Source organism: Taudactylus pleione, unplaced genomic scaffold (genome assembly GCF_031769625.1).
Source record: "Taudactylus pleione unplaced genomic scaffold, aTauple2 ptg000399l, whole genome shotgun sequence".
Classification (NCBI taxonomy): Eukaryota; Metazoa; Chordata; class Amphibia; order Anura; family Myobatrachidae; genus Taudactylus; species Taudactylus pleione.
This window is the reverse complement of record NW_028284801.1, coordinates 1,045,876-1,190,054: the sequence shown is the minus strand read 5'-3', so window position 1 is coordinate 1,190,054 and position 144,179 is coordinate 1,045,876.

Below are 144,179 nucleotides of genomic sequence, written 5' to 3'. Positions count from 1 at the left end.
AAGGTAATAGGAGTGCTGTGTGACTTGGTAGTATTGTGCATATTTTAAAGCATCTTTTGACCCTAAAATGCATCTTATTAGAACAATCTGCTTCTGCAGATTAAAATGATATGCAGCATGCCTATGTTCTGTGATCCAGTACAGGTGTATTTTCAAGAAAATCACTACGTTAAAGTGTTATAGTCGCTATTAGTGTTACGTAACATAAAACATGCTGAAACACTTGAACTGGCTCACAGATTATAGGCATGCTGCATATTGTTTTCATCAGCAAAAGCTGCTTGTACTATCAAATTGATTTGCTGTATGATTCAGATGCATTTGAAGGTAAAAAGATGCATAAAAATGCTCGCGCTACCGAGTCACACCATGCCTTAACTAAATTGACACACACCACCAAGTGATTTATTTTTAATCTAATAATAAAGATTAAAAAGAAAAGGGAAAAAAACTCCCCTTCCATGATTCGAACCCCAACCCTCAAGGTACAAAGCACAGACCATACCCATTAGCCTACACTGTATGCTCGTGTGGAGAACTTCACCTGTTGTGTATGTGATGTGAAGTATGCAATTAAAGCAGACAATGTGTACAGTGTCAATAGCAGGCTCAGCATGTGGCAGCATTGAATATAAGCAAAAGATGGTGGGGTGTTGGTGAGCCATATAATGAGCTCAATGCAGATGAATAGTAATTGTGTGATGGTGGGGGGAGGTGGTTTAGGAACTTGGGTGGCCATACAAAGAGAGGAATGGAGAAGGGAAGAACAAAGTAGTGTATTTTAAAAGTATTGAACCTAACATGATCTCTCATTATGTGAAATTTGCCCCTGTTATGTGTACAATACAATGTCTACTGTATAGCAGAAATGTTAAGTGATAGGATGTTGAGAGAAATGTTTTGAGTCTAAGGTAATAGGAGTGCTGTGTGACTTGGTAGTATTGTGCATATTTTAATGCATCTTTTTACCCTAAAATGCATCTTATTAGAACAATCTGCTTCTGCAGATTAAAATGATATGCAGCATGCCTATGTTCTGTGATCCAGTACAGGTGTATTTTCAAGAAAATCACTATGTTAAAGTGTTATAGTCGCTATTAGTGTTACTTAACATAAAACATGCTGAAACACTTGAACTGGCTCACAGATTATAGGCATGCTGCATATTGTTTTCATCAGCAAAAGCTGCTTGTGCTATCAAATTGATTTGCTGTATGATTCAGATGCATTTGAAGGTAAAAAGATGCATAAAAATGCTCGCGCTACCGAGTCACACCATGCCAAAACAGAATTGACACACACCACCAAGTGATTTATTTGTAATCTAATAATAAAGATTAAAAAGAAAAGGAAAAAAACCTCCCCTTTCATGATTCGAACCCCAACCCTCAAGGTACAAAGTACAGACCATACCCACTAGCCTACACAGTCTGTCCGTGTGGAGAGCTTCACCTGTTGTGCATGTGATGTGAAGTATGTAATTCAAGCAGACAATGTGTACAGTGTCAATAGCAGGCTCAGCATGCGGCAGCATTGAATAGAAGCAAAAGAAGGTGGGGTTTTGGTGAGCCATATAATGAGCTCAATGCAGATGAATAGTAATTGTGTGATGGTGGGGGGAGGTGGTTTATGCACTTGGGTGGCCATACAAAGAGAGGAATGGAGAAGGGAAGTTCATAGTAGTGTATTTTAAAAGTATTGAACCTAACATGATAACTCATTTTGAGAAACTTGCCCCCTGTTATGTGTACAATACAATGTCTACTGTATAGCAGAAATGTCAAGTGATAGGATGTTGAGAGAAATGTTTTGAGTCTAAGGTCATAGGAGTGCTGTGTGACTTGGTAGCATTGTGCATATTTTAATGCATCTTTTTACCCTAAAATGCTTCTGCAGATTAAAATGATATGCAGCATGCCTATGTTCTGTGATCCAGTACAGGTGTATTTTCAAGAAAATCACTACGTTAAAGTGTTATAGTCGCTATTAGTGTTACGTAACATAAAACATGCAGAAACACTTGAACTGGCTCACAGATTATAGGCATGCTGCATATTGTTTTCATCAGCAAAAGCTGCTTGTGCTATCAAATTGATTTGCTGTATGATTCAGATGCAATTGAAGGTAAAAATATGCATTAAAATGCTCGCGCTACCGAGTCACACCATGCCTTCACAGAATTGACACACACCACCAAGTGATTTATTTTTAATCTAATAATAAAGATTAAATAGAAAAGGAAAAAAAACTCCACTTCAATGATTCGAACCCCAACCCTCAAGGTACAAAGTACAGACCATACCCACTAGCCTACACAGTCTGTCCATGTGGAGAGCTTCACCTGTTGTGTATGTGATGTGAAGTATGCAATTAAAGCAGACAATGTGTACAGTGTCAATAGCAGGCTCAGCATGCGGCAGCATTGAATAGAAGCAAAAGAAGGTGGAGTGTTGGTGAGCCAAATAATGAGCTCAATGCAGATGAATAGTAATTGTGTGATGGTGGGGGGAGGTGGTTTAGGAACTTGGGTGGCCATACAAAGAGAGGAATGGAGAAGGTAAGTACAAAGTAGTGTATTTTAAAAGTATTGAACCTAAAATGATCTCTCATTATGTGAAACTTGCCCCCTGTTATGTGTACAATACAATGTCTACTGTATAGCAGAAATGTCAAGTGATAGGATGTTGAGAGAAATGTTTTGAGTCTAAGGTCATAGGAGTGCTGTGTGACTTTGTAGCATCGTGCATATTTTAATGCATCTTTTGACCCTAATATGCATCATATTAGAACAATCTGCTTCTGCAGATTAAAATGATATGCAGGATGCCTATGTTCTGTGATCCAGTACAGGTGTATTTTCAAGAAAATCACTATGTTAAAGTGTTATAGTCGCTATTAGTGTTATGAAGCATAAAACATGCAGAAACACCTGAACTGGCTCACAGATTATAGGCATGCTGCATATTGTTTTCATCAGCAAAAACTGCTTGTGCTATCAAATTGATTTGCTGTATGATTCAGATGCATTTGAAGGTAAAAAAATGCATAAAAATGCTCGCACTACTGAGTCACACCATGCCATAACAGAATTGACACACATCACCAAGTGATTTATTTTGAATCTAATAATAAAGATTAAAAAGAAAAGGGAAAAAAACTCCCCTTCCATGATTCGAACCCCAACCCTCAAGGTACAAAGCACAGACCATACCCATTACCCTACACTGTATGTTCGTGTGGAGAGCTTCACCTGTTGTGTATGTGATGTGAAGTATGCAATTAAAGCAGACAATGTGTACAGTGTCAATAGCAGGCTCAGCATGCGGCAGCATTGAATATAAGCAAAAGATGGTGGGGTGTTGGTGAGCCATATAATGAGCTCAATGCAGATGAATAGTAATTGTGTGATGGTGGGGGGAGGTGGTTTAGGAACTTGGGTGGCCATACAAAGAGAGGAATGGAGAAGGGAAGAACAAAGTAGTGTATTTTAAAAGTATTGAACCTAACATGATCTCTCATTATGTGAAATTTTCCCCTGTTATGTGTACAATACAATGTCTACTGCATAGCATAAATGTCAAGTGATAGGATGTTGAGAGAAATGTTTTGAGTCTAAGGTAATAGGAGTGCTGTGTGACTTGGTAATATTGTGCATATTTTAATGCATCTTTTTACCCTAAAATGCATCTTATTAGAACAATCTGCTTCTGCAGATTAAAATGATATGCAGCATGCCTATGTTCTGTGATCCAGTACAGGTGTATTTTCAAGAAAATCACTACGTTAAAGTGTTATAGTCGCTATTAGTGTTACTTAACATAAAACATGCTGAAACACTTGAACTGGCTCACAGATTATAGGCATGCTGCATATTGTTTTCATCAGCAAAAGCTGCTTGTGCTATCAAATTGATTTGCTGTATGATTCAGATGCATTTGAAGGTAAAAAGATGCATAAAAATGCTCGCGCTACCGAGTCACACCATGCCAAAACAGAATTGACACACACCACCAAGTGATTTATTTTTAATCTAATAATAAAGATTAAAAAGAAAAGGAAAAAAAACTCCCCTTTCATGATTCGAACCCCAACCCTCAAGGTACAAAGTACAGACCATACCCACTAGCCTACACAGTCTGTCCGTGTGGACAGCTTCACCTGTTGTGCATGTGATGTGAAGTAAGTAATTCAAGCAGACAATGTGTACAGTGTCAATAGCAGGCTCAGCATGCGGCAGCATTGAATAGAAGCAAAAGAAGGTGGGGTGTTGGTGAGCCATATAATGAGCTCAATGCAGATGAATAGTAATTGTGTGATGGTGGGGGGAGGTGGTTTATGCACTTGGGTGGCCATACAAAGAGAGGAATGGAGAAGGGAAGTACAAAGTAGTGTATTTTAAAAGTATTGAACCTAACATGATCTCTCATTATGAGAAACTTGCCCCCTGTTATGTGTACAAAACAATGTCTACTGTATAGCAGAAATGTCAAGTGATAGGATGTTGAGAGAAATGTTTTGTGTCTAAGGTCATAGGAGTGCTGTGTGACTTGGTAGCATTGTGCATATTTTAATGCATCTTTTTACCCTAAAATGCATCTTATTAGAACAATCTGCTTCTGCAGATTAAAATGATATGCAGCATGCCTATGTTCTGTGATCCAGTTCAGGTGTATTTTCAAGAAAATCACTACTTTAAAGTGTTATAGTCGCTATTAGTGTTACATAACATAAAACATGCTGAAACACTTGAACTGGCTCACAGATTATAGGCATGCTGCATATTGTTTTCATCAGCAAAAGCTGCTTGTACTATCAAATTGATTTGCTGTATGATTCAGATGCATTTGAAGGTAAAAAGGTGCATAAAAATGCTCGCGCTACCGAGTCACACCATGCCTTAACAGAATTGACACACACCACCAAGTGATTTATTTTTAATCTAATAATAAAGATTAAAAAGAAAAGGAAAAAAAACTCCCCTTCCATGATTCGAACCCCAACCCTCAAGGTACAAAGTACAGACCATACCCACTAGCCTACACAGTCTGTCCGTGTGGAGAGCTTCACCTGTTGTGTATGTGATGTGAAGTATGCAATTAAAGCAGACAATGTGTACAGTGTCAATAGCAGGCTCAGCATGCGGCAGCATTGAATGGAAGCAAAAGAAGGTGGGGTGTTGGTGAGCCATATAATGAGCTCAATGCAGGTGAATAGTAATTGTGTGATGGTGGGGGGAGGTTGTTTAGGAACTTGGGTGGCAATACAAAGAGAGGAATGGAGAAGGGAAGAACAAAGTAGTGTATTTTAAAAGTATTGAACCTAACATGATCTCTCATTATGTGAAACTTGCCCCCTGTTATGTGTACAATACAATGTCTACTGTATAGCAGAAATGTCAAGTGATAGGATGTTGAGAGAAATGCTTTGAGTCTAAGGTCATAGGAGTGCTGTGTGACTTGGTAGCATTGTGCATATTTTAATGCATCTTTTGACCCTAAAATGCATCTTATTAGAACAATCTGCTTCTGCAGATTAAAATGATATGCAGCATGCCTATGTTCTGTGATCCAGTACAGGTGTATTTTCAAGAAAATCACTACGTTAAAGTGTTATAGTCGCTATTAGTGTTACGTAACATAAAACATGCAGAAACACTTGAACTGGCTCACAGATTATAGGCATGCTGCATATTGTTTTCATCAGCAAAAGCTGCTTGTGCTATCAAATTGATTTGCTATATGATTCAGATGCAATTGAAGGTAAAAATATGCATTAAAATGCTCGCGCTACCGAGTCACACCATGCCTTCACAGAATTGACACACACCACCAAGTGATTTATTTTTAATCTAATAATAAAGATTAAATAGAAAAGGAAAAAAAAACTCCCCTTCAATGATTCGAACCCCAAGCCTCAAGGTACAAAGTACAGACCATACCCACTAGCCTACACAGTCTGTCAGTGTGGAGAGCTTCACCTGTTGTGTATGTGATGTGAATTATGCAATTAAAGCAGACAAGTTGTACAGTATCAATAGCAGGCTCAGCATGCAGCAGCATTGAATAGAAGCAAAAGAAGGTGGAGTGTTGGTGAGCCAAATAATGAGCTCAATACAGATGAATAGTAATTGTGTGATGGTGGGGGGAGGTGGTTTAGGAACTTGGGTGGCCATACAAAGAGAGGAATGGAGAAGGTAAGTACAAAGTAGTGTATTTTAAAAGTTTTGAACCTAAAATGATCTCTCATTATGTGAAACTTGCCCCCTGTTATGTGTACAATACAATGTCTACTGTATAGCAAAAATGTCAAGTGATAGGATGTTGAGAGAAATGTTTTGAGTCTAAGGTCATAGGAGTGCTGTGTGACTTTGTAGCATCGTGCATATTTTAATGCATCTTTTGACCCTAATATGCATCATAATAGAACAAACTGCTTCTGCAGATTAAAATGATATGCAGGATGCCTATGTTCTGTGATCCAGTACAGGTGTATTTTCAAGAAAATCACTATGTTAAAGTGTTATAGTCGCTATTAGTGTTATGAAGCATAAAACATGCAGAAACACCTGAACTGGCTCACAGATTATAGGCATGCTGCATATTGTTTTCATCAGCAAAAGCTGCTTGTGCTATCAAATTGATTTGCTGTATGATTCAGATGCATTTGAAGGTAAAAAAATGCATAAAAATGCTCGCACTACTGAGTCACACCATGCCATAACAGAATTGACACACATCACCAAGTGATTTATTTTGAATCTAATAATAAAGATTAAAAAGAAAAGGGAAAAAAACTCCCCTTCCATGATTCGAACCCCAACCATCAATGTACAAAGCACAGACCATACCCATTAGCCTACACTGTATGTTTGTGTGGAGAGCTTCACCTGTTGTGTATGTGATGTGAAGTATGCAATTAAAGCAGACAATGTGTACAGTGTCAATAGCAGGCTCAGCATGCGGCAGCATTGAATATAAGCAAAAGATGGTGGGGTGTTGGTGAGCCATATAATGAGCTCAATGTAGATGAATAGTAATTGTGTGATGGTGGGGGGAGGTGGTTTAGGAACTTGGGTGGCCATACAAAGAGAGGAATGGAGAAGGGAAGAACAAAGTAGTGTATTTTAAAAGTATTGAACCTAACATGATCTCTCATTATGTGAAATTTGCCCCTGTTATGTGTACAATACAATGTCTACTGTATAGCAGAAATGTCAAGTGATAGGATGTTGAGAGAAATGTTTTGAGTCTAAGGTATTAGGACTGCTGTGTGACTTGGTAGTATTGTGCATATTTTAATGCATCTTTTTACCCTAAAATGCATCTTATTAGAACAATCTGCTTCTGCAGATTAAAATGATATGCAGGATGCCTATGTTCTGTGATCCAGTACAGGTGTATTTTCAAGAAAATCACTATGTTAAAGTGTTATAGTCGCTATTAGTGTTATGAAGCATAAAACATGCAGAAACACCTGAACTGGCTCACAGATTATAGGCATGCTGCATATTGTTTTCATCAGCAAAAGCTGCTTGTGCTATCAAATTGATTTGCTGTATGATTCAGATGCAATTGAAGGTAAAAATATGCATTAAAATGCTCGCGCTACCGAGTCACACCATGCCTTCACAGAATTGACGCACACCACCAAGTGATTTATTTTTAATCTAATAATAAAGATTAAATAGAAAAGGAAAAAAAACTCCCCTTCAATGATTCGAACCCCAAGCCTCAAGGTACAAAGTACAGACCATACCCACTAGCCTACACAGTCTGTCAGTGTGGAGAGCTTCACCTGCTGTGTATGTGATGTGAAGTATGCAATTAAAGCAGACAAGGTGTACAGTGTCAATAGCAGGCTCAGCATGCGGCAGCATTGAATAGAAGCAAAAGAAGGTGGAGTGTTGGTGAGCCAAATAATGAGCTCAATGCAGATGAATATTAATTGTGTGATGGTGGGGGGAGGTGGTTTAGGAACTTGGGTGGCCATACAAAGAGAGGAATGGAGAAGGTCAGTACAAAGTAGTGTATTTTAAAAGTATTGAACCTAAAATGATCTCTCATTATGTGAAACTTGCCCCCTGTTATGTGTACAATACAATGTCTACTGTATAGCAAAAATGTCAAGTGATAGGATGTTGAGAGAAATGTTTTGAGTCTAAGGTCATAGGAGTGCTGTGTGACTTTGTAGCATCGTGCATATTTTAATGCATCTTTTGACCCTAATATGCATCAATTTAGAACAATCTGCTTCTGCAGATTAAAATGATATGCAGGATGCCTATGTTCTGTGATCCAGTACAGGTGTATTTTCAAGAAAATCACTATGTTAAAGTGTTATAGTCGCTAATAGTGTTATGAAGCATAAAACATGCAGAAACACCTGAACTGGCTCACAGATTATAGGCATGCTGCATATTGTTTTCATCAGCAAAAGCTGCTTGTGCTATCAAATTGATTTGCTGTATGATTCAGATGCATTTGAAGGTAAAAAAATGCATAAAAATGCTCGCACTACTGAGTCACACCATGCCATAACAGAATTGACACACATCACCAAGTGATTTATTTTGAATCTAATAATAAAGATTAAAAAGAAAAGGGAAAAAAACTCCCCTTCCATGATTCGAACCCCAACCCTCAAGGTACAAAGTACAGACCATACCCACTAGCCTACACAGTCTGTCCATATGGAGAGCTTCACCTGTTGTGTATGTGATGTGAAGTATGCAATTAAAGCAGACAATGTGTACAGTGTCAATAGCAGGCTCAGCATGCGGCAGCATTGAATAGAAGCAAAAGAAGGTGGAGTGTTGGTGAGCCAAATAATGAGCTCAATGCAGATGAATAGTAATTGTGTGATGGTGGGGCGAGGTGGTTTAGGAACTTGGGTGGCCATACAAAGAGAGGAATGGAGAAGGTAAGTACAAAGTAGTGTATTTTAAAAGTATTGAACCTAAAATGATCTCTCATTATGTGAAACTTGCCCCCTGTTATGTGTACAATACAATGTCTACTGTATAGCAGAAATGTCAAGTGATAGGATGTTGAGAGAAATGTTTTGAGTCTAAGGTCATAGGAGTGCTGTGTGACTTTGTAGCATCGTGCATATTTTAATGCATCTTTTGACCCTAATATGCATCAATTTAGAACAATCTGCTTCTGCAGATTAAAATGATATGCAGGATGCCTATGTTCTGTGATCCAGTACAGGTGTATTTTCAAGAAAATCACTATGTTAAAGTGTTATAGTCGCTAATAGTGTTATGAAGCATAAAACATGCAGAAACACCTGAACTGGCTCACAGATTATAGGCATGCTGCATATTGTTTTCATCAGCAAAAGCTGCTTGTGCTATCAAATTGATTTGCTGTATGATTCAGATGCATTTGAAGGTAAAAAGATGCATAAAAATGCTCGCGATACCGAGTCACACCATGCCAAAACAGAATTGACACACACCACCAAGTGATTTATTTTTAATCTAATAATAAAGATTAAAAAGAAAAGGAAAAAAAACTCCCCTTTCATGATTCGAACCCCAACCCTCAAGGTACAAAGTACAGACCATACCCACTAGCCTACACAGTCTGTCCGTGTGGACAGCTTCACCTGTTGTGCATGTGATGTGAAGTAAGTAATTCAAGCAGACAATGTGTACAGTGTCAATAGCAGGCTCAGCATGCGGCAGCATTGAATAGAAGCAAAAGAAGGTGGGGTGTTGGTGAGCCATATAATGAGCTCAATGCAGATGAATAGTAATTGTGTGATGGTGGGGGGAGGTGGTTTATGCACTTGGGTGGCCATACAAAGAGAGGAATGGAGAAGGGAAGTACAAAGTAGTGTATTTTAAAAGTATTGAACCTAACATGATCTCTCATTATGAGAAACTTGCCCCCTGTTATGTGTACAAAACAATGTCTACTGTATAGCAGAAATGTCAAGTGATAGGATGTTGAGAGAAATGTTTTGAGTCTAAGGTCATAGGAGTGCTGTGTGACTTGGTAGCATTGTGCATATTTTAATGCATCTTTTTACCCTAAAATGCATCTTATTAGAACAATCTGCTTCTGCAGATTAAAATGATATGCAGCATGCCTATGTTCTGTGATCCAGTTCAGGTGTATTTTCAAGAAAATCACTACTTTAAAGTGTTATAGTCGCTATTAGTGTTACATAACATAAAACATGCTGAAACACTTGAACTGGCTCACAGATTATAGGCATGCTGCATATTGTTTTCATCAGCAAAAGCTGCTTGTACTATCAAATTGATTTGCTGTATGATTCAGATGCATTTGAAGGTAAAAAGGTGCATAAAAATGCTCGCGCTACCGAGTCACACCATGCCTTAACAGAATTGACACACACCACCAAGTGATTTATTTTTAATCTAATAATAAAGATTAAAAAGAAAAGGAAAAAAAACTCCCCTTCCATGATTCGAACCCCAACCCTCAAGGTACAAAGTACAGACCATACCCACTAGCCTACACAGTCTGTCCGTGTGGAGAGCTTCACCTGTTGTGTATGTGATGTGAAGTATGCAATTAAAGCAGACAATGTGTACAGTATCAATAGCAGGCTCAGCATGCAGCAGCATTGAATAGAAGCAAAAGAAGGTGGAGTGTTGGTGAGCCAAATAATGAGCTCAATACAGATGAATAGTAATTGTGTGATGGTGGGGGGAGGTGGTTTAGGAACTTGGGTGGCCATACAAAGAGAGGAATGGAGAAGGTAAGTACAAAGTAGTGTATTTTAAAAGTTTTGAACCTAAAATGATCTCTCATTATGTGAAACTTGCCCCCTGTTATGTGTACAATACAATGTCTACTGTATAGCAAAAATGTCAAGTGATAGGATGTTGAGAGAAATGTTTTGAGTCTAAGGTCATAGGAGTGCTGTGTGACTTTGTAGCATCGTGCATATTTTAATGCATCTTTTGACCCTAATATGCATCATAATAGAACAAACTGCTTCTGCAGATTAAAATGATATGCAGGATGCCTATGTTCTGTGATCCAGTACAGGTGTATTTTCAAGAAAATCACTATGTTAAAGTGTTATAGTCGCTATTAGTGTTATGAAGCATAAAACATGCAGAAACACCTGAACTGGCTCACAGATTATAGGCATGCTGCATATTGTTTTCATCAGCAAAAGCTGCTTGTGCTATCAAATTGATTTGCTGTATGATTCAGATGCATTTGAAGGTAAAAAAATGCATAAAAATGCTCGCACTACTGAGTCACACCATGCCATAACAGAATTGACACACATCACCAAGTGATTTATTTTGAATCTAATAATAAAGATTAAAAAGAAAAGGGAAAAAAACTCCCCTTCCATGATTCGAACCCCAACCATCAATGTACAAAGCACAGACCATACCCATTAGCCTACACTGTATGTTTGTGTGGAGAGCTTCACCTGTTGTGTATGTGATGTGAAGTATGCAATTAAAGCAGACAATGTGTACAGTGTCAATAGCAGGCTCAGCATGCGGCAGCATTGAATATAAGCAAAAGATGGTGGGGTGTTGGTGAGCCATATAATGAGCTCAATGTAGATGAATAGTAATTGTGTGATGGTGGGGGGAGGTGGTTTAGGAACTTGGGTGGCCATACAAAGAGAGGAATGGAGAAGGGAAGAACAAAGTAGTGTATTTTAAAAGTATTGAACCTAACATGATCTCTCATTATGTGAAATTTGCCCCTGTTATGTGTACAATACAATGTCTACTGTATAGCAGAAATGTCAAGTGATAGGATGTTGAGAGAAATGTTTTGAGTCTAAGGTATTAGGACTGCTGTGTGACTTGGTAGTATTGTGCATATTTTAATGCATCTTTTTACCCTAAAATGCATCTTATTAGAACAATCTGCTTCTGCAGATTAAAATGATATGCAGGATGCCTATGTTCTGTGATCCAGTACAGGTGTATTTTCAAGAAAATCACTATGTTAAAGTGTTATAGTCGCTATTAGTGTTATGAAGCATAAAACATGCAGAAACACCTGAACTGGCTCACAGATTATAGGCATGCTGCATATTGTTTTCATCAGCAAAAGCTGCTTGTGCTATCAAATTGATTTGCTGTATGATTCAGATGCAATTGAAGGTAAAAATATGCATTAAAATGCTCGCGCTACCGAGTCACACCATGCCTTCACAGAATTGACGCACACCACCAAGTGATTTATTTTTAATCTAATAATAAAGATTAAATAGAAAAGGAAAAAAAACTCCCCTTCAATGATTCGAACCCCAAGCCTCAAGGTACAAAGTACAGACCATACCCACTAGCCTACACAGTCTGTCAGTGTGGAGAGCTTCACCTGCTGTGTATGTGATGTGAAGTATGCAATTAAAGCAGACAAGGTGTACAGTGTCAATAGCAGGCTCAGCATGCGGCAGCATTGAATAGAAGCAAAAGAAGGTGGAGTGTTGGTGAGCCAAATAATGAGCTCAATGCAGATGAATATTAATTGTGTGATGGTGGGGGGAGGTGGTTTAGGAACTTGGGTGGCCATACAAAGAGAGGAATGGAGAAGGTAAGTACAAAGTAGTGTATTTTAAAAGTATTGAACCTAAAATGATCTCTCATTATGTGAAACTTGCCCCCTGTTATGTGTACAATACAATGTCTACTGTATAGCAAAAATGTCAAGTGATAGGATGTTGAGAGAAATGTTTTGAGTCTAAGGTCATAGGAGTGCTGTGTGACTTTGTAGCATCGTGCATATTTTAATGCATCTTTTGACCCTAATATGCATCAATTTAGAACAATCTGCTTCTGCAGATTAAAATGATATGCAGGATGCCTATGTTCTGTGATCCAGTACAGGTGTATTTTCAAGAAAATCACTATGTTAAAGTGTTATAGTCGCTAATAGTGTTATGAAGCATAAAACATGCAGAAACACCTGAACTGGCTCACAGATTATAGGCATGCTGCATATTGTTTTCATCAGCAAAAGCTGCTTGTGCTATCAAATTGATTTGCTGTATGATTCAGATGCATTTGAAGGTAAAAAAATGCATAAAAATGCTCGCACTACTGAGTCACACCATGCCATAACAGAATTGACACACATCACCAAGTGATTTATTTTGAATCTAATAATAAAGATTAAAAAGAAAAGGGAAAAAAACTCCCCTTCCATGATTCGAACCCCAACCCTCAAGGTACAAAGTACAGACCATACCCACTAGCCTACACAGTCTGTCCATATGGAGAGCTTCACCTGTTGTGTATGTGATGTGAAGTATGCAATTAAAGCAGACAATGTGTACAGTGTCAATAGCAGGCTCAGCATGCGGCAGCATTGAATAGAAGCAAAAGAAGGTGGAGTGTTGGTGAGCCAAATAATGAGCTCAATGCAGATGAATAGTAATTGTGTGATGGTGGGGCGAGGTGGTTTAGGAACTTGGGTGGCCATACAAAGAGAGGAATGGAGAAGGTAAGTACAAAGTAGTGTATTTTAAAAGTATTGAACCTAAAATGATCTCTCATTATGTGAAACTTGCCCCCTGTTATGTGTACAATACAATGTCTACTGTATAGCAGAAATGTCAAGTGATAGGATGTTGAGAGAAATGTTTTGAGTCTAAGGTCATAGGAGTGCTGTGTGACTTTGTAGCATCGTGCATATTTTAATGCATCTTTTGACCCTAATATGCATCAATTTAGAACAATCTGCTTCTGCAGATTAAAATGATATGCAGGATGCCTATGTTCTGTGATCCAGTACAGGTGTATTTTCAAGAAAATCACTATGTTAAAGTGTTATAGTCGCTAATAGTGTTATGAAGCATAAAACATGCAGAAACACCTGAACTGGCTCACAGATTATAGGCATGCTGCATATTGTTTTCATCAGCAAAAGCTGCTTGTGCTATCAAATTGATTTGCTGTATGATTCAGATGCATTTGAAGGTAAAAAGATGCATAAAAATGCTCGCGATACCGAGTCACACCATGCCAAAACAGAATTGACACACACCACCAAGTGATTTATTTTTAATCTAATAATAAAGATTAAAAAGAAAAGGAAAAAAAACTCCCCTTTCATGATTCGAACCCCAACCCTCAAGGTACAAAGTACAGACCATACCCACTAGCCTACACAGTCTGTCCGTGTGGACAGCTTCACCTGTTGTGCATGTGATGTGAAGTAAGTAATTCAAGCAGACAATGTGTACAGTGTCAATAGCAGGCTCAGCATGCGGCAGCATTGAATAGAAGCAAAAGAAGGTGGGGTGTTGGTGAGCCATATAATGAGCTCAATGCAGATGAATAGTAATTGTGTGATGGTGGGGGGAGGTGGTTTATGCACTTGGGTGGCCATACAAAGAGAGGAATGGAGAAGGGAAGTACAAAGTAGTGTATTTTAAAAGTATTGAACCTAACATGATCTCTCATTATGAGAAACTTGCCCCCTGTTATGTGTACAAAACAATGTCTACTGTATAGCAGAAATGTCAAGTGATAGGATGTTGAGAGAAATGTTTTGAGTCTAAGGTCATAGGAGTGCTGTGTGACTTGGTAGCATTGTGCATATTTTAATGCATCTTTTTACCCTAAAATGCATCTTATTAGAACAATCTGCTTCTGCAGATTAAAATGATATGCAGCATGCCTATGTTCTGTGATCCAGTTCAGGTGTATTTTCAAGAAAATCACTACTTTAAAGTGTTATAGTCGCTATTAGTGTTACATAACATAAAACATGCTGAAACACTTGAACTGGCTCACAGATTATAGGCATGCTGCATATTGTTTTCATCAGCAAAAGCTGCTTGTACTATCAAATTGATTTGCTGTATGATTCAGATGCATTTGAAGGTAAAAAGGTGCATAAAAATGCTCGCGCTACCGAGTCACACCATGCCTTAACAGAATTGACACACACCACCAAGTGATTTATTTTTAATCTAATAATAAAGATTAAAAAGAAAAGGAAAAAAAACTCCCCTTCCATGATTCGAACCCCAACCCTCAAGGTACAAAGTACAGACCATACCCACTAGCCTACACAGTCTGTCCGTGTGGAGAGCTTCACCTGTTGTGTATGTGATGTGAAGTATGCAATTAAAGCAGACAATGTGTACAGTGTCAATAGCAGGCTCAGCATGCGGCAGCATTGAATGGAAGCAAAAGAAGGTGGGGTGTTGGTGAGCCATATAATGAGCTCAATGCAGGTGAATAGTAATTGTGTGATGGTGGGGGGAGGTTGTTTAGGAACTTGGGTGGCAATACAAAGAGAGGAATGGAGAAGGGAAGAACAAAGTAGTGTATTTTAAAAGTATTGAACCTAACATGATCTCTCATTATGTGAAACTTGCCCCCTGTTATGTGTACAATACAATGTCTACTGTATAGCAGAAATGTCAAGTGATAGGATGTTGAGAGAAATGCTTTGAGTCTAAGGTCATAGGAGTGCTGTGTGACTTGGTAGCATTGTGCATATTTTAATGCATCTTTTGACCCTAAAATGCATCTTATTAGAACAATCTGCTTCTGCAGATTAAAATGATATGCAGCATGCCTATGTTCTGTGATCCAGTACAGGTGTATTTTCAAGAAAATCACTACGTTAAAGTGTTATAGTCGCTATTAGTGTTACGTAACATAAAACATGCAGAAACACTTGAACTGGCTCACAGATTATAGGCATGCTGCATATTGTTTTCATCAGCAAAAGCTGCTTGTGCTATCAAATTGATTTGCTATATGATTCAGATGCAATTGAAGGTAAAAATATGCATTAAAATGCTCGCGCTACCGAGTCACACCATGCCTTCACAGAATTGACACACACCACCAAGTGATTTATTTTTAATCTAATAATAAAGATTAAATAGAAAAGGAAAAAAAAACTCCCCTTCAATGATTCGAACCCCAAGCCTCAAGGTACAAAGTACAGACCATACCCACTAGCCTACACAGTCTGTCAGTGTGGAGAGCTTCACCTGTTGTGTATGTGATGTGAATTATGCAATTAAAGCAGACAAGTTGTACAGTATCAATAGCAGGCTCAGCATGCAGCAGCATTGAATAGAAGCAAAAGAAGGTGGAGTGTTGGTGAGCCAAATAATGAGCTCAATACAGATGAATAGTAATTGTGTGATGGTGGGGGGAGGTGGTTTAGGAACTTGGGTGGCCATACAAAGAGAGGAATGGAGAAGGTAAGTACAAAGTAGTGTATTTTAAAAGTTTTGAACCTAAAATGATCTCTCATTATGTGAAACTTGCCCCCTGTTATGTGTACAATACAATGTCTACTGTATAGCAAAAATGTCAAGTGATAGGATGTTGAGAGAAATGTTTTGAGTCTAAGGTCATAGGAGTGCTGTGTGACTTTGTAGCATCGTGCATATTTTAATGCATCTTTTGACCCTAATATGCATCATAATAGAACAAACTGCTTCTACAGATTAAAATGATATGCAGGATGCCTATGTTCTGTGATCCAGTACAGGTGTATTTTCAAGAAAATCACTATGTTAAAGTGTTATAGTCGCTATTAGTGTTATGAAGCATAAAACATGCAGAAACACCTGAACTGGCTCACAGATTATAGGCATGCTGCATATTGTTTTCATCAGCAAAAGCTGCTTGTGCTATCAAATTGATTTGCTGTATGATTCAGATGCATTTGAAGGTAAAAAAATGCATAAAAATGCTCGCACTACTGAGTCACACCATGCCATAACAGAATTGACACACATCACCAAGTGATTTATTTTGAATCTAATAATAAAGATTAAAAAGAAAAGGGAAAAAAACTCCCCTTCCATGATTCGAACCCCAACCATCAATGTACAAAGCACAGACCATACCCATTAGCCTACACTGTATGTTTGTGTGGAGAGCTTCACCTGTTGTGTATGTGATGTGAAGTATGCAATTAAAGCAGACAATGTGTACAGTGTCAATAGCAGGCTCAGCATGCGGCAGCATTGAATATAAGCAAAAGATGGTGGGGTGTTGGTGAGCCATATAATGAGCTCAATGTAGATGAATAGTAATTGTGTGATGGTGGGGGGAGGTGGTTTAGGAACTTGGGTGGCCATACAAAGAGAGGAATGGAGAAGGGAAGAACAAAGTAGTGTATTTTAAAAGTATTGAACCTAACATGATCTCTCATTATGTGAAATTTGCCCCTGTTATGTGTACAATACAATGTCTACTGTATAGCAGAAATGTCAAGTGATAGGATGTTGAGAGAAATGTTTTGAGTCTAAGGTATTAGGACTGCTGTGTGACTTGGTAGTATTGTGCATATTTTAATGCATCTTTTTACCCTAAAATGCATCTTATTAGAACAATCTGCTTCTGCAGATTAAAATGATATGCAGGATGCCTATGTTCTGTGATCCAGTACAGGTGTATTTTCAAGAAAATCACTATGTTAAAGTGTTATAGTCGCTATTAGTGTTATGAAGCATAAAACATGCAGAAACACCTGAACTGGCTCACAGATTATAGGCATGCTGCATATTGTTTTCATCAGCAAAAGCTGCTTGTGCTATCAAATTGATTTGCTGTATGATTCAGATGCAATTGAAGGTAAAAATATGCATTAAAATGCTCGCGCTACCGAGTCACACCATGCCTTCACAGAATTGACGCACACCACCAAGTGATTTATTTTTAATCTAATAATAAAGATTAAATAGAAAAGGAAAAAAAACTCCCCTTCAATGATTCGAACCCCAAGCCTCAAGGTACAAAGTACAGACCATACCCACTAGCCTACACAGTCTGTCAGTGTGGAGAGCTTCACCTGCTGTGTATGTGATGTGAAGTATGCAATTAAAGCAGACAAGGTGTACAGTGTCAATAGCAGGCTCAGCATGCGGCAGCATTGAATAGAAGCAAAAGAAGGTGGAGTGTTGGTGAGCCAAATAATGAGCTCAATGCAGATGAATATTAATTGTGTGATGGTGGGGGGAGGTGGTTTAGTAACTTGGGTGGCCATACAAAGAGAGGAATGGAGAAGGTAAGTACAAAGTAGTGTATTTTAAAAGTATTGAACCTAAAATGATCTCTCATTATGTGAAACTTGCCCCCTGTTATGTGTACAATACAATGTCTACTGTATAGCAAAAATGTCAAGTGATAGGATGTTGAGAGAAATGTTTTGAGTCTAAGGTCATAGGAGTGCTGTGTGACTTTGTAGCATCGTGCATATTTTAATGCATCTTTTGACCCTAATATGCATCAATTTAGAACAATCTGCTTCTGCAGATTAAAATGATATGCAGGATGCCTATGTTCTGTGATCCAGTACAGGTGTATTTTCAAGAAAATCACTATGTTAAAGTGTTATAGTCGCTAATAGTGTTATGAAGCATAAAACATGCAGAAACACCTGAACTGGCTCACAGATTATAGGCATGCTGCATATTGTTTTCATCAGCAAAAGCTGCTTGTGCTATCAAATTGATTTGCTGTATGATTCAGATGCATTTGAAGGTAAAAAGATGCATAAAAATGCTCGCGATACCGAGTCACACCATGCCAAAACAGAATTGACACACACCACCAAGTGATTTATTTTTAATCTAATAATAAAGATTAAAAAGAAAAGGAAAAAAAACTCCCCTTTCATGATTCGAACCCCAACCCTCAAGGTACAAAGTACAGACCATACCCACTAGCCTACACAGTCTGTCCGTGTGGACAGCTTCACCTGTTGTGCATGTGATGTGAAGTAAGTAATTCAAGCAGACAATGTGTACAGTGTCAATAGCAGGCTCAGCATGCGGCAGCATTGAATAGAAGCAAAAGAAGGTGGGGTGTTGGTGAGCCATATAATGAGCTCAATGCAGATGAATAGTAATTGTGTGATGGTGGGGGGAGGTGGTTTATGCACTTGGGTGGCCATACAAAGAGAGGAATGGAGAAGGGAAGTACAAAGTAGTGTATTTTAAAAGTATTGAACCTAACATGATCTCTCATTATGAGAAACTTGCCCCCTGTTATGTGTACAAAACAATGTCTACTGTATAGCAGAAATGTCAAGTGATAGGATGTTGAGAGAAATGTTTTGAGTCTAAGGTCATAGGAGTGCTGTGTGACTTGGTAGCATTGTGCATATTTTAATGCATCTTTTTACCCTAAAATGCATCTTATTAGAACAATCTGCTTCTGCAGATTAAAATGATATGCAGCATGCCTATGTTCTGTGATCCAGTTCAGGTGTATTTTCAAGAAAATCACTACTTTAAAGTGTTATAGTCGCTATTAGTGTTACATAACATAAAACATGCTGAAACACTTGAACTGGCTCACAGATTATAGGCATGCTGCATATTGTTTTCATCAGCAAAAGCTGCTTGTACTATCAAATTGATTTGCTGTATGATTCAGATGCATTTGAAGGTAAAAAGGTGCATAAAAATGCTCGCGCTACCGAGTCACACCATGCCTTAACAGAATTGACACACACCACCAAGTGATTTATTTTTAATCTAATAATAAAGATTAAAAAGAAAAGGGAAAAAAACTCCCCTTCCATGATTCGAACCCCAACCCTCAAGGTACAAAGTACAGACCATACCCACTAGCCTACACAGTCTGTCCGTGTGGAGAGCTTCACCTGTTGTGTATGTGATGTGAAGTATGCAATTAAAGCAGACAATGTGTACAGTGTCAATAGCAGGCTCAGCATGCGGCAGCATTGAATGGAAGCAAAAGAAGGTGGGGTGTTGGTGAGCCATATAATGAGCTCAATGCAGGTGAATAGTAATTGTGTGATGGTGGGGGGAGGTTGTTTAGGAACTTGGGTGGCAATACAAAGAGAGGAATGGAGAAGGGAAGAACAAAGTAGTGTATTTTAAAAGTATTGAACCTAACATGATCTCTCATTATGTGAAACTTGCCCCCTGTTATGTGTACAATACAATGTCTACTGTATAGCAGAAATGTCAAGTGATAGGATGTTGAGAGAAATGCTTTGAGTCTAAGGTCATAGGAGTGCTGTGTGACTTGGTAGCATTGTGCATATTTTAATGCATCTTTTGACCCTAAAATGCATCTTATTAGAACAATCTGCTTCTGCAGATTAAAATGATATGCAGCATGCCTATGTTCTGTGATCCAGTACAGGTGTATTTTCAAGAAAATCACTACGTTAAAGTGTTATAGTCGCTATTAGTGTTACGTAACATAAAACATGCAGAAACACTTGAACTGGCTCACAGATTATAGGCATGCTGCATATTGTTTTCATCAGCAAAAGCTGCTTGTGCTATCAAATTGATTTGCTATATGATTCAGATGCAATTGAAGGTAAAAATATGCATTAAAATGCTCGCGCTACCGAGTCACACCATGCCTTCACAGAATTGACACACACCACCAAGTGATTTATTTTTAATCTAATAATAAAGATTAAATAGAAAAGGAAAAAAAAACTCCCCTTCAATGATTCGAACCCCAAGCCTCAAGGTACAAAGTACAGACCATACCCACTAGCCTACACAGTCTGTCAGTGTGGAGAGCTTCACCTGTTGTGTATGTGATGTGAATTATGCAATTAAAGCAGACAAGTTGTACAGTATCAATAGCAGGCTCAGCATGCAGCAGCATTGAATAGAAGCAAAAGAAGGTGGAGTGTTGGTGAGCCAAATAATGAGCTCAATACAGATGAATAGTAATTGTGTGATGGTGGGGGGAGGTGGTTTAGGAACTTGGGTGGCCATACAAAGAGAGGAATGGAGAAGGTAAGTACAAAGTAGTGTATTTTAAAAGTTTTGAACCTAAAATGATCTCTCATTATGTGAAACTTGCCCCCTGTTATGTGTACAATACAATGTCTACTGTATAGCAAAAATGTCAAGTGATAGGATGTTGAGAGAAATGTTTTGAGTCTAAGGTCATAGGAGTGCTGTGTGACTTTGTAGCATCGTGCATATTTTAATGCATCTTTTGACCCTAATATGCATCATAATAGAACAAACTGCTTCTGCAGATTAAAATGATATGCAGGATGCCTATGTTCTGTGATCCAGTACAGGTGTATTTTCAAGAAAATCACTATGTTAAAGTGTTATAGTCGCTATTAGTGTTATGAAGCATAAAACATGCAGAAACACCTGAACTGGCTCACAGATTATAGGCATGCTGCATATTGTTTTCATCAGCAAAAGCTGCTTGTGCTATCAAATTGATTTGCTGTATGATTCAGATGCATTTGAAGGTAAAAAAATGCATAAAAATGCTCGCACTACTGAGTCACACCATGCCATAACAGAATTGACACACATCACCAAGTGATTTATTTTGAATCTAATAATAAAGATTAAAAAGAAAAGGGAAAAAAACTCCCCTTCCATGATTCGAACCCCAACCATCAATGTACAAAGCACAGACCATACCCATTAGCCTACACTGTATGTTTGTGTGGAGAGCTTCACCTGTTGTGTATGTGATGTGAAGTATGCAATTAAAGCAGACAATGTGTACAGTGTCAATAGCAGGCTCAGCATGCGGCAGCATTGAATATAAGCAAAAGATGGTGGGGTGTTGGTGAGCCATATAATGAGCTCAATGTAGATGAATAGTAATTGTGTGATGGTGGGGGGAGGTGGTTTAGGAACTTGGGTGGCCATACAAAGAGAGGAATGGAGAAGGGAAGAACAAAGTAGTGTATTTTAAAAGTATTGAACCTAACATGATCTCTCATTATGTGAAATTTGCCCCTGTTATGTGTACAATACAATGTCTACTGTATAGCAGAAATGTCAAGTGATAGGATGTTGAGAGAAATGTTTTGAGTCTAAGGTATTAGGACTGCTGTGTGACTTGGTAGTATTGTGCATATTTTAATGCATCTTTTTACCCTAAAATGCATCTTATTAGAACAATCTGCTTCTGCAGATTAAAATGATATGCAGGATGCCTATGTTCTGTGATCCAGTACAGGTGTATTTTCAAGAAAATCACTATGTTAAAGTGTTATAGTCGCTATTAGTGTTATGAAGCATAAAACATGCAGAAACACCTGAACTGGCTCACAGATTATAGGCATGCTGCATATTGTTTTCATCAGCAAAAGCTGCTTGTGCTATCAAATTGATTTGCTGTATGATTCAGATGCAATTGAAGGTAAAAATATGCATTAAAATGCTCGCGCTACCGAGTCACACCATGCCTTCACAGAATTGACGCACACCACCAAGTGATTTATTTTTAATCTAATAATAAAGATTAAATAGAAAAGGAAAAAAAACTCCCCTTCAATGATTCGAACCCCAAGCCTCAAGGTACAAAGTACAGACCATACCCACTAGCCTACACAGTCTGTCAGTGTGGAGAGCTTCACCTGCTGTGTATGTGATGTGAAGTATGCAATTAAAGCAGACAAGGTGTACAGTGTCAATAGCAGGCTCAGCATGCGGCAGCATTGAATAGAAGCAAAAGAAGGTGGAGTGTTGGTGAGCCAAATAATGAGCTCAATGCAGATGAATATTAATTGTGTGATGGTGGGGGGAGGTGGTTTAGGAACTTGGGTGGCCATACAAAGAGAGGAATGGAGAAGGTAAGTACAAAGTAGTGTATTTTAAAAGTATTGAACCTAAAATGATCTCTCATTATGTGAAACTTGCCCCCTGTTATGTGTACAATACAATGTCTACTGTATAGCAAAAATGTCAAGTGATAGGATGTTGAGAGAAATGTTTTGAGTCTAAGGTCATAGGAGTGCTGTGTGACTTTGTAGCATCGTGCATATTTTAATGCATCTTTTGACCCTAATATGCATCAATTTAGAACAATCTGCTTCTGCAGATTAAAATGATATGCAGGATGCCTATGTTCTGTGATCCAGTACAGGTGTATTTTCAAGAAAATCACTATGTTAAAGTGTTATAGTCGCTAATAGTGTTATGAAGCATAAAACATGCAGAAACACCTGAACTGGCTCACAGATTATAGGCATGCTGCATATTGTTTTCATCAGCAAAAGCTGCTTGTGCTATCAAATTGATTTGCTGTATGATTCAGATGCATTTGAAGGTAAAAAAATGCATAAAAATGCTCGCACTACTGAGTCACACCATGCCATAACAGAATTGACACACATCACCAAGTGATTTATTTTGAATCTAATAATAAAGATTAAAAAGAAAAGGGAAAAAAACTCCCCTTCCATGATTCGAACCCCAACCCTCAAGGTACAAAGTACAGACCATACCCACTAGCCTACACAGTCTGTCCATGTGGAGAGCTTCACCTGTTGTGTATGTGATGTGAAGTATGCAATTAAAGCAGACAATGTGTACAGTGTCAATAGCAGGCTCAGCATGCGGCAGCATTGAATAGAAGCAAAAGAAGGTGGAGTGTTGGTGAGCCAAATAATGAGCTCAATGCAGATGAATAGTAATTGTGTGATGGTGGGGCGAGGTGGTTTAGGAACTTGGGTGGCCATACAAAGAGAGGAATGGAGAAGGTAAGTACAAAGTAGTGTATTTTAAAAGTATTGAACCTAAAATGATCTCTCATTATGTGAAACTTGCCCCCTGTTATGTGTACAATACAATGTCTACTGTATAGCAGAAATGTCAAGTGATAGGATGTTGAGAGAAATGTTTTGAGTCTAAGGTCATAGGAGTGCTGTGTGACTTTGTAGCATCGTGCATATTTTAATGCATCTTTTGACCCTAATATGCATCAATTTAGAACAATCTGCTTCTGCAGATTAAAATGATATGCAGGATGCCTATGTTCTGTGATCCAGTACAGGTGTATTTTCAAGAAAATCACTATGTTAAAGTGTTATAGTCGCTAATAGTGTTATGAAGCATAAAACATGCAGAAACACCTGAACTGGCTCACAGATTATAGGCATGCTGCATATTGTTTTCATCAGCAAAAGCTGCTTGTGCTATCAAATTGATTTGCTGTATGATTCAGATGCATTTGAAGGTAAAAAGATGCATAAAAATGCTCGCGATACCGAGTCACACCATGCCAAAACAGAATTGACACACACCACCAAGTGATTTATTTTTAATCTAATAATAAAGATTAAAAAGAAAAGGAAAAAAAACTCCCCTTTCATGATTCGAACCCCAACCCTCAAGGTACAAAGTACAGACCATACCCACTAGCCTACACAGTCTGTCCGTGTGGACAGCTTCACCTGTTGTGCATGTGATGTGAAGTAAGTAATTCAAGCAGACAATGTGTACAGTGTCAATAGCAGGCTCAGCATGCGGCAGCATTGAATAGAAGCAAAAGAAGGTGGGGTGTTGGTGAGCCATATAATGAGCTCAATGCAGATGAATAGTAATTGTGTGATGGTGGGGGGAGGTGGTTTATGCACTTGGGTGGCCATACAAAGAGAGGAATGGAGAAGGGAAGTACAAAGTAGTGTATTTTAAAAGTATTGAACCTAACATGATCTCTCATTATGAGAAACTTGCCCCCTGTTATGTGTACAAAACAATGTCTACTGTATAGCAGAAATGTCAAGTGATAGGATGTTGAGAGAAATGTTTTGAGTCTAAGGTCATAGGAGTGCTGTGTGACTTGGTAGCATTGTGCATATTTTAATGCATCTTTTTACCCTAAAATGCATCTTATTAGAACAATCTGCTTCTGCAGATTAAAATGATATGCAGCATGCCTATGTTCTGTGATCCAGTTCAGGTGTATTTTCAAGAAAATCACTACTTTAAAGTGTTATAGTCGCTATTAGTGTTACGTAACATAAAACATGCTGAAACACTTGAACTGGCTCACAGATTATAGGCATGCTGCATATTGTTTTCATCAGCAAAAGCTGCTTGTACTATCAAATTGATTTGCTGTATGATTCAGATGCATTTGAAGGTAAAAAGGTGCATAAAAATGCTCGCGCTACCGAGTCACACCATGCCTTAACAGAATTGACACACACCACCAAGTGATTTATTTTTAATCTAATAATATAGATTAAAAATAAAAGGAAAAAAAACTCCCCTTCCATGATTCGAACCCCAACCCTCAAGGTACAAAGTACAGACCATACCCACTACCCTACACAGTCTGTCCGTGTGGAGAGCTTCACCTGTTGTGTATGTGATGTGAAGTATGCAATTAAAGCAGACAATGTGTACAGTGTCAATAGCGGGCTCAGCATGTGGCAGCATTGAATGGAAGCAAAAGAAGGTGGGGTGTTGGTGAGCCATATAATGAGCTCAATGCAGGTGAATAGTAATTGTGTGATGGTGGGGGGAGGTTGTTTAGGAACTTGGGTGGCAATACAAAGAGAGGAATGGAGAAGGGAAGAACAAAGTAGTGTATTTTAAAAGTATTGAACCTAACATGATCTCTCATTATGTGAAACTTGCCCCCTGTTATGTGTACAACACAATGTCTACTGTATAGCAGAAATGTCAAGTGATAGGATGTTGAGAGAAATGCTTTGAGTCTAAGGTCATAGGAGTGCTGTGTGACTTGGTAGCATTGTGCATATTTTAATGCATCTTTTTACCCTAAAATGCATCTTATTAGAACAATCTGCTTCTGCAGATTAAAATGATATGCAGCATGCCTATGTTCTGTGATCCAGTACAGGTGTATTTTCAAGAAAATCACTACGTTAAAGTGTTATAGTCGCTATTAGTGTTATGTAACATAAAACATGCAGAAACACTTGAACTGGCTCACAGATTATAGGCATGCTGCATATTGTTTTCATCAGCAAAAGCTGCTTGTGCTATCAAATTGATTTGCTGTATGATTCAGATGCATTTGAAGGTAAAAAGATGCATAAAAATGCTCGCGCTACCGAGTCACACCATGCCATAACAGAATTGACACACACCACCAAGTGATTTATTTTTAATCTAATAATAAAGATTAAAAAGAAAAGGGAAAAAAACTCCACTTCCATGATTCGAACCCCAACCATCAAGATACAAAGCACAGACCATACCCATTAGCCTACACTGTATGTCAGTGTGGAGAGCTTCACCTATTGTGTATGTGATGTGAAGTATGCAATTAAAGCAGACAATGTGTACAGTGTCAATAGCAGGCTCAGCATGCGGCAGCATTGAATAGAAGCAAAAGAAGGTGGGGTGTTGGTGAGCCATATAATGAGCTCAAAGCAGATGAATAGTAATTGTGTGATGGTGGGGGGAGGTGGTTTAGGCACTTGGGTGGCCATACAAAGAGAGGAATGGAGAAGGGAAGAACAAAGTAGTGTATTTTAAAAGTATTGAACCTAAAATGATCTCTCATTATGTGAAACTTGCCCCCTGTTATGTGTACAATACAATGTCTACTGTATAGCAGAAATGTCAAGTGATAGGATGTTGAGAGAAATGTTTTGAGTCTAAGGTCATAGGAGTGCTGTGTGACTTTGTAGCATCGTGCATATTTTAATGCATCTTTTGACCCTAATATGCATCATATTAGAACAATCTGCTTCTGAAGATTAAAATGATATGCAGGATGCCTATGTTCTGTGATCCAGTACAGGTGTATTTTCAAGAAAATCACTATGTTAAAGTGTTATAGTCGCTATTAGTGGTATGAAGCATAAAACATGCAGAAACACCTGAACTGGCTCACAGATTATAGGCATGCTGCATATTGTTTTCATCAGCAAAAGCTGCTTGTGCTATCAAATTGATTTGCTGTATGATTCAGATGCATTTGAAGGTAAAAAAATGCATAAAAATGCTCGCACTACTGAGTCACACCATGCCATAACAGAATTGACACACATCACCAAGTGATTTATTTTGAATCTAATAATAAAGATTAAAAAGAAAAGGGAAAAAAACTCCCCTTCCATGATTCGAAACCCAACCCTCAAGGTACAAAGCACAGACCATACCCATTAGCCTACACTGTATGTTCGTGTGGAGAGCTTCACCTGTTGTGTGTGTGATGTGAAGTATGTAATTAAAGCAGACAATGTGTACAGTGTCAATAGCAGGCTCAGCATGCGGCAGCATTGAATAGAAGCAAAAGAAGGTGGGGTGTTGGTGAGCCATATAATGAGCTCAATGCAGATGAATAGTAATTGTGTGATGGTGGGGGGAGGTGGTTTAGGCACTTGGGTGGCCATACAAAGAGAGGAATGGAGAAGGGAAGTACAAAGTAGTGTATTTTAAAAGTATTGAACCTAACATGATCTCTCATTATGTGAAACTTGCCCCCTGTTATGTGTACAATACAATGTCTACTGTATAGCAGAAATGTCAAGTGATAGGATGTTGAGAGAAATGTTTTGAGTCTAAGGTCATAGGAGTGCTGTGTGACTTGGTATCATTGTGCATATTTTAATGCAACTTTTTACCCTAAAATGCATCTTATTAGAACAATCTGCTTCTGCAGATTAAAATGATATGCAGCATGCCTATGTTCTGTGATCCAGTACAGGTGTATTTTCAAGAAAATCAGTACTTTAAAGTGTTATAGTCGCTATTAGTGTTACGTAACATAAAACATGCTGAAACACTTGAACTGGCTCACAGATTATAGGCATGCTGCATATTGTTTTCATCAGCAAAAGCTGCTTGTGCTATCAAATTGATTTGCTGTATGATTCAGATGCATTTGAAGGTAAAAAGGTGCATAAAAATGCTCGCGCTACCGAGTCACACCATGCCTTAACAGAATTGACACACACCACCAAGTGATTTATTTTTAATCTAATAATAAAGATTAAAAAGAAAAGGAAAAAAAACTCCCCTTCCATGATTCGAACCCCAAACCTCAAGGTACAAAGTACAGACCATACCCACTAGCCTACACAGTCTGTGTGGGTGGAGAGCTTCACCTGTTGTGTATGTGATGTGAAGTATGCAATTAAAGCAGACAATGTGTACAGTGTCAATAGCAGGCTCAGCATGCGGCAGCATTGAATAGAAGCAAAAGAAGGTGGGGTGTTGGTGAGCCATATAATGAGCTCAATGCAGGTGAATAGTAATTGTGTGATGGTGGGGGGAGGTTGTTTAGGAACTTGGGTGGCCATACAAAGAGAGGAAAGGAGAAGGGAAGAACAAAGTAGTGTATTTTAAAAGTATTGAACCTAACATGATCTCTCATTATGTGAAACTTGCCCCCTGTTATGTGTACAATACAATGTCTACTGTATAGCAGAAATGTCAAGTGATAGGATGTTGAGAGAAATGTTTTGAGTCTAAGGTCATAGGAGTGCTGAGTGACTTGGTAGCATTGTGCATATTTTAATGTATCTTTTTACCCTAAAATGCATCTTATTAGAACAATCTGCTTCTGCAGATTAAAATGATATGCAGCATGCCTATGTTCTGTGATCCAGTACAGGTGTATTTTCAAGAAAATCACTACGTTAAAGTGTTATAGACGCTATTAGTGTTACGTAACATAAAACATGCAGAAACACTTGAACTGGCTCACAGATTATAGGCATGCTGCATATTGTTTTCATCAGCAAAAGCTGCTTGTGCTATCAAATTGATTTGCTGTATGATTCAGATGCAATTGAAGGTAAAAATATGCATTAAAATGCTCGCGCTACCGAGTCACACCATGCCTTAACAGAATTGACACACACCACCAAGTGATTTATTTTTAATCTAATAATAAAGATTAAATAGAAAAGGAAAAAAAACTCCCCTTCAATGATTCGAACCCCAACCCTCAAGGTACAAAGTACAGACCATACCCACTAGCCTACACAGTCTGTCTGTGTGGAGAGCTTCACCTGTTGTGTATGTGATGTGAAGTATGCAATTAAAGCAGACAATGTGTACAGTGTCAATAGCAGGCTCAGCATGCGGCAGCATTGAATAGAAGCAAAAGAAGGTGGAGTGTTGGTGAGCCAAATAATGAGCTCAATGCAGATGAATAGTAATTGTGTGATGGTGGGGGGAGGTGGTTTAGGAACTTGGGTGGCCATACAAAGAGAGGAATGGAGAAGGTAAGTACAAAGTAGTGTATTTTAAAAGTATTGAACCTAAAATGATCTCTCATTATGTGAAACTTGCCCCCTGTTATGTGTACAATACAATGTCTACTGTATAGCAGAAATGTCAAGTGATAGGATGTTGAGAGAAATGTTTTGAGTCTAAGGTCATAGGAGTGCTGTGTGACTTTGTAGCATCGTGCATATTTTAATGCATCTTTTGACCCTAATATGCATCATATTAGAACAATCTGCTTCTGCAGATTAAAATGATATGCAGGATGCCTATGTTCTGTGATCCAGTACAGGTGTATTTTCAAGAAAATCACTATGTTAAAGTGTTATAGTCGCTATTAGTGTTATGAAGCATAAAACATGCAGAAACACCTGAACTGGCTCACAGATTATAGGCATGCTGCATATTGTTTTCATCAGCAAAAGCTGCTTGTGCTATCAAATTGATTTGCTGTATGATTCAGATGCATTTGAAGGTAAAAAAATGCATAAAAATGCTCGCACTACTGAGTCACACCATGCCATAACAGAATTGACACACATCACCAAGTGATTTATTTTGAATCTAATAATAAAGATTAAAAAGAAAAGGGAAAAAAACTCCCCTTCCATGATTCAAACCCCAACCCTCAAGGTACAAAGCACAGACCTTACCCATTAGCCTACACTGTATGTTCGTGTGGAGAGCTTCACCTGTTGTGTATGTGATGTGAAGTATGCAATTAAAGCAGACAATGTGTACAGTGTCAATAGCAGGCTCAGCATGCGGCAGCATTGAATATAAGCAAAAGATGGTGGGGTGTTGGTGAGCCATATAATGAGCTCAATGCAGATGAATAGTAATTGTGTGATGGTGGGGGGAGGTGGTTTAGGAACTTGGGTGGCCATACAAAGAGAGGAATGGAGAAGGGAAGAACAAAGTAGTGTATTTTAAAAGTATTGAACCTAACATGATCTCTCATTATGTGAAATTTGCCCCTGTTATGTGTACAATACAATGTCTACTGTATAGCAGAAATGTCAAGTGATAGGATGTTGAGAGAAATGTTTTGAGTCTAAGGTAATAGGAGTGCTGTGTGACTTGGTAGTATTGTGCATATTTTAATGCATCTTTTTACCCTAAAATGCATCTTATTAGAACAATCTGCTTCTGCAGATTAAAATGATATGCAGCATGCCTATGTTCTGTGATCCAGTACAGGTGTATTTTCAAGAAAATCACTACGTTAAAGTGTTATAGTCGCTATTAGTGTTACGTAACATAAAACATGCTGAAACACTTGAACTGGCTCACAGATTATAGGCATGCTGCATATTGTTTTCATCAGCAAAAGCTGCTTGTGCTATCAAATTGATTTGCTGTATGATTCAGATGCATTTGAAGGTAAAAAGATGCATAAAAATGCTCGTGCTACCGTGTCACACCATGCCATAACAGAATTGACACACACCACCAAGTGATTTATTTTTAATCTAATAATAAACATTAAAAAGAAAAGGAAAAAAAACTCCCCTTTCATGATTTGAACCCCAACCCTCAAGGTACAAAGTACAGACCATACCCACTAGCCTACACAGTCTGTCCGTGTGGACAGCTTCACCTGTTGTGCATCTGATGTGAAGTAAGTAATTCAAGCAGACAATGTGTACAGTGTCAATAGCAGGCTCAGCATGCGGCAGCATTGAATAGAAGCAAAAGAAGGTGGGGTGTTGGTGAGCCATATAATGAGCTCAATGCAGGTGAATAGTAATTGTGTGATGGTGGGGGGAGGTTGTTTAGGAACTTGGGTGGCCATACAAAGAGAGGAATGGAGAAGGGAAGAACAAAGTAGTGTATTTTAAAAGTATTGAACCTAACATGATCTCTCATTATGTGAAACTTGCCCCCTGTTATGTGTACAATACAATGTCTACTGTATAGCAGAAATGTCAAGTGATAGGATGTTGAGAGAAATGTTTGAGTCTAAGGTCATAGGAGTGCTGTGTGACTTGGTAGCATTGTGCATATTTTAATGCATCTTTTTACCCTAAAATGCATCTTATTAGAACAATCTGCTTCTGCAGATTAAAATGATATGCAGCATGCCTATGTTCTGTGATCCAGTACAGGTGTATTTTCAAGAAAATCACTACGTTAAAGTGTTATAGTCGCTTTTAGTGTTACGTAACATAAAACATGCTGAAACACTTGAACTGGCTCACAGATTATAGGCATGCTGCATATTGTTTTCATCACCAAAAGCTGCTTGTGCTATCAAATTGATTTGCTGTATGATTCAGATGCATTTGAAGGTAAAAAGATGCATAAAAATGCTCGCGCTACCGAGTCACACCATGCCAAAACAGAATTGACACACACCACCAAGTGATTTATTTTTAATCTAATAATAAAGATTAAAAAGAAAAGGAAAAAAAACTCCCCTTTCATGATTCGAACCCCAACCCTCAAGGTACAAAGTACAGACCATACCCACTAGCCTACACAGTCTGTCCGTGTGGACAGCTTCACCTGTTGTGCTTGTGATGTGAAGTAAGTAATTCAAGCAGACAATGTGTACAGTGTCAATAGCAGGCTCAGCATGCGGCAGCATTGAATAGAAGCAAAAGAAGGTGGGGTGTTGGTGAGCCATATAATGAGCTCAATGCAGATGAATAGTAATTGTGTAATGGTGGGGGGAGGTGGTTTATGCACTTGGGTGGCCATACAAAGAGAGGAATGGAGAAGGGAAGTACAAAGTAGTGTATTTTAAAAGTATTGAACCTAACATGATCTCTCATTATGAGAAACTTGCCCCCTGTTATGTGTACAAAACAATGTCTACTGTATAGCAGAAATGTCAAGTGATAGGATGTTGAGAGAAATGTTTTGAGTCTAAGGTCATAGGAGTGCTGTGTGACTTGGTAGCATTGTGCATATTTTAATGCATCTTTTTACCTTAAAATGCATCTTATTAGAACAATCTGCTTCTGCAGATTAAAATGATATGCAGCATGCCTATGTTCTGTGATCCAGTACAGGTGTATTTTCAAGAAAATCACTACGTTAAAGTGTTATAGTCGCTATTAGTGTTACATAACATAAAACATGCAGAATCACTTGAACTGGCTCACAGATTATAGGCATGCTGCATATTGTTTTCATCAGCAAAATATGCTTGTGCTATCAAATTGATTTGCTGTATGATTCAGATGCGTTTGAAGGTAAAAATATGCATTAAAATGCTCGCGCTACCGAGTCACACCATGCCATAACAGAATTGACACACACCACCAAGTGATTTATTTTTAATCTAATAATAAAGATTAAAAAGAAAAGGGAAAAAAACTCCCCTACCATGATTCGAACCCCAACCCTCAAGATACAAAGCACAGACCATACCCGTTAGCCTACACAGTATGTCCGTGTGGAGAGCTTCACCTGTTGTGTATGTGATGTGAAGTATGCAATTAAAGCAGACAATGTGTACAGTGTCAATAGCAGGCTCAGCATGCGGCAGCATTGAATAGAAGCAAAAGAAGGTGGGGTGTTGGTGAGCCATATAATGAGCTCAATGCAGGTGAATAGTAATTGTGTGATGGTGGGGGGAGGTTGTTTAGGAACTTGGGTGGCCATACAAAGAGAGGAATGGAGAAGGGAAGAACAAAGTAGTGTATTTTAAAAGTATTGAACCTAACATGATCTCTCATTATGTGAAACTTGCCCCCTGTTATGTGTACAATACAATGTCTACTGTATAGCAGAAATGTCAAGTGATAGGATGTTGAGAGAAATGTTTGAGTCTAAGGTCATAGGAGTGCTGTGTGACTTGGTAGCATTGTGCATATTTTAATGCATCTTTTTACCCTAAAATGCATCTTATTAGAACAATCTGCTTCTGCAGATTAAAATGATATGCAGCATGCCTATGTTCTGTGATCCAGTACAGGTGTATTTTCAAGAAAATCACTACGTTAAAGTGTTATAGTCGCTTTTAGTGTTACGTAACATAAAACATGCTGAAACACTTCAACTGGCTCACAGATTATAGGCATGCTGCATATTGTTTTCATCACCAAAAGCTGCTTGTGCTATCAAATTGATTTGCTGTATGATTCAGATGCATTTGAAGGTAAAAAGATGCATAAAAATGCTCGCGCTACCGAGTCACACCATGCCAAAACAGAATTGACACACACCACCAAGTGATTTATTTTTAATCTAATAATAAAGATTAAAAAGAAAAGGAAAAAAAACTCCCCTTTCATGATTCGAACCCCAACCCTCAAGGTACAAAGTACAGACCATACCCACTAGCCTACACAGTCTGTCCGTGTGGACAGCTTCACCTGTTGTGCATGTGATGTGAAGTAAGTAATTCAAGCAGACAATGTGTACAGTGTCAATAGCAGGCTCAGCATGCGGCAGCATTGAATAGAAGCAAAAGAAGGTGGGGTGTTGGTGAGCCATATAATGAGCTCAATGCAGATGAATAGTAATTGTGTAATGGTGGGGGGAGGTGGTTTATGCACTTGGGTGGCCATACAAAGAGAGGAATGGAGAAGGGAAGTACAAAGTAGTGTATTTTAAAAGTATTGAACCTAACATGATCTCTCATTATGAGAAACTTGCCCCCTGTTATGTGTACAAAACAATGTCTACTGTATAGCAGAAATGTCAAGTGATAGGATGTTGAGAGAAATGTTTTGAGTCTAAGGTCATAGGAGTGCTGTGTGACTTGGTAGCATTGTGCATATTTTAATGCATCTTTTTACCTTAAAATGCATCTTATTAGAACAATCTGCTTCTGCAGATTAAAATGATATGCAGCATGCCTATGTTCTGTGATCCAGTACAGGTGTATTTTCAAGAAAATCACTACGTTAAAGTGTTTTAGTCGCTATTAGTGTTACATAACATAAAACATGCAGAATCACTTGAACTGGCTCACAGATTATAGGCATGCTGCATATTGTTTTCATCAGCAAAATATGCTTGTGCTATCAAATTGATTTGCTGTATGATTCAGATGCGTTTGAAGGTAAAAATATGCATTAAAATGCTCGCGCTACCGAGTCACACCATGCCATAACAGAATTGACACACACCACCAAGTGATTTATTTTTAATCTAATAATAAAGATTAAAAAGAAAAGGGAAAAAAACTCCCCTACCATGATTCGAACCCCAACCCTCAAGATACAAAGCACAGACCATACCCGTTAGCCTACACAGTATGTCCGTGTGGAGAGCTTCACCTGTTGTGTATGTGATGTGAAGTATGCAATTAAAGCAGACAATGTGTACAGTGTCAATAGCAGGCTCAGCATGCGGCAGCATTGAATAGAAGCAAAAGAAGGTGGGGTGTTGGTGAGCCATATAATGAGCTCAATGCAGATGAATAGTAATTGTGTGATGGTGGGGGGAGGTGGTTTAGGAACTTGGGTGGCCATACAAAGAGAGGAATGGAGAAGGGAAGAACAAAGTAGTGTATTTTAAAAGTATTGAACTTAACATGATCTCTCATTATGTGAAACTTGCCCCCTCTTATGTGTACAATACAATGTCTACTTTATAGCAGAAATGTCAAGTGATAGGATGTTGAGAGAAATGTTTTGAGTCTAAGGTCATAGGAGTGCTGTGTGACTTGGTAGCATTGTGCATATTTTAATGCATCTTTTTACCCTAAAATGCATCTTATTAGAACAATCTGCTTCTGCAGATTAAAATGATATGCAGCATGCCTTTGTTCTGTGATCCAGTACAGGTGTTTTTTCAAGAAAATCACTACTTTAAAGTGTTATAGTCGCTATTAGTGTTACGTAACATAAAACATGCTGAAACACTTGAACTGGCTCACAGATTATAGGCATGCTGCATATTGTTTTCATCAGCAAAAGCTGCTTGTGCTATCAAATTGGTTTGATGTATGATTCAGATGCATTTGAAGGTAAAAAGATGCATAAAAATGCTCGCGCTACCGAGTCACACCATGCCATAACAGAATTGACACACACCACCAAGTGATTTATTTTTAATCTAATAATAAAGATTAAAAAGAAAAGGGAAAAAAACTCCACTTCCATGATTCGAACCCCAACCATCAAGATACAAAGCACAGACCATACCCATTAGCCTACACAGTATGTCAGTGTGGAGAGCTTCACCTGTTGTGTATGTGATGTGAAGTATGCAATTAAAGCAGACAATGTGTACAGTGTCAATAGCAGGCTCAGCATGCGGCAGCATTGAATAGAAGCAAAAGAAGGTGGGGTGTTGGTGAGCCATATAATGAGCTCAAAGCAGATGAATAGTAATTGTGTGATGGTGGGGGGAGGTGGTTTAGGCACTTGGGTGGCCATACAAAGAGAGGAATGGAGAAGGGAAGAACAAAGTAGTGTATTTTAAAAGTATTGAACCTAAAATGATCTCTCATTATGTGAAACTTGCCCCCTGTTATGTGTACAATACAATGTCTACTGTATAGCAGAAATGTCAAGTGATAGGATGTTGAGAGAAATGTTTTGAGTCTAAGGTCATAGGAGTGCTGTGTGACTTTGTAGCATCGTGCATATTTTAATGCATCTTTTGACCCTAATATGCATCATATTAGAACAATCTGCTTCTGCAGATTAAAATGATATGCAGGATGCCTATGTTCTGTGATCCAGTACAGGTGTATTTTCAAGAAAATCACTATGTTAAAGTGTTATAGTCGCTATTAGTGGTATGAAGCATAAAACATGCAGAAACACCTGAACTGGCTCACAGATTATAGGCATGCTGCATATTTTTTTCATCAGCAAAAGCTGCTTGTGCTATCAAATTGATTTGCTGTATGATTCAGATGCATTTGAAGGTAAAAAAATGCATAAAAATGCTCGCACTACTGAGTCACACCATGCCATAACAGAATTGACACACATCACCAAGTGATTTATTTTGAATCTAATAATAAAGATTAAAAAGAAAAGGGAAAAAAACTCCCCTTCCATGATTCGAAACCCAACCCTCAAGGTACAAAGCACAGACCATACCCATTAGCCTACACTGTATGTTCGTGTGGAGAGCTTCACCTGTTGTGTGTTTGATGTGAAGTATGTAATTAAAGCAGACAATGTGTACAGTGTCAATAGCAGGCTCAGCATGCGGCAGCATTGAATAGAAGCAAAAGAAGGTGGGGTGTTGGTGAGCCATATAATGAGCTCAATGCAGATGAATAGTAATTGTGTGATGGTGGGGGGAGGTGGTTTAGGCACTTGGGTGGCCATACAAAGAGAGGAATGGAGAAGGGAAGTACAAAGTAGTGTATTTTAAAAGTATTGAACCTAACATGATCTCTCATTATGTGAAACTTGCCCCCTGTTATGTGTACAATACAATGTCTACTGTATAGCAGAAATGTCAAGTGATAGGATGTTGAGAGAAATGTTTTGAGTCTAAGGTAATAGGAGTGCTGTGTGACTTGGTAGTATTGTGCATATTTTAATGCATCTTTTTACCCTAAAATGCATCTTATTAGAACAATCTGCTTCTGCAGATTAAAATGATATGCAGCATGCCTATGTTCTGTGATCCAGTACAGGTGTATTTTCAAGAAAATCAGTACTTTAAAGTGTTATAGTCGCTATTAGTGTTACGTAACATAAAACATGCTGAAACACTTGAACTGGCTCACAGATTATAGGCATGCTGCATATTGTTTTCATCAGCAATAGCTGCTTGTGCTATCAAATTGATTTGCTGTATGATTCAGATGCATTTGAAGGTAAAAAGGTGCATAAAAATGCTCGCGCTACCGAGTCACACCATGCCTTAACAGAATTGACACACACCACCAAGTGATTTATTTTTAATCTAATAATAAAGATTAAATAGAAAAGGAAAAAAAACTCCCCTTTAATGATTCGAACCCCAACCCTCAAGGTACAAAGTACAGACCATACCCACTAGCCTACACAGTCTGTCCGTGTGGAGAGTTTCACCTGTTGTGTATGTGATGTGAAGTATGCAATTAAAGCAGACAATGTGTACAGTGTCAATAGCAGGCTCAGCATGCGGCAGCATTGAATAGAAGCAAAAGAAGGTGGGGTGTTGGTGAGCCATATAATGAGCTCAATGCAGGTGAATAGTAATTGTGTGATGGTGTGGGGAGGTTGTTTAGGAACTTGGGTGGCCATACAAAGAGAGGAAAGGAGAAGGGAAGAACAAAGTAGTGTATTTTAAAAGTATTGAACCTAACATGATCTCTCATTATGTGAAACTTGCCCCCTGTTATGTGTACAATACAATGTCTACTGTATAGCAGAAATGTCAAGTGATAGGATGTTGAGAGAAATGTTTTGAGTCTAAGGTCATAGGAGTGCTGTGTGACTTGGTAGCATTGTGCATATTTTAATGTATCTTTTTACCCTAAAATGCATCTTATTAGAACAATCTGCTTCTGCAGATTAAAATGATATGCAGCATGCCTATGTTCTGTGATCCAGTACAGGTGTATTTTCAAGAAAATCACTACGTTAAAGTGTTATAGACGCTATTAGTGTTACGTAACATAAAACATGCAGAAACACTTGAACTGGCTCACAGATTATAGGCATGCTGCATATTGTTTTCTTCAGCAAAAGCTGCTTGTGCTATCAAATTGATTTGCTGTATGATTCAGATGCAATTGAAGGTAAAAATATGCATTAAAATGCTCGCGCTACCGAGTCACACCATGCCTTAACAGAATTGACACACACCACCAAGTGATTTATTTTTAATCTAATAATAAAGATTAAATAGAAAAGGAAAAAAAACTCCCCTTTAATGATTCGAACCCCAACCCTCAAGGTACAAAGTACAGACCATACCCACTAGCCTACACAGTCTGTCCGTGTGGAGAGCTTCACCTGTTGTGTATGTGATGTGAAGTATGCAATTAAAGCAGACAATGTGTACAGTGTCAATAGCAGGCTCAGCATGCGGCAGCATTGAATAGAAGCAAAAGAAGGTGGAGTGTTGGTGAGCCAAATAATGAGCTCAATGCAGATGAATAGTAATTGTGTGATGGTGGGGGGAGGTGGTTTAGGAACTTGGGTGGCCATACAAAGAGAGGAATGGAGAAGGTAAGTACAAAGTAGTGTATTTTAAAAGTATTGAACCTAAAATGATCTCTCATTATGTGAAACTTGCCCCCTGTTATGTGTACAATACAATGTCTACTGTATAGCAGAAATGTCAAGTGATAGGATGTTGAGAGAAATGTTTTGAGTCTAAGGTCATAGGAGTGCTGTGTGACTTTGTAGCATCGTGCATATTTTAATGCATCTTTTGACCCTAATATGCATCATATTAGAACAATCTGCTTCTGCAGATTAAAATGATATGCAGGATGCCTATGTTCTGTGATCCAGTACAGGTGTATTTTCAAGAAAATCACTATGTTAAAGTGTTATAGTCGCTATTAGTGTTATGAAGCATAAAACATGCAGAAACACCTGAACTGGCTCACAGATTATAGGCATGCTGCATATTGTTTTCATCAGCAAAAGCTGCTTGTGCTATCAAATTGATTTGCTGTATGATTCAGATGCATTTGAAGGTAAAAAAATGCATAAAAATGCTCGCACTACTGAGTCACACCATGCCATAACAGAATTGACACACATCACCAAGTGATTTATTTTGAATCTAATAATAAAGATTAAAAAGAAAAGGGAAAAAAACTCCCCTTCCATGATTCAAACCCCAACCCTCAAGGTACAAAGCACAGACCTTACCCATTAGCCTACACTGTATGTTCGTGTGGAGAGCTTCACCTGTTGTGTATGTGATGTGAAGTATGCAATTAAAGCAGACAATGTGTACAGTGTCAGTAGCAGGCTCAGCATGCGGCAGCATTGAATATAAGCAAAAGATGGTGGGGTGTTGGTGAGCCATATAATGAGCTCAATGCAGATGAATAGTAATTGTGTGATGGTGGGGGGAGGTGGTTTAGGAACTTGGGTGGCCATACAAAGAGAGGAATGGAGAAGGGAAGAAAAAAGTAGTGTATTTTAAAAGTATTGAACCTAACATGATCTCTCATTATGTGAAATTTGCCCCTGTTATGTGTACAATACAATGTCTACTGTATAGCAGAAATGTCAAGTGATAGGATGTTGAGAGAAATGTTTTGAGTCTAAGGTAATAGGAGTGCTGTGTGACTTGGTAGTATTGTGCATATTTTAATGCATCTTTTTACCCTAAAATGCATCTTATTAGAACAATCTGCTTCTGCAGATTAAAATGATATGCAGCATGCCTATGTTCTGTGATCCAGTACAGGTGTATTTTCAAGAAAATCACTACGTTAAAGTGTTATAGTCGCTATTAGTGTTACGTAACATAAAACATGCTGAAACACTTGAACTGGCTCACAGATTATAGGCATGCTGCATATTGTTTTCATCAGCAAAAGCTGCTTGTGCTATCAAATTGATTTGCTGTATGATTCAGATGCATTTGAAGGTAAAAAGATGCATAAAAATGCTCGTGCTACCGTGTCACACCATGCCATAACAGAATTGACACACACCACCAAGGGATTTATTTTTAATCTAATAATAAACATTAAAAAGAAAAGGAAAAAAAACTCCCCTTTCATGATTTGAACCCCAACCCTCAAGGTACAAAGTACAGACCATACCCACTAGCCTACACAGTCTGTCCGTGTGGACAGCTTCACCTGTTGTGCATCTGATGTGAAGTAAGTAATTCAAGCAGACAATATGTACAGTGTCAATAGCAGGCTCAGCATGCGGTAGCATTGAATAGAAGCAAACGAAGGTGGGGTGTTGGTGAGCCATATAATGAGCTCAATGCAGGTGAATAGTAATTGTGTGATGGTGGGGGGAGGTTGTTTAGGAACTTGGGTGGCCATACAAAGAGAGGAATGGAGAAGGGAAGAACAAAGTAGTGTATTTTAAAAGTATTGAACCTAACATGATCTCTCATTATGTGAAACTTGCCCCCTGTTATGTGTACAATACAATGTCTACTGTATAGCAGAAATGTCAAGTGATAGGATGTTGAGAGAAATGTTTTGAGTCTAAGGTCATAGGAGTGCTGTGTGACTTGGTAGCATTGTGCATATTTTAATGCATCTTTTTACCCTAAAATGCATCTTATTAGAACAATCTGCTTCTGCAGATTAAAATGATATGCAGCATGCCTATGTTCTGTGATCCAGTACAGGTGTATTTTCAAGAAAATCACTACGTTAAAGTGTTATAGTCGCTTTTAGTGTTACGTAACATAAAACATGCTGAAACACTTGAACTGGCTCACAGATTATAGGCATGCTGCATATTGTTTTCATCAGAAAAAGCTGCTTGTACTATCAAATTGATTTGCTGTATGATTCAGATGCATTTGAAGGTAAAAAGGTGCATAAAAATGCTCGCGCTACCGAGTCACACCATGCCTTAACAGAATTGACACACACCACCAAGTGATTTATTTTTAATCTAATAATAAAGATTAAAAAGAAAAGGAAAAAAAACTCCCCTTCCATGATTCGAACCCCAACCCTCAAGGTACAAAGTACAGACCATACCCACTAGCCTACACAGTCTGTCCGTGTGGAGAGCTTCACCTGTTGTGTATGTGATGTGAAGTATGCAATTAAAGCAGACAATGTGTACAGTGTCAATAGCAGGCTCAGCATGCGGCAGCATTGAATGGAAGCAAAAGAAGGTGGGGTGCTGGTGAGCCATATAATGAGCTCAATGCAGGTGAATAGTAATTGTGTGATGGTGGGGGGAGGTTGTTTAGGAACTTGGGTGGCCATACAAAGAGAGGAATGGAGAAGGGAAGAACAAAGTAGTGTATTTTAAAAGTATTGAACCTAACATGATCTCTCATTATGTGAAACTTGCCCCCTGTTATGTGTACAATACAATGTCTACTGTATAGCAGAAATGTCAAGTGATAGGATGTTGAGAGAAATGTTTTGAGTCTAAGGTCATAGGAGTGCTGTGTGACTTGGTAGCATTGTGCATATTTTAATGCATCTTTTTACCCTAAAATGCATCTTATTAGAACAATCTGCTTCTGCAGATTAAAATGATATGCAGCATGCCTATGTTCTGTGATCCAGTACAGGTGTATTTTCAAGAAAATCACTACGTTAAAGTGTTATAGTCGCTTTTAGTGTTACGTAACATAAAACATGCTGAAACACTTGAACTGGCTCACAGATTATAGGCATGCTGCATATTGTTTTCATCAGAAAAAGCTGCTTGTACTATCAAATTGATTTGCTGTATGATTCAGATGCACTTGAAGGTAAAAAGGTGCATAAAAATGCTCGCGCTACCGAGTCACACCATGCCTTAACAGAATTGACACACACCACCAAGTGATTTATTTTTAATCTAATAATAAAGATTAAAAAGAAAAGGAAAAAAAACTCCCCTTCCATGATTCGAACCCCAACCCTCAAGGTACAAAGTACAGACCATACCCACTAGCCTTCACAGTCTGTCCGTGTGGAGAGCTTCACCTGTTGTGTATGTGATGTGAAGTATGCAATTAAAGCAGACAATGTGTACAGTGTCAATAGCAGGCTCAGCATGCGGCAGCATTGAATATAAGCAAAAGAAGGTGGGTTGTTGATGAGCCATATAATGAGCTCAATGCAGATGAATAGTAATTGTGTGAAGGTGGGGGGAGGTGGTTGAGGAACTTGGGTGGCCATACAAAGAGAGGAATGGAGAAGGGAAGAACAAAGTAGTGTATTTTAAAAGTATTGAACCTAACATGATCTCTCATTATGTGAAAATTGCCCCCTGTTATGTGTACAATACAATGTCTACTGTATAGCAGAAATGTCAAGTGATAGGATGTTGAGATAAATGTTTTGAGTCTAAGGTCATAGGAGTGCTGTGTGACTTGGTAGCATTGTGCATATTTTAATGCATCTTTTTACCCTAAAATGCATCTTATTCGAACAATCTGCTTCTGCAGATTAAAATGATATGCAGCATGCCTATGTTCTGTGATCCAGTACTGGTGTATTTTCAAGAAAATCACTACGTTAAAGTGTTATAGTCGCTATTAGTGTTATGTAACATAAAACATGCTGAAACACTTGAACTGGCTCACAGATTATAGGCATGCTGCATATTGTTTTCATCAGCAAAAGCTGCTTGTGCTATCAAATTTATTTGCTGTATGATTCAGATGCATTTGAAGGTAAAAAGATGCATAAAAATGCTCACTCTACCGAGTCACACCATGCCATAACAGAATTGAAACACACCACCAAGTGATTTATTTTTAATCTAATAATAAAGAGTAAATAGAAAAGGAAAAAAAACTCCCCTTCAATGATTCGAACCCCAACCCTCAAGGTACAAAGTACAGACCATACCCACTAGCCTACACAGTCTGTCCGTGTGGAGAGCTTCACCTGTTGTGTATGTGATGTGAAGTATGCAATTAAAGCAGACAATGTGTACAGCGTCAATAGCAGGCTCAGCATGCGGCAGCATTGAATAGAAGCAAAAGAAGGTGGAGTGTTGGTGAGCCAAATAATGAGCTCAATGCAGATGAATAGAAATTGTGTGATGGTGGGGGGAGGTGGTTTAGGAACTTGGGTGGCCATACAAAGAGAGGAATGGAGAAGGTAAGTACAAAGTAGTGTATTTTAAAAGTATTGAACCTAAAATGATCTCTCATTATGTGAAACTTGCCCCCTGTTATGTGTACAATACAATGTCTACTGTATAGCAGAAATGTCAAGTGATAGGATGTTGAGAGAAATGTTTTGAGTCTAAGGTCATAGGAGTGCTGTGTGACTTTGTAGCATCGTGCATATTTTAATGCATCTTTTGACCCTAATATGCATCATATTAGAACAATCTGCTTCTGCAGATTAAAATGATATGCAGGATGCCTATGTTCTGTGATCCAGTACAGGTGTATTTTCAAGAAAATCACTATGTTAAAGTGTTATAGTCGCTATTAGTGTTATGAAGCATAAAACATGCAGAAACACCTGAACTGGCTCACAGATTATAGGCATGCTGCATATTGTTTTCATCAGCAAAAGCTGCTTGTGCTATCAAATTGATTTGCTGTATGATTCAGATGCATTTGAAGGTAAAAAAATGCATAAAAATGCTCGCACTACTGAGTCACACCATGCCATAACAGAATTGACACACATCACCAAGTGATTTATTTTGAATCTAATAATAAAGATTAAAAAGAAAAGGGAAAAAAACTCCCCTTCCATGATTCAAACCCCAACCCTCAAGGTACAAAGCACAGACCTTACCCATTAGCCTACACTGTATGTTCGCGTGGAGAGCTTCACCTGTTGTGTATGTGATGTGAAGTATGCAATTAAAGCAGACAATGTGTACAGTGTCAATCGCAGGCTCAGCATGCGGCAGCATTGAATATAAGCAAAAGATGGTGGGGTGTTGGTGAGCCATATAATGAGCTCAATGCAGATGAATAGTAATTGTGTGATGGTGGGGGGAGGTGGTTTAGGCACTTGGGTGGCCATACAAAGAGAGGAATGGAGAAGGGAAGTACAAAGTAGTGTATTTTAAAAGTATTGAACCTAACATGATCTCTCATTATGTGAAACTTGCCCCCTGTTATGTGTACAATACAATGTCTACTGTATAGCAGAAATGTCAAGTGATAGGATGTTGAGAGAAATGTTTTGAGTCTAAGGTAATAGGAGTGCTGTGTGACTTGGTAGTATTGTGCATATTTTAATGCATCTTTTTACCCTAAAATGCATCTTATTAGAACAATCTGCTTCTGCAGATTAAAATGATATGCAGCATGCCTATGTTCTGTGATCCAGTACAGGTGTATTTTCAAGAAAATCAGTACTTTAAAGTGTTATAGTCGCTATTAGTGTTACGTAACATAAAACATGCTGAAACACTTGAACTGGCTCACAGATTATAGGCATGCTGCATATTGTTTTCATCAGCAATAGCTGCTTGTGCTATCAAATTGATTTGCTGTATGATTCAGATGCATTTGAAGGTAAAAAGGTGCATAAAAATGCTCGCGCTACCGAGTCACACCATGCCTTAACAGAATTGACACACACCACCAAGTGATTTATTTTTAATCTAATAATAAAGATTAAATAGAAAAGGAAAAAAAACTCCCCTTTAATGATTCGAACCCCAACCCTCAAGGTACAAAGTACAGACCATACCCACTAGCCTACACAGTCTGTCCGTGTGGAGAGTTTCACCTGTTGTGTATGTGATGTGAAGTATGCAATTAAAGCAGACAATGTGTACAGTGTCAATAGCAGGCTCAGCATGCGGCAGCATTGAATAGAAGCAAAAGAAGGTGGGGTGTTGGTGAGCCATATAATGAGCTCAATGCAGGTGAATAGTAATTGTGTGATGGTGTGGGGAGGTTGTTTAGGAACTTGGGTGGCCATACAAAGAGAGGAAAGGAGAAGGGAAGAACAAAGTAGTGTATTTTAAAAGTATTGAACCTAACATGATCTCTCATTATGTGAAACTTGCCCCCTGTTATGTGTACAATACAATGTCTACTGTATAGCAGAAATGTCAAGTGATAGGATGTTGAGAGAAATGTTTTGAGTCTAAGGTCATAGGAGTGCTGTGTGACTTGGTAGCATTGTGCATATTTTAATGTATCTTTTTACCCTAAAATGCATCTTATTAGAACAATCTGCTTCTGCAGATTAAAATGATATGCAGCATGCCTATGTTCTGTGATCCAGTACAGGTGTATTTTCAAGAAAATCACTACGTTAAAGTGTTATAGACGCTATTAGTGTTACGTAACATAAAACATGCAGAAACACTTGAACTGGCTCACAGATTATAGGCATGCTGCATATTGTTTTCTTCAGCAAAAGCTGCTTGTGCTATCAAATTGATTTGCTGTATGATTCAGATGCAATTGAAGGTAAAAATATGCATTAAAATGCTCGCGCTACCGAGTCACACCATGCCTTAACAGAATTGACACACACCACCAAGTGATTTATTTTTAATCTAATAATAAAGATTAAATAGAAAAGGAAAAAAAACTCCCCTTTAATGATTCGAACCCCAACCCTCAAGGTACAAAGTACAGACCATACCCACTAGCCTACACAGTCTGTCCGTGTGGAGAGCTTCACCTGTTGTGTATGTGATGTGAAGTATGCAATTAAAGCAGACAATGTGTACAGTGTCAATAGCAGGCTCAGCATGCGGCAGCATTGAATAGAAGCAAAAGAAGGTGGAGTGTTGGTGAGCCAAATAATGAGCTCAATGCAGATGAATAGTAATTGTGTGATGGTGGGGGGAGGTGGTTTAGGAACTTGGGTGGCCATACAAAGAGAGGAATGGAGAAGGTAAGTACAAAGTAGTGTATTTTAAAAGTATTGAACCTAAAATGATCTCTCATTATGTGAAACTTGCCCCCTGTTATGTGTACAATACAATGTCTACTGTATAGCAGAAATGTCAAGTGATAGGATGTTGAGAGAAATGTTTTGAGTCTAAGGTCATAGGAGTGCTGTGTGACTTTGTAGCATCGTGCATATTTTAATGCATCTTTTGACCCTAATATGCATCATATTAGAACAATCTGCTTCTGCAGATTAAAATGATATGCAGGATGCCTATGTTCTGTGATCCAGTACAGGTGTATTTTCAAGAAAATCACTATGTTAAAGTGTTATAGTCGCTATTAGTGTTATGAAGCATAAAACATGCAGAAACACCTGAACTGGCTCACAGATTATAGGCATGCTGCATATTGTTTTCATCAGCAAAAGCTGCTTGTGCTATCAAATTGATTTGCTGTATGATTCAGATGCATTTGAAGGTAAAAAAATGCATAAAAATGCTCGCACTACTGAGTCACACCATGCCATAACAGAATTGACACACATCACCAAGTGATTTATTTTGAATCTAATAATAAAGATTAAAAAGAAAAGGGAAAAAAACTCCCCTTCCATGATTCAAACCCCAACCCTCAAGGTACAAAGCACAGACCTTACCCATTAGCCTACACTGTATGTTCGTGTGGAGAGCTTCACCTGTTGTGTATGTGATGTGAAGTATGCAATTAAAGCAGACAATGTGTACAGTGTCAGTAGCAGGCTCAGCATGCGGCAGCATTGAATATAAGCAAAAGATGGTGGGGTGTTGGTGAGCCATATAATGAGCTCAATGCAGATGAATAGTAATTGTGTGATGGTGGGGGGAGGTGGTTTAGGAACTTGGGTGGCCATACAAAGAGAGGAATGGAGAAGGGAAGAAAAAAGTAGTGTATTTTAAAAGTATTGAACCTAACATGATCTCTCATTATGTGAAATTTGCCCCTGTTATGTGTACAATACAATGTCTACTGTATAGCAGAAATGTCAAGTGATAGGATGTTGAGAGAAATGTTTTGAGTCTAAGGTAATAGGAGTGCTGTGTGACTTGGTAGTATTGTGCATATTTTAATGCATCTTTTTACCCTAAAATGCATCTTATTAGAACAATCTGCTTCTGCAGATTAAAATGATATGCAGCATGCCTATGTTCTGTGATCCAGTACAGGTGTATTTTCAAGAAAATCACTACGTTAAAGTGTTATAGTCGCTATTAGTGTTACGTAACATAAAACATGCTGAAACACTTGAACTGGCTCACAGATTATAGGCATGCTGCATATTGTTTTCATCAGCAAAAGCTGCTTGTGCTATCAAATTGATTTGCTGTATGATTCAGATGCATTTGAAGGTAAAAAGATGCATAAAAATGCTCGTGCTACCGTGTCACACCATGCCATAACAGAATTGACACACACCACCAAGGGATTTATTTTTAATCTAATAATAAACATTAAAAAGAAAAGGAAAAAAAACTCCCCTTTCATGATTTGAACCCCAACCCTCAAGGTACAAAGTACAGACCATACCCACTAGCCTACACAGTCTGTCCGTGTGGACAGCTTCACCTGTTGTGCATCTGATGTGAAGTAAGTAATTCAAGCAGACAATATGTACAGTGTCAATAGCAGGCTCAGCATGCGGTAGCATTGAATAGAAGCAAACGAAGGTGGGGTGTTGGTGAGCCATATAATGAGCTCAATGCAGGTGAATAGTAATTGTGTGATGGTGGGGGGAGGTTGTTTAGGAACTTGGGTGGCCATACAAAGAGAGGAATGGAGAAGGGAAGAACAAAGTAGTGTATTTTAAAAGTATTGAACCTAACATGATCTCTCATTATGTGAAACTTGCCCCCTGTTATGTGTACAATACAATGTCTACTGTATAGCAGAAATGTCAAGTGATAGGATGTTGAGAGAAATGTTTTGAGTCTAAGGTCATAGGAGTGCTGTGTGACTTGGTAGCATTGTGCATATTTTAATGCATCTTTTTACCCTAAAATGCATCTTATTAGAACAATCTGCTTCTGCAGATTAAAATGATATGCAGCATGCCTATGTTCTGTGATCCAGTACAGGTGTATTTTCAAGAAAATCACTACGTTAAAGTGTTATAGTCGCTTTTAGTGTTACGTAACATAAAACATGCTGAAACACTTGAACTGGCTCACAGATTATAGGCATGCTGCATATTGTTTTCATCAGAAAAAGCTGCTTGTACTATCAAATTGATTTGCTGTATGATTCAGATGCATTTGAAGGTAAAAAGGTGCATAAAAATGCTCGCGCTACCGAGTCACACCATGCCTTAACAGAATTGACACACACCACCAAGTGATTTATTTTTAATCTAATAATAAAGATTAAAAAGAAAAGGAAAAAAAACTCCCCTTCCATGATTCGAACCCCAACCCTCAAGGTACAAAGTACAGACCATACCCACTAGCCTACACAGTCTGTCCGTGTGGAGAGCTTCACCTGTTGTGTATGTGATGTGAAGTATGCAATTAAAGCAGACAATGTGTACAGTGTCAATAGCAGGCTCAGCATGCGGCAGCATTGAATGGAAGCAAAAGAAGGTGGGGTGCTGGTGAGCCATATAATGAGCTCAATGCAGGTGAATAGTAATTGTGTGATGGTGGGGGGAGGTTGTTTAGGAACTTGGGTGGCCATACAAAGAGAGGAATGGAGAAGGGAAGAACAAAGTAGTGTATTTTAAAAGTATTGAACCTAACATGATCTCTCATTATGTGAAACTTGCCCCCTGTTATGTGTACAATACAATGTCTACTGTATAGCAGAAATGTCAAGTGATAGGATGTTGAGAGAAATGTTTTGAGTCTAAGGTCATAGGAGTGCTGTGTGACTTGGTAGCATTGTGCATATTTTAATGCATCTTTTTACCCTAAAATGCATCTTATTAGAACAATCTGCTTCTGCAGATTAAAATGATATGCAGCATGCCTATGTTCTGTGATCCAGTACAGGTGTATTTTCAAGAAAATCACTACGTTAAAGTGTTATAGTCGCTTTTAGTGTTACGTAACATAAAACATGCTGAAACACTTGAACTGGCTCACAGATTATAGGCATGCTGCATATTGTTTTCATCAGAAAAAGCTGCTTGTACTATCAAATTGATTTGCTGTATGATTCAGATGCACTTGAAGGTAAAAAGGTGCATAAAAATGCTCGCGCTACCGAGTCACACCATGCCTTAACAGAATTGACACACACCACCAAGTGATTTATTTTTAATCTAATAATAAAGATTAAAAAGAAAAGGAAAAAAAACTCCCCTTCCATGATTCGAACCCCAACCCTCAAGGTACAAAGTACAGACCATACCCACTAGCCTTCACAGTCTGTCCGTGTGGAGAGCTTCACCTGTTGTGTATGTGATGTGAAGTATGCAATTAAAGCAGACAATGTGTACAGTGTCAATAGCAGGCTCAGCATGCGGCAGCATTGAATATAAGCAAAAGAAGGTGGGTTGTTGATGAGCCATATAATGAGCTCAATGCAGATGAATAGTAATTGTGTGAAGGTGGGGGGAGGTGGTTGAGGAACTTGGGTGGCCATACAAAGAGAGGAATGGAGAAGGGAAGAACAAAGTAGTGTATTTTAAAAGTATTGAACCTAACATGATCTCTCATTATGTGAAAATTGCCCCCTGTTATGTGTACAATACAATGTCTACTGTATAGCAGAAATGTCAAGTGATAGGATGTTGAGATAAATGTTTTGAGTCTAAGGTCATAGGAGTGCTGTGTGACTTGGTAGCATTGTGCATATTTTAATGCATCTTTTTACCCTAAAATGCATCTTATTCGAACAATCTGCTTCTGCAGATTAAAATGATATGCAGCATGCCTATGTTCTGTGATCCAGTACTGGTGTATTTTCAAGAAAATCACTACGTTAAAGTGTTATAGTCGCTATTAGTGTTATGTAACATAAAACATGCTGAAACACTTGAACTGGCTCACAGATTATAGGCATGCTGCATATTGTTTTCATCAGCAAAAGCTGCTTGTGCTATCAAATTTATTTGCTGTATGATTCAGATGCATTTGAAGGTAAAAAGATGCATAAAAATGCTCACTCTACCGAGTCACACCATGCCATAACAGAATTGAAACACACCACCAAGTGATTTATTTTTAATCTAATAATAAAGAGTAAATAGAAAAGGAAAAAAAACTCCCCTTCAATGATTCGAACCCCAACCCTCAAGGTACAAAGTACAGACCATACCCACTAGCCTACACAGTCTGTCCGTGTGGAGAGCTTCACCTGTTGTGTATGTGATGTGAAGTATGCAATTAAAGCAGACAATGTGTACAGCGTCAATAGCAGGCTCAGCATGCGGCAGCATTGAATAGAAGCAAAAGAAGGTGGAGTGTTGGTGAGCCAAATAATGAGCTCAATGCAGATGAATAGAAATTGTGTGATGGTGGGGGGAGGTGGTTTAGGAACTTGGGTGGCCATACAAAGAGAGGAATGGAGAAGGTAAGTACAAAGTAGTGTATTTTAAAAGTATTGAACCTAAAATGATCTCTCATTATGTGAAACTTGCCCCCTGTTATGTGTACAATACAATGTCTACTGTATAGCAGAAATGTCAAGTGATAGGATGTTGAGAGAAATGTTTTGAGTCTAAGGTCATAGGAGTGCTGTGTGACTTTGTAGCATCGTGCATATTTTAATGCATCTTTTGACCCTAATATGCATCATATTAGAACAATCTGCTTCTGCAGATTAAAATGATATGCAGGATGCCTATGTTCTGTGATCCAGTACAGGTGTATTTTCAAGAAAATCACTATGTTAAAGTGTTATAGTCGCTATTAGTGTTATGAAGCATAAAACATGCAGAAACACCTGAACTGGCTCACAGATTATAGGCATGCTGCATATTGTTTTCATCAGCAAAAGCTGCTTGTGCTATCAAATTGATTTGCTGTATGATTCAGATGCATTTGAAGGTAAAAAAATGCATAAAAATGCTCGCACTACTGAGTCACACCATGCCATAACAGAATTGACACACATCACCAAGTGATTTATTTTGAATCTAATAATAAAGATTAAAAAGAAAAGGGAAAAAAACTCCCCTTCCATGATTCAAACCCCAACCCTCAAGGTACAAAGCACAGACCTTACCCATTAGCCTACACTGTATGTTCGCGTGGAGAGCTTCACCTGTTGTGTATGTGATGTGAAGTATGCAATTAAAGCAGACAATGTGTACAGTGTCAATCGCAGGCTCAGCATGCGGCAGCATTGAATATAAGCAAAAGATGGTGGGGTGTTGGTGAGCCATATAATGAGCTCAATGCAGATGAATAGTAATTGTGTGATGGTGGGGGGAGGTGGTTTAGGAACTTGGGTGGCCATACAAAGAGAGGAATGGAGAAGGGAAGAACAAAGTAGTGTATTTTAAAAGTATTGAACCTAACATGATCTCTCATTATGTGAAATTTGCCCCTGTTATGTGTACAATACAATGTCTACTGTATAGCAGAAATGTCAAGTGATAGGATGTTGAGAGAAATGTTTTGAGTCTAAGGTAATAGGAGTGCTGTGTGACTTGGTAGTATTGTGCATATTTTAATGCATCTTTTTACCCTAAAATGCATCTTATTAGAACAATCTGCTTCTGCAGATTAAAATGATATGCAGCATGCCTATGTTCTGTGATCCAGTACAGGTGTATTTTCAAGAAAATCACTACATTAAAGTGTTATAGTCGCTATTAGTGTTACGTAACATAAAACATGCTGAAACACTTGAACTGGCTCACAGATTATAGGCATGCTGCATATTGTTTTCATCAGCAAAAGCTGCTTGTGCTATCAAATTGATTTGCTGTATGATTCAGATGCATTTGAAGGTAAAAAGATGCATAAAAATGCTTGTGCTACCGTGTCACACCATGCCATAACAGAATTGACACACACCACCAAGTGATTTATTTTTAATCTAATAATAAACATTAAAAAGAAAAGGAAAAAAAACTCCCCTTTCATGATTTGAACCCCAACCCTCAAGGTACAAAGTACAGACCATACCCACTAGCCTACACAGTCTGTCCATGTGGACAGCTTCACCTGTTGTGCATCTGATGTGAAGTAAGTAATTCAAGCAGACAATGTGTACAGTGTCAATAGCAGGCTCAGCATGCGGCAGCATTGAATAGAAGCAAAAGAAGGTGGGGTGTTGGTGAGCCATATAATGAGCTCAATGCAGGTGAATAGTAATTGTGTGATGGTTGGGGGAGGTTGTTTAGGAACTTGGGTGGCCATACAAAGAGAGGAATGGAGAAGGGAAGAACAAAGTAGTGTATTTTAAAAGTATTGAACCTAACATGATCTCTCATTATGTGAAACTTGCCCCCTGTTATGTGTACAATACAATGTCTACTGTATAGCAGAAATGTCAAGTGATAGGATGTTGAGAGAAATGTTTTGAGTCTAAGGTCATAGGAGTGCTGTGTGACTTGGTAGCATTCTGCATATTTTAATGCATCTTTTTACCCTAAAATGCATCTTATTAGAACAATCTGCTTCTGCAGATTAAAATGATATGCAGCATGCCTATGTTCTGTGATCCAGTACAGGTGTATTTTCAAGAAAATCACTACGTTAAAGTGTTATAGTCGCTTTTAGTGTTACGTAACATAAAACATGCTGAAACACTTGAACTGGCTCACAGATTATAGGCATGCTGCATATTGTTTTCATCAGAAAAAGCTGCTTGTACTATCAAATTGATTTGCTGTATGATTCAGAAGCATTTGAAGGTAAAAAGGTGCATAAAAATGCTCGCGCTACCGAGTCACACCATGCCTTAACAGAATTGACACACACCACCAAGTGATTTATTTTTAATCTAATAATAAAGATTAAAAAGAAAAGGAAAAAAAACTCCCCTTCCATGATTCGAACCCCAACCCTCAAGGTACAAAGTACAGACCATACCCACTAGCCTACACAGTCTGTCCGTGTGGAGAGCTTCACCTGTTGTGTATGTGATGTGAAGTATGCAATTAAAGCAGACAATGTGTACAGTGTCAATAGCAGGCTCAGCATGCGGCAGCATTGAATGGAAGCAAAAGAAGGTGGGGTGCTGGTGAGCCATATAATGAGCTCAATGCAGGTGAATAGTAATTGTGTGATGGTGGGGGGAGGTTGTTTAGGAACTTGGGTGGCCATACAAAGAGAGGAATGGAGAAGGGAAGAACAAAGTAGTGTATTTTAAAAGTATTGAACCTAACATGATCTCTCATTATGTGAAACTTGCCCCCTGTTATGTGTACAATACAATGTCTACTGTATAGCAGAAATGTCAAGTGATAGGATGTTGAGAGAAATGTTTTGAGTCTAAGGTCATAGGAGTGTTGTGAGACTTGGTAGCATTGTGCATATTTTAATGCATCTTTTTACCCTAAATTGCATCTTATTAGAACAATCTGCTTCTGCAGATTAAAATGATATGCAGCATGCCTATGTTCTGTGATCCAGTACAGGTGTATTTTCAAGAAAATCACTACGTTAAAGTGTTATAGTCGCTATTAGTGTTACGTAACATAAAACATGCTGAAACACTTGAACTGGCTCACAGATTATAGGCATGCTGCATATTGATTTCATCAGCAAAAGCTGCTTGTGCTATCAAATTGATTTGCTGTATGATTCAGATGCATTTGAAGGTAAAAAGATGCATTAAAATGCTTGCGCTACCGAGTCACACCATGCCATAACAGAATTGACACACACCACCAAGTGATTTATTTTTAATCTAATAATAAAGATTAAAAAGAAAAGGGAAAAAAACTCCCCTTCCATGATTCGAACCCCAACCCTCAAGGTACAAAGCACAGACCATACCCATTAGCCTACACTGTATGTTCGTGTGGAGAGCATCACCTGTTGTGTATGTGATGTGAAGTATGCAATTAAAGCAGACAATGTGTACAGTGTCAATAGCAGGCTCAGCATGCGGCAGCATTGAATATAAGCAAAAGAAGGTGGGTTGTTGATGAGCCATATAATGAGCTCAATGCAGATGAATAGTAATTGTGTGAAGGTGGGGGGAGGTGGTTGAGGAACTTGGGTGGCCATACAAAGAGAGGAATGGAGAAGGGAAGAACAAAGTAGTGTATTTTAAAAGTATTGAACCTAACATGATCTCTCATTATGTGAAACTTGCCCCCTGTTATGTGTACAATACAATGTCTACTGTATAGCAGAAATGTCAAGTGATAGGATGTTGAGATAAATGTTTTGAGTCTAAGGTCATAGGAGTGCTGTGTGACTTGGTAGCATTGTGCATATTTTAATGCATCTTTTTACCCTAAAATGCATCTTATTAGAACAATCTGCTTCTGCAGATTAAAATGATATGCAGCATGCCTATGTTCTGTGATCCAGTACTGGTGTATTTTCAAGAAAATCACTACGTTAAAGTGTTATAGTCGCTATTAGTGTTATGTAACATAAAACATGCTGAAACACTTGAACTGGCTCACAGATTATAGGCATGCTGCATATTGTTTTCATCAGCAAAAGCTGCTTGTGCTATCAAATTGATTTGCTGTATGATTCAGATGCATTTGAAGGTAAAAAGATGCATAAAAATGCTCACGCTACCGAGTCACACCATGCCATAACAGAATTGAAACACACCACCAAGTGATTTTTTTTTAATCTAATAATAAAGATTAAAAAGAAAAAGGAAAAAAACTCCCCTTCCATGATTCGAACCCCAACCCTCAAGTTACAAAGCACAGACCATACCCATTAGCCTCCACAGTATGTCCGTGTGGAGAGCATCACCTGTTGTGTATGTGATGTGAAGTAAGCAATTAAAGCAGACAATGTGTACAGTGTCAATAGCAGGCTCAGCATGCGGCAGCATTGAATAGAAGCAAAAGAAGGTGGGTTGTTGGTGAGCCATATAATGAGCTCAATGCAGATGAATATTAATTGTGTGATGGTGGGGGAAGGTGGTTTAGGCGCTTGGGTGGCCATACAAAGAGAGGAATGGAGAAGGTAAGTACAAAGTAGGGTATTTTAAAAGTATTGAACCTAACATGATCTCTCATTATGTGAAACTTGCCCCCTGTTATGTGTACAATACAATGTCTACTGTATAGCAGAAATGTCAAGTGATAGGATGTTGAGAGAAATGTTTTGAGTCTAAGGTCATATCAGTGCTGTGAGACTTGTTAGCATTGTGAATATTTTAATGCATCTTTTTAACCTAAAATGCATCTTATTAGAACAATCTGCTTCTGCAGATTAAAATGATATGCAGCATGCCTATGTTCTGTGATCCAGTACAGGTGTATTTTCAAGAAAATCACTACGTTAAAGTGTTATAGTCGCTATTAGTGTTACGTAATATAAAACATGCAGAAACACTTGAACTGGCTCACAGATGATAGGCATGCTGCATATTGTTTTCATCAGCAAAAGCTGCTTGTGCTATCAAATTGATTTGCTGTATGATTCAGATGCATTTGAAGGTAAAAAAATGCATAAAAATGCTCGCACTACTGAGTCACACCATGCCATAACAGAATTGACACACACCACCAAGTGATTTGTTTTTAATCTAATAATAAAGATTAAAAAGAAAAAGGAAAAATACTCCCCTTCCTTGATTCGAACCCCAACCCTCAAGTTACAAAGCACAGACCATACCCATTAGCCTACACAGTATGTCCATGTGGAGAGCATCACCTGTTGTGTATGTGATGTGAAGTATGCAATTAAAGCAGACAATGTGTACAGTGTCAATAGCAGGCTCAGCATGCAGCAGCATTGAATAGAAGCAAAAGAAGGTGGGGTGTTGGTGAGCCATATAATGAGCTCAATGCAGATGAATAGTAATTGTGTGATGGTGGGGGGAGGTGGTTTAAGAACTTGGGTGGCTATACAAAGAGAGGAATGGAGAAGGGATGTATAAAGTAGTGTATTTTAAAAGTATTGAACCTAACATGATCTCTCATTATGTGAAACTTGCCCCCTGTTATGTGTACAATACAATGTCTACTGTATAGCAGAAATGTCAAGTGATAGGATGTTGAGAGAAATGTTTTGAGTCTAAGGTCATAGGAGTGCTGTGTGACTTTGTAGCATCGTGCATATTTTAATGCATCTTTTGACCCTAATATGCATCATATTAGAACATTCTGCTTCTGCAGATTAAAATGATATGCAGGATGCCTATGTTCTGTGATCCAGTACAGGTGTATTTTCAAGAAAATCACTATGTTAAAGTGTTAGAGTCGCTATTAGTGTTATGAAGCATAAAACATGCAGAAACACCTGAACTGGCTCACAGATTATAGGCATGCTGCATATTGTTTTCATCAGCAAAAGCTGCTTGTGCTATCAAATTGATTTGCTGTATGATTCAGATGCATTTGAAGGTAAAAAAATGCATAAAAATGCTCGCACTACTGAGTCACACCATGCCATAACAGAATTGACACACATCACCAAGTGATTTATTTTGAATCTAATAATAAAGATTAAAAAGAAAAGGGAAAAAAACTCCCCTTCCATGATTCAAACCCCAACCCTCAAGGTACAAAGCACAGACCATACCCATTAGCCTACACTGTATGTTCGTGTGGAGAGCTTTACCTGTTGTGTATGTGATGTGAAGTATGCAATTAAAGCAGACAATGTGTACAGTGTCAATAGCAGGCTCAGCATGCGGCAGCATTGAATATAAGCAAAAGATGGTGGGGTGTTGGTGAGCCAAATAATGAGCTCAATGCAGATGAATAGTAATTGTGTGATGGTGGGGGGAGGTGGTTTAGGAACTTGGGTGGCCATACAAAGAGAGGAATGGAGAAGGGAAGAACAAAGTAGTGTATTTTAAAAGTATTGAACCTAACATGATCTCTCATTATGTGAAATTTGCCCCTGTTATGTGTACAATACAATGTCTACTGTATAGCAGAAATGTCAAGTGATAGGATGTTGAGAGAAATGTTTTGAGTCTAAGGTAATAGGAGTGCTGTGTGACTTGGTAGTATTGTGCATATTTTAATGCATCTTTTTACCCTAAAATGCATCTTATTAGAACAATCTGCTTCTGCAGATTAAAATGATATGCAGCATGCCTATGTTCTGTGATCCAGTACAGGTGTATTTTCAAGAAAATCACTACGTTAAAGTGTTAGAGTCGCTATTAGTGTTACGTAACATAAAACATGCTGAAACACTTGAACTGGCTCACAGATTATAGGCATGCTGCATATTGTTTTCATCAGCAAAAGCTGCTTGTGCTATCAAATTGATTTGCTGTATGATTCAGATGCATTTGAAGGTAAAAAGATGCATAAAAATGCTAGCGCTACCGAGTCACACCATGCCATAACAGAATTGACACACACCACCAAGTGATTTATTTTTAATCTAATAATAAAGATTAAAAAGAAAAGGAAAGAAAACTCCCCTTTCATGATTCAAACCCCAACCCTCAAGGTACAAAGTACAGACCATACCCACTAGCCTACACAGTCTGTCCGTGTGGACAGCTTCACCTGTTGTGCATGTGATATGAAGTAAATAATTCAAGCAGACAATGTGTACAGTGTCAATAGCAGGCTCAGCATGCGGCAGCATTGAATAGAAGCAAAAGAAGGTGGGGTGTTGGTGAGCCATATAATGAACTCAATGCAGATGAATAGTAATTGTGTGATGGTGGGGGGAGGTGGTTTATGCACTTGGGTGGCCATACAAAGAGAGGAATGGAGAAGGGAAGTACAAAGTAGTGTATTTTAAAAGTATTGAACCTAACATGATCTCTCATTATGAGAAACTTGCCCCCTGTTATGTGTACAATACAATGTCTACTGTATAGCAGAAATGTCAAGTGATAGGATGTTGAGAGAAATGTTTTGAGTCTAAGGTCATAGGAGTGCTGTGTGACTTGGTAGCATTGTGCATATTTTAATGCATCTTTTTACCCTAAAATGCATCTTATTAGAACAATCTGCTTCTGCAGATTAAAATGATATGCAGCATGCCTATGTTCTGTGATCCAGTACAGGTGTATTTTCAAGAAAATCACTACGTTAAAGTGTTATAGTCGCTATTAGTGTTACGTAACATAAAACATGCTGAAACACTTGAACTGGTTCACAGATTATAGGCATGCTGCATATTGTTTTCATCAGCAAAAGCTGCTTGTGCTATCAAATTGATTTGCTGTATGATTCAGATGCATTTGAAGGTAAAAAGATGCATAAAAATGCTCGCGCTACCGAGTCACACCACGCCATAACAGAATTGACACACACCACCAAGTGATTTATTTTTAATCTAATAATAAAGATTAAAAGAAAAAGGAAAAAAACTCCCTTTCCTTGATTCGAACCCCAAGCCTCAAGTTACAAAGCACAGACCATACCCATTAGCCTACACAGTATGTCCATGTGGAGAGCATCACCTGTTGTGTATGTGATGTGAAGTATGCAATTAAAGCAGACAATGTGTACAGTGTCAATAGCAGGCTCAGCATGCAGCAGCATTGAATAGAAGCAAAAGAAGGTGGGGTGTTGGTGAGCCATATAATGAGCTCAATGCAGATGAATAGTAATTGTGTGATGGTGGGGGGAGGTGGTTTAAGAACTTGGGTGGCTATACAAAGAGAGGAATGGAGAAGGGATGTATTAAGTAGTGTATTTTAAAAGTATTGAACCTAACATGATCTCTCATTATGTGAAACTTGCCCCCTGTTATGTGTACAATACAATGTCTACTGTATAGCAGAAATGTCAAGTGATAGGATGTTGAGAGAAATGTTTTGAGTCTAAGGTCATAGGAGTGCTGTGTGACTTTGTAGCATCGTGCATATTTTAATGCATTTTTTGACCCTAATATGCATCATATTAGAACAATCTGCTTCTGCAGATTAAAATGATATGCAGGATGCCTATGTTCTGTGATCCAGTACAGGTGTATTTTCAAGAAAATCACTATGTTAAAGTGTTATAGTCGCTATTAGTGTTATGAAGCATAAAACATGCAGAAACACCTGAACTGGCTCACAGATTATAGGCATGCCGCATATTGTTTTCATCAGCAAAAGCTGCTTGTGCTATCAAATTGATTTGCTGTATGATTCAGATGCATTTGAAGGTAAAAAAATGCATAAAAATGCTCGTACTACTGAGTCACACCATGCCATAACAGAATTGACACACTTCACCAAGTGATTTATTTTGAATCTAATAATAAAGATTAAAAATAAAAGGGAAAAAAACTCCCCTTCCATGATTCGAACCCCAACCCTCAAGGTACAAAGCACAGACCATACCCATTAGCCTACACTGTATGTTCGTGTGGAGAGCTTCACCTGTTGTGTATGTGATGTGAAGTATGCAATTAAAGCAGACAATGTGTACAGTGTCAATAGCAGGCTCAGCATGCGGCAGAATTGAATATAAGCAAAAGATGGTGGGGTGTTGTTGAGCCATATAATGAGCTCAATGCAGATGAATAGTAATTGTGTGATGGTGGGGGGAGGTGGTTTAGGAACTTGGGTGGCCATACAAAGAGAGGAATGGAGAAGGGAAGAACAAAGTAGTGTATTTTAAGAGTATTGAACCTAACATGATCTCTCATTATGTGAAATTTGCCCCTGTTATGTGTACAATACAATGTCTACTGTATAGCAGAAATGTCAAGTGATAGGATGTTGAGAGAAATGTTTTGAGTCTAAGGTCATAGGAGTGCTGTGTGACTTGGTAGTATTGTGCATATTTTAATGCATCTTTTTACCCTAAAATGCATCTTATTAGAACAATCTGCTTCTGCAGATTAAAATTATATGCAGCATGCCTATGTTCTGTGATCCAGTACAGGTGTATTTTCAAGAAAATCACTACGTTAAAGTGTTAGAGTCGCTATTAGTGTTACGTAACATAAAACATGCTGAAACACTTGAACTGGCTCACAGATTATAGGCATGCTGCATATTGTTTTCATCAGCAAAAGCTGCTTGTGCTATCAAATTGATTTGCTGTATGATTCAGATGCATTTGAAGGTAAAAACATACATAAAAATGCTTGCGCTACCGAGTCACACCACGCCATAACAGAATTGACACACACCACCAAGTGATTTATTTTTAATCTAATAATAAAGATTAAAAAGAAAAGGAAAAAAAACTCCCCTTTCATGATTCGAACCCCAACCCTCAAGGTACAAAGTACAGACCATACCCACTAGCCTACACAGTCTGTCCGTGTGGACAGCTTCACCTGTTGTGCATGTGATGTGAAGTAAGTAATTCAAGCAGACAATGTGTACAGTGTCAATAGCAGGCTCAGCATGCGGCAGCATTGAATAGAAGCAAAAGAAGGTGGGGTGTTGGTGAGCCATATAATGAGCTCAATGCAGATGAATAGTAATTGTGTGATGGTGGGGGGAGGTGGTTTATGCACTTGGGTGGCCATACAAAGAGAGGAATGGAGAAGGGAAGTACAAAGTAGTGTATTTTAAAAGTATTGAACCTAACATGATCTCTCATTATGAGAAACTTGCCCCCTGTTATGTGTACAATACAATGTCTACTGTATAGCAGAAATGTCCGGTGATAGGATGTTGAGAGAAATGTTTTGAGTCTAAGGTCATAGGAGTGCTGTGTGACTTGGTAGCATTGTGCATATTTTAATGCATCTTTTTACCCTAAAATGCATCTTATTAGAACAATCTGCTTCTGCAGATTAAAATGATATGCAGCAAGCCTATGTTCTGTGATCCAGTACAGGTGTATTTTCAAGAAAATCACTATGTTAAAGTGTTATAGTCGCTATTAGTGTTACGTAACATAAAACATGCTGAAACACTTGAACTGGCTCACAGATTATAGGCATGCTGCATATTGTTTTCATCAGCAAAAGCTGCTTGTACTATCAAATTGATTTGCTGTATGATTCAGATGCATTTGAAGGTAAAAAGGTGCATAAAACTGCTCGCGCTACCGAGTCACACCATGCCTTAACAGAATTGACACACACCACCAAGTGATTTTTTTTTAATCTAATAATAAAGATTAAAAAGAAAAGGAAAAAAAACTCCCCTTCCATGATTCGAACCCCAACCCTCAAGGTACAAAGTACAGACCATACCCACTAGCCTACACAGTCTGTCCGTGTGGAGAGCTTCACCTGTTGTGTATGTGATGTGAAGTATGCAATTAAAGCAGACAATGTGTACAGTGTCAATAGCAGGCTCAGCATGCGGCAGCATTGAATATAAGCAAAAGATGGTGGGGTGTTGGTGAGCCATATAATGAGCTCAATGCAGATGAATAGTAATTGTGTGATGGTGGGGGGAGGTGGTTTAGGAACTTGGGTGGCCATACAAAGAGAGGAATGGAGAAGGGAAGAACAAAGTAGTGTATTTTAAAAGTATTGAACCTAACATGATCTCTCTTTATGTGAAATTTGCCCCTGTTATGTGTACAATACAATGTCTACTGTATAGCAGAAATGTCAAGTGATAGGATGTTGAGAGAAATGTTTTGAGTCTAAGGTAATAGGAGTGCTGTGTGACTTGGTAGTATTGTGCATATTTTAATGCATCTTTTTACCCTAAAATGCATCTTATTAGAACAATCTGCTTCTGCAGATTAAAATGATATGCAGCATGCCTATGTTCTGTGATCCAGTACAGGTGTATTTTCAAGAAAATCACTACGTTAAAGTGTTAGAGTCGCTATTAGTGTTACGTAACATAAAACATGCTGAAACACTTGAACTGGCTCACAGATTATAGGCATGCTGCATATTGTTTTCATCAGCAAAAGCTGCTTGTGCTATCAAATTGATTTGCTGTATGATTCAGATGCATTTGAAGGTAAAAAGATGCATAAAAATGCTCGCGCTACCGAGTCACACCATGCCATAACAGAATTGACACACACCACCAAGTGATTTATTTTTAATCTAATAATAAAGATTAAAAAGAAAAAGGAAAAAAACTCCCCTTCCTTGATTCGAACCCCAACCCTCAAGTTACAAAGCACAGACCATACCCATTAGCCTACACAGTATGTCCATGTGGAGAGCATCACCTGTTGTGTATGTGATGTGAAGTATGCAATTAAAGCAGACAATGTGTACAGTGTCAATAGCAGGCTCAGCATGCCACAGCATTGAATATAAGCAAAAGATGGTGGGGTGTTGGTGAGCCATATAATGAGCTCAATGCAGATGAATAGTAATTGTGTGATGGTGGGGGGAGGTGGTTTAGGAACTTGGGTGGCCATACAAAGAGAGGAATGGAGAAGGGAAGAACAAAGTAGTGTATTTTAAAAGTATTGAACCTAACATGATCTCTCTTTATGTGAAATTTGCCCCTGTTATGTGTACAATACAATGTCTACTGTATAGCAGAAATGTCAAGTGATAGGATGTTGAGAGAAATGTTTTGAGTCTAAGGTAATAGGAGTGCTGTGTGACTTGGTAGTATTTTGCATATTTCAATGCATCTTTTTACCCTAAAATGCATCTTATTAGAACAATCTGCTTCTGCAGATTAAAATGATATGCAGCATGCCTATGTTCTGTGATCCAGTACCGGTGTATTTTCAAGAAAATCACTACGATAAAGTGTTAGAGTCGCTATTAGTGTTACGTAACATAAAACATGCTGAAACACTTGAACTGGCTCACAGATTATAGGCATGCTGCATATTGTTTTCATCAGCAAAAGCTGCTTGTGCTATCAAATTGATTTGCTGTATGATTCAGATGCATTTGAAGGTAAAAAGATGCATAAAAATGCTCGCGCTACCGAGTCACACCATGCCATAACAGAATTGACACACACCACTAAGTGATTTATTTTTAATCTAATAATAAAGATTAAAAAGAAAAGGAAAAAAAACTCCCCTTTCATGATTCGAACCCCAACCCTCAAGGTACAAAGTACAGACCATACCCACTAGCCTACACAATCTGTCCGTGTGGACAGCTTCACCTGTTGTGCATGTGATGTGAAGTAAGTAATTCAAGCAGACAATGTGTACAGTGTCAATAGCAGGCTCAGCATGCGGCAGCATTGAATAGAAGCAAAAGAAGGTGGGGTGTTGGTGAGCCATATAATGAGCTCAATGCAGATGAATAGTAATTGTGTGATGGTGGGGGGAGGTGGTTTATGCACTTGGGTGGCCATACAAAGAGAGGAATGGAGAAGGGAAGTACAAAGTAGTGTATTTTAAAAGTATTGAACCTAACATGATCTCTCATTATGAGAAACTTGCCCCCTGTTATGTGTACAATACAATGTCTACTGTATAGCAGAAATGTCAAGTGATAGGATGTTGAGAGAAATGTTTTGAGTCTAAGGTCATAGGAGTGCTGTGTGACTTGGTAGCATTGTGCATATTTTAATGCATCTTTTTACCCTAAAATGCATCTTATTAGAACAATCTGCTTCTGCAGATTAAAATGATATGCAGCATGCCTATGTTCTGTGATCCAGTACAGGTGTATTTTCAAGAAAATCACAACGTTAAAGTGTTATAGTCGCTATTAGTGTTACATAACATAAAACATGCTGAAACACTTGAACTGGCTCACAGATTATAGGCATGCTGCATATTGTTTTCATCAGCAAAAGCTGCTTGTACTATCAAATTGATTTGCTGTATGATTCAGATGCATTTGAAGGTATAAAGGTGCATAAAAATGCTCGCGCTACCGAGTCACACCATGCCTTAACAGAATTGACACACACCACCAAGTGATTTATTTTTAATCTAATAATAAAGATTAAAAAGAAAAGGAAAAAAAACTCCCCTTCCATGATTCGAACCCCAACCCTCAAGGTACAAAGTACAGACCATACCCACTAGCCTGCACAGTCTGTCCGTGTGGAGAGCTTCACCTGTTGTGTATGTGATGTGAAGTATGCAATTAAAGCAGACAATGTGTACAGTGTCAATAGCAGGCTCAGCATGCGGCAGCATTGAATAGAAGCAAAAGAAGGTGGGGTGTTGGTGAGCCATATAATGAGCTCAATGCAGGTGAATAGTAATTGTGTGATGGTGGGGGGAGGTTGTTTAGGAACTTGGGTGGCCATACAAAGAGAGGAATGGAGAAGGGAAGAACAAAGTAGTGTATTTTAAAAGTATTGAACCTAACATGATCTCTCATTATGTGAAACTTGCCCCCTGTTATGTGTACAATACAATGTCTACTGTATAGCAGAAATGTCAAGTGATAGGATGTTGAGAGAAATGTTTTGAGTCTAAGGTCATAGGAGTGCTGTGTGACTTGGTAGCATTGTGCATATTTTAATGCATCTTTTTACCCTAAAATGCATCTTATTAGAACAATCTGCTTCTGCAGATTAAAATGATATGCAGCATGCCTATGTTCTGTGATCCAGTACAGGTGTATTTTCAAGAAAATCACTACGTTAAAGTGTTATAGTCGCTATTAGTGTTACGTAACATAAAACATGCTGAAACACTTGAACTGGCTCACAGATTATAGGCATGCTGCATATTGTTTTCATCAGCAAAAGCTGCTTGTACTATCAAATTGATTTGCTGTATGATTCAGATGCATTTGAAGGTAAAAAGGTGCATAAAAATGCTCGCGCTACCGAGTCACACCATGCCTTAACAGAATTGACACACACCACCAAGTGATTTTTTTTTAATCTAATAATAAAGATTAAAAAGAAAAGGAAAAAAAACTCCCCTTCCATGATTCGAACCCCAACCCTCAAGGTACAAAGTACAGACCATACCCACTAGCCTACACAGTCTGTCCGTGTGGAGAGCTTCACCTGTTGTGTATGTGATGTGAAGTATGCAATTAAAGCAGACAATGTGTACAGTGTCAATAGCAGGCTCAGCATGCGGCAGCATTGAATAGAAGCAAAAGAAGGTGGGGTGTTGGTGAGCCATATAATGAGCTCAATGCAGGTGAATAGTAATTGTGTGATGGTGGGGGGAGGTGGTTTAGGAACTTGGGTGGCCATACAAAGAGAGGAATGGAGAAGGGAAGAACAAAGTAGTGTATTTTAAAAGTATTGAACCTAACATGATCTCTCTTTATGTGAAATTTGCCCCTGTTATGTGTACAATACAATGTCTACTGTATAGCAGAAATGTCAAGTGATAGGATGTTGAGAGAAATGTTTTGAGTCTAAGGTAATAGGAGTGCTGTGTGACTTGGTAGTATTGTGCATATTTTAATGCATCTTTTTACCCTAAAATGCATCTTATTAGAACAATCTGCTTCTGCAGATTAAAATGATATGCAGCATGCCTATGTTCTGTGATCCAGTACAGGTGTATTTTCAAGAAAATCACTACGATAAAGTGTTAGAGTCGCTATTAGTGTTACGTAACATAAAACATGCTGAAACACTTGAACTGGCTCACAGATTATAGGCATGCTGCATATTGTTTTCATCAGCAAAAGCTGCTTGTGCTATCAAATTGATTTGCTGTATGATTCAGATGCATTTGAAGGTAAAAAGATGCATAAAAATGCTCGCGCTACCGAGTCACACCATGCCATAACAGAATTGACACACACCACCAAGTGATTTATTTTTAATCTAATAATAAAGATTAAAAAGAAAAGGAAAAAAAACTCCCCTTTCATGATTCGAACCCCAACCCTCAAGGTACAAAGTACAGACCATACCCACTAGCCTACACAATCTGTCCGTGTGGACAGCTTCACCTGTTGTGCATGTGATGTGAAGTAAGTAATTCAAGCAGACAATGTGTACAGTGTCAATAGCAGGCTCAGCATGCGGCAGCATTGAATATAAGCAAAAGAAGGTGGGGTGTTGGTGAGCCATATAATGAGCTCAATGCAGGTGAATAGTAATTGTGTGATGGTGGGGGGAGGTTGTTTAGGAACTTGGGTGGCCATACAAAGAGAGGAATGGAGAAGGGAAGAACAAAGTAGTGTATTTTAAAAGTATTGAACCTAACATGATCTCTCATTATGTGAAACTTGCCCCCTGTTATGTGTACAATACAATGTCTACTGTATAGCAGAAATGTCAAGTGATAGGATGTTGAGAGAAATGTTTTGAGTCTAAGGTCATAGGAGTGCTGTGTGACTTGGTAGTATTGTGCATATTTTAATGCATCTTTTTACCCTAAAATGCATCTTATTAGAACAATCTGCTTCTGCAGATTAAAATGATATGCAGCATGCCTATGTTCTGTGATCCAGTACAGGTGTATTTTCAAGAAAATCACTACGTTAAAGTGTTAGAGTCGCTATTAGTGTTACGTAACATAAAACATGCTGAAACACTTGAACTGGCTCACAGATTATAGGTATGCTGCATATTGTTTTCATCAGCAAAAGCTGCTTGTACTATCAAATTGATTTGCTGTATGATTCAGATGCATTTGAAGGTAAAAAGGTGCATAAAAATGCTCGCGCTACCGAGTCACACCATGCCTTAACAGAATTGACACACACCACCAAGTGATTTTTTTTTAATCTAATAATAAAGATTAAAAAGAAAAGGAAAAAAAACTCCCCTTCCATGATTCGAACCCCAACCCTCAAGGTACAAAGTACAGACCATACCCACTAGCCTACACAGTCTGTCCGTGTGGAGAGCTTCACCTGTTGTGTATGTGATGTGAAGTATGCAATTCAAGCAGACAATGTGTACAGTGTCAATAGCAGGCTCAGCATGCGGCAGCATTGAATATAAGCAAAAGAAGGTGGGGTGTTGGTGAGCCATATAATGAGCTCAATGCAGGTGAATAGTAATTGTGTGATGGTGGGGGGAGGTGGTTTAGGAACTTGGGTGGCCATACAAAGAGAGGAATGGAGAAGGGAAGAACAAAGTAGTGTATTTTAAAAGTATTGAACCTAACATGATCTCTCATTATGTGAAACTTGCCCCCTGTTATGTGTACAATACAATGTCTACTGTATAGCAGAAATGTCAAGTGATAGGATGTTGAGAGAAATGTTTTGAGTCTAAGGTCATAGGAGTGCTGTGTGACTTGGTAGCATTGTGCATATTTTAATGCATCTTTTTACCCTAAAATGCATCTTATTAGAACAATCTGCTTCTGCAGATTAAAATGATATGCAGCATGCCTATGTTCTGTGATCCAGTACTGGTGTATTTTCAAGAAAATCACTACGTTAAAGTGTTATAGTCGCTATTAGTGTTACGTAACATAAAACATGCTGAAACACTTGAACTGGCTCACAGATTATAGGCATGCTGCATATTGTTTTCATCAGCAAAAGCTGCTTGTACTATCAAATTGATTTGCTGTATGATTCAGATGCATTTGAAGGTAAAAAGGTGCATAAAAATGCTCGCGCTACCGAGTCACACCATGCCTTAACAGAATTGACACACACCACCAAGTGATTTTTTTTTAATCTAATAATAAAGATTAAAAAGAAAAGGAAAAAAAACTCCCCTTTCATGATTCGAACCCCAACCCTCAAGGTACAAAGTACAGACCATACCCACTAGCCTACACAATCTGTCCGTGTGGACAGCTTCACCAGTTGTGCATGTGATGTGAAGTAAGTAATTCAAGCAGACAATGTGTACAGTGTCAATAGCAGGCTCAGCATGCGGCAGCATTGAATAGAAGCAAAAGAAGGTGGGGTGTTGGTGAGCCATATAATGAGCTCAATGCAGATGAATAGTAATTGTGTGATGGTGGGGGGAGGTGGTTTATGCACTTGGGTGGCCATACAAAGAGAGGAATGGAGAAGGGAAGTACAAAGTAGTGTATTTTAAAAGTATTGAACCTAACATGATCTCTCATTATGAGAAACTTGCCCCCTGTTATGTGTACAATACAATATCTACTGTATAGCAGAAATGTCAAGTGATAGGATGTTGAGAGAAATGTTTTGAGTCTAAGGTCATAGGAGTGCTGTGTGACTTGGTAGCATTGTGCATATTTTAATGCATCTTTTTACCCTAAAATGCATCTTATTAGAACAATCTGCTTCTGCAGATTAAAATGATATGCAGCATGCCTATGTTCTGTGATCCAGTACAGGTGTATTTTCAAGAAAATCACTACGTTAAAGTGTTAGAGTCGCTATTAGTGTTACGTAACATAAAACATGCTGAAACACTTGAACTGGCTCACAGATTATAGGCATGCTGCATATTGTTTTCATCAGCAAAAGCTGCTTGTGCTATCAAATTGATTTGCTGTATGATTCAGATGCATTTGAAGGTAAAAAGATGCATAAAAATGCTCGCGCTACCGAGTCACACCATGCCATAACAGAATTGACACACACCACCAAGTGATTTATTTTTAATCTAATAATAAAGATTAAAAAGAAAAGGAAAAAAAACTCCCCTTTCATGATTCGAACCCCAACCCTCAAGGTACAAAGTACAGACCATACCCACTAGCCTACACAGTCTGTCCGTGTGGACAGCTTCACCTGTTTTGCATGTGATGTGAAGTAAGTAATTCAAGCAGACAATGTGTACAGTGTCAATAGCAGGCTCAGCATGCGGCAGCATTGAATAGAAACAAAAGAAGGTGGGGTGTTGGTGAGCCATATAATGAGCTCAATGCAGATGAATAGTAATTGTGTGATGGTGGGGGGAGGTGGTTTATGCACTTTGGTGGCCATACAAAGAGAGGAATGGGGAAGGGAAGTACAAAGTAGTGTATTTTAAAAGTATTGAACCTAACATGATCTCTCATTATGAGAAACTTGCCCCCTGTTATGTGTACAATACAATGTCTACTGTATAGCAGAAATGTCAAGTGATAGGATGTTGAGAGAAATGTTTTGAGTCTAAGGTCATAGGAGTGCTGTGTGACTTGGTAGCATTGTGCATATTTTAATGCATCTTTTTACCCTAAAATGCATCTTATTAGAACAATCTGCTTCTGCAGATTAAAATGATATGCAGCATGCCTATGTTCTGTGATCCAGTACAGGTGTATTTTCAAGAAAATCACTACAATAAAGTGTTAGAGTCGCTATTAGTGTTACGTAACATAAAACATGCTGAAACACTTGAACTGGCTCACAGATTATAGGCATGCTGCATATTGTTTTCATCAGCAAAAGCTGCTTGTGCTATCAAATTGATTTGCTGTATGATTCAGATGCATTTGAAGGTAAAAAGATGCATAAAAATGCTCGCGCTACCGAGTCACACCATGCCATAACAGAATTGACACACACCACCAAGTGATTTATTTTTAATCTAATAATAAAGATTAAAAAGAAAAGGAAAAAAAACTCCCCTTTCATGATTCGAACCCCAACCCTCAAGGTACAAAGTACAGACCATACCCACTAGCCTACACAATCTGTCCGTGTGGACAGCTTCACCTGTTGTGCATGTGATGTGAAGTAAGTAATTCAAGCAGACAATGTGTACAGTGTCAATAGCAGGCTCAGCATGCGGCAGCATTGAATATAAGCAAAAGAAGGTGGGGTGTTGGTGAGCCATATAATGAGCTCAATGCAGGTGAATAGTAATTGTGTGATGGTGGGGGGAGGTTGTTTAGGAACTTGGGTGGCCATACAAAGAGAGGAATGTAGAAGGGAAGAACAAAGTAGTGTATTTTAAAAGTATTGAACCTAACATGATCTCTCATTATGTGAAACTTGCCCCCTGTTATGTGTACAATACAATGTCTACTGTATAGCAGAAATGTCAAGTGATAGGATGTTGAGAGAAATGTTTTGAGTCTAAGGTCATAGGAGTGCTGTGTGACTTGGTAGTATTGTGCATATTTTAATGCATCTTTTTACCCTAAAATGCATCTTATTAGAACAATCTGCTTCTGCAGATTAAAATGATATGCAGCATGCCTATGTTCTGTGATCCAGTACAGGTGTATTTTCAAGAAAATCACTACGTTAAAGTGTTATAGTCGCTATTAGTGTTACGTAACATAAAACATGCTGAAACACTTGAACTGGCTCACAGATTATAGGCATGCTGCATATTGTTTTCATCAGCAAAAGCTGCTTGTACTATCAAATTGATTTGCTGTATGATTCAGATGCATTTGAAGGTAAAAAGGTGCATAAAAATGCTCGCGCTACCGAGTCACACCATGCCTTAACAGAATTGACACACACCACCAAGTGATTTTTTTTAAATCTAATAATAAAGATTAAAAAGAAAAGGAAAAAAAACTCCCCTTCCATGATTCGAACCCCAACCCTCAAGGTACAAAGTACAGACCATACCCACTAGCCTACACAGTCTGTCCGTGTGGAGAGCTTCACCTGTTGTGTATGTGATGTGAAGTATGCAATTCAAGCAGACAATGTGTACAGTGTCAATAGCAGGCTCAGCATGCGGCAGCATTGAATATAAGCAAAAGAAGGTGGGGTGTTGGTGAGCCATATAATGAGCTCAATGCAGGTGAATAGTAATTGTGTGATGGTGGGGGGAGGTGGTTTAGGAACTTGGGTGGCCATACAAAGAGAGGAATGGAGAAGGGAAGAACAAAGTAGTGTATTTTAAAAGTATTGAACCTAACATGATCTCTCATTATGTGAAACTTGCCCCCTGTTATGTGTACAATACAATGTCTACTGTATAGCAGAAATGTCAAGTGATAGGATGTTGAGAGAAATGTTTTGAGTCTAAGGTCATAGGAGTGCTGTGTGACTTGGTAGCATTGTGCATATTTTAATGCATCTTTTTACCCTAAATGCATCTTATTAGAACAATCTGCTTCTGCAGATTAAAATGATATGCAGCATGCCTATGTTCTGTGATCCAGTACTGGTGTATTTTCAAGAAAATCACTACGTTAAAGTGTTATAGTCGCTATTAGTGTTACGTAACATAAAACATGCTGAAACACTTGAACTGGCTCACAGATTATAGGCATGCTGCATATTGTTTTCATCAGCAAAAGCTGCTTGTACTATCAAATTGATTTGCTGTATGATTCAGATGCATTTGAAGGTAAAAAGGTGCATAAAAATGCTCGCGCTACCGAGTCACACCATGCCTTAACAGAATTGACACACACCACCAAGTGATTTTTTTTTAATCTAATAATAAAGATTAAAAAGAAAAGGAAAAAAAACTCCCCTTTCATGATTCGAACCCCAACCCTCAAGGTACAAAGTACAGACCATACCCACTAGCCTACACAATCTGTCCGTGTGGACAGCTTCACCAGTTGTGCATATGATGTGAAGTAAGTAATTCAAGCAGACAATGTGTACAGTGTCAATAGCAGGCTCAGCATGCGGCAGCATTGAATAGAAGCAAAAGAAGGTGGGGTGTTGGTGAGCCATATAATGAGCTCAATGCAGATGAATAGTAATTGTGTGATGGTGGGGGGAGGTGGTTTATGCACTTGGGTGGCCATACAAAGAGAGGAATGGAGAAGGGAAGTACAAAGTAGTGTATTTTAAAAGTATTGAACCTAACATGATCTCTCATTATGAGAAACTTGCCCCCTGTTATGTGTACAATACAATATCTACTGTATAGCAGAAATGTCAAGTGATAGGATGTTGAGAGAAATGTTTTGAGTCTAAGGTCATAGGAGTGCTGTGTGACTTGGTAGCATTGTGCATATTTTAATGCATCTTTTTACCCTAAAATGCATCTTATTAGAACAATCTGCTTCTGCAGATTAAAATGATATGCAGCATGCCTATGTTCTGTGATCCAGTACAGGTGTATTTTCAAGAAAATCACTACGTTAAAGTGTTAGAGTCGCTATTAGTGTTACGTAACATAAAACATGCTGAAACACTTGAACTGGCTCACAGATTATAGGCATGCTGCATATTGTTTTCATCAGCAAAAGCTGCTTGTGCTATCAAATTGATTTGCTGTATGATTCAGATGCATTTGAAGGTAAAAAGATGCATAAAAATGCTCGCGCTACCGAGTCACACCATGCCATAACAGAATTGACACACACCACCAAGTGATTTATTTTTAATCTAATAATAAAGATTAAAAAGAAAAGGAAAAAAAACTCCCCTTTCATGATTCGAACCCCAACCCTCAAGGTACAAAGTACAGACCATACCCACTAGCCTACACAGTCTGTCCGTGTGGACAGCTTCACCTGTTTTGCATGTGATGTGAAGTAAGTAATTCAAGCAGACAATGTGTACAGTGTCAATAGCAGGCTCAGCATGCGGCAGCATTGAATAGAAACAAAAGAAGGTGGGGTGTTGGTGAGCCATATAACGAGCTCAATGCAGATGAATAGTAATTGTGTGATGGTGGGGGGAGGTGGTTTATGCACTTTGGTGGCCATACAAAGAGAGGAATGGGGAAGGGAAGTACAAAGTAGTGTATTTTAAAAGTATTGAACCTAACATGATCTCTCATTATGAGAAACTTGCCCCCTGTTATGTGTACAATACAATGTCTACTGTATAGCAGAAATGTCAAGTGATAGGATGTTGAGAGAAATGTTTTGAGTCTAAGGTCATAGGAGTGCTGTGTGACTTGGTAGCATTGTGCATATTTTAATGCATCTTTTTACCCTAAAATGCATCTTATTAGAACAATCTGCTTCTGCAGATTAAAATGATATGCAGCATGCCTATGTTTCTTTGATCCAGTACAGGTGTATTTTCAAGAAAATCACTACGTTAAAGTGTTATAGTCGCTATTAGTGTTACGTAACATAAAACATGCTGAAACACTTGAACTGGCTCACAGATTATAGGCATGCTGCATATTGTTTTCATCAGCAAAAGCTGCTTGTACTATCAAATTGATTTGCTGTATGATTCAGATGCATTTGAAGGTAAAAAGGTGCATAAAAATGCTCGCGCTACCGAGTCACACCATGCCTTAACAGAATTGACACACACCACCAAGTGATTTATTTTTAATCTAATAATAAAGATTAAAAAGAAAAGGAAAAAAAAACTCCCCTTCCATGATTCGAACCCCAACCCTCAAGGTACAAAGTACAGACCATACCCACTAGCCTACACAGTCTGTCCATGTGGAGAGCTTCACCTGTTGTGTATGTGATGTGAAGTATGCAATTAAAGCAGAAAATGTGTACAGTGTCAATAGCAGGCTCAGCATGCGGCAGCATTGAATAGAAGCAAAAGAAGGTGGGGTGTTGATGAGCCATATAATGAGCTCAATGCAGGTGAATAGTAATTGTGTGATGGTGGGGGTAGGTTGTTTAGTAACTTGGGTGGCCATACAAAGAGAGCAATGGAGAAGGGAAGAACAAAGTAGTGTATTTTAAAAGTATTGAACCTAACATGATCTCTCTTTATGTGAAATTTGCCCCTGTTATGTGTACAATACAATGTCTACTGTATAGCAGAAATGTCAAGTGATAGGATGTTGAGAGAAATGTTTTGAGTCTAAGGTAATAGGAGTGCTGTGTGACTTGGTAGTATTGTGCATATTTTAATGCATCTTTTTACCCTAAAATGCATCTTATTAGAACAATCTGCTTCTGCAGATTAAAATGATATGCAGCATGCCTATGTTCTGTGATCCAGTACAGGTGTATTTTCAAGAAAATCACTACGATAAAGTGTTAGAGTCGCTATTAGTGTTACGTAACATAAAACATGCTGAAACACTTGAACTGGCTCACAGATTATAGGCATGCTGCATATTGTTTTCATCAGCAAAAGCTGCTTGTGCTATCAAATTGATTTGCTGTATGATTCAGATGCATTTGAAGGTAAAAAGATGCATAAAAATGCTCGCGCTACCGAGTCACACCATGCCATAACAGAATTGACACACACCACCAAGTGATTTATTTTTAATCTAATAATAAAGAATAAAAAGAAAAGGAAAAAAAACTCCCCTTTCATGATTCGAACCCCAACCCTCAAGGTACAAAGTACAGACCATACCCACTAGCCTACACAATCTGTCCGTGTGGACAGCTTCACCTGTTGTGCATGTGATGTGAAGTAAGTAATTCAAGCAGACAATGTGTACAGTGTCAATAGCAGGCTCAGCATGCGGCAGCATTGAATAGAAGCAAAAGAAGGTGGGGTGTTGGTGAGCCATATAATGAGCTCAATGCAGATGAATAGTAATTGTGTGATGGTGGGGGGAGGTGGTTTATGCACTTGGGTGGCCATACAAAGAGAGGAATGGAGAAGGGAAGTACAAAGTAGTGTATTTTAAAAGTATTGAACCTAACATGATCTCTCATTATGAGAAACTTGCCCCCTGTTATGTGTACAATACAATATCTACTGTATAGCAGAAATGTCAAGTGATAGGATGTTGAGAGAAATGTTTTGAGTCTAAGGTCATAGGAGTGCTGTGTGACTTGGTAGCATTGTGCATATTTTAATGCATCTTTTTACCCTAAAATGCATCTTATTAGAACAATCTGCTTCTGCAGATTAAAATGATATGCAGCATGCCTATGTTCTGTGATCCAGTACAGGTGTATTTTCAAGAAAATCACTACGTTAAAGTGTTAGAGTCGCTATTAGTGTTACGTAACATAAAACATGCTGAAACACTTGAACTGGCTCACAGATTATAGGCATGCTGCATATTGTTTTCATCAGCAAAAGCTGCTTGTGCTATCAAATTGATTTGCTGTATGATTCAGATGCATTTGAAGGTAAAAAGATGCATAAAAATGCTCGCGCTACCGAGTCACACCATGCCATAACAGAATTGACACACACCACCAAGTGATTTATTTTTAATCTAATAATAAAGATTAAAAAGAAAAGGAAAAAAAACTCCCCTTTCATGATTCGAACCCCAACCCTCAAGGTACAAAGTACAGACCATACCCACTAGCCTACACAGTCTGTCCGTGTGGACAGCTTCACCTGTTTTGCATGTGATGTGAAGTAAGTAATTCAAGCAGACAATGTGTACAGTGTCAATAGCAGGCTCAGCATGCGGCAGCATTGAATAGAAACAAAAGAAGGTGGGGTGTTGGTGAGCCATATAATGAGCTCAATGCAGGTGAATAGTAATTGTGTGATGGTGGGGGTAGGTTGTTTAGTAACTTGGGTGGCCATACAAAGAGAGGAATGGAGAAGGGAAGAACAAAGTAGTGTATTTTAAAAGTATTGAACCTAACATGATCTCTCTTTATGTGAAATTTGCCCCTGTTATGTGTACAATACAATGTCTACTGTATAGCAGAAATGTCAAGTGATAGGATGTTGAGAGAAATGTTTTGAGTCTAAGGTAATAGGAGTGCTGTGTGACTTGGTAGTATTGTGCATATTTTAATGCATCTTTTTACCCTAAAATGCATCTTATTAGAACAATCTGCTTCTGCAGATTAAAATGATATGCAGCATGCCTATGTTCTGTGATCCAGTACAGGTGTATTTTCAAGAAAATCACTACGATAAAGTGTTAGAGTCGCTATTAGTGTTACGTAACATAAAACATGCTGAAACACTTGAACTGGCTCACAGATTATAGGCATGCTGCATATTGTTTTCATCAGCAAAAGCTGCTTGTGCTATCAAATTGATTTGCTGTATGATTCAGATGCATTTGAAGGTAAAAAGATGCATAAAAATGCTCGCGCTACCGAGTCACACCATGCCATAACAGAATTGACACACACCACCAAGTGATTTATTTTTAATCTAATAATAAAGAATAAAAAGAAAAGGAAAAAAAACTCCCCTTTCATGATTCGAACCCCAACCCTCAAGGTACAAAGTACAGACCATACCCACTAGCCTACACAATCTGTCCGTGTGGACAGCTTCACCTGTTGTGCATGTGATGTGAAGTAAGTAATTCAAGCAGACAATGTGTACAGTGTCAATAGCAGGCTCAGCATGCGGCAGCATTGAATAGAAGCAAAAGAAGGTGGGGTGTTGGTGAGCCATATAATGAGCTCAATGCAGATGAATAGTAATTGTGTGATGGTGGGGGGAGGTGGTTTATGCACTTGGGTGGCCATACAAAGAGAGGAATGGAGAAGGGAAGTACAAAGTAGTGTATTTTAAAAGTATTGAACCTAACATGATCTCTCATTATGAGAAACTTGCCCCCTGTTATGTGTACAATACAATATCTACTGTATAGCAGAAATGTCAAGTGATAGGATGTTGAGAGAAATGTTTTGAGTCTAAGGTCATAGGAGTGCTGTGTGACTTGGTAGCATTGTGCATATTTTAATGCATCTTTTTACCCTAAAATGCATCTTATTAGAACAATCTGCTTCTGCAGATTAAAATGATATGCAGCATGCCTATGTTCTGTGATCCAGTACAGGTGTATTTTCAAGAAAATCACTACGTTAAAGTGTTAGAGTCGCTATTAGTGTTACGTAACATAAAACATGCTGAAACACTTGAACTGGCTCACAGATTATAGGCATGCTGCATATTGTTTTCATCAGCAAAAGCTGCTTGTGCTATCAAATTGATTTGCTGTATGATTCAGATGCATTTGAAGGTAAAAAGATGCATAAAAATGCTCGCGCTACCGAGTCACACCATGCCATAACAGAATTGACACACACCACCAAGTGATTTATTTTTAATCTAATAATAAAGATTAAAAAGAAAAGGAAAAAAAACTCCCCTTTCATGATTCGAACCCCAACCCTCAAGGTACAAAGTACAGAACATACCCACTAGCCTACACAGTCTGTCCGTGTGGACAGCTTCACCTGTTTTGCATGTGATGTGAAGTAAGTAATTCAAGCAGACAATGTGTACAGTGTCAATAGCAGGCTCAGCATGCGGCAGCATTGAATAGAAACAAAAGAAGGTGGGGTGTTGGTGAGCCATATAATGAGCTCAATGCAGGTGAATAGTAATTGTGTGATGGTGGGGGTAGGTTGTTTAGTAACTTGGGTGGCCATACAAAGAGAGCAATGGAGAAGGGAAGAACAAAGTAGTGTATTTTAAAAGTATTGAACCTAACATGATCTCTCATTATGTGAAACTTGCCCCCTGTTATGTGTACAATACAATGTCTACTGTATAGCAGAAATGTCAAGTGATAGGATGTTGAGAGAAATGTTTTGAGTCTAAGGTCATAGGAGTGCTGTGTGACTTGGTGGCATTGTGCATATTTTAATGCATCTTTTTACCCTAAAATGCATCTTATTAGAACAATCTGCTTCTGCAGATTAAAATGATATGCAGCATGCCTATGTTCTGTGATCCAGTACAGGTGTATTTTCAAGAAAATCACTACGTTAAAGTGTTATAGTCGCTATTTGTGTTACGTAACATAAAACATGCAGAAACACTTGAACTGGCTCACAGATTATAGGCATGCTGCATATTGTTTTCATCAGCAAAATCTGCATATGCTATCAAATTGATTTGCTGTATGATTCAGATGCATTTGAAGATAAAAATATGCATTAAAATGCTCGCGCTACCGAGTCACACCATGCCATAACAGAATTGACACACACCACCAAGTGATTTATTTTTAATCTAATAATAAAGATTAAAAAGAAAAGGGAAAAAACCTCCCCTTCCATGATTCGAACCCCAACCCTCAAGATACAAAGCACAGACCATACCCGTTAGCCTACATAGTATGTCCGTGTGGAGAGCTTCACCTGTTGTGTATGTGATGTGAAGTATGCAATAAAAGCAGACAATGTGTACAGTGTCAATAGCAGGCTCAGCATGCGGCAGCATTGAATAGAAGCAAAAGAAGGTGGGGTGTTGGTGAGCCATATAATGAGCTCAATGCAGATGAATAGTAATTGTGTGATGGTGGGGGGAGGTGGTTTAGGAACTTGGGTGGCCATACAAAGAGAGGAATGGAGAAGGGAAGAACAAAGTAGTGTGTTTTAAAAGTATTGAACTTAACATGATCTCTCATTATGTGAAACTTGCCCCCTGTTATGTGTACAATACAATGTCTACTGTATAGCAGAAATGTCAAGTGATAGGATGTTGAGAGAAATGTTTTGAGTCTAAGGTCATAGGAGTGCTGTGTGACATGGTAGCATTGTGCATATTTTAATGCATCTTTTTACCCTAAAATGCATCTTATTAGAACAATCTGCTTCTGCAGATTAAAATGATATGCAGCATGCCGATGTTCTGTGATCCAGTACAGGTGTATTTTCAAGAAAATCACTACGTTAAAGTGTTATAGTCTCTATTAGTGTTATGTAACATAAAACATGCTGAAACACTTGAACTGGCTCACAGATTATAGGCATGCTGCATATTGTTTTCATCAGCAAAAGCTGCTTGTACTATCAAATTGATTTGCTGTATGATTCAGATGCATTTGAAGGTAAAAAGGTGCATAAAAATGCTCGCGCTACCGAGTCACACCATGCCTTAACAGAATTGACACACACCACAAAGTGATTTATTTTTAATCTAATAATAAAGATTAAAAAAAAAATGGAAAAAAACTCCCCTTCCATGATTCGAACCCCAACCCTCAAGTTACAAAGCACAGACCATACCCATTAGCCTCCACAGTATGTCCGTGTGGAGAGCATCACCTGTTGTGTATGTGATGTGAAGTATGCAATTAAAGCAGACAATGTGTACAGTGTCAATAGCAGGCTCAGCATGCGGCAGCATTGAATAGAAGCAAAAGAAGGTGGGGTGTTGGTGAGCCATATAATGAGCTCAATGCAGATGAATAGTAATTGTGTGATGGTGGGGGAAGGTGATTTAGGCGCTTGGGTGGCCATACAAAGAGAGGAATGGAGAAGGTAAGTACAAAGTAGTGTATTTTAAAAGTATTGAACCTAACATGATCTCTCATTATGTGAAACTTGCCCCCTGTTATGTGTACAATACAATGTCTACTGTATAGCAGAAATGTCAAGTGATAGGATGTTGAGAGAAATGTTTTGAGTCTAAGGTCATATCAGTGCTGTGAGACTTGGTAGCATTGTGAATATTTTAATGCATCTTTTTAACCTAAAATGCATCTTATTAGAACAATCTGCTTCTGCAGATTAAAATGATATGCAGCATGCCTATGTTCTGTGATCCAGTACAGGTGTATTTTCAAGAAAATCACTACGATAAAGTGTTATAGTCGCTATTAGTGTTACGTAACATAAAACATGCAGAAACACTTGAACTGGCTCACAAATTATAGGCATGCTGCATATTGTTTTCATCAGCAAAAGCTGCTTGTGCTATCAAATTGATTTGCTGTATGATTCAGATGCATTTGAAGGTAAAAAAATGCATAAAAATGCTCGCACTACTGAGTCACACCATGCCATAACAGAATTGACACACACCACCAAGTGATTTATTTTTAATCTAATAATAAAGAGTAAAAAGAAAAGGGAAAAAAACTCCCCTTCCATGATTCGAACCCCAACCCTCAAGGTACAAAGTACAGACCATACCCATTAGCCTACACTGTATGTTCGTGTGGAGAGTTTCACCTGTTGTGTATGTGATGTGAAGTATGCAATTAAAGCAGACAATGTGTACAGTGTCAATAGCAGGCTCAGCATACGGCAGCATTGAATATAAGCAAAAGAAGGTGGGGTGTTGATGAGCCATATAATGAGCTTAATGCAGATGAATAGTAATTGTGTGAAGGTGGGGGGAGGTGGTTGAGGAACTTGGGTGGCCATACAAAGAGAGGAATGGAGAAGGGAAGAACAAAGTAGTGTATTTTAAAAGTATTGAACCTAACATGATCTCTCATTATGTGAAACTTGCCCCCTGTTATGTGTACAATACAATGTCTACTGTATAGCAGAAATGTCAAGTGATAGGATGTTGAGAGAAATGTTTTGAGTCTAAGGTCATAGGAGTGCTGTGTGACTTGGTAGCATTGTGCATATTTTAATGCATCTTTTTACCCTAAAATGCATCTTATTAGAACAATATGCTTCTGCAGATTAAAATGATATGCAGTATGCCTATGTTCTGTGATCCAGTACTGGTGTATTTTCAAGAAAATCACTACGTTAAAGTGTTATAGTCGCTATTAGTGTTATGTAACATAAAACATGCTGAAACACTTGAACTGGCTCACAGATTATAGGCATGCTGCATATTGTTTTCATCAGCAAAAGCTGCTTGTGCTATCAAATTGATTTGCTGTATGATTCAGATGCATTTGAAGGTAAAAAGATGCATAAAAATGCTCACGCCAACGAGTCACACCATGCCATAACAGAATTGAAACACACCACCAAGTGATTTATTTCTAATCTAATAATAAAGATTAAAAAGAAAAAGGAAAAAAACTCCCCTTCCATGATTCGAACCCCAACCCTCAAGTTACAAAGCACAGACCATACCCATTAGCCTCCACAGTATGTCCGTGTGGAGAGCATCACCTGTTGTGTATGTGATGTGAAGTATGCAATTAAAGCAGACAATGTGTACAGTGTCAATAGCAGGCTCAGCATGCAGCAGCATTGAATAGAAGCAAAAGAAGGTGGGGTGTTGGTGAGCCATATAATGAGCTCAATGCAGATGAATAGTAATTGTGTGATGGTGGGGGAAGGTGGTTTAGGCGCTTGGGTGGCCATACAAAGAGAGGAATGGAGAAGGTAAGTACAAAGTAGTGTATTTTAAAAGTATTGAACCTAACATGATCTCTCATTATGTGAAACTTGCCCCCTGTTATGTGTACAATACAATGTCTACTGTATAGCAGAAATGTCAAGTGATAGGATGTTGAGAGAAATGTTTTGAGTCTAAGGTCATATCAGTGCTGTGAGACTTGGTAGCATTGTGAATATTTTAATGCATCTTTTTAAATGATATGCAGCATGCCTATGTTCTGTGATCCAGTACAGGTGTATTTTCAAGAAAATCACTACGTTAAAGTGTTATAGTTGCTATTAGTGTTACGTAACATAAAACATGCTGAAACACTTGAACTGGCTCACAGATTATAGGCATGCTGCATATTGTTTTCATCAGCAAAAGCTGCTTGTGCTATCAAATTGATTTGCTGTATGATTCAGATGCATTTGAAGGTAAAAAGATGCATTAAAATGCTCGCGCTACCGAGTCACACCATGCCATAACAGAATTGACACACACCACCAAGTGATTTATTTTTAATCTAATAATAAAGAGTAAAAAGAAAAGGGAAAAAAACTCCCCTTCCATGATTCGAACCCCAACCCTCAAGGTACAAAGCACAGACCATACCCATTAGCCTACACTGTATGTTCGTGTAGAGAGTTTCACCTGTTGTGTATGTGATGTGAAGTATGCAATTAAAGCAGACAATGTGTACAGTGTCAATAGCAGGCTCAGCATGCGGCAGCATTGAATATAAGCAAAAGAAGGTGGGGTGTTGATGAGCCATATAATGAGCTCAATGCAGATGAATAGTAATTGTGTGAAGGTGGGGGGAGGTGGTTGAGGAACTTGGGTGGCCATACAAAGAGAGGAATGGAGGAGGGAAGAACAAAGTAGTGTATTTTAAAAGTATTGAACCTAACATGATCTCTCTTTATGTGAAACTTGCCCCCTGTTATGTGTACAATACAATGTCTACTGTATAGCAGAAATGTCAAGTGATAGGATGTTGAGAGAAATGTTTTGAGTCTAAGGTCATAGGAGTGCTGTGTGAATTGGTAGCATTGTGCATATTTTAATGCATCTTTTTACCCTAAAATGCATCTTATTAGAACAATCTGCTTCTGCAGATTAAAATGATATGCAGTATGCCTATGTTCTGTGATCCAGTACTGGTGTATTTTCAAGAAAATCACTACGTTAAAGTGTTATAGTCGCTATTAGTGTTATGTAACATAAAACATGCTGAAACACTTGAACTGGCTCACAGATTATAGGCATGCTGCATATTGTTTTCATCAGCAAAAGCTGCTTGTACTAACAAATTGATTTGCTGTATGATTCAGATGCATTTGAAGGTAAAAAGATGCATAAAAATGCTCACGCTACCAAGTCACACCATGCCATAACAGAATTGAAACACACCACCAAGTGATTTATTTTTAATCTAATAATAAAGATTAAAAAGAAAAAGGAAAAAAACTCCCCTTCCATGATTCGAACCCCAACCCTCAAGTTACACAGCACAGACCATACCCATTAGCCTCCACAATATGTCTGTGTGGAGAGCATCACCTGTTGTGTATGTGATGTGAAGTATGCAATTAAAGCAGACAATGTGTACAGTGTCAATAGCAGGCTCAGCATGCGGCAGCATTGAATAGAAGCAAAAGAAGGTGGGGTGTTGGTGAGCCATATAATGAGCTCAATGCAGATGAATAGTAATTGTGTGATGGTGGGGGAAGGTGGTTTAGGCGCTTGGGTGGCCATACAAAGAGAGGAATGGAGAAGGTAAGTACAAAGTAGTGTATTTTAAAAGTATTGAACCTAACATGATCTCTCATTATGTGAAACTTGCCCCCTGTTATGTGTACAATACAATGTCTACTGTATAGCAGAAATGTCAAGTGATAGTATGTTGAGAGAAATGTTTTGAGTCTAAGGTCATATCAATGCTGTGAGACTTGGTAGCATTGTGAATATTTTAATGCATCTTTTTAACCTAAAATGAATCTTATTAGAACAATCTGCTTCTGCAGATTAAAATGATATGCAGCATGCCTATGTTCTGTGATCCAGTACAGGTGTATTTTCAAGAAAATCACTACGATAAAGTGTTATAGTCGCTATTAGTGTTACGTAACATAAAACATGCAGAAACACTTGAACTGGCTCACAGATTATAGGCATGCTGCATATTGTTTTCATCAGCAAAAGCTGCTTGTGCTATCAAATTGATTTGCTGTATGATTCAGATGCATTTGAAGGTAAAAAAATGCATAAAAATGCTCGCACTACTGAGTCACACCATGCCATAACAGAATTGACACACACCACCAAGTGATTTATTTTTAATCTAATAATAAAGAGTAAAAAGAAAAGGGAAAAAAAATCCCCTTCCATGATTCGAACCCCAACCCTCAAGGTACAAAGCACAGACCATACCCATTAGCCTACACTGTATGTTCGTGTGGAGAGTTTCACCTGTTGTGTATGTGATGTGAAGTATGCAATTAAAGCAGACAATGTGTACAGTGTCAATAGCAGGCTCAGCATGCGGCAGCATTGAATAGAAGCAAAAGAAGGTGGGGTGTTGATGAGCCATATAATGAGCTCAATGCAGATGAATAGTAATTGTGTGAAGGTGGGGGGAGGTGGTTGAGGAACTTGGGTGGCCATACAAAGAGAGGAATGGTGAAGGGAAGAACAAAGTAGTGTATTTTAAAAGTATTGAACCTAACATGATCTCTCATTATGTGAAACTTGCCCCCTGTTATGTGTACAATACAATGTCTACTGTATAGCAGAAATGTCAAGTGATAGGATGTTGAGAGAAATGTTTTGAGTCTAAGGTCATAGGAGTGCTGTGTGACTTGGTAGCATTGTGCATATTTTAATGCATCTTTTTACCCTAAAATGCATCTTATTAGAACAATCTGCTTCTGCAGATTAAAATGATATGCAGCATGCCTATGTTCTGTGATCCAGTACAGGTGTATTTTCAAGAAAATCACTACGTTAAAGTGTTATAGTCGCTATTAGTGTTACGTAACATAAAACATGCAGAAACACTTGAACTGGCTCACAGATTATAGGCATGCTGCATATTGTTTTCATCAGCAAAATCTGCATATGCTATCAAATTGATTTGCTGTATGATTCAGATGCATTTGAAGATAAAAATATGCATTAAAATGCTCGCGCTACCGAGTCACACCATGCCATAACAGAATTGACACACACCACCAAGTGATTTATTTTTAATCTAATAATAAAGATTAAAAAGAAAAGGGAAAAAAACTCACCTTCCATGATTCGAACCCCAACCCTCAAGATACAAAGCACAGACCATACCCGTTAGCCTACACAGTATGTCCGTGTGGAGAGCTTCACCTGTTGTGTATGTGATGTGAAGTATGCAATAAAAGCAGACAATGTGTACAGTGTCAATAGCAGGCTCAGCATGCGGCAGCATTGAATAGAAGCAAAAGAAGGTGGGGTGTTGGTGAGCCATATAATGAGCTCAATGCAGATGAATAGTAATTGTGTGATGGTGGGGGGAGGTGGTTTAGGAACTTGGGTGGCCATACAAAGAGAGGAATGGAGAAGGGAAGAACAAAGTAGTGTGTTTTAAAAGTATTGAACTTAACATGATCTCTCATTATGTGAATCTTGCCCCCTGTTATGTGTACAATACAATGTCTACTGTATAGCAGAAATGTCAAGTGATAGGATGTTGAGAGAAATGTTTTGAGTCTAAGGTCATAGGAGTGCTGTGTGACTTGGTAGCATTGTGCATATTTTAATGCATCTTTTTACCCTAAAATGCATCTTATTAGAACAATCTGCTTCTGCAGATTAAAATGATATGCAGCATGCCGATGTTCTGTGATCCAGTACAGGTGTATTTTCAAGAAAATCACTACGTTAAAGTGTTATAGTCGCTATTAGTGTTATGTAACATAAAACATGCTGAAACACTTGAACTGGCTCACAGATTATAGGCATGCTGCATATTGTTTTCATCAGCAAAAGCTGCTTGTACTATCAAATTGATTTGCTGTATGATTCAGATGCATTTGAAGGTAAAAAGGTGCATAAAAATGCTCGCGCTACCGAGTCACACCATGCCTTAACAGAATTGACACACACCACCAAGTGATTTATTTTTAATCTAATAATAAAGAGTAAAAAGAAAAGGGAAAAAAACTCCCCTTCCATGATTCGAACCCCAACCCTCAAGGTACAAAGCACAGACCATACCCATTAGCCTACACTGTATGTTCGTGTGGAGAGTTTCACCTGTTGTGTATGTGATGTGAAGTATGCAATTAAAGCAGACAATGTGTACAGTGTCAATAGCAGGCTCAGCATGCGGCAGCATTGAATATAAGCAAAAGAAGGTGGGGTGTTGATGAGCCATATAATGAGCTCAATGCAGATGAATAGTAATTGTGTGAAGGTGGGGGGAGGTGGTTGAGGAACTTGGGTGGCCATACAAAGAGAGGAATGGTGAAGGGAAGAACAAAGTAGTGTATTTTAAAAGTATTGAACCTAACATGATCTCTCATTATGTGAAACTTGCCCCCTGTTATGTGTACAATACAATGTCTACAGTATAGCAGAAATGTCAAGTGATAGGATGTTGAGAGAAATGTTTTGAGTCTAAGGTCATAGGAGTGCTGTGTGACTTGGTAGCATTGTGCATATTTTAATGCATCTTTTTACCCTAAAATGCATCTTATTAGAACAATCTGCTTCTGCAGATTAAAATGATATGCAGTATGCCTATCTTCTGTGATCCAGTACTGGTGTATTTTCAAGAAAATCACTACGTTAAAGTGTTATAGTCGCTATTAGTGTTATGTAACATAAAACATGCTGAAACACTTGAACTGGCTCACAGATTATAGGCATGCTGCATATTGTTTTCATCAGCAAAAGCTGCTTGTGCTATCAAATTGATTTGCTGTGTGATTCAGATGCATTTGAAGGTAAAAAGATGCATAAAAATGCTCACGCTACCGAGTCACACCATGCCATAACAGAATTGAAACACACCACCAAGTGATTTATTTTTAATCTAATAATAAAGATTAAAAAGAAAAAGGAAAAAAACTCCCCTTCCATGATTCGAACCCCAACCCTCAAGTTACAAAGCACAGACCATACCCATTAGCCTCCACAGTATGTCCGTGTGGAGAGCATCACCTGTTGTGTATGTGATGTGAAGTATGCAATTAAAGCAGACAATGTGTACAGTGTCAATAGCAGGCTCAGCATGCGGCAGCATTGAATAGAAGCAAAAGAAGGTGGGGTGTTGGTGAGCCATATAATGAGCTCAATGCAGATGAATAGTAATTGTGTGATGGTGGGGGAAGGTGGTTTAGGCGCTTGGGTGGCCATACAAAGAGAGGAATGGAGAAGGTAAGTACAAAGTAGTGTATTTTAAAAGTATTGAACCTAACATGATCTCTCATTATGTGAAACTTGCCCCCTGTTATGTGTACAATACAATGTCTACTGTATAGCAGAAATGTCAAGTGATAGGATGTTGAGAGAAATGTTTTGAGTCTAAGGTCATATCAGTGCTGTGAGACTTGGTAGCATTGTGAATATTTTAATGCATCTTTTTAACCTAAAATGCATCTTATTAGAACAATCTGCTTCTGCAGATTAAAATGATATGCAGCATGCCTATGTTCTGTGATCCAGTACAGGTGTATTTTCAAGAAAATCACTACGATAAAGTGTTATAGTCGCTATTAGTGTTACGTAACATAAAACATGCAGAAACACTTGAACTGGCTCACAGATTATAGGCATGCTGCATATTGTTTTCATCAGCAAAAGCAGCTTGTGCTATCAAATTGATTTGCTGTATGATTCAGATGCATTTGAAGTTAAAAAAATGCATAAAAATGCTCGCACTACTGAGTCACACCATGCCATAACAGAATTGACACACACCACCAAGTGATTTATTTTTAATCTAATAATAAAGAGTAAAAAGAAAAGGAAAAAAAACTCCCCTTCCATGATTCGAACCCCAACCCTCAAGGTACATAGCACAGACCATACCCATTAGCCTACACTGTATGTTTGTATGGAGAGCTTCACCTGTTGTGTATGTGATGTGAAGTATGCAATTAAAGCAGACAATGTGTACAGTGTCAATAGCAGGCTCAGCATGCAGCAGCATTGAATATAAGCAAAAGAAGGTGGGTGTGTTGATGAGCTCAATGCAGATGAATAGTAATTGTGTGATGGTGGGGGAAGGTGGTTTAGGCGCTTGGGTGGCCATACAAAGAGAGGAATGGAAAAGGTAAGTACAAAGTAGTGTATTTTAAAAGTATTGAACCTAACATGATCTCTCATTATGTGAAACTTGCCCCCTGTTATGTGTACAATACAATGTCTACTGTATAGCAGAAATGTCAAGTGATAGGATGTTGAGAGAAATGTTTTGAGTCTAAGGTCATATCAGTGCTGTGAGACTTGGTAGCATTGTGAATATTTTAATGCATCTTTTTAACCTAAAATGCATCTTATTAGAACAATCTGCTTCTGCAGATTAAAATGATATGCAGCATGCCTATGTTCTGTGATCCAGTAGAGGTGTATTTTCAAGAAAATCACTACAATAAAGTGTTATAGTCGCTATTAGTGTTACGTAACATAAAACATGCAGAAACACTTGAACTGGCTCACAGATTATAGGCATGCTGCATATTGTTTTCATCAGCAAAAGCTGCTTGTGCTATCAAATTGATTTGCTGTATGATTCAGATGCATTTGAAGGTAAAAAAATGCATAAAAATGCTCGCACTACTGAGTCACACCATGCCATAACAGAATTGACACACACCACCAAGTGATTTATTTTTAATCTAATAATAAAGAGTAAATAGAAAAGGGAAAAAAACTCCCCTTCCATGATTCGAACCCCAACCCTCAAGGTACAAAGCACAGACCATACCCATTAGCCTACACTGTATGTTCATGTGGAGAGTTTCACCTGTTGTGTATGTGATGTGAAGTATGCAATTAAAGCAGACAATGTGTACAGTGTCAATAGCAGGCTCAGCATACGGCAGCATTGAATATAAGCAAAAGAAGGTGGGGTGTTGATGAGCCATATAATGAGCTTAATGCAGATGAATAGTAATTGTGTGAAGGTGGGGGGAGGTGGTTGAGGAACTTGGGTGGCCATACAAAGAGAGGAATGGAGAAGGGAAGAACAAAGTAGTGTATTTTAAAAGTATTGAACCTAACATGATCTCTCATTATGTGAAACTTGCCCCCTGTTATGTGTACAATACAATGTCTACTGTATAGCAGAAATGTCAAGTCATAGGATGTTGAGAGAAATGTTTTGAGTCTAAGGTCATAGGAGTGCTGTGTGACTTGGTAGCATTGTGCATATTTTAATGCATCTTTTTACCCTAAAATGCATCTTATTAGAACAATCTGCTTCTGCAGATTAAAATGATATGCAGTATGCCTATGTTCTGTGATCCAGTACTGGTGTATTTTCAAGAAAATCACTACGTTAAAGTGTTATAGTCGCTATTAGTGTTACGTAACATAAAACATGCTGAAACACTTGAACTGGCTCACAGATTATAGGCATGCTGCATATTGTTTTCATCAGCAAAAGCTGCTTGTGCTATCAAATTGATTTGCTGTATGATTCAGATGAATTTGAAGGTAAAAAGATGCATAAAAATGCTCACGCTACCGAGTCACACCATGCCATAACATAATTGAAACACACCACCAAGTGATTTATTTTTAATCTAATAATAAAGATTAAAAAGAAAAAGGAAAAAAACTCCCCTTCCATGATTCGAACCCCAACCCTCAAGTTACAAAGCACAGACCATACCCATTAGCCTCCACAGTATGTCCGTGTGGAGAGCATCACCTGTTGTGTATGTGATGTGAAGTATGCAATTAAAGTAGACAATGTGTACAGTGTCAATAGCAGGCTCAGCATGCGGCAGCATTGAATAGAAGCAAAAGAAGGTGGGGTGTTGGTGAGCCATATAATGAGCTCAATGCAGATGAATAGTAATTGTGTGATGGTGGGGGAAGGTGGTTTAGGCGCTTAGGTGGACATAAAAAGAGAGGAATGGAGAAGGTAAGTACAAAGTAGTGTATTTTAAAAGTATTGAACCTAACATGATCTCTCATTATGTGAAACTTGCCCCCTGTTATGTGTACAATACAATGTCTACTGTATAGCAGAAATGTCAAGTGATAGGATGTTGAGAGAAATGTTTTGAGTCTAAGGTCATAGGAGTGCTGTGTGACTTGGTAGCATTGTGCATATTTTAATGCATCTTTTTACCCTAAAATGCATCTTATTAGAACAATCTGCTTCTGCAGATTAAAATGATATGCAGTATGCCTATGTTCTGTGATCCAGTACTGGTGTATTTTCAAGAAAATCACTACGTTAAAGTGTTATAGTCGCTATTAGTGTTATGTAACATAAAACATGCTGAAACACTTGAACTGGCTCACAGATTATAGGCATGCTGCATATTGTTTTCATCAGCAAAAGCTGCTTGTACTATCAAATTGATTTGCTGTATGATTCAGATGCATTTGAAGGTAAAAAGATGCATAAAAATGCTCACGCTACAGAGTCACACCATGCCATAACAGAATTGAAACACACCACCAAGTGATTTATTTTTAATCTAATAATAAAGATTAAAAAGAAAAAGGAAAAAAACTCCCCTTCCATGATTCGAACCCCAACCCTCAAGTTACAAAGCACAGACCATACCCATTAGCCTCCACAGTATGTCCGTGTGGAGAGCATCACCTGTTGTGTATGTGATGTGAAGTATGCAATTAAAGCAGACAATGTGTACAGTGTCAATAGCAGGCTCAGCATGCGGCAGCATTGAATAGAAGCAAAAGAAGGTGGGGTGTTGGTGAGCCATATAATGAGCTCAATGCAGATGAATAGTAATTGTGTGATGGTGGGGGAAGGTGGTTTAGGCGCTTGGGTGGCCATACAAAGAGAGGAATGGAGAAGGTAAGTACAAAGTAGTGTATTTTAAAAGTATTGAACCTAACATGATCTCTCATTATGTGAAACTTGCCCCCTGTTATGTGTACAATACAATGTCTACTGTATAGCAGAAATGTCAAGTGATAGGATGTTGAGAGAAATGTTTTGAGCCTAAGGTCATATCAATGCTGTGAGACTTGGTAGCATTGTGAATATTTTAATGCATCTTTTTAACCTAAAATGAATCTTATTAGAACAATCTGCTTCTGCAGATTAAAATGATATGCAGCATGCCTATGTTCTGTGATCCAGTACAGGTGTATTTTCAAGAAAATCACTACGATAAAGTGTTATAGTCGCTATTAGTGTTACGTAACATAAAACATGCAGAAACACTTGAACTGGCTCACAGATTATAGGCATGCTGCATATTGTTTTCATCAGCAAAAGCTGTTTGTGCTATCAAATTGATTTGCTGTATGATTCAGATGCATTTGAAGGTAAAAAAATGCATAAAAATGCTCGCACTACTGAGTCACACCATGCCATAACAGAATTGACACACACCACCAAGTGATTTATTTTTAATCTAATAATAAAGAGTAAAAAGAAAAGGGAAAAAAAATCCCCTTCCATGATTCGAACCCCAACCCTCAAGGTACAAAGCACAGACCATACCCATTAGCCTACACTGTATGTTCGTGTGGAGAGTTTCACCTGTTGTGTATGTGATGTGAAGTATGCAATTAAAGCAGACAATGTGTACAGTGTCAATAGCAGGCTCAGCATGCGGCAGCATTGAATATAAGCAAAAGAAGGTGGGGTGTTGATGAGCCATATAATGAGCTCAATGCAGATGAATAGTAATTGTGTGAAGGTGGGGGGAGGTGGTTGAGGAACTTGGGTGGCCATACAAAGAGAGGAATGGTGAAGGGAAGAACAAAGTAGTGTATTTTAAAAGTATTGAACCTAACATGATCTCTCATTATGTGAAACTTGCCCCCTGTTATGTGTACAATACAATGTCTACAGTATAGCAGAAATGTCAAGTGATAGGATGTTGAGAGAAATGTTTTGAGTCTAAGGTCATAGGAGTGCTGTGTGACTTGGTAGCATTGTGCATATTTTAATGCATCTTTTTACCCTAAAATGCATCTTATTAGAACAATCTGCTTCTGCAGATTAAAATGATATGCAGTATGCCTATCTTCTGTGATCCAGTACTGGTGTATTTTCAAGAAAATCACTACGTTAAAGTGTTATAGTCGCTATTAGTGTTATGTAACATAAAACATGCTGAAACACTTGAACTGGCTCACAGATTATAGGCATGCTGCATATTGTTTTCATCAGCAAAAGCTGCTTGTGCTATCAAATTGATTTGCTGTATGATTCAGATGCATTTGAAGGTAAAAAGATGCATAAAAATGCTCACGCTACCGAGTCACACCATGCCATAACAGAATTGAAACACACCACCAAGTGATTTATTTTTAATCTAATAATAAAGATTAAAAATAAAAAGGAAAAAAACTCCCCTTCCATGATTCGAACCCCAACCCTCAAGTTACAAAGCACAGACCATACCCATTAGCCTCCACAGTATGTCCGTGTGGAGAGCATCACCTGTTGTGTATGTGATGTGAAGTATGCAATTAAAGCAGACAATGTGTACAGTGTCAATAGCAGGCTCAGCATGCGGCAGCATTGAATAGAAGCAAAAGAAGGTGGGGTGTTGGTGAGCCATATAATGAGCTCAATGCAGATGAATAGTAATTGTGTGATGGTGGGGGAAGGTGGTTTAGGTGCTTGGGTGGCCATACAAAGAGAGGAATGGAGAAGGTAAGTACAAAGTAGTGTATTTTAAAAGTATTGAACCTAACATGATCTCTCATTATGTGTAACTTGCCCCCTGTTATGTGTACAATACAATGTCTACTGTATAGCAGAAATGTCAAGTGATAGGATGTTGAGAGAAATGTTTTGAGTCTAAGGTCATATCAGTGCTGTGAGACTTGGTAGCATTGTGAATATTTTAATGCATCTTTTTAACCTAAAATGCATCTTATTAGAACAATCTGCTTCTGCAGATTAAAATGATATGCAGCATGCCTATGTTCTGTGATCCAGTACAGGTGTATTTTCAAGAAAATCACTACGATAAAGTGTTATAGTCGCTATTAGTGTTACGTAACATAAAACATGCAGAAACACTTGAACTGGCTCACAGATTATAGGCATGCTGCATATTGTTTTCATCAGCAAAAGCAGCTTGTGCTATCAAATTGATTTGCTGTATGATTCAGATGCATTTGAAGGTAAAAAAATGCATAAAAATGCTCGCACTACTGAGTCACACCATGCCATAACAGAATTGACACACACCACCAAGTGATTTATTTTTAATCTAATAATAAAGAGTAAAAAGAAAAGGGAAAAAAACTCCCATTCCATGATTCGAACCCCAACCCTCAAGGTACATAGCACAGACCATACCCATTAGCCTACACTGTATGTTTGTATGGAGAGCTTCACCTGTTGTGTATGTGATGTGAAGTATGCAATTAAAGCAGACAATGTGTACAGTGTCAATAGCAGGCTCAGCATGCGGCAGCATTGAATATAAGCAAAAGAAGGTGGGTGTGTTGATGAGCTCAATGCAGATGAATAGTAATTGTGTGATGGTGGGGGGAGGTGGTTTAGGAACTTGGGTGGCCATACAAAGAGAGGAATGGAGAAGGGAAGAACAAAGTAGTGTATTTTAAAAGTATTGAACCTAACATGATCTCTCATTATGTGAAACTTGCCCCCTGTTATGTGTACAATACAATGTCTACTGTATAGCAGAAATGTCAAGTGATAGGATGTTGAGAGAAATGTTTTGAGTCTAAGGTCATATCAGTGCTTTGTGACTTGGTAGCATTGTGCATATTTTAATGCATCTTTTCCTCTAAAATGCATCTTATTAGAACAATCTGCTTCTGCAGATTAAAATGATATGCAGCATGCCTATGTTCTGTGATCCAGTACAGGTGTATTTTCAAGAAAATCACTACGTTAAAGTGTTATAGTCGCTATTAGTGTTACGTAACATAAAACATGCTGAAACACTTGAACTGGCTCACAGATTATAGGCATGCTGCATTTTGTTTTCATCAGCAAAAGCTGCTTGTGCTATCAAATTGATTTGCTGTATGATTCAGATGCATTTGAAGGTAAAAAGATGCATAAAAATGCTCACGCTACCGAGTCACACCACGCCTTAACAGAATTGACACACACCACCAAGTGATTTATTTTTAATCTAATAATAAAGATTAAAAAGAAAAAGGAAAAAAACTCCCCTTCCATGATTCGAACCCCAACCCTCAAGTTACAAAGCACAGACCATACCCATTAGCCTCCACAATATGTCCGTGTGGAGAGCATCACCTGTTGTGTATGTGATGTGAAGTATGCAATTAAAGCAGACAATGTGTACAGTGTCAATAGCAGGCTCAGCATGCGGCAGCATTGAATAGAAGCAAAAGAAGGTGGGGTGTTGGTGAGCCATATAATGAGCTCAATGCAGATGAATAGTAATTGTGTGATGGTGGGGGAAGGTGGTTTAGGCGCTTGGGTGGCCATACAAAGAGAGGAATGGAGAAGGTAAGTACAAAGTAGTGTATTTTAAAAGTATTGAACCTAACATGATCTCTCATTATGTGAAACTTGCCCCCTGTTATGTGTACAATACAATGTCTACTGTATAGCAGAAATGTCAAGTGATAGGATGTTGAGAGAAATGTTTTGAGTCTAAGGTCATATCAATGCTGTGAGACTTGGTAGCATTGTGAATATTTTAATGCATCTTTTTAACCTAAAATGCATCTTATTAGAAAAATCTGCTTCTGCAGATTAAAATGATATGCAGCATGCCTATGTTCTGTGATCCAGTACAGGTGTATTTTCAAGAAAATCACTACGATAAAGTGTTATAGTCGCTATTAGTGTTACGTAACATAAAACATGCAGAAACACTTGAACTGGCTCACAGATTATAGGCATGCTGCATATTGTTTTCATCAGCAAAAGCTGCTTGTGCTATCAAATTGATTTGCTGTATGATTCAGATGCATTTGAAGGTAAAAAAATGCATAAAAATGCTCGCACTACTGAGTCACACCATGCCATAACAGAATTGACAACACCACCAAGTGATTTATTTTTAATCTAATAATAAAGAGTAAAAAGAAAAGGGAAAAAAAATCCCCTTCCATGATTCGAACCCCAACCCTCAAGGTACAAAGCACAGACCATACCCATTAGCCTACACTGTATGTTCGTGTGGAGAGTTTCACCTGTTGTGTATGTGATGTGAAGTATGCAATTAAAGCAGACAATGTGTACAGTGTCAATAGCAGGCTCAGCATGCGGCAGCATTGAATATAAGCAAAAGAAGGTGGGGTGTTGATGAGCCATATAATGAGCTCAATGCAGATGAATAGTAATTGTGTGAAGGTGGGGGGAGGTGGTTGAGGAACTTGGGTGGCCATACAAAGAGAGGAATGGTGAATGGAAGAACAAAGTAGTGTATTTTAAAAGTATTGAACCTAACATGATCTCTCATTATGTGAAACTTGCCCCCTGTTATGTGTACAATACAATGTCTACTGTATAGCAGAAATGTCAAGTGATAGGATGTTGAGAGAAATGTTTTGAGTCTAAGGTCATAGGAGTGCTGTGTGACTTGGTAGCATTGTGCATATTTTAATGCATCTTTTTACCCTAAAATGCATCTTATTAGAACAATCTGCTTCTGCAGATTAAAATGATATGCAGTATGCCTATCTTCTGTGATCCAGTACTGGTGTATTTTCAAGAAAATCACTACGTTAAAGTGTTATAGTCGCTATTAGTGTTATGTAACATAAAACATGCTGAAACACTTGAACTGGCTCACAGATTATAGGCATGCTGCATATTGTTTTCATCAGCAAAAGCTGCTTGTGCTATCAAATTGATTTGCTGTATGATTCAGATGCATTTGAAGGTAAAAAGATGCATAAAAATGCTCATGCTACCGAGTCACACCATGCCATAACAGAATTGAAACACACCACCAAGTGATTTATTTTTAATCTAATAATAAAGATTAAAAAGAAAAAGGAAAAAATCTCCCCTTCCATGATTCGAACCCCAACCCTCAAGGTACAAAGCACAGACCATACCCATTAGCCTCCACAGTATGTCCGTGTGGAGAGCATCACCTGTTGTGTATGTGATGTGAAGTATGCAATTAAAGCAGACAATGTGTACAGTGTCAATAGCAGGCTCAGCATGCGGCAGCATTGAATAGAAGCAAATGAAGGTGGGGTGTTGGTGAGCCATATAATGAGCTCAATGCAGATGAATAGTAATTGTGTGATGGTGGGGGAAGGTGGTTTAGGCACTTGGGTGGCCATACAAAGAGAGGAATGGAGAAGGTAAGTACAAAGTAGTGTATTTTAAAAGTATTGAACCTAACATGATCTCTCATTATGTGAAACTTGCCCCCTGTTATGTGTACAATACAATGTCTACTGTATAGCAGAAATGTCAAGTGATAGGATGTTGAGAGAAATGTTTTGAGTCTAAGGTCATATCAGTGCTGTGACACTTGGTAGCATTGTGAATATTTTAATGCATCTTTTTAACCTAAAATGCATCTTATTAGAACAATCTGCTTCTGCAGATTAAAATGATTTGCAGCATGCCTATGTTCTGTGATCCAGTACAGGTGTATTTTCAAGAAAATCACTACGATAAAGTGTTATAGTCGCTATTAGTGTTACGTAACATAAAACATGCAGAAACACTTGAACTGGCTCACAGATTATAGGCATGCTGCATATTGTTTTCATCAGCAAAAGCAGCTTGTGCTATCAAATTGATTTGCTGTATGATTCAGATGCATTTGAAGGTAAAAAAATGCATAAAAATGCTCGCACTACTGAGCCACACCATGCCATAACAGAATTGACACACACCACCAAGTGATTTATTTTTAATCTAATAATAAAGAGTAAAAAGAAAAGGGAAAAAAACTCCCCTTCCATGATTCGAACCCCAACCCTCAAGGTACATAGCACAGACCATACCCATTAGCCTACACTGTATGTTTGTATGGAGAGCTTCACCTGTTGTGTATGTGATGTGAAGTATGCAATTAAAGCAGACAATGTGTACAGTGTCAATAGCAGGCTCAGCATGCGGCAGCATTGAATATAAGCAAAAGAAGGTGGGGTGTTGATGAGCCATATAATGAGCTCAATGCAGATGAATAGTAATTGTGTGAAGGTGGGGGGAGGTGGTTGAGGAACTTGGGTGGCCATACAAAGAGAGGAATGGTGAAGGGAAGAACAAAGTAGTGTATTTTAAAAGTATTGAACCTAACATGATCTCTCATTATGTGAAACTTGCCCCCTGTTATGTGTACAATACAATGTCTACTGTATAGCAGAAATGTCAAGTGATAGGATGTTGAGAGAAATGTTTTGAGTCTAAGGTCATATCAGTGCTTTGTGACTTGGTAGCATTGTGCATATTTTAATGCATCTTTTCCTCTAAAATGCATCTTATTAGAACAATCTGCTTCTGCAGATTAAAATGATATGCAGCATGCCTATGTTCTGTGATCCAGTACAGGTGTATTTTCAAGAAAATCACTACGTTAAAGTGTTATAGTCGCTATTAGTGTTACGTAACATAAAACATGCTGAAACACTTGAACTGGCTCACAGATTATAGGCATGCTGCATTTTGTTTTCATCAGCAAAAGCTGCTTGTGCTATCAAATTGATTTGCTGTATGATTCAGATGCATTTGAAGGTAAAAAGATGCATAAAAATGCTCGCGCTACCGAGTCACACCACGCCTTAACAGAATTGACACACACCACCAAGTGATTTATTTTTAATCTAATAATAAAGATTAAAAAGAAAATGGAAAAAAACTCCCCTTCCTTGATTCGAACCCCAACCCTCAAGTTACAAAGCACAGACCATACCCATTAGCCTACACAGTATGTCCATGTGGAGAGCATCACCTGTTGTGTATGTGATGTGAAGTATGCAATTAAAGCAGACAATGTGTACAGTGTCAATAGCAGGCTCAGCATGCGGCAGCATTGAATAGAAGCAAAAGAAGGTGGGGTGTTGGTGAGCCATATAATGAGCTCAATGCAGATGAATAGTAATTGTGTGATGGTGGGGGGAGGTGGTTTAAGAACTTGGGTGGCTATACAAAGAGAGGAATGGAGAAGGGATGTATAAAGTAGTGTATTTTAAAAGTATTGAACCTAACATGATCTCTCATTATGTGAAACTTGCCCCCTGTTATGTGTACAATACAATGTCTGCTGTATAGTAGAAATGTCAAGTGATAGGATGTTGAGAGAAATGTTTTGAGTCTAAGGTCATATCAGTGCTTTGTGACTTGGTAGCATTGTGAATATTTTAATGCATCTTTTTACCCTAAAATGCATCTTATTAGAGCAATCTGCTTCTGCAGATTAAAATGATATGCAGCATGCCTATGTTCTGTGATCCAGTACTGGTGTATTTTCAAGAAAATCACTACGTTAAAGTGTTATAGTCGCTATTAGTGTTACGTAACATAAAACATGCAGAAACACCTGAACTGGCTCACAGATTATAGGCATGCTGCATATTGTTTTCATCAGCAAAAGCTGCTTGTGCTATCAAATTGATTTGCTGTATGATTCAGATGCATTTGAAGGTAAAAAAAATGCATAAAAATGCTCGTACTACTGAGTCACACCATGCCATAACAGACTTGACACACACCACCAAGTGATTTATTTTTAATCTAATAGTAAAGATTAAAAAGAAAAGGGAAAAAAACTCCCCTTCCATGATTCGAACCCCAACCCTCAAGGTACAAAGCACTGACCATACCCATTAGCCTACACTGTATGTTCGTGTGGAGAGCTTCACCTGTTGTGTATGTGATGTGAAGTATGCAATTAAAGCAGACAATGTGTACAGTGTCAATAGCAGGCTCAGCATGCGGCAGCATTGAATATAAGCAAAAGAAGGTGGGGTGTTGATGAGCCATATAATGAGCTCAATGCAGATGAATAGTAATTGTGTGATGGGGGGAGGTGGTTTAGGAACTTGGGTGGCCATACAAAGAGAGGAATGGAGAATGGAAGAACAAAGTAGTGTATTTTAAAAGTATTGAACCTAACATGATCTCTCATTATGTGAAACTTGCCCCCTGTTATGTGTACAATACAATGTGTAATGTATGACAGAAATGTCAAGTGATAGGATGTTGAGATAAATGTTTTGAGTCTAAGGTCATAGGAGTGCTGTGTGACTTGGTAGCATTGTGCATATTTTAATGCATCTTTTTACCCAAAAATGCATTTTATTAGAACAATCTGCTTCTGCAGATTAAAATGATATGCAGCATGCCTATGTTCTGTGATCCAGTACAGGTGTATTTTCAAGAAAATCACTACGTTAAAGTGTTATAGTCGCTATTAGTGTTACATAACATAAAACATGCTGAAACACTTGAACTGGCTCACAGATTATAGGCATGCTGCATATTCTTTTCATCAGCAAAAGCTGCTTGTGCTATCAAATTGATTTGCTGTATGATTCAGATGCATTTGAAGGTAAATAGATGCATAAAAATGCTTGCGCTACCGAGTCACTCCATGCCATAACAGAATTGACACACACCACCAAGTGATTTATTTTTAATCTAATAATAAAGATTAAAAAGAAAAGGAAAAAAAACTCCCCTTCCATGATTCAAACCCCAACCCTCAAGGTACAAAGTACAGACCATACCCACTAGCCTACACAGTCTGTCCGTGTGGAGAGCTTCACATGTTGTGCATGTGATGTGAAGTATGTAATACAAGCAGACAATGTGTACAGTGTCAATAGCAGGCTCAGCATGCGGCAGCATTGAATAGAAGCAAAAGAAGGTGGGTTGTTGATGAGCCATATTATGAAACTCAATGCAGATGAATAGTAATTGTGTGATGGTGGGGGGAGGTGGTTTAGGAACTTGGGTGGCCATACAAAGAGAGGAATGGAGAAGGGAAGAACAAAGTAGTGTATTTTAAAAGTATTGAACCTAACATGATCTCTCATTATGTGAAACTTGCCCCCTGTTATGTGTACAATACAATGTCTACTGTATAGCAGAAATTTCAAGTGATAGGATGTTGAGAGAAATGTTTTGAGTCTAAGGTCATAGGAGTGCTGTGTGACTTGGTAGCATTGTGCATATTTTAATGCATCTTTTTACCCTAAAATGCATCTTATTAGAACAATCTGCTTCTGCAGATTAAAATGATATGCAGAATGCCTATGTTCTGTGATCCAGTACAGGTGTATTTTCAAGAAAATCACTACGTTAAAGTGTTATAGTCGCTATTAGTGTTACGTAACATAAAACATGCTGAAACACTTGAACTGGCTCACAGATTATAGGCATGCTGCATATTGATTTCATCAGCAAAAGCTGCTTGTGCTATCAAATTGATTTGCTGTATGATTCAGATGCAATTGAAGGTAAATAGATGCATAAAAATGCTCGCGCTACCGAGTCACACCATGCCATTACAGAATTGACACACACCACCAAGTGATTTATTTTTAATCTAATAATAAAGATTAAAAAGAAAAGGAAAAAAAACTCCCCTTCCATGATTCAAACCCCAACCCTCAAGGTACAAAGTACAGACCATACCAACTAGCCTACACAGTCTGTCTGTGTTGAGAGCTTCACATGTTGTGCATGTGATGTGAAGTATGTAATACAAGCAGACAATGTGTACAGTGTCAATAGCAGGCTCAGCATGCGGCAGCATTGAATAGAAGAAACAGAAGGTGGGGTGTTGGTGAGCCATATAATGAGCTCAATGCAGATGAATAGTAATTGTGTGATGGTGGGGGGAGGTGGTTTAGGAACTTGGGTGGCCATACAAAGAGAGGAATGGAGAAGGGAAGTACAAAGTAGTGTATTTTAAAAGTATTGAACCTAACATGATCTCTCATTATGTGAAACTTGCCCCCTGTTATGTGTACAATACAATGTCTACTGTATAGTAGAAATGTCAAGTGATAGGATGTTGAGAGAAATGTTGTGAGTCTAAGGTCATAGGAGTGCTGTGTGACTTGGTAGCATTGTGCATATTTTAATGCATCTTTTTACCCTAAAATGCATTTTATTAGAACAATCTGCTTCTGCAGATTAAAATGATATGCAGCATGCCTATGTTCTGTGATCCAGTACAGGTGTATTTTCAAGAAAATCACTACGTTAAAGTGTTATAGTCGCTATTAGTGTTACATAACATAAAACATGCTGAAACACTTGAACTGGCTCACAGATTATAGGCATGCTGCATATTCTTTTCATCAGCAAAAGCTGCTTGTGCTATCAAATTGATTTGCTGTATGATTCAGATGCATTTGAAGGTAAAAAAAATGCATAAAAATGCTCGTACTACTGAGTCACACCATGCCATAACAGACTTGACACACACCACCAAGTGATTTATTTTTAATCTAATAGTAAAGATTAAAAAGAAAAGGGAAAAAAACTCCCCTTCCATGATTCGAACCCCAACCCTCAAGGTACAAAGCACTGACTATACCCATTAGCCTACACTGTATGTTCGTGTGGAGAGCTTCACCTGTTGTGTATGTGATGTGAAGTATGCAATTAAAGCAGACAATGTGTACAGTGTCAATAGCAGGCTCAGCATGCGGCAGCATTGAATATAAGCAAAAGAAGGTGGGGTGTTGATGAGCCATATAATGAGCTCAATGCAGATGAATAGTAATTGTGTGATGGGGGGAGGTGGTTTAGGAACTTGGGTGGCCATACAAAGAGAGGAATGGAGAAGGGAAGAACAAAGTAGTGTATTTTAAAAGTATTGAACCTAACATGATCTCTCATTATGTGAAACTTGCCCCCTGTTATGTGTACAATACAATGTCTACTGTATGACAGAAATGTCAAGTGATAGGATGTTGAGATAAATGTTTTGAGTCTAAGGTCATAGGAGTGCTGTGTGACTTGGTAGCATTGTGCATATTTTAATGCAACTTTTTACCCTAAAATGCATCTTATTAGAACAATCTGCTTCTGCAGATTAAAATGATATGCAACATGCCTATGTTCTGTGATCCAGTACAGGTGTATTTTCAAGAAAATCACTACGTTAAAGTGTTATAGTCGCTATTAGTGTTACGTAACATAAAAAATGCTGAAACACTTGAACTGGCTCACAGATTATAGGCATGCTGCATATTCTTTTCATCAGCAAAAGCTGCTTGTGCTATCTAATTGATTTGCTGTATGATTCAGATGCATTTGAAGGTAAAAAGATGCATAAAAATGCTCGCGCTACCGAGTCACACCATGCCATAACAGAATTGACACACACCACCATGTGATTTATTTTTAATCTAATAATAAAGATTAAAAAGAAAAGGAAAAAAAACTCCCCTTCCATGATTCAAACCCCAACCCTCAAGGTACAAAGTACAGACCATACCCACTAGCCTACACTGTCTGTCCGTGTGGAGAGCTTCACCTGTTGTGTATGTGATGTGAAGTATGCAATTAAAGCAGACAATGTGTACAGTGTCAATTGCAGGCTCAGCATGCGGCAGCATTGAATAGAAGAAACAGAAGGTGGGGTGTTGGTGAGCCATATAATGAGCTCAATGCAGATGAATAGTAATTGTGTGATGGTGGGGGGAGGTGGTTTAGGAACTTGGGTGGCCATACAAAGAGAGGAATGGAGAAGGGAAGTACAAAGTAGTGTATTTTAAAAGTATTGAACCTAACATGATCTCTCATTATGTGAAACTTGCCCCCTGTTATGTGTACAATACAATGTCTACTGTATAGTAGAAATGTCAAGTGATAGGATGTTGAGAGAAATGTTGTGAGTCTAAGGTCATAGGAGTGCTGTGTGACTTGGTAGCATTGTGCATATTTTAATGCATCTTTTTACCCTAAAATGCATTTTATTAGAACAATCTGCTTCTGCAGATTAAAATGATATGCAGCATGCCTATGTTCTGTGATCCAGTACAGGTGTATTTTCAAGAAAATCACTACGTTAAAGTGTTATAGTCGCTATTAGTGTTACATAACATAAAACATGCTGAAACACTTGAACTGGCTCAAAGATTATAGGCATGCTGCATATTCTTTTCATCAGCAAAAGCTGCTTGTGCTATCAAATTGATTTGCTGTATGATTCAGATGCATTTGAAGGTAAATAGATGCATAAAAATGCTTGCGCTACCGAGTCACTCCATGCCATAACAGAATTGACACACACCACCAAGTGATTTATTTTTAATCTAATAATAAAGATTAAAAAGAAAAGGAATAAAAACTCCCCTTCCATGATTCAAACCCCAACCCTCAAGGTACAAAGTACAGACCATACCCACTAGCCTACACAGTCTGTCCGTGTGGAGAGCTTCACATGTTGTGCATGTGATGTGAAGTATGTAATACAAGCAGACAATGTGTACAGTGTCAATAGCAGGCTCAGCATGTGGCAGCATTGAATAGAAGCAACCGAAGGTGGGGTGTTGGTGAGCCATATAATGAGCTCAATGCAGATGAATAGTAATTGTGTGATGGTGGGGGGAGGTGGTTTAGGAACTTGGGTGGCCATACAAAGAGAGGAATGGAGAAGGGAAGTACAAAGTAGTGTATTTTAAAAGTATTGAACCTAACATGATCTCTCATTATGTGAAACTTGCCCCCTGTTATGTGTACAATACAATGTCTACTGTATAGTAGAAATGTCAAGTGATAGGATGTTGAGAGAAATGTTGTGAGTCTAAGGTCATAGGAGTGCTGTGTGACTTGGTAGCATTGTGCATATTTTAATGCATCTTTTTACCCTAAAATGCATTTTATTAGAACAATCTGCTTCTGCAGATTAAAATGATATGCAGCATGCCTATGTTCTGTGATCCAGTACAGGTGTATTTTCAAGAAAATCACTACGTTAAAGTGTTATAGTCGCTATTATTGTTACATAACATAAAACATGCTGAAACACTTGAACTGGCTCACAGATTATAGGCATGCTGCATATTCTTTTCATCATCAAAAGCTGCTTGTGCTATCAAATTGATTTGCTGTATGATTCAGATGCATTTGAAGGTAAATAGATGCATAAAAATGCTTGCGCTACCGAGTCACACCATGCCATAACAGAATTGACACACACCACCAAGTGATTTATTTTTAATCTAATAATAAAGATTAAAAAGAAAAGGAAAAAAAACTCCCCTTCCATGATTCAAACCCCAACCCTCAAGGTACAAAGTACAGACCATACCCACTAGCCTACACAGTCTGTCCGTGTGGAGAGCTTCACATGTTGTGCATGTGATGTGAAGTATGTAATTCAAGCAGACAATGTGTACAGTGTCAATAGCAGGCTCAGCATGCGGCAGCATTGAATAGAAGCAACCGAAGGTGGGGTGTTGGTGAGCCATATAATGAGCTCAATGCAGATGAATAGTAATTGTGTGATGGTGGGGGGAGGTGGTTTAGGAACTTGGGTGGCCATACAAAGAGAGGAATGGAGAAGGGAAGTACAAAGTAGTGTATTTTAAAAGTATTGAACCTAACATGATCTCTCATTATGTGAAACTTGCCCCCTGTTATGTGTACAATACAATGTCTACTGTATAGTAGAAATGTCAAGTGATAGGATGTTGAGAGAAATGTTTTGAGTCTAAGGTCATAGGAGTGCTGTGTGACTAGGTAGCATTGTGAATATTTTAATGCATCTTTTTACCCTATAATGCATCTTATTAGAACAATCTGCTTCTGCAGATTAAAATGATATGCAGCATGCCTATGTTCTTTGATCCAGTACAGGTGTATTTTCAAGAAAATCACTACGTTAAAGTGTTATAGTCGCTATTAGTGTTACTTAACATAAAACATGCTGAAACACTTGAACTGGCTCACTGATTATAGGCATGCTGCATATTGTTTTCATCTGCAAAAGCTGCTTGTGCTATCAAATTGATTTGCTGTATGATTCAGATGCATTTGAAGGTAAAAAAATGCATAAAAATGCTCGCACTACTGAGTCACACCACGCCATAACAGAATTGACACACACCACCAAGTGATTTATTTTTTATCTAATAATAAAGATTAAAAAGAAAAGGGAAAAAAACTCCCCTTTTATGATTCGAACCCCAACCCTCAAGGTACGAAGCACAGACCATACCCATTAGCCTCCACTTTATGTTCGTGTGGAGAACTTCACTTGTTGTGTATGTGATGTGAAGTATGCAATTAAAGCAGACAATGTGTACAGTGTCAATAGCAGGCTCAGCATGCGGCAGCATTGAATAGAAGCAAAAGAAGGTGGGTTGTTGATGAGCCATATTATGAAACTCAATGCAGATGAATAGTAATTGTGTGATGGTGGGGGGAGGTGGTTTAGGAACTTGGGTGGCCATACAAAGAGAGGAATGGAGAAGGGAAGAACAAAGTAGTGTATTTTAAAAGTATTGAACCTAACATGATCTCTCATTATGTGAAACTTGCCCCCTGTTATGTGTACAATACAATGTCTACTGTATAGCAGAAATTTCAAGTGATAGGATGTTGAGAGAAATGTTTTGAGTCTAAGGTCATAGGAGTGCTGTGTGACTTGGTAGCATTGTGCATATTTTAATGCATCTTTTTACCCTAAAATGCATCTTATTAGAACAATCTGCTTCTGCAGATTAAAATGATATGCAGAATGCCTATGTTCTGTGATCCAGTACAGGTGTATTTTCAAGAAAATCACTACGTTAAAGTGTTATAGTCGCTATTAGTGTTACGTAACATAAAACATGCTGAAACACTTGAACTGGCTCACAGATTATAGGCATGCTGCATATTGATTTCATCAGCAAAAGCTGCTTGTGCTATCAAATTGATTTGCTGTATGATTCAGATGCATTTGAAGGTAAATAGATGCATAAAAATGCTCGCGCTACCGAGTCACACCATGCCATTACAGAATTGACACACACCACCAAGTGATTTATTTTTAATCTAATAATAAAGATTAAAAAGAAAAGGAAAAAAAACTCCCCTTCCATGATTCAAACCCCAACCCTCAAGGTACAAAGTACAGACCATACCAACTAGCCTACACAGTCTGTCTGTGTGGAGAGCTTCACATGTTGTGCATGTGATGTGAAGTATGTAATACAAGCAGACAATGTGTACAGTGTCAATAGCAGGCTCAGCATGCGGCAGCATTGAATAGAAGAAACAGAAGGTGGGGTGTTGGTGAGCCATATAATGAGCTCAATGCAGATGAATAGTAATTGTGTGATGGTGGGGGGAGGTGGTTTAGGAACTTGGGTGGCCATACAAAGAGAGGAATGGAGAAGGGAAGTACAAAGTAGTGTATTTTAACAGTATTGAACCTAAAATGATCTCTCATTATGTGAAACTTGCCCCCTGTTATGTGTACAATACAATGTCTACTGTATAGTAGAAATGTCAAGTGATAGGATGTTGAGAGAAATGTTGTGAGTCTAAGGTCATAGGAGTGCTGTGTGACTTGGTAGCATTGTGCATATTTTAATGCATCTTTTTACCCTAAAATGCATTTTATTAGAACAATCTGCTTCTGCAGATTAAAATGATATGCAGCATGCCTATGTTCTGTGATCCAGTACAGGTGTATTTTCAAGAAAATCACTACGTTAAAGTGTTATAGTCGCTATTAGTGTTACATAACATAAAACATGCTGAAACACTTGAACTGGCTCACAGATTATAGGCATGCTGCATATTCTTTTCATCAGCAAAAGCTGCTTGTGCTATCAAATTGATTTGCTGTATGATTCAGATGCATTTGAAGGTAAATAGATGCATAAAAATGCTTGCGCTACCGAGTCACTCCATGCCATATCAGAATTGACACACACCACCAAGTGATTTATTTTTAATCTAATAATAAAGATTAAAAAGAAAAGGAAAAAAAACTCCCCTTCCATGATTCAAACCCCAACCCTCAAGGTACAAAGTACAGACCATACCCACTAGCCTACACAGTCTGTCCGTGTGGAGAGCTTCACATGTTGTGCATGTGATGTGAAGTATGTAATACAAGCAGACAATGTCTACAGTGTCAATAGCAGGCTCAGCATGCGGCAGCATTGAATAGAAGCAACCGAAGGTGGGGTGTTGGTGAGCCATATAATGAGCTCAATGCAGATGAATAGTAATTGTGTGATGGTGGGGGGAGGTGGTTTAGGAACTTGGGTGGCCATACAAAGAGAGGAATGGAGAAGGGAAGTACAAAGTAGTGTATTTTAACAGTATTGAACCTAAAATGATCTCTCATTATGTGAAACTTGCCCCCTGTTATGTGTACAATACAATGTCTACTGTATAGTAGAAATGTCAAGTGATAGGATGTTGAGAGAAATGTTGTGAGTCTAAGGTCATAGGAGTGCTGTGTGACTTGGTAGCATTGTGCATATTTTAATGCATCTTTTTACCCTAAAATGCATTTTATTAGAACAATCTGCTTCTGCAGATTAAAATGATATGCAGCATGCCTATGTTCTGTGATCCAGTACAGGTGTATTTTCAAGAAAATCACTACGTTAAAGTGTTATAGTCGCTATTATTGTTACATAACATAAAACATGCTGAAACACTTGAACTGGCTCACAGATTATAGGCATGCTGCATATTCTTTTCATCATCAAAAGCTGCTTGTGCTATCAAATTGATTTGCTGTATGATTCAGATGCATTTGAAGGTAAATAGATGCATAAAAATGCTTGCGCTACCGAGTCACACCATGCCATAACAGAATTGACACACACCACCAAGTGATTTATTTTTAATCTAATAATAAAGATTAAAAAGAAAAGGAAAAAAAACTCCCCTTCCATGATTCAAACCCCAACCCTCAAGGTACAAAGTACAGACCATACCCACTAGCCTACACAGTCTGTCCGTGTGGAGAGCTTCACATGTTGTGCATGTGATGTGAAGTATGTAATTCAAGCAGACAATGTGTACAGTGTCAATAGCAGGCTCAGCATGCGGCAGCATTGAATAGAAGCAACCGAAGGTGGGGTGTTGGTGAGCCATATAATGAGCTCAATGCAGATGAATAGTAATTGTGTGATGGTGGGGGGAGGTGGTTTAGGAACTTGGGTGGCCATACAAAGAGAGGAATGGAGAAGGGAAGTACAAAGTAGTGTATTTTAAAAGTATTGAACCTAACATGATCTCTCATTATGTGAAACTTGCCCCCTGTTATGTGTACAATACAATGTCTACTGTATAGTAGAAATGTCAAGTGATAGGATGTTGAGAGAAATGTTTTGAGTCTAAGGTCATAGGAGTGCTGTGTGACTAGGTAGCATTGTGAATATTTTAATGCATCTTTTTACCCTATAATGCATCTTATTAGAACAATCTGCTTCTGCAGATTAAAATGATATGCAGCATGCCTATGTTCTTTGATCCAGTACAGGTGTATTTTCAAGAAAATCACTACGTTAAAGTGTTATAGTCGCTATTAGTGTTACTTAACATAAAACATGCTGAAACACTTGAACTGGCTCACTGATTATAGGCATGCTGCATATTGTTTTCATCTGCAAAAGCTGCTTGTGCTATCAAATTGATTTGCTGTATGATTCAGATGCATTTGAAGGTAAAAAAATGCATAAAAATGCTCGCACTACTGAGTCACACCACGCCATAACAGAATTGACACACACCACCAAGTGATTTATTTTTTATCTAATAATAAAGATTAAAAAGAAAAGGGAAAAAAACTCCCCTTTTATGATTCGAACCCCAACCCTCAAGGTACGAAGCACAGACCATACCCATTAGCCTCCACTTTATGTTCGTGTGGAGAACTTCACTTGTTGTGTATGTGATGTGAAGTATGCAATTAAAGCAGACAATGTGTACAGTGTCAATAGCAGGCTCAGCATGCGGCAGCATTGAATAGAAGCAAAAGAAGGTGGGTTGTTGATGAGCCATATTATGAAACTCAATGCAGATGAATAGTAATTGTGTGATGGTGGGGGGAGGTGGTTTAGGAACTTGGGTGGCCATACAAAGAGAGGAATGGAGAAGGGAAGAACAAAGTAGTGTATTTTAAAAGTATTGAACCTAACATGATCTCTCATTATGTGAAACTTGCCCCCTGTTATGTGTACAATACAATGTCTACTGTATAGCAGAAATTTCAAGTGATAGGATGTTGAGAGAAATGTTTTGAGTCTAAGGTCATAGGAGTGCTGTGTGACTTGGTAGCATTGTGCATATTTTAATGCATCTTTTTACCCTAAAATGCATCTTATTAGAACAATCTGCTTCTGCAGATTAAAATGATATGCAGAATGCCTATGTTCTGTGATCCAGTACAGGTGTATTTTCAAGAAAATCACTACGTTAAAGTGTTATAGTCGCTATTAGTGTTACGTAACATAAAACATGCTGAAACACTTGAACTGGCTCACAGATTATAGGCATGCTGCATATTGATTTCATCAGCAAAAGCTGCTTGTGCTATCAAATTGATTTGCTGTATGATTCAGATGCATTTGAAGGTAAATAGATGCATAAAAATGCTCGCGCTACCGAGTCACACCATGCCATTACAGAATTGACACACACCACCAAGTGATTTATTTTTAATCTAATAATAAAGATTAAAAAGAAAAGGAAAAAAAACTCCCCTTCCATGATTCAAACCCCAACCCTCAAGGTACAAAGTACAGACCATACCAACTAGCCTACACAGTCTGTCTGTGTGGAGAGCTTCACATGTTGTGCATGTGATGTGAAGTATGTAATACAAGCAGACAATGTGTACAGTGTCAATAGCAGGCTCAGCATGCGGCAGCATTGAATAGAAGAAACAGAAGGTGGGGTGTTGGTGAGCCATATAATGAGCTCAATGCAGATGAATAGTAATTGTGTGATGGTGGGGGGAGGTGGTTTAGGAACTTGGGTGGCCATACAAAGAGAGGAATGGAGAAGGGAAGTACAAAGTAGTGTATTTTAACAGTATTGAACCTAAAATGATCTCTCATTATGTGAAACTTGCCCCCTGTTATGTGTACAATACAATGTCTACTGTATAGTAGAAATGTCAAGTGATAGGATGTTGAGAGAAATGTTGTGAGTCTAAGGTCATAGGAGTGCTGTGTGACTTGGTAGCATTGTGCATATTTTAATGCATCTTTTTACCCTAAAATGCATTTTATTAGAACAATCTGCTTCTGCAGATTAAAATGATATGCAGCATGCCTATGTTCTGTGATCCAGTACAGGTGTATTTTCAAGAAAATCACTACGTTAAAGTGTTATAGTCGCTATTAGTGTTACATAACATAAAACATGCTGAAACACTTGAACTGGCTCACAGATTATAGGCATGCTGCATATTCTTTTCATCAGCAAAAGCTGCTTGTGCTATCAAATTGATTTGCTGTATGATTCAGATGCATTTGAAGGTAAATAGATGCATAAAAATGCTTGCGCTACCGAGTCACTCCATGCCATATCAGAATTGACACACACCACCAAGTGATTTATTTTTAATCTAATAATAAAGATTAAAAAGAAAAGGAAAAAAAACTCCCCTTCCATGATTCAAACCCCAACCCTCAAGGTACAAAGTACAGACCATACCCACTAGCCTACACAGTCTGTCCGTGTGGAGAGCTTCACATGTTGTGCATGTGATGTGAAGTATGTAATACAAGCAGACAATGTCTACAGTGTCAATAGCAGGCTCAGCATGCGGCAGCATTGAATAGAAGCAACCGAAGGTGGGGTGTTGGTGAGCCATATAATGAGCTCAATGCAGATGAATAGTAATTGTGTGATGGTGGGGGGAGGTGGTTTAGGAACTTGGGTGGCCATACAAAGAGAGGAATGGAGAAGGGAAGTTCAAAGTAGTGTATTTTAAAAGTATTGAACCTAACATGATCTCTCATTATGTGAAACTTGCCCCCTGTTATGTGTACAATACAATGTCTACTGTATAGTAGAAATGTCAAGTGATAGGATGTTGAGAGAAATGTTTTGAGTCTAAGGTCATAGGAGTGCTGTGTGACTAGGTAGCATTGTGAATATTTTAATGCATCTTTTTACCCTATAATGCATCTTATTAGAACAATCTGCTTCTGCAGATTAAAATGATATGCAGCATGCCTATGTTCTGTGATCCAGTACAGGTGTATTTTCAAGAAAATCACTACGTTAAAGTGTTATAGTCGCTATTAGTGTTACTTAACATAAAACATGCTGAAACACTTGAACTGGCTCACTGATTATAGGCATGCTGCATATTGTTTTCATCTGCAAAAGCTGCTTGTGCTATCAAATTGATTTGCTGTATGATTCAGATGCATTTGAAGGTAAAAAAATGCATAAAAATGCTCGCACTACTGAGTCACACCACGCCATAACAGAATTGACACACACCACCAAGTGATTTATTTTTAATCTAATAATAAAGATTAAAAAGAAAAAGGAAAAAAACTCCCCTTCCATGATTCGAACCCCAACCCTCAAGTTACAAAGCACAGACCATACCCATTAGCCTACACAGTATGTCCGTGTGGAGAGCTTCACCTGTTGTGTATGTGATGTGAAGTATGCAATTAAAGCAGACAATGTGTACAGTGTCAATAGCAGGCTCAGCATGCGGCAGCATTGAATAGAAACAAAAGAAGGTGTGGTGTTGGTGAGCCATATAATGAGCTCAATGCAGATGAATAGTAATTGTGTGATGGTGGGGGGAGGTGGTTTAGGAATTTGGGTGGCCATACAAAGAGAGGAATGGAGAAGGGAAAAACAAAGTAGTGTATTTTAAAAGTATTGAACCTAACATGATCTCTCATTATGTGAAACTTGCTGCCTGTTATGTGAAGTATGCAATTAATGCAGACAATGTGTACAGTGTCAATAGCAGGCTCAGCATGCGGCAGCATTGAATAGAAACAAAAGAAGGTGGGGTGTTGGTGAGCCATATAATGAGCTCAATGCAGATGAATAGTAATTGTGTGATGGTGGGGGGAGGTGGTTTAGGAACTTGGGTGGCCATACAAAGAGAGGAATGGGGAAGGGAAAAACAAAGTAGTGTATTTTAAAAGTATTGAAACTAAGATGATCTCTCATTATGTGAAACTTGCCCCCTGTTATGTGTACAATACAATGTCTACTGTGTAGTAGAAATGTCAAGTGATAGGATGTTGAGAGAAATGTTTTGAGTCTAAGGTCATAGGAGTGCTGTGTGACTTGGTGGCATTGTGCATATTTTAATGCATCTTTTTACCCTAAAATGCATCTTATTAGAACAATCTGCTTCTGCAGATTAAAATGATATGCAGCATGCCTATGTTCTGTGATCCAGTACAGGTGTATTTTCAAGAAAATCACTACATTAAAGTGTTATAGTCGCTAATAGTGTTACGTAACATAAAACATGCTGAAACACTTGAACTGGCTCACAGATTAAAGGCATGCTGCATATTGTTTTCATCAGCAAAAGCTGCTTGTACTATCAAATTGATTTGCTGTATGATTCAGATGCATTTGAAGTTAAAAAGGTGCTTAAAAATGCTTGCGCTACCGAGTCACACCATGCCTTAACAGAATTGACACACACCACCAAGTGATTTATTTTTAATCTAATAATAAAGGTTAAAAAGAAAAGGGAAAAAAACTCCCCTTCCATGATTCGAACCCCAACCCTCAAGGTACAAAGCACAGACCATACCCATTAGCCTACACAGTATGTCCGTGTGGAGAGCTTCACCTGTTGTGTATGTGATGTGAAGTATGCAATTAAAGCAGACAATGTGTACAGTGTCAATAGAAGGCTCAGCATGCGGCAGCATTGAATAGAAGCAAAAGAAGGTGGGGTGTTGGTGAGCCATATAATGAGCTCAATGCAGATGAATAGTAATTGTGTGATGGTGGGGGGAGGTGGTTTAGGAACTTGGGTGGCCATACAAAGAGAGGAATGGAGAAGGGAAGAACAAAGTAGTGTATTTTTAAAGTATTGAACCTAACATGATCTCTCATTATGTGAAACTTGCCCCCTGTTATGTGTACAATACAATGTCTACTGTATAGCAGAAATGTCAAGTGATAGGATGTTGAGAGAAATGTTTTGAGTCTAAGGTCATAGGAGTGCTGTGTGACTTGGTAGCATTGTGCATATTCTAATGCATCTTTTTACCCTAAAATGCATCTTATTAGAACAATCTGCTTCTGCAGATTAAAATGATATGCAGCATGCCTATGTTCTGTGATCCAGTACAGGTGTATTTTCAAGAAAATCAATACTTTAAAGTGTTATAGTCGCTATTAGTGTTACGTAACATAAAACATGCTGAAACACTTGAACTGGCTCACAGATTATAGGCATGCTGCATATTCTTTTCATCAGCAAAAGCTGCTTGTGCTATCAAATTGATTTGCTGTATGATTCAGATGCATTTGAAGGTAAAAAGATGCATAAAAATGCTCGCGCTACCGAGTCACACCATGCCATAACAGAATTGACACACACCACCAAGTGATTTATATTTAATCTAATAATAAAAATTAAAAAGAAAAGGAAAAAAAACTCCCCTTCCATGATTCAAACCCCAACCCTCAAGGTACAAAGTACAGACCATACCAACTAGCCTACACAGTCTGTCCGTGTGGAGAGCTTCACATGTTGTGCATGTGATGTGAATTATGTAATACAAGCAGACAATGTGTACAGTGTCAATAGCAGGCTCAGCATGCGGCAGCATTGAATAGAAGCAACAGAAGGTGGGGTGCTGGTGAGCCATATAATGAGCTCAATGCAGATGAATAGTAATTGTGTGATGGTGGGGGGAGGTGGTTTAGGAACTTGGGTGGCCATACAAAGAGAGGAATGGAGAAGGGAAGTACAAAGTAGTGTATTTTAAAAGTATTGAACCTAACATGATCTCTCATTATGTGAAACTTGCCCCCTGTTATGTGTACAATACAATGTCTACTGTGTAGTAGAAATGTCAAGTGATAGGATGTTGAGAGAAATGTTTTGAGTCTAAGGTCATAGGAGTGCTGTGTGACTTGGTGGCATTGTGCATATTTTAATGCATCTTTTTACCCTAAAATGCATCTTATTAGAACAATCTGCTTCTGCAGATTAAAATGATATGCAGCATGCCTATGTTCTGTGATCCAGTACAGGTGTATTTTCAAGAAAATCAATACTTTAAAGTGTTATAGTCGCTATTAGTGTTACGTAACATAAAACATGCTGAAACACTTGAACTGGCTCACAGATTATAGGCATGCAGCATATTGTTTTCATCAGCAAAAGCTGCTTGTGCTATCAAATTGATTTGCTGTATGATTCAGATGCATTTGAAGGTAAAAAGATGCATAAAAATGCTCGCGCTACCGAGTCACACCATGCCATAACAGAATTGACACACACCACCAAGTGATTTATATTTAATCTAATAATAAAGATCAAAAAGAAAAGGAAAAAAAACTCCCCTTCCATGATTCGAACCCCAACCCTCAAGGTACAAATTATAGACCATACCCACTAGCCTACACAGTCTGTCCGTGTGGAGAGCTTCACCTGTTGTGCATGTGATGTGAAGTATGTAATTCAAGCAGACAATGTGTACAGTGTCAATAGCAGGCTCAGCATGCGGCAGCATTGAATAGAAGCAAAAGAAGGTGGGGTGTTGGTGAGCCATATAATGAGCTCAATGCAGATGAATAGTAATTGTGTGATGGTGGGGGGAGGTCATTTAGGCACTTGGGTGGCCATACAAATAGAGGAATGGAGAAGGGAAGTACAAAGCAGTGTATTTTAAAAGTATTGAACCTAACATGATCTCTCATTATGTGAAACTTGCCCCCTGTTATGTGTACAATACAATGTCTACTGTATAGCAGAAATTTCAAGTGATAGGATGTTGAGATAAATGTTTTGAGTCTAAGGTCATAGGAGTGCTGTGTGACTTGGTAGCATTGTGCATATTTTAATGCATCTTTTTACCCTAAAATGCATCTTATTGGAACAATCTGCTTCTGCAGATTAAAATGATATGCAGCATGCCTATGTTCTGTGATCCAGTACAGGTGTATTTTCAAGAAAATCACTACGTTAAAGTGTTATAGTCGCTATTAGTGTTACGTAACATAAAACATGCTGAAACACTTGAACTGGTTCACAGATTATAGGCATGCTGCATATTGTTTTCATCAGCAAAAGCTGCTTGTGCTATCAAATTGATTTGCTGTATGATTCAGATGCATTTGAAGGTAAAAAGATGCATAAAAATGCTCACGCTACCGAGTCATACCATGCCATAACAGAATTGACACACACCACCAAGTGATTTATTTTTAATCTAATAATAAAGATTAAAAAGAAAAAGGAAAAAAAACTCCCCTTCCATGATTCGAACCCCAACCCTCAAGTTACAAAGCACAGACCATACCCATTAGCCTACACAGTATGTCCGTGTGGAGAGCTTCACCTGTTGTGTATGTGATGTGAAGTATGCAATTAAAGCAGACAATGTGTACAGTGTCAATAGCAGGCTCAGCATGCGGCAGCATTGAATAGAAACAAAAAAAGGTGTGGTGTTGGTGAGCCATATAATGAGCTCAATGCAGATGAATAGTAATTGTGTGATGGTGGGGGGAGGTGGTTTAGGAACTTGGGTGGCCATACAAAGAGAGGAATGGAGAAGGGAAAAACAAAGTAGTGTATTTTAAAAGTATTGAACCTAAAATGATCTCTCATTATGTGAAACTTGCTGCCTGTTATGTGAAGTATGCAATTAAAGCAGACAATGTGTACAGTGTCAATAGCAGGCTCAGCATGCGGCAGCATTGAATAGAAACAAAAGAAGGTGGGGTGTTGGTGAGCCATATAATGAGCTCAATGCAGATGAATAGTAATTGTGTGATGGTGGGGGGAGGTGGTTTAGGAACTTGGGTGGCCATACAAAGAGAGGAATGGAGAAGGGAAAAACAAAGTAGTGTATTTTAAAAGTATTGAAACTAAGATGATCTCTCATTATGTGAAACTTGCCCCCTGTTATGTGTACAATACAATGTCTACTGTGTAGTAGAAATGTCAAGTGATAGGATGTTGAGAGAAATGTTTTGAGTCTAAGGTCATAGGAGTGCTGTGTGACTTGGTGGCATTGTGCATATTTTAATGCATCTTTTTACCCTAAAATGCATCTTATTAGAACAATCTGCTTCTGCAGATTAAAATGATATGCAGCATGCCTATGTTCTGTGATCCAGTACAGGTGTATTTTCAAGAAAATCACTACATTAAAGTGTTATAGTCGCTAATAGTGTTACGTAACATAAAACATGCTGAAACACTTGAACTGGCTCACAGATTATAGGCATGCTGCATATTGTTTTCATCAGCAAAAGCTGCTTGTACTATCAAATTGATTTGCTGTATGATTCAGATGCATTTGAAGTTAAAAAGGTGCTTAAAAATGCTTGCGCTACCGAGTCACACCATGCCTTAACAGAATTGACACACACCACCAAGTGATTTATTTTTAATCTAATAATAAAGGCTAAAAAGAAAAGGGAAAAAAACTCCCCTTCCATGATTCGAACCCCAACCCTCAAGGTACAAAGCACAGACCATACCCATTAGCCTACACAGTATGTCCGTGTGGAGAGCTTCACCTGTTGTGTATGTGATGTGAAGTATGCAATTAAAGCAGACAATGTGTACAGTGTCAATAGCAGGCTCAGCATGTGGCAGCATTGAATAGAAGCAAAAGAAGGTGGGGTGTTGGTGAGCCATATAATGAGCTCAATGCAGATGAATAGTAATTGTGTGATGGTGGGGGGAGGTGGTTTAGGAACTTGGGTGGCCATACAAAGAGAGGAATGGAGAAGGGAAGAACAAAGTAGTGTATTTTTAAAGTATTGAACCTAACATGATCTCTCATTATGTGAAACTTGCCCCCTGTTATGTGTACAATACAATGTCTACTGTATAGCAGAAATGTCAAGTGATAGGATGTTGAGAGAAATGTTTTGAGTCTAAGGTCATAGGAGTGCTGTGTGACTTGGTAGCATTGTGCATATTCTAATGCATCTTTTTACCCTAAAATGCATCTTATTAGAACAATCTGCTTCTGCAGATTAAAATGATATGCAGCATGCCTATGTTCTGTGATCCAGTACAGGTGTATTTTCAAGAAAATCAATACTTTAAAGTGTTATAGTCGCTATTAGTGTTACGTAACATAAAACATGCTGAAACACTTGAACTGGCTCACAGATTATAGGCATGCAGCATATTGTTTTCATCAGCAAAAGCTGCTTGTGCTATCAAATTGATTTGCTGTATGATTCAGATGCATTTGAAGGTAAAAAGATGCATAAAAATGCTCGCGCTACCGAGTCACACCATGCCATAACAGAATTGACACACACCACCAAGTGATTTATATTTAATCTAATAATAAAAATTAAAAAGAAAAGGAAAAAAAACTCCCCTTCCATGATTCAAACCCCAACCCTCAAGGTACAAAGTACAGACCATACCAACTAGCCTACACAGTCTGTCCGTGTGGAGAGCTTCACATGTTGTGCATGTGATGTGAATTATGTAATACAAGCAGACAATGTGTACAGTGTCAATAGCAGGCTCAGCATGCGGCAGCATTGAATAGAAGCAACAGAAGGTGGGGTGCTGGTGAGCCATATAATGAGCTCAATGCAGATGAATAGTAATTGTGTGATGGTGGGGGGAGGTGGTTTAGGAACTTGGGTGGCCATACAAAGAGAGGAATGGAGAAGGGAAGTACAAAGTAGTGTATTTTAAAAGTATTGAACCTAACATGATCTCTCATTATGTGAAACTTGCCCCCTGTTATGTGTACAATACAATGTCTACTGTGTAGTAGAAATGTCAAGTGATAGGATGTTGAGAGAAATGTTTTGAGTCTAAGGTCATAGGAGTGCTGTGTGACTTGGTGGCATCGTGCATATTTTAATGCATCTTTTTACCCTAAAATGCATCTTATTAGAACAATCTGCTTCTGCAGATTAAAATGATATGCAGCATGCCTATGTTCTGTGATCCAGTACAGGTGTATTTTCAAGAAAATCAATACTTTAAAGTGTTATAGTCGCTATTAGTGTTACGTAACATAAAACATGCTGAAACACTTGAACTGGCTCACAGATTATAGGCATGCAGCATATTTTTTTCATCAGCAAAAGCTGCTTGTGCAATCAAATTGATTTGCTGTATGATTCAGATGCATTTGAAGGTAAAAAGATGCATAAAAATGCTCGCGCTACCGAGTCACACCATGCCATAACAGAATTGACACACACCACCAAGTGATTTATATTTAATCTAATAATAAAGATCAAAAAGAAAAGGAAAAAAAACTCCCCTTCCATGATTCGAACCCCAACCCTCAAGGTACAAAGTATAGACCATACCCACTAGCCTACACAGTCTGTCCGTGTGGAGAGCTTCACCTGTTGTGCATGTGATGTGAAGTATGTAATTCAAGCAGACAATGTGTACAGTGTCAATAGCAGGCTCAGCATGCGGCAGCATTGAATAGAAGCAAAAGAAGGTGGGGTGTTGGTGAGCCATATAATGAGCTCAATGCAGATGAATAGTAATTGTGTGATGGTGGGGGGAGGTCATTTAGGCACTTGGGTGGCCATACAAATAGAGGAATGGAGAAGGGAAGTACAAAGCAGTGTATTTTAAAAGTATTGAACCTAACATGATCTCTCATTATGTGAAACTTGCCCCCTGTTATGTGTACAATACAATGTCTACTGTATAGCAGAAATGTCAAGTGATAGGATGTTGAGAGAAATGTTTTGAGTCTAAGGTCATAGGAGTGCTGTGTGACTTGGTAGCATTGTGCATATTTTAATGCATCTTTTTACCCTAAAATGCATCTTATTAGAACAATCTGCTTCTGCAGATTAAAATGATATGCAGCATGCCTATGTTCTGTGATCCAGTACAGGTGTATTTTCAAGAAAATCACTACGTTAAAGTGTTATAGTCGCTATTAGTGTTACATAACATAAAACATGCTGAAACACTTGAACTGGCTCACAGATAATAGGCATGCTGCATATTGTTTTCATCAGCAAAAGCTGCTTGTACTATCAAATTGATTTGCTGTATGATTCAGATGCATTTGAAGGTAAAAAGGTGCATAAAAATGCTCGCGCTACCGAGTCACACCATGCCTTAACAGAATTGACACACACCACCAAGTGATTTATTTTTAATCTAATAATAAAGATTAAAAAGAAAAGGAAAAAAAACTCCCCTTCCATGATTCGAACCCCAACCCTCAAGGTACAAAGTACAGACGATACCCACTAGCCTACACAGTCTGTCCGTGTGGAGAGCTTCACCTGTTGTGTATGTGATGTGAAGTATGAAATTAAAGCAGACAATGTGTACAGTGTCAATAGCATGCTCAGCATGCGGCAGCATTGAATAGAAGCAAAAGAAGGTGGAGTGTTGGTGAGTCAATTAATGAGCTCAATGCAGATGAATAGTAATTGTGTGATGGTGGGGGGAGGTGGCTTAGGAACTTGGGTGGCCATACAAAGAGAGGAATGGAGAAGGGAAGTACAAAGTAGTGTATTTTAAAAGTATTGAACCTAACATGATCTCTCATTATGTGAAACTTGCCCCCTGTTATGTGTACAATACAATGTCTACTGTATAGCAGAAATGTCAAGTGATTGGATGTTGAGAGAAATGTTTTGAGTCTAAGGTCATAGGAGTGCTGTGTGACTTGGTAGCATTGTGCATATTTTAATGCATCTTTTTACCCTAAAATGCATCTTATTAGAACAATCTGCTTCTGCAGATTAAAATGATATGCAGCATGCCTATGTTCTGTGATCCAGTACAGGTGTATTTTCAAGAAAATCACTACGTTAAAGTGTTATAGTCGCTATTAGTGTTACATAACATAAAACATGCTGAAACACTTGAACTGGCTCACAGATTATAGACATGCTGCATATTCTTTTCATCAGCAAAAGCTGCTTGTGCTATCAAATTGATTTGCTGTATGATTCAGATGCATTTGAAGGTAAATAGATGCATAAAAATGCTCGCACTACCGAGTCACACCATGCCATAACAGAATTGACACACAACACCAAGTAATTTATTTTTAATCTAATAATAAAAATTAAAAAGAAAAGGAAAAAAACTCCCCTTCCATGATTCAAACCCCAACCCTCAAGGTACAAAGTACAGACTATACCAACTAGCCTACACAGTCTGTCCGTGTGGAGAGCTTCACATGTTGTGCATGTGAGGTGAATTATGTAATACAAGCAGACAATGTGTACAGTGTCAATAGCAGGCTCAGCATGCGGCAGCATTGAATAGAAGCAAAAGAAGGTGGGGTGCTGGTGAGCCATATAGTTAGCTCAATGCAGATGAATAGTAATTGTGTGATGGTGGGGGGAGGTGGTTTAGGAACTTGGGTGGCCATACAAAGAGAGGTATGGAGAAGGGAAGTACAAAGTAGTGTATTTTAAAAGTATTGAACCTAACATGATCTCTCATTATGTGAAACTTGCCCCCTGTTATGTGTACAATACAATGTCTACTGTGTAGTAGAAATGTCAAGTGATAGGATGTTGAGAGAAATGTTTTGAGTCTAAGGTCATAGGAGTGCTGTGTGACTTGGTGGCATTGTGCATATTTTAATGCATCTTTTTACCCTAAAATGCATCTTATTAGAACAATCTGCTTCTGCAGATTAAAATGATATGCAGCATGCCTATGTTCTGTGATCCAGTACAGGTGTATTTTCAAGAAAATCACTACATTAAAGTGTTATAGTCGCTAATAGTGTTACGTAACATAAAACATGCTGAAACACTTGAACTGGCTCACAGATTATAGGCATGCTGCATATTGTTTTCATCAGCAAAAGCTGCTTGTACTATCAAATTGATTTGCTGTATGATTCAGATGCATTTGAAGTTAAAAAGGTGCTTAAAAATGCTTGCGCTACCGAGTCACACCATGCCTTAACAGAATTGACACACACCACCAAGTGATTTATTTTTAATCTAATAATAAAGGTTAAAAAGAAAAGGGAAAAAAACTCCCCTTCCATGATTCGAACCCCAACCCTCAAGGTACAATGCACAGACCATACCCATTAGCCTACACAGTATGTCCGTGTGGAGAGCTTCACCTGTTGTGTATGTGATGTGAAGTATGCAATTAAAGCAGACAATGTGTACAGTGTCAATAGCAGGCTCAGCATGCGGCAGCATTGAATAGAAGCAAAAGAAGGTGGGGTGTTGGTGAGCCATATAATGAGCTCAATGCAGATGAATAGTAATTGTGTGATGGTGGGGGGAGGTGGTTTAGGAACTTGAGTGGCCATACAAAGAGAGGAATGGAGAAGGGAAGAACAAAGTAGTGTATTTTTAAAGTATTGAACCTAACATGATCTCTCATTATGTGAAACTTGCCCCCTGTTATGTGTACAATACAATGTCTACTGTATAGCAGAAATGTCAAGTGATAGGATGTTGAGAGAAATGTTTTGAGTCTAAGGTCATAGGAGTGCTGTGTGACTTGGTAGCATTGTGCATATTCTAATGCATCTTTTTACCCTAAAATGCATCTTATTAGAACAATCTGCTTCTGCAGATTAAAATGATATGCAGCATGCCTATGTTCTGTGATCCAGTACAGGTGTATTTTCAAGAAAATCAATACTTTAAAGTGTTATAGTCGCTATTAGTGTTACGTAACATAAAACATGCTGAAACACTTGAACTGGCTCACAGATTATAGGCATGCAGCACATTGTTTTCATCAGCAAAAGCTGCTTGTGCTATCAAATTGATTTGCTGTATGATTCAAATGCATTTGAAGGTAAAAAGATGCATAAAAATGCTCGCGCTACCGAGTCACACCATGCCATAACAGAATTGACACACACCACCAAGTGATTTATATTTAATCTAATAATAAAAATTAAAAAGAAAAGGAAAAAAAACTCCCCTTCCATGATTCAAACCCCAACCCTCAAGGTACAAAGTACAGACCATACCAACTAGCCTACACAGTCTGTCCGTGTGGAGAGCTTCACATGTTGTGCATGTGATGTGAATTATGTAATACAAGCAGACAATGTGTACAGTGTCAATAGCAGGCTCAGCATGCGGCAGCATTGAATAGAAGCAACAGAAGGTGGGGTGCTGGTGAGCCATATAATGAGCTCAATGCAGATGAATAGTAATTGTGTGATGGTGGGGGGAGGTGGTTTAGGAACTTGGGTGGCCATACAAAGAGAGGAATGGAGAAGGGAAGTACAAAGTAGTGTATTTTAAAAGTATTGAACCTAACATGATCTCTCATTATGTGAAACTTGCCCCCTGTTATGTGTACAATACAATGTCTACTGTGTAGTAGAAATGTCAAGTGATAGGATGTTGAGCGAAATGTTTTGAGTCTAAGGTCATAGGAGTGCTGTGTGACTTGGTGGCATTGTGCATATTTTAATGCATCTTTTTACCCTAAAATGCATCTTATTAGAACAATCTGCTTCTGCAGATTAAAATGATATGCAGCATGCCTATGTTCTGTGATCCAGTACAGGTGTATTTTCAAGAAAATCAATACTTTAAAGTGTTATAGTCGCTATTAGTGTTACGTAACATAAAACATGCTGAAACACTTGAACTGGCTCACAGATTATAGGCATGCAGCATATTGTTTTCATCAGCAAAAGCTGCTTGTGCTATCAAATTGATTTGCTGTATGATTCAGATGCATTTGAATGTAAAAAGATGCATAAAAATGCTCGCGCTACCGAGTCACACCATGCCATAACAGAATTGACACACACCACCAAGTGATTTATATTTAATCTAATAATAAAGATCAAAAAGAAAAGGAAAAAAAACTCCCCTTCCATGATTCAAACCCCAACCCTCAAGGTACAAAGTATAGACCATACCCACTAGCCTACACAGTCTGTCCGTGTGGAGAGCTTCACCTGTTGTGCATGTGATGTGAAGTATGTAATTCAAGCAGACAATGTGTACAGTGTCAATAGCAGGCTCAGCATGCGGCAGCATTGAATAGAAGCAAAAGAAGGTGGGGTGTTGGTGAGCCATATAATGAGCTCAATGCAGATGAATAGTAATTGTGTGATGGTGGGGGGAGGTCATTTAGGCACTTGGGTGGCCATACAAATAGAGGAATGGAGAAGGGAAGTACAAAGCAGTGTATTTTAAAAGTATTGAACCTAACATGATCTCTCATTATGTGAAACTTGCCCCCTGTTATGTGTACAATACAATGTCTACTGTATAGCAGAAATGTCAAGTGATAGGATGTTGAGAGAAATGTTTTGAGTCTAAGGTCATAGGAGTGCTGTGTGACTTGGTAGCATTGTGCATATTTTAATGCATCTTTTTACCCTAAAATGCATCTTATTAGAACAATCTGCTTCTGCAGATTAAAATGATATGCAGCATGCCTATGTTCTGTGATCCAGTACAGGTGTATTTTCAAGAAAATCACTACGTTAAAGTGTTATAGTCGCTATTAGTGTTACATAACATAAAACATGCTGAAACACTTGAACTGGCTCACAGATTATAGGCATGCTGCATATTGTTTTCATCAGCAAAAGCTGCTTGTACTATCAAATTGATTTGCTGTATGATTCAGATGCATTTGAAGGTAAAAAAGTGCATAAAAATGCTCGCGCTAACGAGTCACACCATGCCTTAACAGAATTGACACACACCACCAAGTGATTTATTTTTAATCTAATAATAAAGATTAAAAAGAAAAGGAAAAAAAACTCGCCTTCCATGATTCGAACCCCAACCCTCAAGGTACAAAGTACAGACGATACCCACTAGCCTACACAGTCTGTCCGTGTGGAGAGCTTCACCTGTTGTGTATGTGATGTGAAGTATGAAATTAAAGCAGACAATGTGTACAGTGTCAATAGCATGCTCAGCATGCGGCAGCATTGAATAGAAGCAAAAGAAGGTGGAGTGTTGGTGAGTCAAATAATGAGCTCAATGCAGATGAATAGTAATTGTGTGATGGTGGGGGGAGGTGGCTTAGGAACTTGGGTGGCCATACAAAGAGAGGAATGGAGAAGGGAAGTACAAAGTAGTGTATTTTAAAAGTATTGAACCTAACATGATCTCTCATTATGTGAAACTTGCCCCCTGTTATGTGTACAATACAATGTCTACTGTATAGCAGAAATGTCAAGTGATTGGATGTTGAGAGAAATGTTTTGAGTCTAAGGTCATAGGAGTGCTGTGTGACTTGGTAGCATTGTGCATATTTTAATGCATCTTTTTACCCTAAAATGCATCTTATTAGAACAATCTGCTTCTGCAGATTAAAATGATATGCAGCATGCCAATGTTCTGTGATCCAGTACAGGTGTATTTTCAAGAAAATCACTACGTTAAAGTGTTATAGTCGCTATTAGTGTTACATGACATAAAACATGCTGAAACACTTGAACTGGCTCACAGATTATAGACATGCTGCATATTCTTTTCATCAGCAAAAGCTGCTTGTGCTATCAAATTGATTTGCTGTATGATTCAGATGCATTTGAAGGTAAATAGATGCATAAAAATGCTCGCACTACCGAGTCACACCATGCCATAACAGAATTGACACACAACACCAAGTGATTTATTTTTAATCTAATAATAAAAATTAAAAAGAAAAGGAAAAAAAAACCCCCTTCCATGATTCAAACCCCAACCCTCAAGGTACAAAGTACAGACTATACCAACTAGCCTACACAGTCTGTCCGTGTGGAGAGCTTCACATGTTGTGCATGTGATGTGAATTATGTAATACAAGCAGACAATGTGTACAGTGTCAATAGCAGGCTCAGCATGCGGCAGCATTGAATAGAAGCAACAGAAGGTGGGGTGCTGGTGAGCCATATAATGAGCTCAATGCAGATGAATAGTAATTGTGTGATGGTGGGGGGAGGTGGTTTAGGAACTTGGGTGGCCATACAAAGAGAGGAATGGAGAAGGGAAGTACAAAGTAGTGTATTTTAAAAGTATTGAACCTAACATGATCTCTCATTATGTGAAACTTGCCCCCTGTTATGTGTACAATACAATGTCTACTGTGTAGTAGAAATGTCAAGTGATAGGATGTTGAGAGAAATGTTTTGAGTCTAAGGTCATAGGAGTGCTGTGTGACTTGGTGGCATTGTGCATATTTTAATGCATCTTTTTACCCTAAAATGCATCTTATTAGAACAATCTGCTTCTGCAGATTAAAATGATATGCAGCATGCCTATGTTCTGTGATCCAGTACAGGTGTATTTTCAAAAAAATCACTACATTAAAGTGTTATAGTCGCTAATAGTGTTACGTAACATAAAACATGCTGAAACACTTGAACTGGCTCACAGATTATAGGCATGCTGCATATTGTTTTCATCAGCAAAAGCTGCTTGTACTATCAAATTGATTTGCTGTATGATTCAGATGCATTTGAAGTTAAAAAGGTGCTTAAAAATGCTTGCGCTACTGAGTCTTACCATGCCTTAACAGAATTGACACACACCACCAAGTGATTTATTTTTAATCTAATAATAAAGGTTAAAAAGAAAAGGGAAAAAAACTCCCCTTCCATGATTCGAACCCCAACCCTCAAGGTACAAAGCACAGACCATACCCATTAGCCTACACAGTATGTCCGTGTGGAGAGCTTCACCTGTTGTGTATGTGATGTGAAGTATGCAATTAAAGCAGACAATGTGTACAGTGTCAATAGCAGGCTCAGCATGCGGCAGCATTGAATAGAAGCAAAAGAAGGTGGGGTGTTGGTGAGCCATATAATGAGCTCAATGCAGATGAATAGTAATTGTGTGATGGTGGGGGGAGGTGGTTTAGGAACTTGGGTGGCCATACAAAGAGAGGAATGGAGAAGGGAAGAACAAAGTAGTGTATTTTTAAAGTATTGAACCTAACATGATCTCTCATTATGTGAAACTTGCCCCCTGTTATGTGTACAATACAATGTCTACTGTATAGCAGAAATGTCAAGTGATAGGATGTTGAGAGAAATGTTTTGAGTCTAAGGTCATAGGAGTGCTGTGTGACTTGGTAGCATTGTGCATATTCTAATGCATCTTTTTACCCTAAAATGCATCTTATTAGAACAATCTGCTTCTGCAGATTAAAATGATATGCAGCATGCCTATGTTCTGTGATCCAGTACAGGTGTATTTTCAAGAAAATCAATACTTTAAAGTGTTATAGTCGCTATTAGTGTTACGTAACATAAAACATGCTGAAACACTTGAACTGGCTCACAGATTATAGGCATGCAGCACATTGTTTTCATCAGCAAAAGCTGCTTGTGCTATCAAATTGATTTGCTGTATGATTCAAATGCATTTGAAGGTAAAAAGATGCATAAAAATGCTCGCGCTACCGAGTCACACCATGCCATAACAGAATTGACACACACCACCAAGTGATTTATATTTTATCTAATAATAAAAATTAAAAAGAAAAGGAAAAAAAACTCCCCTTCCATGATTCAAACCCCAACCCTCAAGGTACAAAGTACAGACCATACCAACTAGCCTACACAGTCTGTCCGTGTGGAGAGCTTCACATGTTGTGCATGTGATGTGAATTATGTAATACAAGCAGACAATGTGTACAGTGTCAATAGCAGGCTCAGCATGCGGCAGCATTGAATAGAAGCAACAGAAGGTGGGGTGCTGGTGAGCCATATAATGAGCTCAATGCAGATGAATAGTAATTGTGTGATGGTGGGGGGAGGTGGTTTAGGTACTTGGGTGGCCATACAAAGAGAGGAATGGAGAAGGGAAGTACAAAGTAGTGTATTTTAAAAGTATTGAACCTAACATGATCTCTCATTATGTGAAACTTGCCCCCTGTTATGTGTACAATACAATGTCTACTGTGTAGTAGAAATGTCAAGTGATAGGATGTTGAGAGAAATGTTTTGAGTCTAAGGTCATAGGAGTGCTGTGTGACTTGGTGGCATTGTGCATATTTTAATGCATCTTTTTACCCTAAAATGCATCTTATTAGAACAATCTGCTTCTGCAGATTAAAATGATATGCAGCATGCCTATGTTCTGTGATCCAGTACAGGTGTATTTTCAAGAAAATCAATACTTTAAAGTGTTATAGTCGCTATTAGTGTTACGTAACATAAAACATGCTGAAACACTTGAACTGGCTCACAGATTATAGGCATGCAGCATATTGTTTTCATCAGCAAAAGCTGCTTGTGCTATCAAATTGATTTGCTGTATGATTCAGATGCATTTGAAGGTAAAAAGATGCATAAAAATGCTCGCGCTACCGAGTCACACCATGCCATAACAGAATTGACACACACCACCAAGTGATTTATATTTAATCTAATAATAAAGATCAAAAAGAAAAGGAAAAAAAACTCCCCTTCCATGATTCGAACCCCAACCCTCAAGGTACAAAGTATAGACCATACCCACTAGCCTACACAGTCTGTCCGTGTGGAGAGCTTCACCTGTTGTGCATGTGATGTGAAGTATGTAATTCAAGCAGACAATGTGTACAGTGTCAATAGCAGGCTCAGCATGCGGCAGCATTGAATAGAAGCAAAAGAAGGTGGGGTGTTGGTGAGCCATATAATGAGCTCAATGCAGATGAATAGTAATTGTGTGATGGTGGGGGGAGGTCATTTAGGCACTTGGGTGGCCATACAAATAGAGGAATGGAGAAGGGAAGTACAAAGCAGTGTATTTTAAAAGTATTGAACCTAACATGATCTCTCATTATGTGAAACTTGCCCCCTGTTATGTGTACAATACAATGTCTACTGTATAGCAGAAATGTCAAGTGATAGGATGTTGAGAGAAATGTTTTGAGTCTAAGGTCATAGGAGTGCTGTGTGACTTGGTAGCATTGTGCATATTTTAATGCATCTTTTTACCCTAAAATGCATCTTATTAGAACAATCTGCTTCTGCAGATTAAAATGATATGCAGCATGCCTATGTTCTGTGATCCAGTACAGGTGTATTTTCAAGAAAATCACAACGTTAAAGTGTTATAGTCGCTATTAGTGTTACGTAACATAAAACATGCTGAAACACTTGAACTGGCTCACAGATTATAGGCATGCTGCATATTGTTTTCATCAGCAAAAGCTGCTTGTACTATCAAATTGATTTGCTGTATGATTCAGATGCATTTGAAGGTAAAAAGGTGCTTAAAAATGCTCGCGCTACCGAGTCACACCATGCCTTAACAGAATTGACACACACCACCAAGTGATTTATTTTTAATTTAATAATAAAGATTAAAAAGAAAAGGAAAAAAAACTCCCCTTCCATGATTCGAACCCCAACCCTCAAGGTACAAAGTACAGACGATACCCACTAGCCTACGCAGTCTGTCCATCTGGAGAGCTTCACCTGTTGTGTATGTGATGTGAAGTATGAAATTAAAGCAGACAATGTGTACAGTGTCAATAGCATGCTCAGCATGCGGCAGCATTGAATAGAAGCAAAAGAAGGTGGAGTGTTGGTGAGTCAAATAATGAGCTCAATGCAGATGAATAGTAATTGTGTGATGGTGGGGGGAGGTGGCTTAGGAACTTGGGTGGCCATACAAAGAGAGGAATGGAGAAGGGAAGTACAAAGTAGTGTATTTTAAAAGTATTGAACCTAACATGATCTCTCATTATGTGAAACTTGCCCCCTGTTATGTGTACAATACAATGTCTACTGTATAGCAGAAATGTCAAGTGATTGGATGTTGAGAGAAATGTTTTGAGTCTAAGGTCATAGGAGTGCTGTGTGACTTGGTAGCATTGTGCATATTTTAATGCATCTTTTTACCCTAAAATGCATCTTATTAGAACAATCTGCTTCTGCAGATTAAAATGATATGCAGCATGCCTATGTTATGTGATCCAGTACAGGTGTATTTTCAAGAAAATCACTACGTTAAAGTGTTATAGTCGCTATTAGTGTTACATAACATAAAACATGCTGAAACACTTGAACTGGCTCACAGATTATAGGCATGCTGCATATTCTTTTCATCAGCCAATGCTGCTTGTGCTATCAAATTGATTTGCTGTATGATTCAGATGCATTTGAAGGTAAATAGATGCATAAAAATGCTTGCGCTACCGAGTCACACCATGCCATAACAGAATTGACACACACCACCAAGTGATTTATTTTTAATCTAATAATAAAGATTAAAAAGAAAAGGAAAAAAAACTCCCCTTCCATGATTCAAACCCCAACCCTCAAGGTACAAAGTACAGACCATACCCACTAGCCTACACAGTCTGTCCGTGTGGAGAGCTTCACATGTTGTGCATGTGATGTGAAGTATGTAATACAAGCAGACAATGTGTACAGTGTCAATAGCAGGCTCAGCATGCGGCAGCATTGAATAGAAGCAACAGAAGGTGGGGTGTTGGTGAGCCATATAATGAGCTCAATGCAGATGAATAGTAATTGTGTGATGGTGGGGGGAGGTGGTTTAGGAACTTGGGTGGCCATACAAAGAGAGGAATGGAGAAGGGAAGTACAAAGTAGTGTATTTTAAAAGTATTGAACCTAACATGATCTCTCATTATGTGAAACTTGCCCCCTGTTATGTGTACAATACAATGTCTACTGTATAGTAGAAATGTCAAGAGATAGGATGTTGAGAGAAATGTTTTGAGTCTAAGGTCATAGGAGTGCTGTGTGACTTGGTAGCATTGTGCATATTCTAATGCATATTTTTACCCTAAAATGCATCTTATTAGAACAATCTGCTTCTGCAGATTAAAATGATATGCAGCATGCCTATGTTCTGTGATGCAGTACAGGTGTATTTTCAAGAAAATCACTACGTTAAAGTGTTATAGTCGCTATTAGTGTTACGTAACATAAAACATGCTGAAACACTTGAACTGGCTCACAGATTATAGGCATGCTGCATATTGTTTTCATCAGCAAAAGCTGCTTGTGCTATCAAATTGATTTGCTGTATGATTCAGATGCATTTGAAGGTAAAAAGATGCATAAAAATGCTCGCGCTACCAAGTCACACCATGCCATAACAGAATTGACACACACCACCAAGTGATTTATATTTAATCTAATAATAAAGTTCAAAAAGAAAAGGAAAAAAAACTCCCCTTCCATGATTCGAACCCCAAACCTCAAGGTACAAAGTATAGACCATACCCACTAGCCTACACAGTCTGTCCATGTGGAGTGCTTCACCGGTTGTGCATGTGATGTGAAGTATGTAATTCAAGCAGACAATGTGTACAGTGTCAATAGCAGGCTCAGCATGCGGCAGCATTGAATAGAAGCAAAAGAAGGTGGGGTGTTGGTGAGCCATATAATGAGCTCAATGCAGATGAATAGTAATAGTGTGATGGTGGGGGGAGGTCATTTAGGCACTTGGGTGGCCATACAAATAGAGGAATGGAGAAGGGAAGTACAAAGTAGTGTATTTTAAAAGTATTGAACCTAACATGATCTCTCATTATGTGAAACTTGCCCCCTGTTATGTGTACAATACAATGTCTACTGTATAGCAGAAATGTCAAGTGATAGGATGTTGAGAGAAATGTTTTGAGTCTAAGGTCATAGGAGTGCTGTGTGACTTGGTAGCATTGTGCATATTTTAATGCATCTTTTTACCCTAAAATGCATCTTATTAGAACAATCTGCTTCTGCAGATTAAAATGATATGCAGCATGCCTATATTCTGTGATCCAGTACAGGTGTATTTTCAAGAAAATCACTACGTTAAAGTGTTATAGTCGCTATTATTGTTAAGTAAGATAAAACATGCTGAAACACTTTAACTGGCTCACAGATTATAGGCATGCTGCATATTGTTTTCATCAGAAAAAGATGCTTGTGCTATCAAATTGATTTGCTGTATGATTCAGATGCATTTGAAGGTAAAATGGTGCATAAAAATGCTCGCGCTACCCAGTCACACCATGCCTTAACAGAATTGACACACACCACCAAGTGATTTATTTTTAATCTAATAATAAAGATTAAAAAGAAAAGGAAAAAAAACTCCCCTTCCATGATTCGAACCCCAACCCTCAAGGTACAATGTACAGACAATACCCACTAGCCTACACAGTCTGTCCATGTGGAGAGCTTCACCTGTTGTGTATGTGATGTGAAGTATGAAATTAAAGCAGACAATGTGTACAGTGTTAATAGCATGCTCAGCATGCGGCAGCATTGAATAGAAGCAAAAGAAGGTGGAGTGTTGGTGAGTCAAATAATGAGCTCAATGCAGATGAATAGTAATTGTGTGATGGTGGGGGGAGGTGGTTTAGGAACTTGGGTGGCCATACAAAGAGAGGAAAGGAAAAGGGAAGTACAAAGTAGTGTATTTTAAAAGTATTGAACCTAACATGATCTCTCATTATGTGAAACTTGCCCCCTGTTATGTGTACAATACAATGTCTACTGTATAGCAGAAATGTCAAGTGATTGGATGTTGAGAGAAATGTTTTGAGTCTAAGGTCATAGGAGTGCTGTGTGACTTGGTAGCATTGTGCATATTTTAATGCATCTTTTTACCCTAAAATGCATCTTATTAGAACAATCTGCTTCTGCAGATTAAAATGATATGCAGCATGCCTATGTTCTGTGATCCAGTACAGGTGTATTTTCAAGAAAATCACTACGTTAAAGTGTTATAGTCGCTATTAGTGTTACATAACATAAAACATGCTGAAACACTTGAACTGGCTCACAGATTATAGGCATGCTGCATATTCTTTTCATCAGCCAATGCTGCTTGTGCTATCAAATTGATTTGCTGTATGATTCAGATGCATTTGAAGGTAAATAGATGCATAAAAATGCTTGCGCTACCGAGTCACACCATGCCATAACAGAATTGACACACACCACCAAGTGATTTATTTTTAATCTAATAATAAATATTAAAAAGAAAAGTAAAAAAAACTCCCCTTCCATGATTCAAACCCCAACCTTCAAGGTACAAAGTACAGACCATACCCACTAGCCTACACAGTCTGTCCATGTGGAGAGCTTCACATGTTGTGCATGTGATGTGAAGTATGTAATACAAGCAGACAATGTGTACAGTGTCAATAGCAGGCTCAGCATGCGGCAGCATTGAATAGAAGCAACAGAAGGTGGGGTGATGGTGAGCCATTTAATGAGCTCAATGCAGATGAATAGTAATTGTGTGATGGTGGGGGGAGGTGGTTTAGGAACTTGGGTGGCCATACAAAGAGAGGAATGGAGAAGGGAAGTACAAAGTAGTGTATTTTAAAAGTATTGAACCTAACATGATCTCTCATTATGTGAAACTTGCCCCCTGTTATGTGTACAATACAATGTCTACTGTATAGTAGAAATGTCAAGTGATAGGATGTTGAGAGAAATGTTTTGAGTCTAAGGTCATAGGAGTGCTGTGTGACTTGGTAGCATTGTGAATATTTTAATGCATCTTTTTACCCTAAAATGCATCTTATTAGAACAATCTGCTTCTGCAGATTAAAATGATATGCAGCATGCCTATGTTCTGTGATCCAGTACAGGTGTATTTTCAAGAAAATCACTATGTTAAAGTGTTATAGTCGCTATTAGTGTTACGTAACATAAAACATGCTGAAACACTTGAACTGGCTCACAGATTATAGGCATGCTGCATATTGTTTTCATCAGCAAAAGCTGCTTGTGCTAACAAATTGATTTGCTGTATGATTCAGATGCATTTGAAGGTAAATAGATGCATAAAAATGCTCGCACTACTGAGTCACACCACGCCATAACAGAATTGACACACACCACCAAGTGATTTATTTTTAATCTAATAATAAAGGTTAAAAAGAAAAGGGAAAAAAACTCCCCTTCCATGATTCAAACCCCAACCCTCAAGGTACAAAGTACAGACCATACCAACTAGCCTACACAGTCTGTCCGTGTGGAGAGCTTCACATGTTGTGCATGTGATGTGAATTATGTAATACAAGCAGACAATGTGTACAGTGTCAATAGCAGGCTCAGCATGCGGCAGCATTGAATAGAAGCAACAGAAGGTGGGGTGCTGGTGAGCCATATAATGAGCTCAATGCAGATGAATAGTAATTGTGTGATGGTGGGGGGAGGTGGTTTAGGAACTTGGGTGGCCATACAAAGAGAGGAATGGAGAAGGGAAGTACAAAGTAGTGTATTTTAAAAGTATTGAACCTAACATGATCTCTCATTATGTGAAACTTGCCCCCTGTTATGTGTACAATACAATGTCTACTGTGTAGTAGAAATGTCAAGTGATAGGATGTTGAGAGAAATGTTTTGAGTCTAAGGTCATAGGAGTGCTGTGTGACTTGGTGGCATTGTGCATATTTTAATGCATCTTTTTACCCTAAAATGCATCTTATTAGAACAATCTGCTTCTGCAGATTAAAATGATATGCAGCATGCCTATGTTCTGTGATCCAGTACAGGTGTATTTTCAAGAAAATCAATACTTTAAAGTGTTATAGTCGCTAATAGTGTTACGTAACATAAAACATGCTGAAACACTTGAACTGGCTCACAGATTATAGGCATGCTGCATATTCTTATCATCAGCCAATGCTGCTTGTGCTATCAAATTGATTTGCTGTATGATTCAGATGCATTTGAAGGTAAATAGATGCATAAAAATGCTTGCGCTACCGAGTCACACCATGCCATAACAGAATTGACACACACCACCAAGTGATTTATTTTTAATCTAATAATAAAGATTAAAAAGAAAAGTAAAAAAAACTCCCCTTCCATGATTCAAACCCCAACCCTCAAGGTACAAAGTACAGACCATACCCACTAGCCTACACAGTCTGTCCATGTGGAGAGCTTCACATGTTGTGCATGTGATGTGAAGTATGTAATACAAGCAGACAATGTGTACAGTGTCAATAGCAGGCTCAGCATGCGGCAGCATTGAATAGAAGCAACAGAAGGTGGGGTGCTGGTGAGCCATATAATGAGCTCAATGCAGATGAATAGTAATTGTGTGATGGTGGGGGGAGGTGGTTTAGGAACTTGGGTGGCCATACAAAGAGAGGAATGGAGAAGGGAAGTACAATGTAGTGTATTTTAAAAGTATTGAACCTAACATGATCTCTCATTATGTGAAACTTGCCCCCTGTTATGTGTACAATACAATGTCTACTGTGTAGTAGAAATGTCAAGTGATAGGATGTTGAGATAAATGTTTTGAGTCTAAGGTCATAGGAGTGCTGTGTGACTTGGTGGCATTGTGCATATTTTAATGCATCTTTTTACCCTAAAATGCATCTTATTAGAACAATCTGCTTCTGCAGATTAAAATGATATGCAGCATGCCTATGTTCTGTGATCCAGTACAGGTGTATTTTCAAGAAAATCAATACTTTAAAGTGTTATAGTCACTATTAGTGTTACGTAACATAAAACATGCTGAAACACTTGAACTGGCTCACAGATTATAGGCATGCAGCATATTGTTTTCATCAGCAAAAGCTGCTTGTTCTATCAAATTGATTTGCTGTATGATTCAGATGCATTTGAAGGTAAAAAGATGCATAAAAATGCTCGCGATACCGAGTCACACCATGCCATAACAAAATTGACACACACCACCAAGTGATTTATATTTAATCTAATAATAAAGATCAAAAAGAAAAGGAAAAAAAACTCCCCTTCCATGATTCGAACCCCAACCCTCAAGGTACAAAGTATAGACCATACCCACTAGCCTACACAGTCTGTCCGTGTGGAGATCTTCACCTGTTGTGCATGTGATGTGAAGTATGTAATTCAAGCAGACAATGTGTACAGTGTCAATAGCAGGCTCAGCATGCGGCAGCATTGAATAGAAGCAAAAGAAGGTGGGGTGTTGGTGAGCCATATAATGAGCTCAATGCAGATGAATAGTAATTGTGTGATGGTGGGGGGAGGTCATTTAGGTACTTGGGTGGCCATACAAATAGAGGAATGGAGAAGGGAAGTACAAAGCAGTGTATTTTAAAAGTATTGAACCTAACATGATCTCTCATTATGTGAAACTTGCCCCCTGTTATGTGTACAATACAATGTCTACTGTATAGCAGAAATGTCAAGTGATAGGATGTTGAGAGAAATGTTTTGAGTCTAAGGTCATAGGAGTGCTGTGTGACTTGGTAGCATTGTGCATATTTTAATGCATCTTTTTACCCTAAAATGCATCTTAATAGAACAATCTGCTTCTGCAGATTAAAATGATATGCAGCATGCCTATGTTCTGTGATCCAGTACAGGTGTATTTTCAAGAAAATCACTACGTTAAAGTGTTATAGTCGCTATTAGTGTTACGTAACATAAAACATGCTGAAACACTTTAACTGGCTCACAGATTATAGGCATGCTGCATATTGTTTTCATCAGCAAAAGCTGCTTGTACTATCAAATTGATTTGCTGTATGATTCAGATGCATTTGAAGGTAAAAAGGTGCATAAAAATGCTCGCGCTACCGAGTCACACCATGCCTTAACAGAATTGACACACACCACCAAGTGATTTATTTTTAATCTAATAATAAAGATTAAAAAGAAAAGGAAAAAAAACTCCCCTTCCATGACTCGAACCCCAACCCTCAAGGTACAAAGTACAGACGATACCCACTAGCCTACACAGTCTGTCCGTGTGGAGAGCTTCACCTGTTGTGTATGTGATGTGAAGTATGAAATTAAAGCAGACAATGTGTACAGTGTCAATAGCATGCTCAGCATGCGGCAGCATTGAATAGAAGCAAAAGAAGGTGGAGTGTTGGTGAGTCAAATAATGAGCTCAATGCAGATGAATAGTAATTGTGTGATGGTGGGGGGAGGTGGCTTAGGAACTTGGGTGGCCATACAAAGAGAGGAATGGAGAAGGGAAGTACAAAGTAGTGTATTTTAAAAGTATTGAACCTAACATGATCTCTCATTATGTGAAACTTGCCCCCTGTTATGTGTACAATACAATGTCTACTGTATAGCAGAAATGTCAAGTGATTGGATGTTGAGAGAAATGTTTTGAGTCTAAGGTCATAGGAGTGCTATGTGACTTGGTAGCATTGTGCATATTTTAATGCATCTTTTTACCCTAAAATGCATCTTATTAGAACAATCTGCTTCTGCAGATTAAAATGATATGCAGCATGCCTATGTTCTGTGATCCAGTACAGGTGTATTTTCAAGAAAATCACTATGTTAAAGTGTTATAGTCGCTATTAGTGTTACGTAACATAAAACATGCTGAAACACTTGAACTGGCTCACAGATTATAGGAATGCTGCATATTGTTTTCATCAGCCAATGCTGCTTGTGCTATCAAATTGATTTGCTGTATGATTCAGATGCATTTGAAGGTAAATAGATGCATAAAAATGCTTGCGCTACCGAGTCACACCATGCCATAACAGAATTGACACACACCACCAAGTGATTTATTTTTAATCTAATAATAAAGATTAAAAAGAAAAGTAAAAAAAACTCCCCTTCCATGATTCAAACCCCAACCCTCAAGGTACAAAGTACAGACCATACCCACTAGCCTACACAGTCTGTCCATGTGGAGAGCTTCACATGTTGTGCATGTGATGTGAAGTATGTAATACAAGCAGACAATGTGTACAGTTTCAATAGCAGGCTCAGCATGCGGCAGCATTGAATAGAAGCAACAGAAGGTGGGGTGCTGGTGAGCCATATAATGAGCTCAATGCAGATGAATAGTAATTGTGTGATGGTGGGGGGAGGTGGTTTAGGAACTTGGGTGGCCATACAAAGAGAGGAATGGAGAAGGGAAGTACAAAGTAGTGTATTTTAAAAGTATTGAACCTAACATGATCTCTCATTATGTGAAACTTGCCCCCTGTTATGTGTACAATACAATGTCTACTGTGTAGTAGAAATGTCAAGTGATAGGATGTTGAGAGAAATGTTTTGAGTCTAAGGTCATAGGAGTGCTGTGTGACTTGGTGGCATTGTGCATATTTTAATGCATCTTTTTACCCTAAAATGCATCTTATTAGAACAATCTGCTTCTGCAGATTAAAATGATATGCAGCATGCCTATGTTCTGTGATCCAGTACAGGTGTATTTTCAAGAAAATCAATACTTTAAAGTGTTATAGTCACTATTAGTGTTACGTAACATAAAACATGCTGAAACACTTGAACTGGCTCACAGATTATAGGCATGCAGCATATTGTTTTCATCAGCAAAAGCTGCTTGTGCTATCAAATTGATTTGCTGTATGATTCAGATGCATTTGAAGGTAAAAAGATGCATAAAAATGCTCGCGCTACCGAGTCACACCATGCCATAACAGAATTGACACACACCACCAAGTGATTTATATTTAATCTAATAATAAAGATCAAAAAGAAAAGGAAAAAAAAAACTCCCCTTCCATGATTCGAACCCCAACCCTCAAGGTACAAAGTGTAGACCATACCCACTAGCCTACACAGTCTGTCTGTGTGGAGAGCTTCACCTGTTGTGCATGTGATGTGAAGTATGTAATTCAAGCAGACAATGTGTACAGTGTCAATAGCAGGCTCAGCATGCGGCAGCATTGAATAGAAGCAAAAGAAGGTGGGGTGTTGGTGAGCCATATAATGAGCTCAATGCAGATGAATAGTAATTGTGTGATGGTGGGGGGAGGTCATTTAGGTACTTGGGTGGCCATACAAATAGAGGAATGGAGAAGGGAAGTACAAAGCAGTGTATTTTAAAAGTATTGAACCTAACATGATCTCTCATTATGTGAAACTTGCCCCCTGTTATGTGTACAATACAATGTCTACTGTATAGCAGAAATGTCAAGTGATAGGATGTTGAGAGAAATGTTTTGAGTCTAAGGTCATAGGAGTGCTGTGTGACTTGGTAGCATTGTGCATATTTTAATGCATCTTTTTACCCTAAAATGCATCTTATTAGAACAATCTGCTTCTGCAGATTAAAATGATATGCAGCATGCCTATGTTCTGTGATCCAGTACAGGTGTATTTTCAAGAAAATCACTACGTTAAAGTGTTATAGTCGCTATTAGTGTTACGTAACATAAAACATGCTGAAACACTTGAACTGGCTCACAGATTATAGGCATGCTGCATATTGTTTTCATCAGCAAAAGCTGCTTGTACTATCAAATTGATTTGCTGTATGATTCAGATGCATTTGAAGGTAAAAAGGTGCATAAAAATGCTCGCGCTACCGAGTCACACCATGCCTTAACAGAATTGACACACACCACCAAGTGATTTATTTTTAATCTAATAATAAAGATTAAAAAGAAAAGGAAAAAAAACTCCCCTTCCATGATTCGAACCCCAACCCTCAAGGTACAAAGTACAGACGATACCCACTAGCCTACACAGTCTGTCCGTGTGGAGAGCTTCACCTGTTGTGTATGTGATGTGAAGTATGAAATTAAAGCAGACAATGTGTACAGTGTCAATAGCATGCTCAGCATGCGGCAGCATTGAATAGAAGCAAAAGAAGGTGGAGTGTTGGTGAGTCAAATAATGAGCTCAATGCAGATGAATAGTAATTGTGTGATGGTGGGGGGAGGTGGCTTAGGAACTTGGGTGGCCATACAAAGAGAGGAATGGAGAAGGGAAGTACAAATTAGTGTATTTTAAAAGTATTGAACCTAACATGATCTCTCATTATGTGAAACTTGCCCCCTGTTATGTGTACAATACAATGTCTACTGTATAGCAGAAATGTCAAGTGATTGGATGTTGAGAGAAATGTTTTGAGTCTAAGGTCATAGGAGTGCTATGTGACTTGGTAGCATTGTGCATATTTTAATGCATCTTTTTACCCTAAAATGCATCTTATTAGAACAATCTGCTTCTGCAGATTAAAATGATATGCAGCATGCCTATGTTCTGTGATCCAGTACAGGTGTATTTTCAAGAAAATCACTACGTTAAAGTGTTATAGTCGCTATTAGTGTTACATAACATAAAACATGCTGAAACACTTGAACTGGCTCACAGATTATAGGCATGCTGCATATTCTTTTCATCAGTCAATGCTGCTTGTGCTATCAAATTGATTTGCTGTATGATTCAGATGCATTTGAAGGTAAATAGATGCATAAAAATGCTTGCGCTACCGAGTCACACCATGCCATAACAGAATTGACACACACCACCAAGTGATTTATTTTTAATCTAATAATAAATATTAAAAAGAAAAGGAAAAAAAACTCCCCTTCCATGATTCAAACCCCAACCCTCAAGGTACAAAGTACAGACCATACCCACTAGCCTACACAGTCTGTCCGTGTGGAGAGCTTCACATGTTGTGCATGTGATGTGAAGTATGTAATACAAGCAGACAATGTGTACAGTGTCAATAGCAGGCTCAGCATGCGGCAGCATTGAATAGAAGCAACAGAAGGTGGGGTGTTGGTGAGCCATATAATGGGCTCAATGCAGATGAATAGTAATTGTGTGATGGTGGGGGGAGGTGGTTTAGGAACTTGGGTGGCCATACAAAGAGAGGAATGGAGAAGGGAAGTACAAAGTAGTGTATTTTAAAAGTATTGAACCTAACATGATCTCTCATTATGTGAAACTTGCCCCCTGTTATGTGTACAATACAATGTCTACTGTATAGCAGAAATGTCAAGTGATAGGATGTTGAGAGAAATGTTTTGAGTCTAAGGTCATAGGAGTGCTGTGTGACTTGGTAGCATTGTGCATATTTTAATGCATCTTTTTACCCTAAAATGCATCTTATTAGAACAATCTGCTTCTGCAGATTAAAATGATATGCAGCATGCCTATGTTCTGTGATCCAGTACAGGTGTATTTTCAAGAAAATCACTACGTTAAAGTGTTATAGTCGCTATTAGTGTTACGTAACATAAAACATGCTGAAACACTTGAACTGGCTCACAGATTATAGGCATGCTGCATATTGTTTTCATCAGCAAAAGCTGCTTGTACTATCAAATTGATTTGCTGTATGATTCAGATGCATTTGAAGGTAAAAAGGTGCATAAAAATGCTCGCGCTACCGAGTCACACCATGCCTTAACAGAATTGACACACACCACCAAGTGATTTATTTTTAATCTAATAATAAAGATTAAAAAGAAAAGGAAAAAAAACTCCCCTTCCATGACTCGAACCCCAACCCTCAAGGTACAAAGTACAGACGATACCCACTAGCCTACACAGTCTGTCCGTGTGGAGAGCTTCACCTGTTGTGTATGTGATGTGAAGTATGAAATTAAAGCAGACAATGTGTACAGTGTCAATAGCATGCTCAGCATGCGGCAGCATTGAATAGAAGCAAAAGAAGGTGGAGTGTTGGTGAGTCAAATAATGAGCTCAATGCAGATGAATAGTAATTGTGTGATGGTGGGGGGAGGTGGCTTAGGAACTTGGGTGGCCATACAAAGAGAGGAATGGAGAAGGGAAGTACAAAGTAGTGTATTTTAAAAGTATTGAACCTAACATGATCTCTCATTATGTGAAACTTGCCCCCTGTTATGTGTACAATACAATGTCTACTGTATAGCAGAAATGTCAAGTGATTGGATGTTGAGAGAAATGTTTTGAGTCTAAGGTCATAGGAGTGCTATGTGACTTGGTAGCATTGTGCATATTTTAATGCATCTTTTTACCCTAAAATGCATCTTATTAGAACAATCTGCTTCTGCAGATTAAAATGATATGCAGCATGCCTATGTTCTGTGATCCAGTACAGGTGTATTTTCAAGAAAATCACTATGTTAAAGTGTTATAGTCGCTATTAGTGTTACGTAACATAAAACATGCTGAAACACTTGAACTGGCTCACAGATTATAGGCATGCTGCATATTGTTTTCATCAGCAAAAGCTGCTTGTGCTAACAAATTGATTTGCTGTATGATTCAGATGCATTTGAAGGTAAATAGATGCATAAAAATGCTCGCACTACTGAGTCACACCACGCCATAACAGAATTGACACACACCACCAAGTGATTTATTTTTAATCTAATAATAAAGGTTAAAAAGAAAAGGGAAAAAAACTCCCCTTCCATGATTCAAACCCCAACCCTCAAGGTACAAAGTACAGACCATACCAACTAGCCTACACAGTCTGTCCGTGTGGAGAGCTTCACATGTTGTGCATGTGATGTGAATTATGTAATACAAGCAGACAATGTGTACAGTGTCAATAGCAGGCTCAGCATGCGGCAGCATTGAATAGAAGCAACAGAAGGTGGGGTGCTGGTGAGCCATATAATGAGCTCAATGCAGATGAATAGTAATTGTGTGATGGTGGGGGGAGGTGGTTTAGGAACTTGGGTGGCCATACAAAGAGAGGAATGGAGAAGGGAAGTACAAAGTAGTGTATTTTAAAAGTATTGAACCTAACATGATCTCTCATTATGTGAAACTTGCCCCCTGTTATGTGTACAATACAATGTCTACTGTGTAGTAGAAATGTCAAGTGATAGGATGTTGAGAGAAATGTTTTGAGTCTAAGGTCATAGGAGTGCTGTGTGACTTGGTGGCATTGTGCATATTTTAATGCATCTTTTTACCCTAAAATGCATCTTATTAGAACAATCTGCTTCTGCAGATTAAAATGATATGCAGCATGCCTATGTTCTGTGATCCAGTACAGGTGTATTTTCAAGAAAATCAATACTTTAAAGTGTTATAGTCGCTAATAGTGTTACGTAACATAAAACATGCTGAAACACTTGAACTGGCTCACAGATTATAGGCATGCTGCATATTCTTATCATCAGCCAATGCTGCTTGTGCTATCAAATTGATTTGCTGTATGATTCAGATGCATTTGAAGGTAAATAGATGCATAAAAATGCTTGCGCTACCGAGTCACACCATGCCATAACAGAATTGACACACACCACCAAGTGATTTATTTTTAATCTAATAATAAAGATTAAAAAGAAAAGTAAAAAAAACTCCCCTTCCATGATTCAAACCCCAACCCTCAAGGTACAAAGTACAGACCATACCCACTAGCCTACACAGTCTGTCCATGTGGAGAGCTTCACATGTTGTGCATGTGATGTGAAGTATGTAATACAAGCAGACAATGTGTACAGTGTCAATAGCAGGCTCAGCATGCGGCAGCATTGAATAGAAGCAACAGAAGGTGGGGTGCTGGTGAGCCATATAATGAGCTCAATGCAGATGAATAGTAATTGTGTGATGGTGGGGGGAGGTGGTTTAGGAACTTGGGTGGCCATACAAAGAGAGGAATGGAGAAGGGAAGTACAATGTAGTGTATTTTAAAAGTATTGAACCTAACATGATCTCTCATTATGTGAAACTTGCCCCCTGTTATGTGTACAATACAATGTCTACTGTGTAGTAGAAATGTCAAGTGATAGGATGTTGAGATAAATGTTTTGAGTCTAAGGTCATAGGAGTGCTGTGTGACTTGGTGGCATTGTGCATATTTTAATGCATCTTTTTACCCTAAAATGCATCTTATTAGAACAATCTGCTTCTGCAGATTAAAATGATATGCAGCATGCCTATGTTCTGTGATCCAGTACAGGTGTATTTTCAAGAAAATCAATACTTTAAAGTGTTATAGTCACTATTAGTGTTACGTAACATAAAACATGCTGAAACACTTGAACTGGCTCACAGATTATAGGCATGCAGCATATTGTTTTCATCAGCAAAAGCTGCTTGTTCTATCAAATTGATTTGCTGTATGATTCAGATGCATTTGAAGGTAAAAAGATGCATAAAAATGCTCGCGATACCGAGTCACACCATGCCATAACAAAATTGACACACACCACCAAGTGATTTATATTTAATCTAATAATAAAGATCAAAAAGAAAAGGAAAAAAAACTCCCCTTCCATGATTCGAACCCCAACCCTCAAGGTACAAAGTATAGACCATACCCACTAGCCTACACAGTCTGTCCGTGTGGAGATCTTCACCTGTTGTGCATGTGATGTGAAGTATGTAATTCAAGCAGACAATGTGTACAGTGTCAATAGCAGGCTCAGCATGCGGCAGCATTGAATAGAAGCAAAAGAAGGTGGGGTGTTGGTGAGCCATATAATGAGCTCAATGCAGATGAATAGTAATTGTGTGATGGTGGGGGGAGGTCATTTAGGTACTTGGGTGGCCATACAAATAGAGGAATGGAGAAGGGAAGTACAAAGCAGTGTATTTTAAAAGTATTGAACCTAACATGATCTCTCATTATGTGAAACTTGCCCCCTGTTATGTGTACAATACAATGTCTACTGTATAGCAGAAATGTCAAGTGATAGGATGTTGAGAGAAATGTTTTGAGTCTAAGGTCATAGGAGTGCTGTGTGACTTGGTAGCATTGTGCATATTTTAATGCATCTTTTTACCCTAAAATGCATCTTAATAGAACAATCTGCTTCTGCAGATTAAAATGATATGCAGCATGCCTATGTTCTGTGATCCAGTACAGGTGTATTTTCAAGAAAATCACTACGTTAAAGTGTTATAGTCGCTATTAGTGTTACGTAACATAAAACATGCTGAAACACTTTAACTGGCTCACAGATTATAGGCATGCTGCATATTGTTTTCATCAGCAAAAGCTGCTTGTACTATCAAATTGATTTGCTGTATGATTCAGATGCATTTGAAGGTAAAAAGGTGCATAAAAATGCTCGCGCTACCGAGTCACACCATGCCTTAACAGAATTGACACACACCACCAAGTGATTTATTTTTAATCTAATAATAAAGATTAAAAAGAAAAGGAAAAAAAACTCCCCTTCCATGACTCGAACCCCAACCCTCAAGGTACAAAGTACAGACGATACCCACTAGCCTACACAGTCTGTCCGTGTGGAGAGCTTCACCTGTTGTGTATGTGATGTGAAGTATGAAATTAAAGCAGACAATGTGTACAGTGTCAATAGCATGCTCAGCATGCGGCAGCATTGAATAGAAGCAAAAGAAGGTGGAGTGTTGGTGAGTCAAATAATGAGCTCAATGCAGATGAATAGTAATTGTGTGATGGTGGGGGGAGGTGGCTTAGGAACTTGGGTGGCCATACAAAGAGAGGAATGGAGAAGGGAAGTACAAAGTAGTGTATTTTAAAAGTATTGAACCTAACATGATCTCTCATTATGTGAAACTTGCCCCCTGTTATGTGTACAATACAATGTCTACTGTATAGCAGAAATGTCAAGTGATTGGATGTTGAGAGAAATGTTTTGAGTCTAAGGTCATAGGAGTGCTATGTGACTTGGTAGCATTGTGCATATTTTAATGCATCTTTTTACCCTAAAATGCATCTTATTAGAACAATCTGCTTCTGCAGATTAAAATGATATGCAGCATGCCTATGTTCTGTGATCCAGTACAGGTGTATTTTCAAGAAAATCACTATGTTAAAGTGTTATAGTCGCTATTAGTGTTACGTAACATAAAACATGCTGAAACACTTGAACTGGCTCACAGATTATAGGAATGCTGCATATTGTTTTCATCAGCCAATGCTGCTTGTGCTATCAAATTGATTTGCTGTATGATTCAGATGCATTTGAAGGTAAATAGATGCATAAAAATGCTTGCGCTACCGAGTCACACCATGCCATAACAGAATTGACACACACCACCAAGTGATTTATTTTTAATCTAATAATAAAGATTAAAAAGAAAAGTAAAAAAAACTCCCCTTCCATGATTCAAACCCCAACCCTCAAGGTACAAAGTACAGACCATACCCACTAGCCTACACAGTCTGTCCATGTGGAGAGCTTCACATGTTGTGCATGTGATGTGAAGTATGTAATACAAGCAGACAATGTGTACAGTTTCAATAGCAGGCTCAGCATGCGGCAGCATTGAATAGAAGCAACAGAAGGTGGGGTGCTGGTGAGCCATATAATGAGCTCAATGCAGATGAATAGTAATTGTGTGATGGTGGGGGGAGGTGGTTTAGGAACTTGGGTGGCCATACAAAGAGAGGAATGGAGAAGGGAAGTACAAAGTAGTGTATTTTAAAAGTATTGAACCTAACATGATCTCTCATTATGTGAAACTTGCCCCCTGTTATGTGTACAATACAATGTCTACTGTGTAGTAGAAATGTCAAGTGATAGGATGTTGAGAGAAATGTTTTGAGTCTAAGGTCATAGGAGTGCTGTGTGACTTGGTGGCATTGTGCATATTTTAATGCATCTTTTTACCCTAAAATGCATCTTATTAGAACAATCTGCTTCTGCAGATTAAAATGATATGCAGCATGCCTATGTTCTGTGATCCAGTACAGGTGTATTTTCAAGAAAATCAATACTTTAAAGTGTTATAGTCACTATTAGTGTTACGTAACATAAAACATGCTGAAACACTTGAACTGGCTCACAGATTATAGGCATGCAGCATATTGTTTTCATCAGCAAAAGCTGCTTGTGCTATCAAATTGATTTGCTGTATGATTCAGATGCATTTGAAGGTAAAAAGATGCATAAAAATGCTCGCGCTACCGAGTCACACCATGCCATAACAGAATTGACACACACCACCAAGTGATTTATATTTAATCTAATAATAAAGATCAAAAAGAAAAGGAAAAAAAAAACTCCCCTTCCATGATTCGAACCCCAACCCTCAAGGTACAAAGTGTAGACCATACCCACTAGCCTACACAGTCTGTCTGTGTGGAGAGCTTCACCTGTTGTGCATGTGATGTGAAGTATGTAATTCAAGCAGACAATGTGTACAGTGTCAATAGCAGGCTCAGCATGCGGCAGCATTGAATAGAAGCAAAAGAAGGTGGGGTGTTGGTGAGCCATATAATGAGCTCAATGCAGATGAATAGTAATTGTGTGATGGTGGGGGGAGGTCATTTAGGTACTTGGGTGGCCATACAAATAGAGGAATGGAGAAGGGAAGTACAAAGCAGTGTATTTTAAAAGTATTGAACCTAACATGATCTCTCATTATGTGAAACTTGCCCCCTGTTATGTGTACAATACAATGTCTACTGTATAGCAGAAATGTCAAGTGATAGGATGTTGAGAGAAATGTTTTGAGTCTAAGGTCATAGGAGTGCTGTGTGACTTGGTAGCATTGTGCATATTTTAATGCATCTTTTTACCCTAAAATGCATCTTATTAGAACAATCTGCTTCTGCAGATTAAA